The sequence below is a fragment of the Macrotis lagotis genome, chromosome 3 (genome assembly GCF_037893015.1).
Source record: "Macrotis lagotis isolate mMagLag1 chromosome 3, bilby.v1.9.chrom.fasta, whole genome shotgun sequence".
Lineage (NCBI taxonomy): Eukaryota > Metazoa > Chordata > Mammalia > Peramelemorphia > Peramelidae > Macrotis > Macrotis lagotis.
The window spans coordinates 281346078-281460786 of NC_133660.1; the positions used below are offsets into that span (position 1 = coordinate 281346078).

The 114709-nt window shown below is 43.8% G+C and overlaps 4 protein-coding genes, 1 long non-coding RNA gene and 1 pseudogene across 11 annotated transcripts; 5 read left to right on the forward strand and 1 right to left on the reverse strand.

Annotated features, from left to right (window-relative positions):
* Positions 1–606: 606 nt before the first annotated feature.
* On the forward strand, positions 607–31995 carry LOC141516616 (uncharacterized). The gene is made up of 4 exons (XR_012476767.1): positions 607–810; positions 6423–6491; positions 19762–19911; positions 31008–31995. It is a non-coding gene; the product is annotated as an uncharacterized LOC141516616 (long non-coding RNA).
* On the forward strand, positions 14658–16079 carry LOC141516615 (small ribosomal subunit protein uS10m pseudogene; annotated as a pseudogene).
* A 22388-nt stretch (positions 31996–54383) lies between the features above and the next one.
* LOC141518675 (aldehyde dehydrogenase family 3 member B1-like) lies at positions 54384–71101 on the forward strand. Its single transcript, XM_074230920.1, has 10 exons — positions 54384–54518; positions 59033–59195; positions 59485–59595; positions 60401–60521; positions 63182–63267; positions 64039–64120; positions 65243–65629; positions 65899–66065; positions 66373–66472; positions 68324–71101. Exons 1-10 carry the CDS (start codon positions 54460–54462, stop codon positions 68515–68517), a joined length of 1470 nt encoding a protein of 489 aa, XP_074087021.1. The 5' UTR covers positions 54384–54459; the 3' UTR covers positions 68518–71101.
* Positions 71102–73084: 1983 nt separating this feature from the next.
* Positions 73085–83139, reverse strand: ACY3 (aminoacylase 3). Of its 3 annotated transcripts, XM_074230922.1 has the most exons (8): positions 82903–83139; positions 79736–79943; positions 79315–79564; positions 79003–79198; positions 78288–78378; positions 77009–77116; positions 75235–75344; positions 73087–74281 (listed from the first exon to the last, which is right to left on the reverse strand). In XM_074230922.1, exons 3-8 carry the CDS (start codon positions 79548–79550, stop codon positions 74075–74077), a joined length of 948 nt encoding a protein of 315 aa, XP_074087023.1. In that variant the 5' UTR covers positions 79551–79564; positions 79736–79943; positions 82903–83139; the 3' UTR covers positions 73087–74074. The 3 variants fall into 3 exon arrangements, with proteins under 3 accessions (XP_074087024.1, XP_074087023.1, XP_074087022.1); XM_074230923.1 differs by lacking the exon at positions 82903–83139 and having other exon boundaries at positions 73085–74281; positions 79736–79864; XM_074230921.1 differs by lacking the exon at positions 79736–79943 and having other exon boundaries at positions 73089–74281; positions 82903–83135.
* Positions 83140–84115: 976 nt separating this feature from the next.
* On the forward strand, positions 84116–102509 carry TBX10 (T-box transcription factor 10). Its single transcript, XM_074231644.1, has 12 exons — positions 84116–84266; positions 85081–85193; positions 85612–85789; positions 87407–87553; positions 87639–87701; positions 94959–95235; positions 95329–95430; positions 96543–96714; positions 97890–98045; positions 100048–100115; positions 100369–100463; positions 101999–102509. The coding sequence occupies exons 1-12, from the start codon at positions 84116–84118 to the stop codon at positions 102334–102336; spliced, it is 1860 nt and encodes a 619-aa protein (XP_074087745.1). The 3' UTR covers positions 102337–102509.
* A 2544-nt stretch (positions 102510–105053) lies between these two features.
* NUDT8 (nudix hydrolase 8) lies at positions 105054–111245 on the forward strand. Of its 5 annotated transcripts, none has more exons than XM_074230926.1 (5): positions 105054–105130; positions 107489–107771; positions 109070–109202; positions 109602–109679; positions 110538–111052. In XM_074230926.1, the coding sequence occupies exons 2-5, from the start codon at positions 107503–107505 to the stop codon at positions 110778–110780; spliced, it is 723 nt and encodes a 240-aa protein (XP_074087027.1). In that variant the 5' UTR covers positions 105054–105130; positions 107489–107502; the 3' UTR covers positions 110781–111052. The 5 variants fall into 5 exon arrangements, with proteins under 5 accessions (XP_074087027.1, XP_074087030.1, XP_074087028.1 ...); XM_074230929.1 differs by having other exon boundaries at positions 105111–105130; positions 107422–107771; XM_074230927.1 differs by lacking the exon at positions 105054–105130 and adding an exon at positions 105389–105496.
* Positions 111246–114709: the final 3464 nt, after the last annotated feature.

The window sequence follows — 114709 nt, forward strand, 5'->3', positions numbered from 1 at the left end:
GGCTGAACTTGGTTTGCATGTGAGCCCTCAGTGGGAAAAGGTGAAGACCCCAACCTTTCTGGGTCCACAGCATCATTTTTATCCTAAGATGAAGTGATTACTTTCCTCCAAAGTGTCTGTCATTTTTACTTCAGAAATCAGTTTTTCCTTGTAGACTAGACCAAGGCTAATTAGATTAATTTTAGCAGAAAAAAATATGTAATTGGAACAACTTTCCCCTAGAAGCAAGAACACAGAGGAAATTACCAGCTCTGATTCTTTTCCTTTAGTATGGTTAAATGAATCCTTGAGGCTTCCTGAAGCTCCTGAAAGTATTTTGTCGAGCCAGGTCCTTAGCTTTTAGAGCCATGATAGGAATTTAAAGGAATTTATTCTCCCAAACTCAGCTAAGAATGAGGACCTGGGGCAGGAGACTCTTTTTTTCATTCTATGTTCCAAGAGATGACTTTTTGCATTGATGGAGTTGGGGTAGGGTTGGATATACTTGGAAATAAAGATGCAATTGGAAAGACTGGAAAGATCAGTAAACTAAAACCAAGAAATGGTCTCATTAGCTAGCTTTTGTCTGCTAGCTGGATGTGATGATGCCTGAATAGTAAAAGAACTGAAAATGCCTTGACTATCTTCCAGGCATGTTGACTATAGAGTAATAGAGTCCTCCTTCCTCCTGCTTCAGGAAAAATAAAATAAAAGCTGTAGCATCAGAGGACCATTCCAGCAGATGGCAGTAGCCTACTACCCAAGTCAGAGAATGGAGTAGAGAAGCTAAGGCAAGGAGAGCTATGGAACCAAGCAGGCAAACTACCAGAGGTGAAACCAAGGACTCCAAGGGAGCGGTCACATGGGAAACTGTCCTTCCCTTCCTGAATATTCAGGAAATGTTCCCTTCTCCACGGGGGGGGGGGGGGGGGGGGCGTCTTTGGGGCATTCCATTGAATTCAATTCAGCAAATATTAAGTGCTTACTGCATGCAAAATGCTCCTCTAGGTTCTACACCTTTAATGAATGGGGAACCAAGAAGAAGTCTATGGTTTATTGTGGTTTTTCCCTATCATTTACTTTCCTAATGTACTTCAATGAAGGATTTTGTTACTTGAGTTTTTTGGTTCCTGCCCAGCCTGTTGGTGGAGAATGAACTGGATGGTCCTCAATTCACATTTGCATACCCCAAACTATATCTGGAGAAGAGAGGTCCAGTCGTGTTGGAACTGTACTACAAATTAGATTAAAAAACAAACAACCCAGCCACAGTAACTGAAAAAGTACAGAATCAGAGCAAGACAGAGGCTGAGGTGGAAATAATTTGGAGTATGGAGACGATTGTAAACTCATTGAGTCAACAATGAGGTATGGCATCCTAAAATTTTAATTAGACCCAAAGGACCAATGTTATGTAGGAACTGAGGTAAGAGGGTGTCCCTGAGGTGGTAAGTAGGGGGAGATGTTTGTGTATTTGCTCTTGTTTTATATTAGAACTATAAGGTCCTTTGGAAAAGCTAATTGATCTTCAGAGGTGAACTGTAACTGAGGACTAGTCACTCCTGACTAAGAGGGGGAAGGAGCAAAAGGAAATAGCCAAGTGGGAGCTTGAGCTGGTGGCTCATTAATAGTTGTTGCTCTGTGTAACTTCCCCTCACCCCTTTTGGGGTTTTCTTAGCAGAGATACTGGAGTGATTTGCCATTTCCTCCTCTAGTTCCTCTTATAGAAGGGGAAACTGAGGCAAGCAGGATAAAGTGACTTATCCAGAGACATACATACACCTAGTAAGTGTCTGAGACCACATTTGAATTCCCGAAGCTGAGTCTTTCTGACTAGAGGCTCAGTACTCCATCCACTGCCCTACCTAGCCTAAACCTCTCAGAGTACCCTGGAATCCTGAAGAGAAGCTGTAGCTGGTCTAACTCTGGCCAGAATATGTTTACTCCATGTGGGCCTCATCTAGGCTAAATTTAAGGCCTTCACATTTTTAGGAACTTGTCCTGAAGCATGGTGAACTTTGATACAAATTCTTTTTTCTCTGGCAATTTATAATTGTACAGTTTTTAAAATAGAGTTTTTCCTTACATTTCAGTAAAATGATTCCATCTGAAATGATTTCTGAAACTTTTACTCCTTACTATATTATTGAAATCTATATAATAAGTGTTGATATTGAGACTCATATGAGAAATATGGACCCTTTCCCATTGCTCCTCAACCTTAGTGTATCCTAGGGAGATCACCCGTAATTTATCCTCTATATATTTTGTTTATACATAGTGGTGTGAATGTTTTCTCCCCATTAACCTGGGAGTTCCTTGATAATAGGAATTCTTTTTATTGTCTTTGTATCTTTAGTGACTGGCACTGAACAAGTACAGAATATCTGGGGACTAACTGGTTGTAGCCAGTAGTGGAGAGATGTTTCCTTTTGGAAGTTAAGGTAAACTGAGAGACAAGGTTCTGAGCATTATCAGTTTATTAGTTAGGCCAGCAATAACCAATTGATTGGGTCCCTGACCTCTTTCAAAGAAGAAAGACCCTGAGTGAGGGCTGACAGGGTCTTTTAGACCTGGGTGTGTCTTCCCTCTGATTTGCCATCATTTGGACCTCCCCAGCAAGCATTTTAACGAGGTAGTAGACTAAGAGTTACCTCAGTTACTTCCCAGTGCTTCCTGTTGAGAAATAGGAATAATCCTCAAGTAATAGTATCTGAGTGCTTTGATCTAATCAAAGTGGGTTAATTTTAGTTAAGTGGGTGGTGGCTGAGGTTACGATTTAAATTAAATGCCTGTTGAGTGAGATTAGAAAGGTGCACAAAACCAGGATGTAGATATAAATTAAAATATAATATTGTATGAAACCAGAGTAAAGGGCGAGGTAATTATAAAAACAAGTCACTTAAATCTATTTGCCTTAGTTTCTTCATCTGTAAAATGAGGAGCAGAAGGAAATGGTAAGCCACTTCAGAATCTTTGCCAAGAAAATCCCAAATGGGGTCATAAAAAGTTGGAGAAATGACTCAACAGACCACAAGACAAAAGCTTGAACTTTGGGCAAGTTTCACCAGATTAGGTGACGGGTGAAATTACAAGAATAAGGAGTTTAGACTCACACAGTGTGGGACAGTATTAAACCTATGTGTAAGAAATCCCTGAGTGTTTAGTTTCCACAGGGAGGAGGCTGTAAGTTAAACATATCCATTATAAAGACTGGGGAGCTGGCTAGGTGGCACAGTGGATAGAGCACCAGCCCTGGAGTCAGGAGTACCCGGGTTCAAATTTGACCTCAGACACTTAATAATGACCTAGCTGTGTGGCCTTGGGCAAGCCACTTAACCCCATTGCCTTGCAAAAACTAAAAAAAAAAGACTGGGGTCTGTCTATGGCTATTGAACCTACATTCAGGACTGGGGAGTAAGACAAAAGGGGAGATAAAGAAATTGACCCCAACCAATCACCAAATTGAGAGAAGTCTTCCAATAGACCTAAAGATGCCAGACCTGAGACTAGACCAAGGCCTGCTCCAACTAGTCCTGGGTTGACCTAGGGTCTCTGACCTCTACAAGTCCATTTGTTTAATGAGGTCCATGCATATTATTAGTATACACTTCCCTGTGATGATTTGAGGATCATCAGCATAACACGTACTGTATGACCAGGGTGGGAAAAATATATTAAAGAGTGGTATTAGGTAGGTGTATCAATTAGATTGCACCTCTAATGATTCAGACCAATGGCTGGCTTGGAGGGGAGAAAAAGCATGGATATAAAACTGCCCATTGTCTAAATTTGGGGTTTTTCCCCCCTCTAGGAGAGCTAGCTCTTTCCTGCAGGAAAGTTAGTAAAAGCTATTGAATCACTCCAGGCTAAGTTTTTATAATTATGGGTCATTTATAACAATTGTCAACTTGATTATGTGTTAAAAATAGAAATAAAATTGACTTTCAAATTTCTAATATCGTATTTTCTTGTTGCATTTAAAAAGACCTAGAATGTTTACCTTGTTAAATATCCTTCTAACCTGACAGTCTATAGGGTAAAGATTTTTTTCTTTTTTCTTTTTAAAAAAAAATTTTTTTTAAGTTTTTGCAAGGCAATGGGGTTAAGTGGCTTGCCCAAGGCCACACAGCTAGGCAATTATTAAGTGTCTAAGGCAGGGTAAAGATTTTTTATGTATCTGGAGGCCTTAAGTGATCCATTTATAATCAATTTCTTGCCTATTCTAAGGCTTGTTTGACCTTGTTTACTATTTTCTGTAGTGGAGTCTATTAGGTCTGTTTTGGGTTAAGTATGGAATTCCAATTGCATTGCCCTTCCAATAATAGCAAGGATCCAATGAGGAAAATAATGACTTAAAGAAAATCTGCCTGAACATCAGAGGGGGTTGCCTATACATCATATAAGGGCCCTTAGAAAATTTTGGTGACTAGATAAAAAGACTTAGAAAATGTCCAGATTCCTGTTGAATGACTTTATGGGAAGGAATCATGGAAGAATCTTTGCCTGGGACATTTGGTTGATGGGCTGCCACAGGTCCCCAAACTCTGTGTAGGGAGGTCTTACATGCTCTGGAAATATGGTAGGGACTCAGCTTTCTGAGATAAGAAGCTTCTTTCTTTTTCTTTTTTCTTTTTTCCTTTAGAGTCACTCAATGTAATCTACTCTTATAAATGTGGGCACAGAATTGAGGGATTCAAGGCCTAGTGGAGAAGGAAAAAGCTAGAGTCCTCTATCATCCTCAGGAACTGTTTGCAGTTCTGAAGTATGAGAAATGTAGGGTGATGGTCTTCACAGGGTGTGTGGGGGGGGCCTTAGGGAATCCATTACAAAGGGGGAATGGCCCAGCCAATCACAAGACTGGAAGAGTCTTCTTAATTCCATTCCAGGGATACCAAACCCCAACAGTCAAGAGTGACCTAGAGATCTTGACCTAATGCTACTGAGTTTGCGCAATTAGGTAACTGAATATTAACTCATACACCCCCTGTGACGATTGGGGTTCTTTAGCATGTCATGCCTTGGATGATGTGGGGGGGGGTAATATTAGGGGCATGTCATGGAATGGGCGGACATTTTAGTTTGTAACTCCAACTCTGAGAGCCAATGAACATCCAAGAGGGAGGGCAAAGAGTTTCTGAGGACAATAAATTACCTGACTCCAGAGACTAAGTTGTGCCTCATGCCTAGGAGTGAGGTACCCGTATCTTGTAAGGTGTATCTTGCAAGGTTCGTAAATAAAATGTACAATTTTCTCTCACTCTAGCAGGTTTTTCTTTTTCATTCATTTATAACATGAAGCCTCTTATCTTCTCTGTGAATGAGGGGCCCCTGTTTGAAATCTCTTCAGGGAAATTTCCTCAGGTTCTGAGAAAGCCAGAAAGGATTGAAGCAGGGAAATTATTGGATAGAGGAATATGTTTTATAATGAATCTGTTTCCTCTGGTAGGAGTAGCAAGCTGGTGCAATGGATAGAACACTGGCTCTGGAGTCAGAAGGATTTGAGTTCAAATCTAACTTCAGACACTTGATAGTTACCAGCTGTGTGGTTTTAGGCAAGTCATTTAATCTCATTGTCTTGCAAAAAAAGATCTGTTTCCTCTGTTTTGACTATGTGTCTTCCCCTGCCCCCCATCCCATTGCTAAAGTTATTGAGATGAGGTCAGTGAATTTTTAATAAAGTACTTTGCCCCTCCCTGAAACCCTAGCAACAAAACCATGGATCCCTGTCCTAGTCAGAAAGGACTAAGTATTTGCATTATAGCCCCTCCTCAGTATGACCCTCAAACCTCATCTCTGCTCTCTGAGCTACCTGCCTTCCCACCCATATCTCCCTATATACTCCCTAAAAGCTCACCCCTGCCTCAGTTTCATTGCTTGTCTATTGGTGCAGCTAGCTCATTCATGGGGAAGGTGATTCCCCAGGTAACCTCTCATGCTCCTATACCTTTACTTCATCCTCTCATGGCAGCTTAGGTTGCTTAGGGATCAGTGGCTTCCAACTGCCTTTACTCTTTCTTTGCCTTAGCTTCTGTTTTACTACTCATAGTGTTTGTATGTATATATACCCTAGCAATACTTAAATAAACCTTTTTGTCTCTAAATTTTTTTCTGGGTTAGAGTCTGTCTTTTATGTGAATTCTTTCATGTTCCACCTCAATCTTTAGCTGGCTACATTTTCCCTCATCATCAGGATCAGGTTCTTTCCTAGACTGAAAGTCTATTTTCTTTCTTGTTCTTTTCTTTTTGAAATTTATTTATTTTCTCTTTAAAATTTATTTTCTTTCTTTTTTAAAATTTTCTTGGGCTAAGGCAGGCTATTTGAGCATGAAGACAGCTACCAAGTGGGCAATTATCTTTATTAAATTGTGAAATGTTCTTTGTTTGTTGAATTTGCATAACTTTGTATTTGGGACAAACTATCTTTTTGTTTGTGTGTGTAGGATGCTATGAGACTGGTCACATGGAATGTTTTGAAACTCTACTTGATGGCCCTGGGAAAGAAGTAAAAGGTCAGTGCTTATGCCTCCCCAGAGACTTCAGAAGGGAGCATGCAATGGGGGGTCTAACCCATGTTTTCCCAGCTGATGCAGTCCTCCCATGTTGGGGTGCTGGAAGTCTGCTTCTGGGTGAGTCAGTGTATGAGGAATAGAAATCCCTGGGTGGAGCCAAGATGGTTGTGTGAAGCTAGCATGCTCCCTACAAAAGCTAAATGAAACCTCTGCACTGACATTAAAGCTACAGATTTCACTTTTTTTTTTTTAAAAAGACAAGATCTGGGGTGCCTAGGTGGTGCAGTGGATAGAGCAATGGCCTTGGAGTCAGGAGTACCTGAATTCAAATCTGGTGTCAGACACTTAATAATTACCTAGCTGTGTGGCCTTGGGCAAACCACTTAACCCCATTGCCTTGAAAAATCTAAAAAATAAATAAATAAATAAAATAAAAAAATAAAAAAGACAAGATCCAAAGAAATTTTCAACTGAAGACATGGGAAAAAGGAGAAATAAAGCCCAGATAGGTGGGAGAATGGGAAAGCCAGTGGGAGAGTTTCAGTCGCAGTACAGTCCAGGTCCCAACAACTTGACAACAGCATAGGTCCAGGCAGTTATAAAGCAAGCCAGAAGGGAGAGATCCAACCCCAAACAAAGTCTGAACCCTAAGAACATAGTCAAATGATGGGCCTGGGTTGGGAACAAATCACTGTATAGGCAGAACCTGGACATAAAGGAGGAAACAAACCTCTGCAAAGGCAAGACCTGGACTGGACAGGGAACATCTTGGCCAACGACAAGTCAGGGATCAGACCCCGGTCCCAACATAAAAAGCTTGGGTCTATATTCCCTATACCCCAGGATAAGAGCTCAGACATTTCAAGATGAGCAAAAACTAAAAGAATGCTCACTATAGAAAACTACTTTTCAGGTAAAAATGATAACAGTGCCATATCGGAAGAAGAAATCTGAAAAATTACTCACAGGGAAAGTATCAAAAGAGTCTGTGAATTGGACTCAAATCCAAAAATTCATAGAAGAGCTTAAAAAAGCATTTATAAAGCAAGAAGAGAGGAAGAAGAAAAATGGAAAAAAAGAAATTAGAGTTATGCAGGAAAATTATGGAAAATTGACCAAAGAAATCAACTCCCTTAAATGTAAAAATAACCAATTGTAAAAAGAATGTAATTCTCCAAAAAATAAAATCGACCAACTGGAAAAGGAAACATAAAAGCTAATTGAAGAAGCTAATACCCTAAAAATTAAAAGTGAACAAATGGAAATCAATGAATCTGAGACTAGAAGATTCCATAAATCAAAGTAAAAAGACTGAAAAGAATTGAAGAAAGCACAAAGTACCTTTTAGGAAAAACAAATGACCTGGAAAATAGATTCAGGAGAGATAATTTACAAATCAGTGGACTAGTAGAGCCTAGATCAAAAAAAGAACCTAGAAAACATCTTGAAGGAAATTATAAAGGAAAACTGTCCAAATCTGTTAGACCAAGACGACAAAATAGGCATTAAAAGAATACACAGAACTCCTCCAGAAAGAGACCCCAGGCTGAAAACTCCAAGGATTAGCATAGCCAAATTCCAGCACTCTCAAATAAAGGAGAAAATGCTGCAGCAGTAAAAAGGAAGCAATCTAAATAAAAAGGAAACATAGTCAGGCTCACACAAGGACTTTGAAGGATCAGAGGATTTTGGAATACCATGTTTTGGAGGGCAAAGGACCTGGGATTACAAACCAGAATTTACTGCCCTGCGAAATTCAGCCTATACTATCAGGGTAAAAGATGGATGTTCAACGAAATGAGGACTTCCAAAAGTTCCTGATAAAAAGACCAGAACTGAACAGAGAATTCAATCACCAAGTGCAGGGCTCAAGAGATGCATAAAAAGGTAAATAAAAAAGGGAAGAAAAAAACAAAACCAAACAAAGGTTAGTTAAGACCATCAAATTGTATACAACCCTGTAAGGGAAGATATAACACTTCTAACTTTTGAGAATTGTGTTTCTCTTAGTATAGTTAAAGGGATGAATATAATTGAAGAGACTGAATTTGTAGGATATGTGTATGATTGGTTCTGGTCTCTCCATTGAAGAGGACCAAGATGACATCACTATGCTTGAGAAAAAAATCCCAGATGAAAAGCAGGGGTGTTTACTCTAAACTTGTAGCTGTTTTCTTTGACCTACTTTAATTCTGCTTTGCTAACAAAACTTAGCACTTTCTCTGATGAGGGTATCCTATGCTGGGCAGTCCTGAGTCAATGTCTCCCATACCTTAGAATAAATTGTAAAGTTCTTAAGAAAGACTTCAGAATGTCTCAGTACTTAGAGCATTCTGAGACTCTACAGTTAATTAAATCAGAAGTGATTTTAGTGACAGAGGGTGAGAATTTACCTACAAGGATTGGACTTAATCCATACTCCACTTAACAAGGGTTTAAGTACCTGGGTTGGGAAACTAAATTGGGGGGGGGGGAGTGTAGGAGAGAGAATGCTTTGGGAGGGTACAAACGGTTCATAAAAAGATTTGGCTTTGATGACATTTTGGTTCATGAGGATTGTGTGCCCTTGGAGGGTACCTGAAAAGGGGGTAAGGTATAAATTACTATAATTTGATGAAATTCAAGACTCTTGAGAAGTGTATTTCTAATGAGACAGAAGAGGGGAGGGCACATAGTGACTTGGAGGTTATGCTAATTATCAAACAATCAATCAATCTGTGATTGTGCTTTGACTGGTAGTACTTTGAGCTTTTCAAGCTCAATCAAGCTTTGATGGATGATACATGATTGATGGCACTTGATTGATAAGGAATACCAGGTGAAGAGGCACAAAGATCTACTATATAACAGAGAAAGAAGGGAGGGTGTGAACTCTGAGTAAATCCTATTCAATAGATTTGGCCCAGAGAGGGAAATTCTCACTTGGGTTTAAAAATCTATCCTGCTCTACAGGGAAGGTGGGGGGGGGGGGAGGGAAATAAAAGGGAAGAAAGGACTGATAAAAGGGAAGGTGAAGGTATCAGTGAAAATAAACTAAAAGTTAAATTCTAAAAGAAAAGTTAAAGGGGAAAGAGTAAAACTGGTAAAGAGAAATAAAAGGAAAGGAAAGAGAAAAATATAAATGGGGAAAGATAGCATGGAGGGAGATACATTTTTTTTTTTTGCAAGGCAGTGGGGTTAAGTAGCTTACCCAAGGCTACACAGCTAGGTAATTATTAAGTGTCTGAGGCAGGATTTGAACTCAGGTACTCCTGACTCCAGGGTTGGTGCTCTATCCACGGTGCCACCTAGCCATCCCTAGAATAAGTAATCTTAACTGTAAATGTAAACAGAATGAACTCTCCCATAAAACAGAAGCAGATAGAAGAATGGATTAAATGCCAGAATCCTATAAAAAGTTGTTTACCAGAAACACATTTGAGGCAGAGAGATATGCACAGGGTAAAGGTAAAAGGATGGAGCAAAATATATTATGCTTCAGCTGAAGAAAAGATATCAGGAGTAGTGATTCTGATCTCACATAAAACAAAAGCAGAAACTGATCTCATTAAATAGGATAAGAAAGGAAATTACATCTTCTTAAAAGACACCATAGGTAATGAAGCTTTGGTGTCTTTTAAGAAGATGTAATTTCCTTTCTTATCTTAAACCTGTATACACTGAGTAATATAGCATCCAAATTCTTAGATGAAGAATTGAGTGAATTACAAGGAGACATAGACAGCAAAAATTTAATAACGGGGGACCTCAACTTCCCTCTCTTAGAACTAGATAAATCTAACCACAAACAAGAAAGAAGTTAAGAAGGTGAATAAAATCTTAGAAAACTTAGATATGATAGATCTCTGAGGAAAGCTTAAAAAACAACAACAAAAAAGAATGATGATGAAGACAGCTAAATGGGGATAGAAAAGAATATACCTTTTTCTCTGCAGTACATGGCACCTATACCAAAAACTGACCACTTACTAGGGTATAAAAATCTTATAATCAAATGTGGAAAGGCAGAAATAATAAATGCATACTTTTCAGACCATGATGCAATAAAAATTACAGGTAATTAAGGGTCATGGAAAGATAAAATAAAAATTAATTGGAAATTAGATAACTTAATTTTAAATGAGTGGATCAAATAGCAAATCATAGAAATAATCAATAATTATATTGAAGAAGATGATAGCAATGAGACAACATGCTAAAATTTATGGGATGTAATCAAGGCAGTTTTGAGGGGAAATTTTCTATCTCTTAATGCTTATATGAATAAAATAAAAAAGGAGATCAATGAATTTGTTATGTAACTTAAAAAGCTTGAAAAAATCAAGGGAAATATTAAGAAAATGGAAAATAAGAAAACCATTGGTCTAATAAATAAAACTAAGAGTTGGTTTTATGAAAAATGCCAATAAAATAAACCTTTGGTTAATCTAATTTTTTTTTAAAAACAAAAGAAGATAACCAAATTTCCTATATCAAAAATGAAAAGAATGAACTAACCAGCAATGAGGAGGAATATAAAGAGATAATTCAGAGCTATTTTGCTGAACTGTTTGCCAATAAATTTGATAACCTGAATGAAATGGATGAATATTTACAAAAAAAAACAAATTGCCCAAAATAACAGAGGAGGAAATAAAACACTTAACCCCATTTCAGAAAAAGGAATTGAAGAAATCATCAATAAACTCCCTAAGAAAAAGTTTCCAGGTCCAGATGGATTTACAAGTGAATTCTACCAAGCACTTAAGGAACAATTAATTCCAATTCTACATATACTATTTTAAAAAGTTGGAGGAGTTCTGCCAAATTCCTTTTATGATACCAATATGGTGCTGATACCTAAACCAAGAGGAACCAAAACAGACAAAGAAAATTGCAGACCAATCTCCCTAATGCACATTGATGCAAAAATCTTAAACAAAATTTTAGCAAAGAGATTACACCAAGTTATTAATAGAATATTACACTATGAGGTTTTATAACAGGTAGACAGGGGATAGTTCAATATTAGGAAAACATTCAACATAATTGAACATATCAATAGCAAAAGCAACAGAAATCATATGATTATCTCAATAAAGGCTGAAAAAGTCTGATAAAATATGACATTCATTCCTATTAAAAACACTAGGAAAGTATGGGAATAAATGGAGTTTTACTTAGAATAATAAGTGATGTCTATCTAAAACCATCACAAATATTATATGTAATGGGGCTAAACTCAAAGCATTTCCAGTAAGTCAGAGGTGAAACAAGGATACCCATTATCACCATTGCCATTAGAAATGTTAGCTTTAGCAATAACAGAAGAAAAAGAAATTGAAGGAATCATAACTGACAATGAGGAAGCAAAACTTTCACTCTTTGCAGATGATATGATGGTATACTTAGAGAACCCAAGAAAATCATCTAAAAAACTACTTGAAACAATTAACAAATTCATCAAAGTAGCAGGATACAAAATAAACTCACATAAATCATTAGTATTTTTATATATGAACAGCCAAGACCAAGAGATAGAGAAATTCTATTTAAAATAACTTCATATAATATTAAATACTTGAGAATCTACCTCCCAAGGCAAAGTCAGAAGCTGTATGAGCACAATTACAAAACACTTCCCACTCAAATAAAGTCAGAGCTGAACAATTGGAAAAATTTCAAATGCTCATGGTTAGTCAAGCTAATATAATAAATATGGCAATTCTACCCAAATTAAATTATTTATTCAGTGCCATACCAATCAAAAGAAATAGTAGTAAATGACTACAGGAATCTAATGTTTGACAAACCCAAAGACATCAGCTTCTTGGATAAGAACTCACTATTTGACAAAAATTGTTGGGAAAACTAGAAAATAATATGGCAAAAACTAGGCATAGATCTACATCTCACACCCTTTCCCAAAATAAAGTCAAAATGGGTACTAGATTTAGACATAAAGTGCTATACCATAGATCAATTAACATATCAAGAAATATTCTATTTGTCAGATTTATGGAAAGGGAAGAAATTTATGACCAAACAAGAAGTAGATGCATTATAAATTACAAAATGTATGATTTTGACTATATTAAATTAAAAAGGGGTTGCACTAATAAAACCAATGCTGTCAAGCAAGATTACAAGGGAAACAGAAAGCTAGGAGACAATTTTCACAGGTAGGGTTTCTGATAAAGGTCTCATTTCTAAAATATATAGAGAATTGCATCAAATTCATAAATTACAAGTCATTCCCCAATTGAGAAATGATCAAGGGATATGAATAGACAGTTTTCAAATGAAGAAATTAAAGCTCCAAAAGAAAAAATGGTCCAAATCATTATTGATTAGAGAAATGCAAATTAAAACAACAATGAGGTATCACCTCACGCCTATTAGATTGGCTAAGATATGACAAAAAGGGAAAATTATTAATGTAGGAGAAGTTGTGGGAAAATTGGGACATTTAATGCATTGCTGGTGGAGCTGTAAACTGATCTAACCATCCTGGGTTTGGGGGGCATTGTTTTTGCTTGTTTGAATTTTTGGGGTTTTTTTTGTCGAGGCAGTGGGGTTAAGTGGCTTGCCCAAGGCCACACAGCTAGGTCATCATTAAGTGTCTGAGGTCGGATTTGAACTCAGGTCCTCCTGACTCCAGGGCTGGTACCCTATCCACTGCGCCACCTAGCTGCCTCACCTCTGTCCATTCTTTTTTTTTGTTGTTGTTGTTGAGAATGAAAGTATTTTAATTACACAACACAAGGAATAGATTGATTACAATAACATCCAATACAGCAACTAATGCATTAAAGACAATGGGTTAGTAATACTATGATCAAAGTAGAAGTAAAAGATAAAGATAACATCACCAATTCGGGGGAGCACCAACTCTGAACAGTCTGTGGCTGGGGGGATCCCAGTTCTTTTCCATCCTTTCTGTTAAGTCCCGGTTTGGGAAAGAAAGGAAGAAAGAAAGAAAGAGAGAAAGAGAGAGAGAGAGAGAAAGAAAAGAAAGAGAGAAAGAAAAGCCCCAGGCAGAATCAACTCTCCATGGGTGATTCCCGCCAATGCTTGGAGCCTCAGAGTATTTATCAGTGGAGCACAAAGAAGGCTAGTTGCTAATTTAGTTGGGAGGGATTCCCTTAGTTGGGAGGGAGTTCCTTTAACAGTAATATGAGAACAAAGAAGGCTAGATGCTAATTTAGTTAGGAGGGATTCCTGAGTTCCTTTGACAGAAATATGGGGAAAGCCTACAAGTCTAGCAGTTTGAAGGCTTCAAGGAAATGCCATAGGGGGCCGGAAGATTTTACTTTGAATAAGGTCAATACTGTGAGAATAGCCAGTTCTCCCCAGTACTACCTGTGTATTCCAAGGAGTGGCTGGCTCCTGGAGTCTTTGGGATGTGGCCAAATCACCTATGGAATGTCTGGGGGGGAAGGTAAATTTGTGAGGAAGGCACATCCTCATACAGGCTCCAGAGAACTTACTTATAAGAAAACTTCATTTTCTTATTCATTTGGCCTTAAAAGAGATGTATGAAGGAGTATGAAGGAGTAAACTTATTACAAATTTGTTTATAAAAATTACAAATGCATAATAATAACAAGAAAATCATTAACAACAATATAAGAATAGCTAAACTGTTAAAATATCGAGTAGCAGTTGCTGATTTAAACAGGCAATCATACCAATGGTGATTAGTATCAGAAGTTACTAAATGAGAGACCTCGACTAAATGTCCTGCAGCTATGTGAGTCTGTATTCGATGTTCATTCAAAGCGTGCTGATTAGACACCAACAGCTTCTTTAGGACATAAGATTGATTAAGAAAGCAATTAAAGGTTGTAGAGATAAAGAAGTATGGGGAAGAGGTAACAATTTGGGTACCCAAGTCAAATTCTTAACAACATCTGTATCAGGGGAAAAGTAAAAATCATCACCCTGCCAGTGTAAAAAAAAAGAGATGTTAGTAAAACATCCAGAAAAGGGAGGTTTCTGAGCGACAGAAGCTAAATCAATACTATTATTAGAGGTTAAACAAATGTGTTGAGAAGATACTTCATATAACATTGAAAAGTTAGAAAGAGGATAGACAGTGAAGTCACAAAGGTTAGAGGAGTGTGAGAGAAGGCAGGGCTCCAACCGCCTATTCATCATCTCACACAGGATGCCTTTGTTAGTGAAAGTACAGTCCTGTAAAGTATAAGTTACATTGTCTTGATCTATATAGTTACTATTTATACATGGTAAAGCAAAATAATCATGTAACACAAAAGGAATCACATGGAATTGACACATCATTTTCCATATATGAACTTGATAATAATACTACAGTCCCACTACACCAAAGGGAGGTACACTGAGCTTGTTCAGGCTTGATCTGTTTCCAATAATTTGCCATATAGGGTAATGCTACATCCCAAATGTTAGTATCTCCTTCTTGTAATAACCTTTGAGCATTGTCTTTTTGTATTAAAGTGTACATGTTTTGCAAAGAACATTTGGTCCAACTAAACAGGGCACTTATATTAGCATTAATCCATATATTAGCTAGAATGCTATCATTAAAAACTTGTAAGAATTGGCCTTGGTATTTTAAAGTATTTTGGTGTGGCAGGATCATCGTGGGCAATCAATTAGCATTAATTGTCAAAGTTTGAGATACATCCTGCCCAGCACTGCACAGTCTGCTGGCCAAGGTCTCAAGATCTGTAGAATTTACTATACCCAAACCTGTTCCTGCCCCGCCAAGTAGGGTGTCATACCAGGTTCTTTTAAATCTAGTACAGGGCAATAAAGGTGGAAAGGACACATTATAATGAAGTACAATTTTGTGCTGAGCAATAGAGGTATTAATACATAATTTTGGTGATGGAGCAGCGAGATGGTGGCTCAGGCTGCCCTGGGGCTTGCATGGTGGCGCCTCTGGCAGAGTCCAGGAATCTTTTCTCTAAACCATCCTAAGAACATTACAGCAAAGAGATGGTTTTCTTCTCCACACCCACATGAAATGGGTGCAGTTTTCATGCTTGCATATGGATGTCAGGACTGATATAGGTAAACCTAAGATCTCCATTTCTGATGAACCAGACACATTATATAAACACCTCTCAGTTTTAGTAAACGGCCATGATAGAGCTGTGTTAGATAGTTATGAATACTTTGCTGTACTTGCTGCTAAAGAGCTTGGTATCTCCATTAAAAAGGTACATGAACCTCCAAGGAAAATAGAATGTCTTACTCTTCTCAAATCAGTACATATTTTCAAGAAGCACAGAGTTCAGTATGAAATGAGAACATATTACAGATGTTTAGAGTTACAACATTTAACTGGAAGCACAGCAGATGTTTATTTGGAATATATTCAATGAAACTTACCTGAAGGTGTTGCCATGGAAGTAACAAAGACCAGATTAGAACAGTTACCAGAACACATCAAAGAACCTCTTTGGGAAATGGTGGGAAAGGAAGAAAAAGCAAGCAAAGCATAAAGATAATCTTCTTACATCTGGTTTTCAAATGGAAATATCTGTATATCCTTGTCATGAATGATTACTCTCAGCAGAATTTCTTTAAAATCTCCTTTACGGGGCGGCTAGGTGGCGTAGTGGATAAAGCACCGGCCTTGGAGTCAGGAGTACCTGGGTTCAAATCCCGTCTCAGACACTTAATAATTACCTAGCTGTGTGGCCTTGGGCAAGCCACTTAACCCCATTTGCCTTGCAAAAAAACCTAAAAAAAAAATAAAATAAAATAAAATCTCCTTTACCTGTTTGTCTCTTGTATCAAGAAATTTAACTTTGGTGGAGTAAACTACAGTGTAAAGGGGAGCTTTTAAAGTTGTTTATTATTTCAAGTCCTACTTTTAGGACATATGAGCAAATTTTTATACTATTGCATGACAAAAGAATTATGTTAAGATTTGTACACACAGGTATTAATTTGATAGCACTGATTGACATTTGAATGAAATTTGTTCATTTAAAAATCAGTATATTTTTTTCCTTTTTTTTTAAGATTTTATTTGAGTTTTGAGTTTTACAATTTTTCTCCTCCCAATCTTACTCCCCCCCCCCCCATGGAGAGCAATCTGTCAGTCTTTATTTTGTTTCCCTGTTGTACATTGATCCAAATTGAGTGTGATGAGAGAGAAATCACATCTTTAAGGAAGAAACAAAAAGTATAAGAGATAAAAAAGATCAGACAATAAGATATGTTTTTTTTTTTCTAATTTAAAGGGAATAATCCTTGAAATTTGTTCAAGCTCCACTGCTTTTTGTCTGGATGCAGATGGTATTCTTTATTGCAGACAGCCCAAAATTGTCCCTGGTTGTTGCACTGATGGAACGAGCAAGTCCATCAGGGTTGAGCATCACCCCCATGTTGCTGATAGGGTGTACAGTGTTTTGATCATTTTAACTGTGAAACATTGCCATTTTTGATAGGAACTATCTAGAATTATAACTTCAGGAATGTCTTACTGAGCTCCAGAGTGGGAAATGTCTTGCCTGAGATCCCACAGGCAGTTAGTGGCAAATCATTGAGGTGTCATGACTGCAATCCAGTTTTCTTTCTGTGCTATAATTTATTATTTTAATCCTATTTTACTTTGGTATCCTGTTAACATATTGACAGGCTTTTCAACTTTGTAAGTTTGTTTCAGACTCAATCCTTTAAAAGTAGGAGTTAGTTTAAGTTAATATAACATATTTGTGAAGTTCTTCAGGGCTTAGGGGTAAAAATGTGTTCATTGATTTTGACATTACTTGCAGTAAAGTTGATATTTTACTTTATATCTCAAATTCCAAACTGTTTTTCTACATGGGCTACATATACGCCAGGAGACTTGTGAGTTCACAAGAAAGCAGAAATTGTATTCGTTCCCTTAGTTATTAAACATTAAACATATACCTGCTCTCCTAGGTGCTATGGAAGATTTAAAATAAAGAAGAAAGTGTGGTTTTTATATATTACCTTTGGTTTCTACATTAATTATATTCAGTATTACAGTGTTTGTGTATATCAAAATCATTTCCCCTTCTCAATGCAAAAAAAAAATGTTTAAGTTTTGTAAGTGGTTCACTTTGGAGATAAGTTTGCTTTTCTATTCATTAAACAAATATTTGTTGGACATTTGTTGTGATAGATACTGGGTTAGATGTGTGAAAGGATAATGATATAAAGACCCAAGCCACTATTCAGAGAAATTGCAGCCTTGTAATTATAACAGTTACAACATGCATTTTGTTTTGTATATCACTGTATCTTGTATCTTAGACATGTCAGTCATACAAATAGAATTACAATATATGAAAAAGCTAAACACACAAAAAAAATACATAATTTTGGGACACGAACAACAGATGGAGGATGATCGGTGGGTGGTGTTTTGGGCAATAATAATGAATAATGTACTGAAGCATCGCGATTGGTTATTACAGAAGCATTGACACAAAACAAATATTGATTATTAAGGGGAATAGTTATACTAAGGGTGGAGTTATTTATATTCCATGTAGTACAATTTTCAGTTAATCTTTGTCTTATTACTTTATCCCGTAATGTTGGGAGCGTAAAGTGGAGAGGAGTAATACAACACGAGATATTAACCAATGAAGAGATAAGAATAGTTATAGGAGAGGGTCCTGCTAGGAGGGCAGACATAGGTAATGGGGCTCTATAAAATTTAGCATCAGTAGTAGACCAATTAGCAATAGTCCAATTAGCAATATTACATTCGCTGTATGCAGGACAGATGAAATCTCCTTGTTGTCTAGATTTAGTGGCATATTTCCATGTCAACCGGATCTGGATTCCTGAATTTGCTAGTTGAGCTCCCGGAGTCCAAGTCTGTGCTTCAGTATAAAGCCAGAAGCCTATGAGACACTGTAAGATGCAAGAGCGCCAAGATGACCTGTAGTAATGTGGATCCATTTTCCCAGCGTCAAATCATCCCTATTCTCCAGGGGCATCATTTGCAGGGATTTTTCTTCTGCTTTTAAGAATTCATCAGCTTGGGCATTATACTCATGTTCCAGAGTGTCCACACTGGCATGGGTATCAATTCAGGGGAGCACCAACTCTGAACAGTCTGTGGCTGGGGGGAATCCCAAGTTCTTTTCCATCCTTTCTGTTAAGTCCCGGTTTGGGAAAGAAAGGAGAGAAAGAAAGAGAGAAAGAGAGAGAGAGAGAGAGAGAGAGAGAGAGAGAGAGAGAGAGAGAGAGAGAGAGAGAGAGAAAAGAAAGAAAAGCCTCAGACAGAATCAACTCCATGGGTGAGATTCCCTACCCCTGTCCATTCTTTTTTTTTTAGGTTTTTTTTTTTTTTTGCAAGGCAAATGGGGTTAAGTGGCTTGCCCAAGGCCACACAGCTAGGTAATTATTAAGTGTCTGAGACCAGATTTGAACCCAGGTACTCCTGACTCCAAGGCCAGTGCTTTATCCACTAAGCCACCTAGCCGCCCCCTACCCCTGTTCATTCTTGAAGAGAACCATGACATCAATGTCTCCTACGTTCCTCAGTCAAATCCAAAGTTCTTCAGAGAGACCTTGATGGTGTCATTGTATCATTTCTGATCATGACAAGAGTTCTTGCCTTGGGACAGTCTGTCATTAAATGAGTCTTAAGCAATCATGTGTTTAGCATCCATACAAATGTGACCAGCCCATTGGAATTGCACCCTGCAAGAGAGGTGGAGCTCTTGGAAGTTCAGCTCAATAAGGACCTCCATGTCTAGTACCTTCTTCTGTTGGGTCAGCTTCAGAATTTCCTAAGTTAATTTAAAAGGGAAGAGATTCAGTTTCTTGCCATGATCTGGTGTAGAGTCCAGGCTTTACAGACATCCAACAATGAGGTTAGCAAAATGACTCTGTAGATCTTGGTAGTCAATCTAATACCTCTTCTCTCCCACGTGGTCCTTTTTTTTTTTTTTTAACTTAAATTGATATTTTATTTTATTTTTCCAGTTACATGCTATGGTAGTTTTTCAACATTCATCCATTTGCAAATTTAGAAGTTACACATTTTTCTACCAATCTCCCTTCCCTTCCCCCTCTCCCTGGTGATGAACAGTCTGGTAATAGTTATACATGTAAATTTACGTTTAATATATGTACATATTAGCCATTTTGGGGAAGAAGAATTAGGACTAAGGGGAAAGAAAGAAAACCATGAGATAGGAAGGCAAACTATAAGACAAGTTTTTAAAACGTGAATGTAGTATACATTCAGAGTCTGTGGTTTTCTTTTTGTTTTGCCTCTGGATGTGGATGGCATTGTCTATAACAGATCTCCCGGAGTTGTCCTTGATCTCTGAAATGCTGAGAAGAACCTCACTCAATTCACAATGTTGCTGATACACTTTCCTTTGAAACCTCCCAAACACTGAGCTAGCTCTGGCATTATCTATATGGACATCCTAGAAAGTGTGCTGGTGAGGTAAGTGTTTAGTGGGGACTAGCATCTCTGGGGTAAGGGGTGCTGAGCCCTTTTCGGGGCTGCTCATTCACCTTTGACATTCATCTGTCACACAAATTTCATCTGTGCCTCCAAGAAGTTGTAGCATGGGCAGCAACCACACCCCAGGAAAACCATTTTGGCAGACAGGCTAAACTAGGCTGAGGGTAACCTTGGGGTCTCAAACTCATTGATGAATTAGGGGGGTATCTACTCCATGTATCTGAAGATTTTCTCTGGTGAAATGGGTGGATGAGAACCAACAGACATGATGAGGAGCAAAGCTTAGAGCTACTTCAGATCTAATTTATGCATGAGTCATAAGATAGCACTCATAGCATTTTATGAAATTGTGAATGCTGTGAAGATATAAGGCAATTTATATGAGGAGGGTATTAGCATGTGTGTGTGGGGGGGGTTCAGGAAAAAAAACTTGAAGGAGACCACCCTGGAGCTGAGCTGAGAAGGACATCTGGGATTCCAAGAGGAGGAGCATTCCCAGCATGGAGATCAGCTGATACAAAGTGTGGGGATGGGAAAGGGAGCTTGTGACAGAGTTGGGAAGTTGTGGTCTACAGCTGAATTGTACATAAATGCTATAAATGACTCGAGAATACTTAGTCCAGAGTGACTAAAACAGTTTTTAGTAAGACATTTAATAAATGGCACACTTCTCTCAAGGGGAGATAGGCCCTGAAATATGGAACTGCTAAGTATTAAATGCACTTTGAAAGATGTTGTTGGGGTGGCTAGGTGGTGCAGTAGATAGAGCATGGGCCCTGGAGTCAGGAGTACCTGAGTTCAAATCGGGCCTCAGACACTTAATAATGACCTAGCTGTATGGCCTTGGGCAAGCCACTTAACCCCATTTGCCTTGTAACGCCCCCCCCCCCAAAGACTTTGTTCCTGGCCCTTTGTGCCAGTCATTGACTGGGGCCACAAATCAAATTGATGCATTCATCCCCAAGCTTTGCCCTCCCTTCTCATTATACAAATGAGTAAGAATAGCTCCTTGAGTGTCTGCAAAGAGGGATGAAGATCCTAGGTTAATCTCAGAACTAGGTGGGGAAGACCTGACCTAATCTCAGATTTTGATCAAATTGAGGTTAAGTCTTTTATCTTAATTCATGTACTTGCCCATAAGCAACAATAGGCAGACCCCAGTCTTTATTACATATGTAATATAATATAATATATGAGATGATATGATATATGATATGATATGATGTAATGTAATGTAATGCAATGTAAACTAACAATTCTTCCTTCACTTCCCCATTTTCCTCACAATTATCATCTCCTTCCTCTCTTCCTCCCTTCTGTCCATCCTTCTTTCCTTCTTCCTTCTTTTTTCCTTTTTTCCTTTCTTTCTCATTTCTTCCTTCCTTCCTTCCCTCCTTCTTTCCTTCTTCCTTCCTTCTTTTCTTCCTTCTTTCCTTTCTTTCTCATTTCCTCTTCCTTTCTTCCTTCTTTCTTTCCTTTCTTTCTCATTTCCTCCTTCCTTCCTTCTTCCTTCCTTCCTTCTTTCCTTCCTTCCTTCCTTCCTTCCTTCCTTCCTTCCTTCCTTCTTTCTTTCCTTTCTTCCTTTCTTACTCCTTCTGTCCTTCCTTCCTTCCTCTCTTTTTTTTAAAAGAAAGCTGTTGAAGGTGAGAAAAGTGGTTTTGAGGGTGTGCATCTTAGATCTGAAAGAGAGAAGAAAAAGCTTGGGACAACTCACACATAAAAGACCTTGGGAAGCCACCCAATCCAAACCCCTCATTTTATAGCCAGTGGGAAGTCAACAAGGTAGGAACAAAAAGATGATCATATAATGATGAATCAAGACAGGTTGATTTATCAGTAGGTCCAATGCATTCCTCTAGGAAGAGAATTATAATAAGGAGAACAAAATTCACAAATCGGTTCCCCAAATACTGAATGGGTCATCAAGAGAGGGGATGCCATAATGACTGGAGATGGAGGAAGCCCATGTACTGCCAAGGTAAGTATGCCCACCTCTGAAAACTGTGCTCCCTTGAAAGATTTATCCTTAGTCTCCATAGCAATAATGATGGGCACAAACACATGAACTGGATTTGGGGAGGATGTGCCTTGCTCAGCCACCAACCTTACTTTCTCTTCCAGAACCATCTAGGACCAGGTTAGAATCAGGACACCTGGAAATGGTCCTGAATTTGAGGGAATCAAGTGAAGTGACTTGCCCAAGGTTACTCAGCTAGTAAGTTCAAGTGTCAGAGGTTACATTTGAACTCCTGTCCTCCTGACTCCAATAGAATGTTCTATTTACTGCACCACCTAGCTACTCTAAGAGTAAGATCTATCATCCAATGCATTTCACCATGCCTCTTTTGCATATTTGGATATCAATCCCTATAAAAACAAGATCCTGCAAGGATGCCCCCTCATCTCAGATGATGAGGGAAATCTGAGGTTCATTTCATCAGAGGGGACCCTGGACCCTTTAATAAAATGTTATTGACTCAGAGCTTGGCCTCTCTTTTATTGTAGATTGGACAATTTTAATCCCCGCTCCCCTTATTTCATAGATGAAACTGAGGTGAGAGCTGGTTACCCAGAGGTTGGGGTGAGAGACCAGGAGTATTTAATTCACAGGTTACTTGTGGGAATTCAGTGAGGTGATGTTCATAGATTAGCTTGCAAGTCCTGACCTGTGTTCATTAGTATTTTGTTTTGTTTAGACAATAGTGCATTGCTTCCGTCTTGGCTTGAAGGACTACTTCTGCAATTATCCTTGTGTTGAAAGCTTTGTCAGTAAGTGTGGGGGGAACTTTCAGCCTTCTAGGAGAATGTAATTAGCGTCTCTAAGTCAAGGATCTTTGAAAAGCCAAATTTAAACGACTTTCAATCGTTTGACATTTCAACCTTTGACATTGCAGGATACTCTTTTCTCTCCAAGCTTTTGTGGTACTGCTGTCTCCTGGTTCCCCTCCAACCTGCCTAATCACTTCTTTGGAATCCCCCCAGCTGGATCTCTATCCAATTCACAGCTGCTAACGTGGGTGTCCTGTGGAATCCTGCCCTGGGACACCTTTCTCTTTTCTCTTTATACTATTTCTTTTGGTGATTGTATCAGTTCCTGTGAATTTAATTATCATCGATAATAGTTTTCAGATCTATTTAATCGAACTCTAATTTCTCAAGCCTTCTGATTGCACATTCAGCTGTCTACAGGACACTCAAACCTCTCCAGAGCACCCTGGTTTTCTTTCTCCCTAACCCTCCCAACTCTTCCCTTCTCTATTACTCTAGAGGGCACTGCCACCTTATCAGTCTCTCCGGTGTGCGACCTCAGAGTCACCCTCCACTCTGCGTCTCCAAGAACCCCCCATCACCAGGCTGTGGCCAAGGCCATCAGTTACCCCTGAAACAGGAGCACTTCGCCTTGGCAATGGCTCTGATCTGTTTCACCTCGGCTACATCTCTTATTGATCTCTCTTCTGCAGCTTCCCTGCAGATGTCTCCTCTTCTCTAGCCCTCCCTCCACCCTTGGTGCAGGCACTCATTACCTCATGCCTGGGCTTAGCTGATGGGGTGACAGGGTGGAAGGGGGGGTGTTGGTCAGCTGCTGCTATCTCACTCAAGACCATTCTCCACATAGTTGCCAAAGTGACCTTCTCAAAGCTTAAGTCTTTTCATAACATCACCCCTCTATCAAATAAAGTCCAGGGACTCCCTGGGTGGTGCAGTGATTACAGCACTGGCCTTGGATTGAGGAGGATGGAAGTTTGAATCTGGCCTCGGACATTTGACGCTTAATAGCTGTGTGACCTTGAGCAAGTCACTTAATCCTGATTGCCTCAAATCCAAGGTCATCTCCAGTCATCCTGATTCATATCTGGTTACTGGATCCAAATGAATTCTGGAGGAGAAAATGAGTCCAGTGACTTAGCACAGCACTCCCTCACTTAAATCCAATTCATGTGTTTGTCATGTCTCTTCCCTGATGTTGTGGCCTTCTTCAAACATTAGGGACTCCCTATCAATTCTAGGAACAAATATACAATTCCTCTGTTTGGCATTTAAAGCCCTCCCTACTATTGCGACCCTCAGCCAAAATGACTCCTCCGAGTCCTCTCTAAGTGGCAGCAAAGAGTTAACATTTCATTCGGTTCTTGCAAGAAGCGGGGCAGTTCCTAACTCTCTAGGAGAGAGAGCAGGCAAAGCCCAATTACAGAAGCTGAAGCAGGGTTCAAAAGCCACAGAAACCACCACCCATTCCCCCTCCTCTTTTCTGCCCACCCTTACAACAACTGGTCAAACTTGATGGTCCGAAAAGAAGGGAGTGTACCTGAGCGTTCCCAGGAAAGTTAGTCTTTGTTTACATCTTATAAGGTTAGGGTGACAGGATTTTTCTAGCCGGAGATCCGGGTTCTCACGCTCACCTGATTCTTGAGAAATAGAAACTGAGGCCTGTGGCATTTAGCACTGTGTCTCTGACAAGGCAGCACTTTGCCCCTCACAATCCCTCCTCTTATTTATTCTATTCTCTGCTGACTTTTCACCCATTCTACCCCCTGTTCTGCTTGAATTTTGGTAATACCTCCTCACAATGCTGTTCATCTCCACTATCCCGGCTCACAGGAGTCCAACCTTCTCTCCTTAACATCAGCATTTGGGCTTGGTCTTCAGCCAAAAAGTATTTGAGGGAGGATTTCATATACTGTACTAGTACCCAGCCATATCATGCATGGTATACAGGCAGGAAGCATTATCAAGACTCCTAATACTGGAAGTCCATACCACACTAATTGATGCCACCAGCTCCCTCCGAACCAAGCCCACCATGAAGTATTAAAGGGAGAGTTCCAAGTCTGGGCAGGGACATGGGCTATTTTTCTAATTTTGGTGGTGATCTCCTTCACCAATTTTCCATTGTCATCAATTTTCATACAACAAACGGACAAATTCAATTTTCCACAAACACCCCTTCCTCAGACAACAGATAATCTAACACTAATCTGTGTTGTAGTACAGCTTCCATAGTTTGGGTGATCTCATCTGCCAATAAGTCCAGTGCCTTTGCTGTTGGATTAGTTATAATTTCCACTACAGCCTGAAGTCTAATGACTCTATTTAACATATAGATTGGTGTCCTGTATCCACAACTCCCATCTTGTGCCCACGTAGCAGGGCCACAAACCTTAATTATCCTTTGTGGGGGCCAGGCGTTCCCCCAACCATTAGCATCTCCAGTTATCATTAGAGAAGTATCTATACTCCGTTTCTGGTTTCCTATGTCATCATAAAATTGAACACCTAAAGAACTTAGGTCTAATTAATCCTATATAGCAGATCCCTGTCCAATTTAGTGGGAGGTGTGTATAGGCTGTTTGCCCACATACCCAATAATGCCCTTTTAGAGTCAGATTCTTTTTCTGGAAAATCCTGGTCTGATTAGATTCTGTTACGGGGTAATACTGTATCCTGATCCCCTAGAAGGCCTCTGTCACACCTCATCTGCCCATCATTTTTGTACTGGCATTTCCACAATTGTGGCCCTTCCTCCCAGCTACATCTCTTAATGCAAGGTTCTCCACCTCTATTTCGGGCACTCCAAAAGGTAATAAAGAATCCTTCCCATCCACTGTCGCTTACCCATCTCCAACTTTGGAGCTGAGTAATCAGGGACCATTGTTCTGATTATACTTTTTACATTCTGCTATGGATAGGTCCCCTTTACATCTTCCCACTCCACTGAGTATATATTGGCAATGATTTTCATCCATTTTGCCAGTATGACATCTAACCCAGGTGCCATCATTACACTGTTTACATGCCACCATTACATCATTACATGGGTCCTATCCCAAGGGCCTGGTACCTACTGCAATCTGGCACTAATTGTATATTGTCAGCCTTAGCAGAGAAAGTCCACCTGCAGCTACTTTGTCCTAAGTCAAGTCCCTTCCCAGTTTGGTTAAAGCAATATCTCCCTGTCACCGATTCTACCAGCTGAAGCAGGGTTCAAAAGCCACAGAAACCACCACCCATTCCCCCTCCTCTTTTCTGCAGACCCTTACAACAACTGGTCAAACTTGATGGTCCCAAGAGAAGGGAGTGTACCTGAGCGTTCCCAGGAGGGTCTGTCTTTGTTTACATCTCATAAGGTTAGGGTGACAGGATTTTTTAGCTGGAGATCCAGGTTCTCACGCTCACCTGATTCTTGAGAAATAGAAAGTGAGGCCTGTGGCTGAGACTAATTTAACACTATGTTTCTGACAAGTCAGCACTTTTGCCCTTCACACTTCTTATCCTATCCCTTCTCATACTCTAAAATCCAGTGACATAAATCTCTATATTCCTTGCACACGGTAAAACATCTCTCAAGACTTACAGCTTTTACAGTGTTCTCTCAAATGTTTTCCCTCCTCACTTCCACCTCCTGGTTTCCTTCAAGATACATCTTAAATCCCATATTTCTATAACAGGTCCTTCTTGACCTACCTCAACCCAGTGGCTTTCCTCTGGGATTATATTCCTGTTAATCCCTGCTGGATATCAAGTCCTATATCTATTTGTATTCCCAGGTCCTGATAGGTGCTTAATATATTCTTAGGTAACCCCAGCTTGATGAGATCCAGGTGCTCCTCTCTCCTTAGAGTAAAAAAAAGGCTTTGGAGAACCAGAGTTCACAGAGACTTGTTGGGCTGCAGTGTATTTGGCTGCCATATGATAAAAAGCAGAGCAAGGGTGGGTACTGCCTTGACTAGCGACTAAGAGCAGGAGAAAGTGGAGGTGTGTATTCTCACATCCAACCCAAGGTGCTGACTGGACTGGCTTGGTGAGATTTCTGGAGGAAGAATTAAGTGGCCTGTGTCCAGGAACCTAAATGAACAGTAGCGGCCGCAGCAGTAGCAGTAGCAGTGTTGTTAAGGAGGGGAACTGATGAAAGCGTACAAAGTTCAGTCTGTAGCTTTTTTTTTCATCATCTTTTCCCAAAAGTCATTGCTGGAAAAATTTCATCATGACTTAGATCTCAATCCCTTTTTCCTCTGCTTCTCCTGAAGGCGAGAGGGCTCAAGATGGGAGCAGCATTACTAAATCCACAACTGTTAGACATGGTTATTTTCCTGCTTATAAACTTATTTCATGGGGGCGGCTAGGTGGTGCAGTGGATAGAGCACCGGCCCTGGAGTCAGGAGGACCTGAGTTCAAATTGGGCCTCGGACACTTCATAATGACCTAGCTGTGTGGCCTTGGGCAAGCCACTTAACCCCACTGCCTTGCAAAAACTTAAAAAAACAAAAAAACCCCAACAACTTATTTCATGTTATCATATTATATTTATAAAACACAGGGCCATTAATGCTTAATTACTAAATCCAGTGATTTAAGTTGATTGAAATTGATGCGGAGCTCCTGGGAAAAATAGGGACTTGACCTCATCAACGAATTTGGCTTGGTTTTTTTTTTTTGTCATTTCTGACTATATTCCAGAATATACCTTCTAGGCTGCCTTTGAGCCCTGAGAGAAAATGAGTAAGATGAATCTGTGATTGTTGTAGTTATCTCCAGGTGCACTTTTTGGCTCTGTATCTAGCCTGGTCTCAGAAATATGCTATGTACACACACACACACACACACACACACGTACACACACACACCAGCTCATACAAAGACACTCATAATCCACTGTTTCACTTGTTTAATTGACTAGACTAGACTCTCTGGATACTTTCAGGACTCAGCTCAAGCATTACCTGCTATGTGGGGTCTTTTTCCCTGATTCTTCCCATTGCCAGTGGCTCTTATTCTCTATACATTCACTTTGTATTGATTTTTATTTATATTTCATATTTATTTCTATGTGCACATGTTGCCTACCTCATTCAAATATAAGCTCCTTGAGGGCAGGACTGTTTGTTTAATTCTCCTAATAAAGTATCTGGCACTTAATAAATGGTTGCTGAATAAATGAATGAACTGAATGAATGTGTGGATTAGGAAACAATCAATCAGTCAATGAACATATTAAGTACCTCCTGCATAGCCAGGAAATACTGGGAACTGGGAAAGTGGCAGAAGGCTCAGAATCCCCAGTTAATGATATTCCTGTAGGAATCCCAGCCTGATGAACTACATGCAAACAAAGGGAAAAGAGTCCCTGCTCTCAAGGAGACCATCAAGGAAGAGAATGGAAATGTCTACTTGGTCCTTGCCTTTTCCCATTTTTCCTCCCCAAAATTGAGATCTGAACTTCAGTGATGACAACTCTTTAGAAAGGTCCATCTTGGCATCCTAGAATTGCATTTTTTAAGAACTGGAAGGTAATTCAGGAGCCACATGATCCAGGCCCTCACCCCAATAAGAATTTTCTTTATAACATTTCTGACAAGGGGTCACTCAACCTGGACTGGAGACCTCTTCCATTGAAGCTGACTGGTCTTTTTGCAAAACTCTTGTTTCTGTCCTGTGGGACCAAATTTCTCTCTTCCCTGGACAGCCCTTTCAATACTTGAAGATAGGTTTCTGTCTTCCTTCTGAGATCTCTTCTCCAGTCCAAACATCCTCAATTCCTTTGTTGTTGTTTAGTCATTTCAGATTCTTTGTGACTCCATTTGGAGTTTTCTTGGGAGAGACATTAGAATGGTTTGTCATTTCCTTCTCCAGCTCATTTTACAGATGAGGAAACTGAGGCAAGCAAGGTGAAGTGATTTGACAAGATTCTCATAGCTCAGTAGTATCTGAAGCTAGATTTGAGCCCAAGAAAATGAATGTTCCTCACTTCTGGATCAGTACTCTATCCATACAGTACCACCTAGCTGCTCAGTCTCTTTAGCCAATTCTGATGAGGCATAGTCTCCAGGCCTTCATCATCCTGGTCATCCTCCCCTGGGCATGCCATGGTTTATCAACATCCATCCTAACCAGAACTAAACATTGGGATAGTATGGTTATAGTCTAATTAGGACAGAAACCGGAAGAACTCTTGATGCAGTTTTTCTATGGAGGGATAGGGCAGTAGGAATCTGTCTATTAGTGAAGGGAATGACATCCTTAGGACAAGGTGGTGTTCCCACCAAGGAGCAGGATGGAGAGCCACTGGCTCAGCTGGGGCATCTGTGGAGTAAGAGAAGGGCTAACCTAACTGCCCAGGAAATAATAGGGCAATGATAGGAATGATTCTGAGAGGGAGATTAAAGAGATTCTGCACATCTAAGAAAGTCTTTATTTGAATAGTAGGAGGCAAATCTTTTCAGATGCAGTTGGGGTGGGGGAATGGGACACCCAGAACCTTCTGAAATGCTGAAGATATTTGGGTAGAAATTCTGAAAATCTTAGCCTTGGCTTCCCAGAATGAGAGCTTCTGACCTTTGTAGAGACAGAAATCAAATAAAATCTTGTTTGATGCATTACTAGAGAAGAACCACATCCCAAAGATGGGTGCCTAATGGAGAAGTCTACCCTGCGGGTGTTCATTGGAGCCCAGAATCTGGCAGAAGGCTCAGAATCCCAACTAATGATTTCTCTAGGTTTTCCAGTCTGGCTGAATTAGGCTCAGATAGGAATGAGAGGAGTCGTGAGCCAGAACAGAACCCATCCAGATGTATCCAATTGGCTGGAGGATCAACGGGGCACTTCTGGGATGCCCTCCCAATAGGAGACTAAAGAAGTTAAGGCTGCTGTGTTTGGGTAGATGCCACCAATCTCCCCTCCCCCAGCATAGGGGTGTATGCTGAGGGATTGGCAGACTTGGGGTTAACCGAGTAGAGCTTCAGAGATCAGGATGATCTGGAATTTGACCCATCAAAGCATCCATGTTTGCTAAGGCACTTTCAGAAGAGCTAATGCATTGAGAAACTCTGTCCTCCTCAGTTCTCCTTTGAACAGAGCCTAGGACCCCACAAGTTTTGGCAGTCAGCTGGAGTATTTGGGGACATGGAGTCTAGCCGGGCTGTGATTGCTTTTGGAAGTAAAATACAAATCTTAGGAAGATAGGGTTTTGATTTTCCTTTTGTAGCTGAAGTGTAGCTGAAGTACAAGGCAGTAAAGACTCTTTTTGTTATTAAACCATAATCAATCCCTTTGGCGAGTGGTGACCAATGGTATCATCTAACAGGAGCTTCCTCCCAATAGCCACGATGAGTTGTTCTGCCCTCTGTGATGCCTGGTGGGGGGTTAAACCTACTCCCCACCACTGGAGATGAAGAAACTTGGACTTCTTATACTGAGAAAAGAAAAGTCAGTCTTGAATATTTGTTTGTTAGAAATGCATTTCCTGAGTCTGCTATTTAGGGTATTCAAACAATTGAGAGGACAGAAGTCAAATGAAAAGTTGGCCTAATGGCTGTACCTCTTCTCCCTGGATAATCCTCCAACCTGCCTACAGACAAGATCAGACAGGTCCTGGAGTCGTGGCACAAACTATAATCCATGATGCCATTTGGTGAATAGGGGACTGAACAATAGAGGTTTGACTCATCTGCTCTTGGATGGTGGAAGACACCAAAGAAATTTAATCTCCTAACCTCCATAGAACAAAGTTGAGGTTTTGTGTCTCTTGTTTGTGAATGGGAGAGGGGAGGAGGAGTGACTTTAGGGTCTGTAAAGAGGCTCAGAGATATCACTTATGCTAATATCCTGACCTGTCATGGGGACCAAGAAATGGTCTGTGTAGCAGGTCTTTTAGTTGGGAAACTGTCTCAGGGAAAGGAAGGACAGCTAAATCATGTGTTAAATCAAGGACAGACTAGACACATTGTCAGAGAAGTCTTTGTGATGATGGTTGACTTGTTGGTTCTTTCTCCCACATCCTATGCTGCTCATGTGCAGAGACAGAAAGTCTTGGATATAAATCCTGCCTTTGGCACATACCAGTTGTCTGACCCTGAGCAAATCACCTGAAATCTCTGTGACTCCTGCCACTGTGAGATGGAAAGTGGGAGAGAACTGGCCCATCCTCATTAGAGGAGGGAGTGTCCACACCAGTGGCTCTCCCTATGGCTGACATTACAAGTATGGGAGTGGGCTCTTAAGATGCAGTCATCTTTCTATCCTCTCCACTTATCCACTGCACCACCTAGCCGCCCCTATAACACCTCTTAATCTCATTTCAGATTATCAATTGCTACAGCTCCATCATCCTTGCATTCCATGTGTATTGCCCAAAATTCAAGAGAATGGGAGGAAGACATTCAGCACCCTGGGAAGACTCCTACTGGGAGTTTATGGAACCATCAGGGACAGGCAGCTGAGAATGGCTACTATTGGCATTCCGCCAGGGCTGCCCCCACTTCTCATCTTTTGCTATTTTCTGTCTGTCTCATCTATAGTATACTCCCGGAATGATACTGACTTGTTTCTACCTTTACTGAACACTAACCAAATTCTTTCTATGTGGTTCCTGGGTTTTTTAACATTTGATGATTATAGGGGCAGCTAGTGAGTCAATGAATAGAGCACCAGCCCTGGAGTCAGGAGTACCTGAGTTCAAATTCGGCCTCAGACACTCAATAATGACCTAGCTGTGTGACCTTGGGCAAGTCACTTAACCCCATTGCCTTGCAAAAACCTAAAAAAAAAAGAACATTTGGTGATTACCTTTTAAAATATAATACTACTTGGCTGGACTTTAGAAGAGTCTGGAAAGACTTGCATGAATTGATGCTGAGTGAAGTGAGCAGAATTAGGAGAACATTGTCCACATTAACAACTACATTGTTAGATGTTCATCTATGATGGATGCAGTTCCTCTCAACAGTTCTGTGATCAAAGACAAATCCTGTTTTGGAAAATGATATCCACCTCCAGAAAAACAAAACAAAACCCCAAACTTCATGGATTCTGAATGCAGAGCAAAGCATATTATGTTTACTTTTTAAAGTCTTATATTTTTCCTTTCTCATGTTTCTTTTCCCCCTTAGATCTAATTCCTATCTCACAATATCCCTAATATGGAATTATGTTTAACAATTGTATATATATGACCACCAAGGAGGGGGAAGAAAGGGAGGGTGGTAGAAAAATATGGAAATCTAAAGCTGAAAACTAAAGTTGAAAACTATCTTTGCATGTAATTGGAAAAAAGAAAAGTTAAAAAATGTAATTGGGGAAAAATAAAATGCTATTTATGTTTGAATATGTGTGTGTGTGTATGTATGTATAATGCTACCCTCCCTCTCCAAGAAGGTTTTCCACTTAAATAAGGTATACCCTCCTAGAGATTCCATTCCAGTCATGGATCCAATCCCCCATGTCCCACAGATGTGGTCACATTGAATATTCTTTGTTGACCTTGCTTATTAACTCTGTTTAGTACTGCTATTCGCAAACATCTGAGACCATGGATGTTTTCTGGCTCCTTTGGTGGATTTTGTCTGATCTTTTCTCCTACTGTTGTTAGCATTTCTCTCTCCTGCCCTTTTCAGTTTAGAACCTCTGGTCAGATTTGCAAGAATTGGTACATTCTTGGGGATTTTTTTTTTAGGTTTTTTCCAAGGTAAACGGGGTTAAGTGGCTTGACCAAGGCCACACAGCTAGGTAATTATTGAGTGTCTGAGAGCGGATTTGAACCCAGGTACTCCTGACTCCAGGGCCAGGGTTTTATCCACTATGCCACCTAGCTGCCCCTGAATTGGTACATTCTTAGTAGCCCCCATTAGATGTTCTCCATCTCTGTCCAGGAGCTCATCCTGCCAATATTTTTAAGCCATGATTTGGAAATTCACATCCTGTTTTCAGACATTGTGCTTAATAAACTGTCTCCTTCCCAGCTCTATTCTTTTCTTTTTTCCTTTCTGCTGAAGCCTTTGACTTTTGCTGGAAACAGTGAGGATCACACCCACCTGAGTATAATTAATCTAAGGTCTTCACCATCTTGCCCAGTACTTCATAATTATTCTTTAGCAATGCTTTCTAGAATCCTTAGGCAATACCACTGGGGCCTACATGAATCAACAGCTGTAGGCAACAGTTAGCTGGTTTGATAAGTTCTGGTTCAAGCCCCGATTCCCTACCCTGTGGGTTTTCTAGTATTTATTACATTGATGAAAAGCTGCCCATTCATCTTTAGCTGACATTTCCTGGGTTTTTCCTCAGCTCATGACATGTAGTCATATTTCCTTCAGAGTAGAGGAACCACGTTAGACACTGGATCAGGAAGAACTGGATTTAAATTTTACTTTACAATGTGAGCATGGGAAAATGACTTAGCATCTCAGAAGCTTAGATCCATTATCTATGAAATAGAGATAATAATGCCTGCCGTGCCTTCCTCATTGGCTTTAGTGACATAAGCTTGCAATCTATCCAAAGTCAATAATAAAAATGACAATATTATTATTGCTGTTACTGTGAACCTTTCTGAAGACAAACAGCTGCCTCCTACTTAGAGGGCCCTATCCTTCCTCCCCAAGCAGGGCCTTAGATCTTTTTCTCAGCTCCAAGTGTACATTGGTCATTCTCTTCCTCTTTGCACTATCACATTCTTTCTTCACCCTCCTGAGGTCACCCAGATCATCCCTTTGCCTTTATAAATGCTCTTCTTTTTTCCTTTTCCCATCAAAACCACTTTTTTTTTTTTTAAAAAAAAAGGAACACTTCAGATTCTTGTTTTCCTGCAGGATTACTCCTGGTTTTTTTTTTAATTTCATTTTTCTAATTGAAATTTTTATTTAACTTTTCCAGTTACATGAAAAGATAGTTTTGAACATTTATTTATTTGCAAGTTCCACAGTCTTTTGCCATCTTCCCTTTCCTCCCTCCTCCCCATGGCAGCAAATAATCGTTGAAGTTGTAGATGTACCATCATGTTTAACATAATTCCATATTAGTCATGTTGTGAAAGAGGAATTAGAACAAAGGAGGAAATAACCATGAGAAAGAAAGGAAAAACATAAAGGAAGTTTTAAAAAATTGAACATAGGATGATTTGCTCTGCATTCAGAATCAAATGTTTTTTTCTCTGAATTGGCTGATATTTTCCTTACCAGACCTCTCAGGATTGTCCTTGATCTCCTGAGAGGACTGCGTCCATCATATTGGCTCTTCTCATAAGGTCGTTAATGTGTATAATATTCTTGGGGTTCTGCTTACTTCACTCCGCATCAATTCATGCATGGTTTTTCAGGCTTCTCTAAAGTCTAATCACTCAAGATTTCTTACAGAACAATAATACTTTATAGTGTTCATAAATAATAACTTGTTTGGCCATTCCCCAATGGATGGGCATTCCCTTCAATTTCCAATTCTTTGCCACTACAAAAAGAGTTACTACAAATATTTTTGAACATGTGAGACTTTTCCTATTTCTTATGATCTCTTTGAGACATAGACCAAGCAATGATATTGCTATATCAAAGAGTATGAACAGTTTTATTGCCCTTTGGTCATACTTCCAAATTGCTCTCCTGAATGACGATCCATTCACAACTCCTCCAACCGGGCATTAATGTTCCATTTTTCCCACATTCTCTCTGACACTGATCATTTACCTTTTTTGTCACCTTAGCCAATCTGATAGCAGTGAGGTAGCACCTCAGAGTTGCTTTATTTTGCATTTCTCTTATCAATAATGATTTAGAGTATTTTTTCATGTGACTATAAATAAATTTTATTTCTTCATCTGAAAACTTGCCTGTTCCTATCCTTTGACTACGGGAATGACTTATAATCTGATAAAGTTGATTCAGCTCTCTCTATATATATTGTAGGTTTGTTTGTTTTTTTGTTTTTTTTTTTGCAAGGCAATGGAGTTAAGTGGCTTGCCCAAGGCCACACAGCTAGGTCATTATGAAGTGTCTGAGGCCAGATTTGAATTTAGGTACTTCTGACTCCAGAGCCGGTGCTCTAGCCACTGCGCCACCTAGCTGTCCCGCTATATATATTAGAAATAAATCTTTATCAGAAACACTCACTGTAGAAATTGTTCCCTAGGTTTCTGCATTCCTTCTAACCTAGATTGGTTTTATTTGTACAAAACCTTTTTAATTTAATATAGTCAAAATCATCCATTTTGCCATTAATAATAGTTTCTATTTCTTGTTTGGTCATAAACTTCTTCCCTCTCCATAGATCCAAGGATCACTTTAAAAAAATTTATTTATTTAAGGCAATGGGTTTAAGTAACTTGCCTAGAGTCAGATAGCTAAGCAATTATTAAGTGTCTCAGGTCAAATTCCACTGCGCCACCTAGCGCCGCTAAGGTTCACTTTAAAAAAAACATCCTTATCTCACCTGTGGTCAGTCTTAATAAAGAGTCCTTCAGCATTCTGGGGTGGGGGGGGGTGGGGGAGGGAAGTAAGAATGGGGGGAAAATTGTAAAACTCAAAATAAATAAAATCTTTCTAAAAAAACCCCCAACAAAAATAAATAAATAAATTGTCCTTCAAAGCTTTCACAATTAGTTGTTTCCAGCAAAACCTCTTTCCCCTCCCATTCAGGGATGTGTCTAGTCTAGCTTTTCATCCAGATTTCTGAGCAATTTCTCCATTTTATAGGATCTTGGATTTAGACATTTAGAGATCATCCAGTCTGGTTTATGTTTATGTAGTATAGGAGTGGGGATGATTTCCTCTCTACCTTAGCTTATGAAATGATTTTGAATCACAGGAAGTAAGGGGCAGATACCTCTTTTGTCTTCTTTTTAATTTTTATTTATTTATTCATTCATTCATTTACTTATTTATTTATTCCTTTGTTCGTTCATTCATTCATTCATTTATTTGTTTGTTTGTTCATTTATTTATCTATCTATCTATTCATTCATTCATTCATCTATTTATTTATTTGTTTGTTTGTCTATTTATTTATTTATTTTAGGCTTTTGCAAAGCAATTGGGTTAAGTGGCTTGCCCAAGGCCACAGGGCTAGGTCATTATTAAGTGTCTGAGGCCGGATTTGAACTCAGGTACTCCTGACTCCAAGACCGATGCTCTATCCACTGCGCCACCTAGCCTCCCCATTTTTATTTATTTTTAAAAATTTATTTATTTATTTTTAAAATTCTACAATTTCCCCCCTAATCTTGCTTCCCTCCCCCACCCCACCCCCCACAGAAGGCAATTTGCCAGTCTTTACATTGTTTCCATGTTCTACATTGATCCAAACTGAATGTGATGAGAGAAAAATCATATCCTTAAGGAAGAAACATAAAGTATAAGAGATCGCAAAATTGCATAATAACAGTTTTTTTTTTATATTAAAGGTAATAGCTTTTGGTCTTTGTTCAAACTTCACAATTCTTCTCTGGCTACAGATGGTATTCTCCATCACCGATAGCCTCAAATTGTGCCTGATTGTTGCATTGATGGAATGAGCAAGTCCATTAAGGCTGAGCAGATCCCTCTTTTGGACCATTGCCTTGTTATGGTGGAGTAGCTTGTGTGGTTCAATGAAATTATGAGTTGAGCCATGTAGGGTTACCCAAGATGGACAGGTCATAATAGAGAGTTCTGACAAGAGGTGATCCACTGGAGAAGGAAACGCTTAATAATGACCCAGCTGTGTGGCCTTGGGCAAGTCACTTAACCCCATTTGTCTTGCAAAAAAAACCTAAAAAAAAGAAAAAGAAAAAGAGAAGGAAATGACCAATTGGCTTCCATATCTTTACCAAGAGAACCTCAGGAACAGTATTAAAATGATAGGAGCCATTGGGAGATGAGTCCCTCAGGTCTGAAGATATCCAACAGATTTTAGGGGAAGAGCAGAGAACAACTACAAGTAACTCCAAAACTAATGAAGCAACTGGACCAAAGCCAAAACTGAAGCTCAGTAGTGGATTGCGTCTGGTGACAAAAGGAACATCAATGCTATAAAGATCACTATTGCATAGGAGTCTGGAATGTTGTAAGATCTATGAACCAAGGTAAGCTGGACGTGGTCAAACAGAAGATGAAAAAAATTAAACATTGACATATTTGGTTCCATTAATTCAGCTAATCACTACATATACTACTATGGGGGCAAGAATCCCTTAGGAGAAATGAAATAATCCAGGTAATCGATAAAAGGGTGAGAAAAAGCAGGACTGAGATCAAATCTAAAAAATTACCAAATAATATCTATTTGAATTCAAAACAAAGCATTCAACATCACAGCAATATGCCTATGCTCCAATCACTGATGCCAGAGGTCAAAGTTAATCTATGATGACCTATAACACCTAGAAAATGACACCATTTTACCACATTCATCATAGGGGATTGGAATGCTAAAGTTGTAAACCAAAAGATAATTAGAATAATAGACAAGTTTGGCCTTGGAGTACAAAATGAAGCAGGACAGGGTCTAATAATTTTGTTGAGATAACCATCTGGTTATAGCAAACCTCTCTTTTAACAACCCAAAAGGTGACTCTACATATGGACATCACTAGATGGCTGATATAGAAATCAGATTGATTATTGTACTCACTCGAATTATCAGTGCAACAACCAGGGACAATTTGGGGGTATCTGTAATGGAGAATACAATCTGTATCCAAAGAAAGAACTGTGGAGTTTGAACAAAGACCAAGGACTATTCCCTTTCATTTTTTTAAAGTTATTATGTAATTTTGCTGTCTCCTATATTTTATTTTTTCCTTAAGGATATGATTTCTCTCACAACACATTCAATTTTGATCAATGTATATAGCATGGAAACAAGGTAAAGACTATCTGACTGCCTTCTATGGTGGGGGAGGGAAGTGAGATTAGGGGAAAAATTGTAAAATTAAAAAAAAAAGATTGTTGAAAATTACCATTGCATGTAGTTGGAAAAATAAATTATAATTTTTAAAAATACAAAAAAAAAAGAAATCAGATTGATTATATTCTTTGGAGCCAAAAAATGGAGAAGCAGCCTAAACAGTTAGTTAAAATAAGATCTGGACCTGGCTATGGTTCAGATCATGAGTTTCTTACTGCAAAATTCAAACTTAAAATGAAGAAAGTAGGAAAATCATCAGGTCACATGGGTATGACCTAGATACATCTCTTATGAATATGAAGTGGAGATGAGTAGATCTGGTAGCTAAAAGAACCTGAAGCACTATGGAGAGAGGTTAGTAATACTGTAGAGAAGGCAGCTACAACATATATATCTATATATCTATAGATATATATGTATATATTATACAATAGAAATAAATAATTATTATTATAAATTCTATTTATCCAATCTCTACCTTGTTGCACAGATTTGTTTGCAAATTATCTCTCCCATTAGATCATGAGCTTCCTGAGAGTGACTACTATCTTTGATCCTTCTTTGTATATTTGACACATAGTAGGAGCTTTATAAATGTTTATATACTAATTGACCGATTAATGTGGAAATGAGTTTTGTTTCATTATTATTCACTGTTTGTTACAGATTTTTTCCTTCTTTCTCAGTGGGGAAAGAAAGATAAGAGAATTTGAAGCTGAAAATAAGATTAAAAATTGAATTTAATTAAGAATTTTCAAAAGAAAATTAAGTTTAAATTTTAAAAATAAATAAATTATTGGATAATAAATAATTTATTATTAATTAAAATATATTTAATAAATAACAATTAACCTTAAAATAAATTTTTAACAATTTTTAATTAAAAAGGAAAAAGAATAAAGTGTCAATATCCTCTTACCCCTTGGTGAAAGATTTTAAAAAATTTCCCTGATTGAATTGAAAGAGGCCCTTCAAAGACAAATATCTGAGAGCCATCAGTCAAAGTTTAAGTCAGGCTACCATTATGTGGTGGCTGACCCAGATAAGGGAAGGGAACATTCTCTCATTGCCCCTATATTGACCATGGGGCACTCTACCTCCCACATTCATCCAACTCACAAGTCTCTCCACCTTCCCCTAGGCTAGCCCAAATAGTAGAGGGATGATAAGTTTTCCCAACAAGTCTCCTGAGGAAAAAAAGGCTTGAAGAAGTCCAAAAGCAAAATAGGCAGCTTGAAGAATGACAGGGGCATCTCTGAATGTGGGGGATTGGAGTTCAACTAAGCACCATTAGTTTGTGAAAAGGAGATTTCGAAGGGTTCAGAAAAGGGATGGGAAAGGTCCCATGGACTATAGGGAAGACAGCCTAAGAGATAGGATGGTCTCCTGAGATTCTGCAATCATTCTGGGACACGTTGAATTGTTTCCCCTTACATCCGGTCTGTCTGACTTCATGATGTCTTCCACCTGATTCTGCCTTCTAGAATGCTTTACTCACTTGACAGTTTTTTGGACAAGAAGCCATTATGCTTTATATTCCTCTGTGTTCTTGCCTCATTCCCTTTTCTAGGTCAAAATGGGCAAGGAGTGTCTCATGTCATCTTTGAAACCCAAGCACCCAAGATAAGGCCTTGTATACCAAAGGATCATTATAACATTTATACTGTGTGCTAGGTCCTAGGTCAAGAAATTTAAATATTATCTCATTTGCTCCTCATAAAAACTCTGAGAGGTAGGCACTATTATTAGCTTCGTTTTATAGGTAAGGCAACTGAGACAAACAAAGGTTAAGCAATTTGCCCAGGGACGAACAATTAGTAAATGTCTGAGGTTAGATTTGAACTCAGATCTTCCTGACTCCAGACTTGACACTCTATCCACTATGACACCGCATAATTGCCTCTAAATCATCCTGATTGTAGGAACCCAATTTAGTTTTGCCAAAATGAATGACCAATACAAGGAAATTTTTAAAAAATTAATTTCTTTTATTTTTCTTTATATTTCCCTCATTTATATGTAAAGATAATTTTCAGCATTCTTTGTAAGAGTTCCACATTTTTCTTTTTTTAATTGATATTTTATTTTTCTAATTATGTGTGATGGTAGTTTTTCAACATTCAACCATTTGCAAATTCATGAGTTATACATTTGTCTACCACCCTCCCTTTCCTCCCTCCTTCCCTTGGCAGTGCACAGTCTGGTAATAGTTGTACATATTTACATATTAGTCATTTTGTGTAAGAGGAATTAAGACTAAAGGGAAAGAAAGATAACCCTGAGATAGGAACGAAAATTTTTCTGTTTTTGTTTTTTTTTAGGAACGAAAATTTGAAGAGAATTTTTAAAAAGTGACATAGTATGCATTCAGATTTGTTTTTCCCCTCTGGATGTCGATGGCATTGTCCATACCAGGTCTCCCAGGGTAGTCCCTCATTTTTCTCCCTCCCCAAGACAGCAACTAATCTGATATATATTATAGATAGACCATCATGTTAAACTGATTTTCACATTAGTTGGTTTGTGAGAGAACAATCAGAACTAAAAGGAAAAAACCACGAGAAAGAAAAAAAAGAAAAAGAATTTAAAAAGTGAAAATACTATGCTTTGTTCAGTATTCGAACTTCTTTTTCTGGTATTTTCCTTTACAAGTCATTTGGAATTGTCTGTGATCACTGTAGTTTTTTTAAGATTTTATTTCTTTTGAGTTTGACAATTTTTCACCTGGTCTTACTTCCCTCCCCCCACCCTCCACAGAAGGCAATTTATCCATCTTTACATAATCACTGTATTGTTGAGAAGAGGTTAGGCTAAAATTGTCGATAATTGTACGATGTTGCTGTTAATGTGCACAATGTTCTCCTGGTTCTGGCCACTTCACTCAGCATCAATTCATATACGTCTTTCCATGTTTTTCTGAAATCTGCTTGCTCAAGGTTTCTTTTTTTTTAATTAATAATTTTTTTCCAATTCTATGTAAAGACAGTTTTCAACATTCAGTTTTTGTAGTTTTCTCCCTCCTGCCCTTCCCTTCCTTTGTCCTAAGACAGCAAGAAATCTGATACAGGTTATGTTTGCACAATCATGTTATATATATATTTCCATGTTAGCAATGCCGTGAAAGAAAAATCAGAAGAAAAGGCAAAAATCACAAGAAAGAAAAAGCTGCAAACCCTGAAATGAGAAGAACCTTAAAACAAAGGGTTAAAATTACATAACAGAAAAAAATGTGGATTAGACATGAAAGTTAATTCTCTTGGCTTTACCATTAACTTATGGGTGAAAGTCATCCTGGTAATGACCACCCCAAACTGAAGGAGATCAGATAACTTATACAGCAGCAAGAGGAGGGGAAAGAAAAAAATATATATAACATGAGTAGACAAAACTTAATCTTCCCTGGAGACCATTTCATTATTTGATATCAAAGAGAACAAACCTTTACAATGTCATCTTGTCTGAGGGAGGTAAAATTTTTTATAAGTTCAAATATCAGGAGGGCAAGATGAGTTCTCCTTTCAAATTTTAAAGGGCACATTTCATTCCTCACAACAACTATGAAAATTAACCTTTGACTAAGAATATAGTTATAAAAACTTATAGAATTATTATTACTATTATTACATTTTGACATTTCCCCCCCATTTTTTATCAAAGATGATGTCATTACATCAGCTACAAATTAACTAAAGAAAGAAAAAAAATTGGGGACATCTTTGAAGGAGAGATGACATCAGGTAACAAACCTAAGGTCTGTTTATGGTGGGGAAAGGCATAAGGAAGGCAAACTACAAAGATCAAAATGAGGACAGTCATATTTGATTGAATAACCTGTACAATCAAGAAGCAAAAAAAAAGGAGAAAGTAAATATTATAAGTTTCTGGTCCATTTCTTCTTTTTTTCTAGTGTAGAAAAAATTTATTTGTTGTTTTATTTATAGAAGTATTTTATCATAACAAAATATTTTTAAAAACCCCAAACACTGGGTGAGTTGGACCAAAATGGTCCAAGTCTTATTATTTTATTCAGTCATTTCAGAAAGATGTTAGTCATCTACCTATATAACCTTCCCTCCTCTTTTTAAGGAAATCTCTACAAACTGTTTTTAACATTTCAAATTTCCAGTTCCCAATCTGGGAATGAGACTTCTTGGATGTTCTGATAAGTCATTTCAACTTCTGATTCTGCCCTCAAGCTGAATTGTTACTTAGTCATTACAGGAAAGCAACCCAAGGTTGGATCTTAGGCTTATCTACCAACAGATGATTCACATATCTGGCTGCTTAGACAACATAAATTTCTATGGCAGGAATATTTCTCAATACAAAAAAAAACAGGTTATTCCAATTTTGTTTCTGAAGATATTTTAGTTGGGAGAATAAGGGAAGTCCTATCTTAGGAAAACTTAAGAAAATGCTCTCTTTTTTCACAAAATTTACTTATTTTTTGTTTTTTTTTTAGAAAGATTTTATAAGGAAAGATTCTTCTAGGTGGACCTAAGCTTAAGGAATGCCCTCCTTTTTCCAGATTGCTAGCATTTGTTTCATTGGCTCAGTAGTGATCGTGAATTCATCTTTTTCGTTATTAAATGCTTCCTGTTTTTCTAGGAAACGAGCTCTTTGCTCTTCATCTATCTCCAATTTAGCTTTCAGTACCTGTAATTCCTCCATCCTCTTTGGAGCTATCAGTTGGATGCCTCAGTTGATCTTTCAGGTTTTCGAAGACCAAGGAAGACTCCATTTCCCCTTTCATTGTTTCTTGCAGGTTTCCCTGGGTCAGTGTTGCCATCCTCCCCAATTGCCAAGGAGCTCCCCTGAGATTTCTCCAGCAATTCCACCCTTTGAGTCAGCACCTTCCTTCTTCAGACTTTCAGGTAGTTTCATGGGCAACTGTTTGTTAACCACCTCTAACAGTCGGGTCTTCTCTTGGAGTTTTTCCTCAGCTTTTTGTTGACTTCCAGGTTTGTAGCCCAGATGCTCGCCGGGTCCCCAGCTCCCAGTCTGGCAGTCTCCATCACTGCCCAGACTCTCTCCCATTTCTTCTTTCTTCCATAGCTTTGTTATCTCCAGGATGTCTGTTGAGTGCATTAAGGTTACTTGTCCTTCCTTTCTGCTAAAAGAAATGTCTCAATACAAATTTTTGCTCAAAACCTATGACTTTGAAGATTAACTAATTGTCACACAGAGACCTTGGTTTACAAAATGAAAATTTTAAGAACCAAATCAATTTTATACAATCCAATTTTAAAGGACTCATTTTAAAATGCTTAGCATTATTTTATTTCCCCATTTGGAAGATACTGTTAACAAAAATAACTTCCATAAGAATAATCACTTTTGGAATAGAGTGTGTCTAGTAGGTGGTTTATAAATCAGTTTTAACCTTTTGCCCATGTTTAAAAGAACCAGAAAGAAGGGCAGCTGAGTTGCATAGTGGATAGAGCACTGGCCCTGAAGTCAGAAGGACCTGAGTTCAAATTTGCACTCAGACAATAATTACGTGACTGTGTATGTAAGCCACTTTATCCATTGCCTTGCCAAAAAAAATTTAAAAGAATAAGAAAGAGAAAAAAATTCAAAATTCAAAAACAGACCACAGGTCATCCTTCTTTCTATGGATTTAATAGACTTGCTTAAATATCCCCTTAGCATTTTGAAAAGCTAAAGGTTCTTAATTCTCACAGGAGTGTGTGGCTGACAACAAATGCCAAGGTTAGCCTATCTGGCTATGAGAATTTGATAGCTGTAAGCAGATATATTTTTTCTTTTATACTGATCACTTGATATGGAATTTACCACAAGGACCAAAGACATCAGAAAGGGCAACTACCCTTTTTCCTTTAGAAATTGGCTTCCAAGGGGCAGCTAGGTGGTGCAGTGGATAGAGCACCGGCCCTGGAGTCAGGAGTACCTGGGTTCAAATCGGGCCTCAGACACTTAATAATTACCTAGCTGTGTGGCCTTGGGCAAGCCACTTGACCCCATTTGCCTTGCAAAAAACCTAAAAAAGAAGAAATCATTTTATAAGTTAGGTGGATGACCAGAGGCCTTGAGCCAGATTTTAAATCTGCTAGGTGAGACATTTCCAAATGTCATATTTGAGAAATGAGTTAGAGGGTGGCTAGGTGGAGCAGTGCATAGAGCACTGGCCCTGGAGTCAGGACCACCTGAGTTCAAATACAGCCTCAAACACTTAATAAGTACCTAGTCGTGTGGCCTTGGGCAAGCCACTTAACCCCATTGCCTTGAAAAATCTTATAAAAAAAAAAAAAAGAAAGAAATGAGTTAGGAAAGTCCAATTTCAGAACTTGAAAATTGCTTCCTCAATCTTTCTCAGTGAGCCCATCATTTGCAAATATCCTTTGAGGCCCATATGATTGCTGGCCTCTCAGACATGGGTCTGTCTTAAATTTCCTTGGTACCTGGATTTAAGATTCAAAAGGTCAATTTTCAATCTCATGAGGTCTTTTATAGCAATTTTTTATAATAAGAGATTTAACTTTATAGTCTAAAGGATCAAAATATGCCACATGGTGCCTATAATCATTCAGAGGCAACAATGATATAATATACAGAAGAACCTCACAACTCATTCTGTTGTTGCACCTAAGAATTGTGGTTTAAACAATGAAATGCATTTGGGATTAAAAATATCAATAATCCCAAATGCCTCTTGAAATAGGCTTTTAAAAAATGTTTTTTAGTAGAATGTTTAGTTATTAACCATTTATTAAAAATAATCATTGCTTTTTTTTTGCAAGGCAAATGGGGTCAAGTGGCTTGCCCAAGGCCACACAGCTAAGTAATCATTAAGTGTCTGAGGTCAAATTTGAACTCAGGTACTCCTCACTCCAAGGCTGGTGCTCTATCCACTGTGCCACCTAGCGGTCCCTAATCATTGTTTTTTAAACAATTAGAACACCTTAGGTGAATTTAAAAAATTTCAACAGGTGCTACTAATTTCAAATAAAACAGTCCTAAGAGCAATCAGACTTGGGAAAACTCCAATAGAATCATTCAAGGTTCAAATCATTACAGTAGTTTGGAGCAAAAGGGAATTCCAAGTTGTTTTGAGTCATGCTCCCTGAGAAGAGAATTAACAAGTAACTTCAGCCCAGACAAAACACCAACACAGCAACACAATGAAATTATACAGGGTTCCTTGTCCATGATTTCATTAATCAGAGTTGGAATGGAAGAAGCAAGCTTGATCATTATAATCACACAATTACACCCCCCATTTTGTGCAAGAATTCTTGCACAAATTCTATAACATCGGTACTCTTGCAACAGGGATAGATTTCCTCATGTAAAACACTCAAAGTAACCTCCAACATTCAGTTCAGAGATGAGGCAATTAAGGATCTGTAGATGATAGGCAGTAGTTCTAAGACTTAATTCTTTCAGACTTTATCCAATGTGCCACCTAGCTACCCCAAATACATTTCTTAATATAGGTAATCTTGTTCCTTTTTCCTTCAGAGCTAAATTTTGGATTAAATAAAACCAAACCTGGACTTAAATGTCCTTAATTCCTGATATGTATATATTTCTCTCTCTCTTTTTTCCCTACAAAACAAACTTTCAGTTCAGAATAGTAACTATCTTTTTAGATTTAGAGAGAAGCAGACTTGAGGAATGCAAGAGAAAAAAATCTCCAATGTAATTAAGGTAAGGAGAAAGATAAAAAGAGGGAGAATTGCAGTCAGATTTTTAGACTTCAGTTTAAGAGTTGAATGGGTCAGTTTTAAAAACAAGACTGTTCATGTAAAAATTGCTATCCTTCCCATGTAAAAGCAAAAAGCTATTGACTATTGAATGAACAGGAATGGAAAAATTGACACTGTATAGATCAACTGCAGTGCATAAGGTAGCAGGAGAAATGAGAGATAACAGGATATCGGGGTTGGGAACCAAAGGAGAGTGAGGCAGGACAATAGCTGAAAATTACCTTGTCCAAGAGTAACAGAAAGAGGGGAAGTTTTAAAAGCTTGTAAAGATTGTGGGGAAAGACTTTTTAATTCCTTTTTTTTCCCCTTGCTCTCCAAAATTTTGCACTGTTTCTTCCAATGGCCTGGTTTCTTGCAATGATAACAAATTCTTGCTACTTCATTCTCAGAATAGCCACTGGTAACAGCTGGATTTTGGTTGGGAGCTGTTAAATACTTAAGCTACATAGGATACACCTTATCTTTCTTTGCCCTCGGCTCCCTTTTCTTCTGGATGTTCTCCTCTAACTATCTTTGCTAGCTGAGCAGCTAGTTCAGCTATGAACTGGGGAAGCGTAGTTTACCATTATGGCTGAGTAATTTTAATATTCCATGACAGAGTTGGTTGAAGATTGTAGAACAAAACAAGAGAGAAACTGAGTCTGTCCTCCTCCTTCCTGATCATGGATTAAACCAAACTTTGCATCAAAAAATTCTGCTAAACTATCAAAAAATTGAAATACTGTTTCATCTTGTCTTTGAATAATTTTTGATCTTTGAACAATCCACTGGTCAGGGTGGGATAGCCTCTATTAACACTTTCCCTAGAGCTCTTGCATTTATACAGTACCTTTACTGATCTGTATAAGTTACTCAATCTGTCTCCTGAAATTCCTCGAAAGTGGCCTATTTTTTACTTTTCTAAACCAATTCTTCACTTCCCCCTTTCCAACTAAAGATAGAGTGAATTGACAACTGTCTGGGATCCCAGGGCAATAGGACTGCAAAATAACCTGAAATATCACTAAAACCTACTAGATCTTGACGGGTGTCAGGAAAATCATTTTTCGAGGCCTGTAATTAACTTCTGTCCCATGGCTTGAATTACTATGGGACGGAATAAAGTTTAATATCCTTCTCCATTTGTAGTTGGAATGGTCTGAGAGCAGGGTCTATTTAGTACTTTAAAAGGAAATATCTCAACAGACTCTGAATTTGGGATCTTATCTGGAGATGGGATAATCTCATTAGAAATGGGATCTTTTGGAGGAAGAGAAGGAAAATAAGATTGAATGGAAGGATAGGAAGATGGGACAGTTGAATAAAAAGGAGAGTAGGAAGAGGAGATGGAAGAATATGGATGAGAGGACATAGAATCAGAGATATTGGGGTAAGACTAAATAGAAGAAGTAAGAATTTAAGAAACAGATGAGATCAGAATATAAGAAATAGGAAGAGGAGAAGGAGATGAAGCTGTAGAGGAGGAACAAATTGAGGAACAAAGAGAGGAGATAATGGAAGGATTATTATTGGGGGAATGATAAGGAGATGAAATAAAAGGAAAGGAGAAAATTGGAGAACAGAAAAAAGAGGTAATGAAAGGATTAATATTGGGGTGATAACAAGGAGATGAAACAAAAGAGGGAGGAGGAGAAACTGGGGAGCAAAGAAAAGAAGGAAAGCTACTGGAATAAGGAGGAGGGGAAATAAAATGGTGAGAAAGCGGGTATTAGAAGAAAGAGAAAAAGGAAAAGAATGAGAGTGAGGAAAATCAGAAGAATAAGGAAGAGAAGAAAAAGAAGAATGAGAGAAAGGAGAAGAAAAAGGAGAAGGAAGAGTCAGTGATGAATGAAGATGACTTTCTCAGGAGAAGAAAGGCATAGATTTCCTTAAGACTAGGGAGCAGATAACAAAGAAGTTTTACTAGGATTTAGATTGTGACTCAGGTTTGCAGAGGGATGGGTCTCCCAAAACCAGAGTTTTAAGGAGGTAAAGAAGGCAACTAATTAGGAGGAGGAACAGAAGCAGAAAAAAAAAAAAAGACAAGTCAGAGCTTTTGGAGAAGAGTGGATTTTTTTTAGGTTTTTTTTTTTCTTTTTTGCAAGGCAAATGGGGTTAAGTGGCTTGCCCAAGGCCACACAGCTAGGTAATTATTAAGTGTCTGAGACCAGATTTGAACCCAGGTACTCCTGACTCCAAGGCCGGTGCTTTATCCACTATGCCACCTAGCCATCCCCAGAGAAGAATGGATTTTGAAGATACCAGAGGCTCCTTAACATGAAGCAACATGAAGCAAAACCTTTTTATGAGCCTTAAGTGAAGAAATTTCAGTTTTATACTCTCTTTGTAGTATCTCACTAAACCAGTGATAGAAACATTTCCTATTCCTTATTAGAAGTTTTATTAGTTTTTAAAATTAATTTTGTTTTAAGGTAGTTCAGTTTCAATCTTTTGAACATTCCTCATCTATACCAACATAATTTAGGATCATCACTTGTTAGTTTGCACCAGTGCTGACAAAATGCATGGTCTTTAGCACCATAATGCTTAGTCATATAGAAAGCAGGTGTCCTTTCTACTGGATTTCTAATCCTAGATTTCGATTGGCCCATGATCAGATACAATAAGCTACTTAAATAGCAATGACTACACAAAATCAAAACCAGAAGACACAATAAGACATTAAGCAAAAAACACATAATATAAACGCTGGATATGTGACTGAGAATGCCAAACAAGTCCTTTGCACTTCACCAAAAAAAAAAAAAAAAACAAACCAGAGATTTAGCCACTAGGCCACCTCACCAAAGAAATGTCACACTTAGATCTAGGCATAAGTCCTCAGTATCCATCTGGCTGCTTAAAACCAAAATAATCCCCGAAATCTGCGAGGATTCCCCAAACCAAAGGTAACCTCTCAGAGAAACCTTCAAGTTCAAAGAAAACAAAACAGTTCAGTGTAGAGCAGTTGAGTTTCAAAAATAAAAATAAGGGTCAACCAGGTGGCACAGTGGATAGAGTCAGGAGGACTAAGTTCAAAGTCAGCCTCAGACACTTAATAATTACTTAGCTGTGTGACCTTGGGCAAGTCACTTAAACCCATTGCCTTGCAAAAAAAAAAAAAAAAGGAAAAATCAAAACCTCACCTTCAAACAAGATCACTATGTCAGGCTCAAAATTTGTCCAGATTCCCTCTTGAGGTATTGCCAGGTGGCAAAGTCTGTTTTCTTTCAAATCATTTGTCTTGATCTAAGTCACAGCACAATTCATGGTAACCCTAAAATTATAAGAACCTTAAAACATAGGGTTAAAATAATATAACAGAAAAAATATGGATTAGATATGAAGCTTTCTTCTCTGGAATTTACCATTAACCTCTAGGTGGAGGCCATTCTAGTAATAACTACCCCAAGCTGAGGGAGAGCAGAAAATGTATACAGCAGCAAGGGGATGGGAAACAGAATACACACAAGAGTAGACAAAACCTTAAACTTCCCTGGGGACCATTCTATTATTTGATATCCAAGAGAACCCTTCTTCTACAAAGCTATCTTGCCTGAGCAAGGTAACATTTTACTAAGTTCAAGTCCCAGGTGGGCAGGGCAAGTTTTAAAGGACATAATTCCAGTCCTCCCAATAGCTAAGGAGAACTTTGACTAGGAATACACGGATAAAACTCACAGTGGCCATTATCATTGTTAATACACTTTGACAAAACACAAAAATCAAGTTTTAACAAGGGAAAATAATAGGTTTTGATCTGCATTCCATAGCTCTTTCTGTGGATGTGAATGGCATTTTCCATCACAAGTCTTTTAGAATTGTCTTAATCACTGTACATGTGTATGGAGGGTCATGCTTTCCATCTTTCGGCCTCCACACCTCTTGACAGGTTATTTCTGAAATCTCACCCCTTCTTTGCCTGTGGCTTTCCTTATCATCTTTTTATTTTAACTTTTATTTTTGCAAGGCAAATGGGGTTAATTGGCTTGCCACACAGCTAGGGAATTATTAAGTGTCTGAGGCTAGATTTGAACTCAGGTCCTCCTGACTCCAGGGCTGGTGCTCTATCCACTTCACCACCTAGCCATCCCTCCTTATCATTTTTTAAAGCTGAACTCAAATGGTTGCTTGCCCAGGAGGTCTCCCCTGGTCCCCTTAATTAGTAATAACCTTCCCACTCAATCCTTCCAAAGCACTTTGCCTACACCTTTTTGAAATGCTCTTAAAGTTGTAGATTGTAGAAACATTGGGGCATTTTCCTGCTGCTGCCCACTCTCAAGGCCAATTGGATCTTTATCCAAGGCTAAGTCTTCCTTTCAGGATTTTAGAGGTGCCCCTAAGAAGGCGGAGGAAGGGTCCTTCTGCCATTCTATTGGTTCAGTCCCTTCCCATCCCCCCACCCCATCCCTCTCTTGCTAACCACCAGTGATCAGTGCTGCAGCATCATAACCAATGAATATCCATTAGCTTTTACAAAGGGATCTTTACTGAGAAGCTAAAGCCAAAGCAGCTTCCCTCAGCCCTGTGGAAAGTGGTAGAAGCCTGCTCCCCGAAAGGCATGATGGAGGAGGTGCAATGGACACTCCTTGCTACATGTCATGGTTCCTGAAAGCGGTTTCAGACTTATCGTGTAGAGAAGAGGGGTCTCTGGAATGGCTCCCAAGAAAACAACATATAGAGTCACTACATCAATATAAATAGAAAAAAATGACTCACCCTCTCGACAGTTCAGAAAGCTAGGGCAATTGTATTAGACCCACAATGGACTCTGTTATCCCCATCCAGAGGAAGAAAAACAAAGCAAAACACACACACGCACACACACGCGTGCACATGCACACACACTCGTGCACACACACACAGACCCAAAACAACCCTAATGAACACTTTACAAAAATGATCTCTTATACATCTCTTTCCCTTAATCCTAATTCCTCATACTGAAAAGAACTAATCTGTAAACATGTTTTATCAAACTATGTATGTCCAATGCTAACCTGACTGTTCGCCACTGAGGGGAGGGGGGGGAAGGGAGGGCAGAAGGAAATATTGTAACTTAAAAGTATTCATGTGCATGTAGATGAAAATAAATTTAAAAAAAAAAAGAGAGACCCAGGAAAAGAAAGAAAAGAAAAAAATGACTCACCAAAAAATTAGAAGTGACTGAATCAAAATTTTAAAGATGAAACAGGTCTTAGATGATGAGAGATGAGAAGACACCTTCAGTGGATTCCTTTGTGGAGGTAGGGGCTCCTGTTTTCTGACTTTTTCAATGTATCCTTCAGTTCAGATGATTTTATTCTCCCTCTCTTAAAAATATTGCTTGTTGAAGGGCAGAGAGAGGGCTATTAGGTAACTGTGGCAATGTAAGAAACAGGAACTATCAATAAAAAACAAAAAAAAACCCCAAAACTAATTGTTGTTCATTGATCTTAAAAAAAAAACCTGGGCGGTTTACAGAGAGAACACACTGGAATGGCAGCTGGAGTCAATGGCAGCCAATCCCATTGGGGAAAGACTTCAGCCTCTCGGGGAGGGTTCAAAAATCTGCTCTCACTTGTTGGGGCTTTGAGATACAAATTGTCAGAGTTCACAGCTGCTATGTTCATGCCAACATCTCCTACTTCTAGACTGGAGCTGCATGAAGACAAGGACTTGTTTGTCTTGGCTCAGTAGTTTTCTGCCTACAACAAATGCTCATTGTCTTGCCCTGAGGCTCCAGACTGTCTCCAAACTGGACTGTCTTCAGAAAAATGAATGGATTTTTGAACCAAAATTCACTTTCTCATCCAAGAAATGAGGGCCTTGGAGGTCTCATGCAGCTTTAGAGCTCTGGGGGTTACCAAATTACATGTGCACAGGTAGCATCACCAGTTAGAGTGTAAGCAAGCTAAAGGCAGGCTCAACAAATATATAGGTATCCTCCTACTGTGCTCCCCTCCCTGCCCCCACTCCCAGCATTCCCACATTTCCTAAAAGGGACTGACAAAAATATGGGATGGGGTCATCCATGGACTCAGGAATGATCTACATTAAATTTACATATACAACACTAATTTTTTAGAGGATTAAGCAAATTGATAGATTAGTAGGCAAAGGGAGGGGGGGGGAATGTGTGAAACAGAGGGAAGTTTCCTGCAAGATTAGAGGGGAGGGGTGGCTAGGCTCAGTGGATAGAGCACTGGCCCTGGAGTCAGGAGGACCTGAGTTCAAATCTGGCCTCAGACACTTAATAATGTCCTAGCTGTGTGGCCTTGGGCAAGCCACTTAATCCCATTGCCTGGCAAAAAAACCCCAAAAACCTAAAATAAAAAAATAAGATTAGAGGGGAAGTAGACATGTCTGTGAGCTTGGGGTTGTTGAGATCAAACAAAGAAATCTGAAATGAGTTGGTAAGATATGAAGATGGGATAATTGGCTGAACAAGTTCTAACCAGGTGCTTAGGGGTGAAATACAGATGCTTACCAGTAGTTGAAGAAACAAGGCTAAAAATCTCAAGCATTATAAAGGTGATGATGATGATGATATCTTCTTCATTCTCAAAGAAGACCATGACATCAGGGAGAGGACGTCATGACAAGCACATGAACCAGATCTGTGTGCTGTGTTAAGTCACCAGCCTCATTTTCTTCTCCAGAGTCATCTGGGTCCAGTGGTCAGATATGGATCAGGATAACTGGAAATGGCCAAGGTCACACAGCTAGGAAGTGTCTGAATTCAGGTCCTCCTATCTCCAGGGCACTGTCCATTGTGCCACCCTGGTTGCCTAGGTAGTTCAGCCACCATCGTTAAGTGACTGTTGTCCTGGCACATATAGGCTAATCTTCCTGGAGGGGAGCACTTAACAAATGTTTGTTGACTGACTCCCTAATATTTTGGATGTTAGAATCAGGTTCCAAATGGCTCTTAATAGGTCTGGCATTGAGCTGAAGCCAATATGATGATGAAATTAAATTGGTAGAAATGTAAAGCCTTCACTTCGGACTTCACAAATATAAGGCAGAGCCAGCTAAAAAGTTGTTGCTGTTTGTCCTTTGTTTTTTGTTCATTTTTTGCAAGGCAATGGGGTTAAGTGGCTTGCCCAAGGCCACACGGCTAGGTCATTATTATGTTTCTGAGGCTAGATTTGAACCCAGGTACTCCTGACTCCAGAGCCCCTGCTCTATCCACTGTGCCACCTAGCTGCCCCTTGTTCTTTGTTTTTGAAGAAGACTACAATATCGGGGGAGTTGATATCATGACAAGCACATGAACTGAGTTTGAGTGAGAAGGGGCTGTGCCAAGTCACCAACCTCAATCTCTCCTCCAGAGTCATTTGGGTCCATTGGACAGTTATGGTTCAGGATGACAGGAGATGGCCCTGATACAAAGGGAGACCTCGGGCTTTTTAAGCTAAGCTCTTTTCCAGGTCTGAATGAGGCAATGACCATTTGGGGATTTGGGCTAGGTAAGAAATGAGGCAAAGGGGGCAGCTAGGTGGTGCAGTGAGGTGGCTAGGTGGCGCAGTTGGGCAGGCTAGGTGGCACAGTGAATAGAGCACCGGCCTTGGAGTCAGGAGTACCTGGGTTCAAATCCTACCTCAGATACTTAATAATTACCTAGCCGTGTGGCCTTGGGCAAGCCACTTAACCCCATTGCCTAGCAAAAATCTAAAAAAAAAAATGAGGCAAAGAATGTCCTCTTTTATTTTATCAAAAAAATAAAATCAATCTGGGTGGGGTGAGACCTGCAGGGGTTCTAGTTAAGACAGAAGCAATTGCCATTTACATTCACCCTGAGCTATGGAGGCCCAAACAAGGACCAAGTGGAGCATGGGATGGGACCTGGAAAAGACCTTGGCTAGACAGTCTTCAATTTGGAAAAAGGTCAGTGAAATCTCAGTGAGTCAGCAGCGTAACCTGGCAGCCAAAAATCAAATACTGCATGTACTATACTGAGAAATGGAGTTTTCCAGGAGACAGAACCAATTGTCCCTTTACCCTTGGCCTTAATCAAATCTTATTTGGAGCTTTGGGTTCAATTCTGGGCCCTGTGGTTAAAAAACTGGTGAAGGGAAGGGCTTGGACAGAAGAAGGTGGCTATCCTAGAGCAGAGCAGACCTGGGGTCATGCTGACGGCCCTCAGGGATTTGAAAGGATAAGGTGAGCACCGTCTGGGGGATAAAGCACGGGCCTCACTATACCTGATTCTCCTGAAGGCCCTTTAGCGGCACCGGTTACCCCCTGGATGAAGTACCAACTCCTCTGTCTGCCATTTAAAGTTCCTCACAAATCCCTCCGATCTACTTTTCCAAATTTATTTTACATTTCTCTCTTTCAAGTACTTTCCATTCTAGCCAAGTGGGATTATCAATTATTCCTTGAATTTAACATTGCATCCCACCTCCTTGCCTTTGCCCCAGCTGTGCTCCATGCTTGAAATGCGCTCCCTCCTCACATCTCTTCACATTCTTCATTTTCCTTATAGCTCAAGGGCCACCTTCTCCATGAAGCCTGTCCCGATTTCTCTTCCCCAGCCCCAAGCTGATGTTACTGTTTATTCCCATCTGAATTTATCTTGCATCGGTTTGTATATTGTATCTTCTTGTACAGAAGACACTCCTTTAACCCGGGAATTGTTTCATGTTTGTCTTTAGACCCCTAACACCTAGTAAAGGGCCTGGCACATAGTAGTTGCTAAAATAAATATTTGTTGTATTGAAATGGATAGCTTCTTAAAATATAAAGTATCAGAAGTAGAAGGCCCTCTGAGGCATCAAATTCAACCCCCTCATTTTATAGAAGAAAGAACTGAGAAACAGAGAGAAGGGACTTGTCTAAGGCAGAATCTGAACCCAACACCTCTGATTTGAGATTCTGTCCTTTTTCCTCAGCATTTCCCTATCTTTTCCTCTTCAAGCTTCCCTGGGCAGCCAGGTCTCTGAACTTGTATGGTGCCCACCCGCCATCTCTCTTGGCATCCATGAATCAGTTATTGTTCTTTCCTTCACTGTTAATTAAAGAGGATTGGGTTTGGTGACTGTGCTTAGGAGGTAGAACTATGGGCAGGGTCTGGGCTTGTGGGCAGGAACTGCAGAGCAGGTATGAGCCTGTCAACATACAAGATTTAGTTTGCCCCAGCAGACTACCAAGCAGCAAGCTTTGGCAGAGTTGGACTGAGGTGTTTGGCATGTCTGGAAAAGGAAGAAAGAGCTCTGGTCAAGAGACACAGCCCACACCTGAACCCCAGTAGGTATACCTCTGAGGGGGTGGACTCTTGTGGATGGGGGCAGGGGATAGCAATGGGTCTAGAGAGGAGGCTCAGCTTTTCTCTGGAAGCTGGAGGTCCTGGACCTGCTCTGCTCTAGTTCAGGTTCAAGAGAAAGTCACGAAAGAATGCTGAAGATTTGGAATCAGGTTCTAACTCTGCAAAACTTACCAGGGGCCTTCTTTCCAGAGGTGCCACTCACCTTCCTTTTGGGTCTGCCCAACAGCCTTGGAAGTCTGACTGGGATTATGAATCTTCTTTAATTAAGGGGGAAACTGAGGACCGAAGAGGTCAGTGTCAGCAAATTAATGGTTGAGTTGAGATTAGAACCTAAATCTTTGGATCTCCAGGTCCAGTTTACATAAATTCTTGAAGGGCAGAGATTGTCCTGTGTTTTCCCTGTACCTTCAGTCTGTGGAACAGTTCCGGTTCCTGGTACATAGAGGTGCTTGTTGGTTGTTTGGGTAGTTTGCTAATCCAGAGCTGATGGGGGGTGGAAAGAGTAGACAGGTTTGTCAATGGGACTCGAGTCTTTGGGGTCTTTCCAGAGCCCTCTAAGGCCCCTTGCAGTCCCAAGACTATGATTCTAGAATACTTCTCCAAAAACTAGAGTGCCCACCTGTAATTGCTTAGAGCAAGGGCTTGGTAAAGTCTTGAGATGGCCAGGACAGGAACCCTAAGAGCTGAATTACTTGAACCAAGAAACTGAAAGCATCTACTCTAACATCTTTCGTTTCCAAGTTTGAGTGCCCTACCCTTGCCCCAATATCTCCAGGGTCCTGCCAATGCTCAGTTCCCCAATGCAGGTGGCTCTTCATGCAACAAATCCAACATAATAGGTATTTATTAAGCAGCTACAGTATGCCAGACTCTGGGTGGGGTACTGGGGATACAAAGTAAGAAAGTGAGACTAGGCACTGCCCTCAGAGAACTTACAGTCTAGACAAGGATACAACTATAACCCAATAAGTAAATACACGGTCATTTGACTATGGGTACCTGAGAGCGAGAAAGGAACTCTTGAAACCCTCCCAAGTTTCCCACCAAACAACTAGAAAAACCACCTTAGAACTGATCTAGGAGTAGGGAAGCAATTTACCAGCTGAGCAGCAAAACTGTCTCACAGGAGAGGGAGGGAGGCCAGGTCCAAGAGCAGCAGAAGCCACCAGCCTTACAACTGGGAGCCTCTAGCAGGGTTCCAAGCTGGGGCAATCCACCAGTGAGGCCTCACCGTCCTTCAAGTCTAGTGCAGTAGTCTGTACCCCCAGTGACCCCAGCACAAGCTACCCCCGTTGCTGACAAGGATTGAAGCAAGACCCACCCCTGGGGCATTTACTGGGAAATGTGCCTCATCTCTGATTGCAATCTGGCAATTGCAATCTGCCTCCTCTGCCTTCCTCTCATCTGGCCTCAACAGCAACAAGATCAAGATCAGCTAGCAGAAAGACTCTGTCAGCATAGCAACTCAGCAGCAAAGCCCCACCCTTAGAACAGGCCCTTAACTAAACCCCACACCCAAGGGAGGCCAACAGGGAGATCCCACCACCCACTACAAGCCAGAAGGGAAGCCTACCTTCCAAAGAAAACAAGCAGCTAAACCCTGAAGCTGATGAAAGCCCGCAACAAGTCCTAGAGCTCTAGGACAAAAGACTGGGGACAGTGTCCAACTCTGACATTAAAACGCCAACTCACAAAAAAGGCAGAAAAAATGAGGAAAAAGCAAACAAAAAAAGAGATTGATAGTTATTACAGTGAGAGGGAGGATAAAGGCATAAATTTAGAAGAGGACAATTTTAAAAAGAATTTTTAAAAGCAAATTAGATAAGTAAAATAAAAATGGGGGGGGAAGAAATGAGAGTAATGCAAAAGAATCATGAAAAAAGAGTCAATAGCATGGGAAAAGATATGCAAAAATTTACTAAGGAAAATAACTCCCTAAAAATAGAATTGGTCAAATGGAAAGGGAAGCACACAAGCTCACTAAAGAAAATACTTAAAAATTCAAGTTGAAAAAGTATAAACTAATGACTACAAGACACCACAATACAATAAAATAAAATAAAAAAAGTAAAAAAAACAAAAAAAAGAAGAAAATGTGAAATTTCTCATTGGAAAAACAACCAACCTAGAAAATAGATCCAGGAGAGATAATAGAAGAATTGTTGTACTATCTGAAAGTCATAATCAAAAAAAGAGCCTGGACAACATTTTTCAAGGAATTAAAAAAGAAAACTGCCCTGATATATTAGAACCAGAGGACAAAATAGAAATTGAAAGACTCCATCAATCACCACCTGAAAGAGATCCTGAAACTGGAAATTCCTCAACTATCACAGCCAAATGCCAGAGCTCAGAGATGGAGAAAATATTGCAAACAGACCAAAAGTTACAATCCAAATATGAAGAAGCTGCAGGCAGGATTACATAGGGTTTGGCAGCTTTCATATTAATGAACCAGAGCAGTTGGAATATGATATACCAGAAGGCAAAGCCAGTACAGTTACAACCGAGTCACCTATCTAGCAAAACTGAATAAAATCCTTTTTTTTTCAGGTTTTTGCAAGGCAATGGGATTAAGTGACTTGCCCAAGGCCACACAGCTAGATCATTATTAAATGTCTGAGGCTGGATTTGAACTTAGGTACTCCTGACTTCAGGGCCAGTGCTCTATCCACTGCACCACCCAGGCAGCCCAAATATAATCTTTTAAAAGATTTATTTAATGAAATTGAGAACTTGCAAGCATTTCTAATTAAAAAATCAGAGCTGAATAAAACATTGATCTCCAAATACAAAAGTCAAGAGAAACATAAAAAAAAAACCAAGAAAGGGAAAACAAGAAATTCATTATGGTCAAACTGTTTATGTTTCTATATGGCAAAATAGTATTTATAACTCTTTATTTCACTTGGAGCAATTAGGAGGATTTCAAATCCAATCTCAACCACTTACTAGCTGTGTGACTCTGGGCCAGTCACTTAACCCTGTTAGTCACTGGGCTAAGCCTATTCATCTTTGGGACCCTAACCTGTTGGAATCCATCAATCTATCTCAATTAATCTCAATTAAACTATGTTCAGTTGTGGAAGGTACTTGAAATTCCAGTGACATTTCACCTGAAGAGCGTTTGATTAAGCTGGGAATATTTGGCCAAACCCTAGAGGTCATCTGCAAATTAATAAGTGAGTTTATAAGAGAGTCATTTGAAAGATTGTATCAAGCAGGGGATTCCAATGGGGTCCCTAAGGAAGAAGCCTAGATGGAAGGAAAGGCATTGATTTACATCTCCTTCTTCACTCTTTTGCCAGAGGATGGCCTTGAGGGATCTTGGCCATTCCATCTTCCGGATGAAAGCTGAGGTCAGTTGTGTAGCCTGGTGACAATGGCCCTGAGGCTTCCAAGGATCAGCAAATACCATTATCTACTTAGGTAGTCAAGAAGAGATGGGAGTCGGTAGCTAGTTGGCACAGTGGATAGAACACCGGCCCTGGAGTCAGGCATCCCTGAGTTCAAATCCAGCCTCACACACTTAATAATTACCTAGCTGTGTGGCCTTGGGCAAGCCACAACCCCCCTGTCTTGAAAAAACTAAAAAAAAGAGTCCTTTTGAACCCCTCACAAATGGAAGAAAAGGATGTTTAGCAATTCGGACCTTTTGAATTACCCATGAGAATCATCAGCTTAGAAGGAAGAAACCTAATAGGCACTTAATTGACTTGACCCTCCAAATCAAATCCAAATGTGTACCTGACACTTGGCAGCGTGTAATAAGAGATTAATTAATGTTTGTTGATTGATTAATTTCATCTGATTAGATTGAGTTCAATGCTCAAGTCTGTCACAAGACTATTGGATCCCAACTTGGTCATCCATTGTTGATTTGGAGAGACCTGTTCTTGAGGAAGCCATGGTAGCTCCTTGTAGTGACCACTTTCCTATTTAGCTGTTCATCAACTGCCTTGTTTGCATAATGTCTCTCCCATTGGATTGAAAGCTCATTGAGGGCAGGAACTGTCTTTTACCTCTTTTTGTATCCCCATTGCTTAGGCACGATTAGAGTTCTGATTGAAGCTCCAAAGATCTGGCTGGTGATTATCTGTGCATAGCACAGTGTTGGGGCACACAGTAATAAATGTTTATCTAGTCCTTCATCTCATTTTCTGAGCTCGAGGGCATGCCTGAGTCAATAATCTTGGCCTCCATAAATTTTTTCTGGAATTTCTAGTGAAACTCTTTTAAAAAAGACTTATGGTTGGGATATATGCTGATTTCCAAGGAGCAGGTCATGAGACAGGAAATCCTGAGATTTCTCCCCATAGGCAAAGCTGAGTAGGGGGTGGAAGGAAGGGGTTGACTAGGCAGCAAAGTCCTGAGACTGACTGGGAAGAACAATGGAGCCACAGTCCCAGAGGCATCTCAATAAAGGTGGATGGAACTGGGTCATGGAGTCTCATGCTGCATAGTGAGCCCTCATCCCCTGGTCATTCTCTGGCAGGGTGAATCCCTATGCAGACACTCTGAAGCGCCTTCAGGATGCCTTCAATTCTGGAAGAACCCGTCCAGCCAAATTCCGAGTTACCCAGCTACAGGGGCTGAGCCGCTTCCTGAAGGAAAACCAAAAGTTACTCCTGGATACCCTGGCCCAGGATCTAAAAAAGGTGAGGAGAGGAGGAGTAAAAAAGAGGAGACTGGGTGGGCACTGGGACTCCTGGGTCCAGGAGAGCAGGAGAGGAGGCCAATCTGAAGTGGGAAAATTCCTGTTCTATTTCTCACTAAGAATGTGAATCTGGGCAAGGCCTTTGCCCTTTCTGGGATGAATGACAGAAGGCTCCTTCCCCTACCCCTTCCCCCCCCCCACCTCCCATGTTCTTTCCTCCCCTCTCCTCCCCTCCTTTGGGAGAGGATATGAATGAAAACTGAACATCTGTATAACTCATCTTTTTCCAGCCAAGCTGTGAAGCTGATATATCTGAGATTTTCATATGTGAGTGTGAAATCAAGTTAGCTCTGAAAAACCTGCACACCTGGATGAAGGATGAACCAGTGGAGAAGAATCTGGTGAGTAAGAAGGAAAAGAAAGAATGGCTCTGGGGAACATGAGAGTCTTATGGTCAACTCCCTAGGTCTGGATCCCTTTATGTGCTGTCTCCCCTTCAGGTGGAAGAAAAGGTCTCCAGGCTGCAAGCAGGAGGGCTTCTAGCACCCAATCAGTTGCTCCCTCATTGGGTGACTCTAGGGTCCATCTCTTCTCCATGTTGGTTCTTAATTCCCTCTACTGTAAAACCAAGACACCCTGACTCCCTTAGGGGTAAGGGTGAAGAATAGATGAGGAAAAATGGATGGGACATCACCTTGAAGGGTTAATAGGCAACAGGCAGGTAAAGAACCATCATCTTGAAAGATCTATGGGACCTTGGAAATGAGGGCCTTTAAGATCAAAATTTCCTAGCAGTAAGGATGATCCAACAGTGGAATGAGCTGACTTGGGGGTAGTAAGTTCCCTGTCATGAAAAGACTTTAAGTGGAAGTTTCAGGACTACTGGGGTAGGCCACAGAGGTGGAGGTGCACAATGGCATCTGAGGTCCCATCCTGCTCTAAATTAAAAGGATTCTGTCCCAGTTACTGAGCCCCGGCCAAGCTGGGTTAACTCTTTTCACCCCTCTCTCTGTTTTCCTTCTTCTCAACCTCCCACTGACTAAGGAGGCCAGGAGGAGGGGGTGGGGATTCCATTGTTCCCCCACCCACCCCCACCTCCACTTCCCCAGCTTTACTAGTCTCATTTCTTTCATTTCCTTTGGGTGGTTTGGGATGTACAACTGGCCTGGGCTCAGTGAACCCTCTATCCCCGTTCCCTGTCACCAGGCTACACAACTGACCTCAGCTTTCATCCGGAAGGAGCCCTATGGTGTGACTCTCATAATCTCCCCCTGGAATTACCCTTTGAACCTCTTGCTGGTGCCTTTGGTGGGAGCCATTGCTGCAGGTGAGAAATGGGCCACAGGTCAGAGGATGCCCAGTCTCTCTCTGGCATAGCTTCCTCTCCTGGGGCTCCTTCAAATGGACCTTTACTCTGTTTTACCTTCAGTCTCCTCTTCTGCAAATTGGAATTGTTCCCGTTGCCCTTGTACTTCTGTGAACTGGAATTGTTCCCATTACCCTTGAACTACCTGACTCAGTGGTCCAATAGCCACTGAAGTTGGAGAGATCCTGGTCTTGGCATCTTTCCAACAGTCCCTCAGATGTTTCTAGTGAGTCACATCCATCTCTGTTCCTCAGTTTCCTTCTCTGTGAAATGAGAGGGTAGAACGAAACAGTCTCCAGGTCTTTCCAACTTTAATTCTCCGAGCTCTTCAAGGTCATCTTATATCTATGATCACATTGGATCCCCACAGGAGCCCCATTTTGTTCCCTTCCACATGACTCCCTTTCACAGAGACAAAGGCAGGATTGGAATTCAGGGTTTTCTGATTCCAGGTCCATCCCTTTAACCTCCATCCCCCATTGCCTCCTGAAGTGGCTGCGGGCCATCCTTCCCCCAAATTCCCAGATGCTTCCAGTTTTAAGAAAAGTGGTTGAACCTTTAACCCTTTAGAAGTGATTCTCAAGGTCATGCCTCTGTGTTTTCTTCCAGCAAACCTGGTCTTGTATGACACACATCTACAGCATATGTGTAGGATGTGTCTTAGACCACATGGGCTTTGTCTTCATGCTGTTCATAGAGAGGCTTTGACAGATATAGGAATCTGCCCCTCCCCCCAAGGAGGCCTAGGGTTCTTGCCTAGAAGGGAGCTGGAGAGTGTGCCATGAACCTGGCTATTCCATTCTCCTCAGAAGAGCTCTGGACTAAGGGGCAGCTAGGTGGTGCAGTGGTTAGAGCACCGGCCCTGGAGTCAAATCCAGCCTCAGACTCTTAACAATTACCTGTGTGATCTTGGGCAAGTCACTTAACTCCATTGTCTTGCAAATCAAACAAACAAACAAATAAATAAGAACACTAGACTACAGCACCATTAGACTAAGAGAATGATTTTTTTTTTAGGTTTTTAAGCCACTTTCCTGAGAGGAAGATATGTCATATCAACAGGGAATCAGAGACAGACAGACAGAGATGGGGGGAGACAGAGAGAGAGAGAAAGAGACAGAGACAGAGAGACAGAAACAGAGAGAGACACAGAGAGACAAAGACAGAGACAGAAACAGTCAGAGAGAGACTAACAGACAAAGACAAACAGCTTCCTTGATATTATCCAAGGGGAAATTCCCCTAAGTCTCTCAGGAGGCAAGATAAAACTCAGGAACATTTTCATATATCTATATTTATACATACATATATTTACATATAAATATACATGCACATTTAATATTTTATTTATTTTTCTAACTTCATGCAAAGATGGTTTTCAACAATAATTTGCAAGGTTTTGCTTTTTGCGTTATCCCTCCCTGCCTTCCCTTCCTTCCCTCTGCCGGAAAACTAATATAGGTTACACATGTAGAACTATGACAAACAGAAGTCCATATTAATCATGTTTTGAAAGAAAAAGCAATCAAAATGGGTAAAAACAGAGAGAAAAAAGGCATCATACCTAAGGCAACTTTTAAAAAAATTTTAAATTTTTTTTAGGTTTTTGCAAGGCAATGGGGTTCAGTGGCTGGCCCAAGGCCACACCGCTAGGTCATTATGAAGTGTCTCAGGTCGGATTTGAACCCAGGTCCTCCTGACTGCAGGGCCGGTGCTCTATCCACTGCGCCACCTAGCCACCCTCTAAGGCAACTTTTAAGAATAGAAGATAGTGGTGGCGGCTAGGTGGTGCAGTGGATAAAGCACCGGCCCTGGAGTCAGGAGGACCTGAGTTCAAATCCGACCTGAGACACTTCATAATGACCTAGCGGTGTGGCCTTGGGCAAGCCACTGAACCCCATTGCCTTGCAAAAAACTAAAAAAAAGAAAGAATAGAAGATAGTAAGTTTTAGTCTGCTACTCTACGCTTCCATCTCTGGTTATTGATGCTGTTTTCCATCACAAGGAGTTTGGTTGGCATAGCACTGAATAAGTAATTTAATTTAGGTAGAATTGTCTAACCATGCCCAACTGACATTTGCCCAATTATTTAGAGATGGGAAATCAGGAGCACATTGAGGAGCTGACTTCCCCTGCGTGTCATTTGTACAAAGTCTTCTCTCTTGCCCTGCAACTGGTACCAAAGAGCCATGGGAACTGTATCTCTCTTCTCCCAAAGCAACACTGCAGAGGAAGATTTCTCTTTCCCAAAGCTCTCTGTCCATCTCAGTCTCATCATTTTCTCCCCCAATAAGAAGTCTTATGAAATCATCTGGGCTTGAGCCCCAGGTTATATATAAATTCTTTCTTTCTCCCTTTCTCTTTCTGTGCCTTAGTCTTTGCTTGGCTCTCCAGGCCCACAGGAATGGTTCCTTCTCCTTTCCTTTTCATTTGTCCCCCTTCCTGCTCACGACCAGACAGAGTTAGGGGAGATGCTTGGTGATGATGGGAGCAGGGGTGACAAAACTTGGATGAGGAGAAGCTAGCAGGGGAAAGGGGGAACTTCACCCCAGAAGGAGGGAGGCCAGGCATCCTCTCAGAAGGAGAAAGATCCTACCTCTTCTTGCCCTCCCTCCTGGCAGGTAACTGTGTGGTTTTAAAGCCCTCGGAGATCAGTAAAAACATGGAGAAGGTCATTGCTGAGGTGCTGCCCCAATATCTAGATAAGGTAAGGAGCCCTGACCAGTTTTCCAGGAAGCCCAAGCACTCAAACCCTTCCCTTTAAAGGAGTCACCAGGCCTTTTGAGTCTCCACTCTGGTTGTGCCCAGTTTGCGCAGCTCTGGAAAGAACCAGACCATAGGGACTCTGAGCCCTACCTTCTATTTCCAGGAAGTCCCTTGGCTCCCTGTTCTGGAGGGCCAAGCTCTTCTCAAGGGCAGCAGGTGGCCAAGGGAAGGGGAGGAAAACAAGTGGGACCAGGCTGAGGCTAAAATGAATGGTGAAATAAAGTGATGGTGGTGGGGAGAGAGGAGCAAGAAACATGTTTTGGCATTGAGGAGGCCCTGGGTCTCATCGGTAAAATGAAGGGCGTGGACTGGCCTACCTCCAAGATCCTTTCCAGCTCTGTCTATGATATCGTGGGTGGTGACTATGTAATTGTCCCTCAGCCCTCCCCTTCACTGGGTTCCCTTCCCTTGGAAGGTTTTACTCCAGAATTGCTCTTCTCCCCAAGCATACCATAGGATTTTATGAGTTTTCCCTCAGTCATTCTAGGTCTCTGAGAACATTGAACTCAGAGGCAGAGTCAGGATTCCAATTCTGCCTCTTCCTACTTAAGCTTCTGGGGACTCTCCAAGTTGGGGAGCTGCCTAAATAATATTCCCTAAGGTCCTTGGATGACTCCTTCCTTGCCCTGAGGTGGAAATCCAATCATCCTGGGAGGCGGGGTTCTTCAGACCAGGAACTCTTGGGAATGAGTAGTTCTGTACTGGGTTCCAGGACTGCTTTGCTACTGTGCTGGGAGGCCCCCAGGAAACTTCTGTTCTGCTCGAGAACAGATTTGACTACATCTTCTTCACAGGTGAGTCAGGCCTAGTCAGCCTGTTCTGGGAAATGGGCTCTGGTCCGCCCCCTCCAGTGCCGAGAGAGGGCTTAGGTTGGAGTCCCAGGCCTTTCCCTTGCTCCTCCCAGACCCAAGGGCTTCTCTCCAGGTTTCAGTTCCCTGCCCCAACACAAGCCTTCCAGTGTCTGCTTTGGGGGGCAATGAGGAGCAGAAGGGCAGGTCTCCACAAGGAGGTGACTCCTTCTAACCCCAAGTCCCCACCTTTGGTAGATCAGAGAACTTTCAAGCTGAGAAGGACCTTAGAGACCAGATAGTCAATCCCCCTCCTTCATTTCACAGACAGAAATAGGGCAGCAGGGGAAGGGCCCAGAAGGACCTTGGGAAGGTTATTTTTTCCCAGATCCTTTTGCAGGGCAGCTCCATGCTCAGCTCTTGCCCCCCCCACCCCAGCATTCTCATCACCTTGGAGGTGTGTAACTCAGAGAATTTTAACACCTATTATCTCAGCTGATCGCCCTTGGGAGAGATGGAGAGGGGGGGGGCAAGCAGTATTCTCCTCTTTTGAAAGTCAATAAGGAGGGGTGGCTAGGTGGCACAGTGGATAGAGCACCAGCCCTGGAGTCAGGAGGACCTGAGTTCAAATCGACCTCAGACACTTCATAATGACCTAGCTGTGTGGCCCACTTAACCCCATTGCCTTTGCAAAAAATAAAAATACAAAAAAAGTCAATAAGGGTGGCTAGGTGGCACAGTGGGCAGCTAGGTGGCGCAGTGGATAGAGCACTGGCCCTGGAGTTAGGAGGACCTGAGTATCTCAGACATTTAATAATTACCTAGCTATGTGACCTTGGGCAAGTCACTTAACCCCATTGCCTTGAAAAAAAGAAAAAGAAAGTTAATGAAACTGAGGTCCAGGAAGGGGAACAGTCAGAGACTATCTTTGGGGGGTGAAAAGAAGGCTCATATGGTGTCAAAGCCAGGGGAAATGGAACCAAGGACAGAGAATGCCAGAGATGGGAGGGGCCTTAAAACATGAGATGGCACTACTGGGAGGGGCCTGTTCACAGAACAGTGGGCAGAGGGAACCATGAGGCCATGGGGAAGGTCTTTCAAAGGACAGGGCTTCCCACCTGTCCCCAGGGAGCCCTCGAGTAGGCCAGATCGTCATGACCGCAGCCTCCCAGTACCTGACCCCCATCACACTGGAGCTGGGAGGTAAGAACCCTTGTTATGTGGACGACAACTGTGACCCCCAGAACGTGGCCAACCGTGTAGCCTTTTTCCGCTTCTTCAATGCGGGACAGACATGTGTGGCCCCAGACTATATCCTGTGCAGTCGAAAGATACAGGAGAAGCTACTGCCTGCCCTCCAACATGCAGTGACTCAGTTCTATGGGAAGGATCCCCAGAAATCCCCAGATCTGGGTCGCATCATCAATGACAAGCATTTCCACAGACTCCAAGGCCTGATGGGCAATGGCCAAGTGGCCATTGGTGGCCACTCAGACAAGGAGGACCGCTACATTGGTGAGTGGTCCCCTTCTCATTATGTTCCTTGGTGCTGGTAGTTCCACAGGAGCCATAGGGAGCCAAGGCTGATGGAGGAGCTGTGGGCCGTTGTCCCTGTCCCCACTGACTTCTGGGTGATCAGAACCCCTGATCATCATATTCTTGATATCTCCATAGCAAGAAATGTATTGCTTTACTCCCTTTTCATAGCCCCGCCACCCCTACTCCCCTTGCCCTGGGTGCCTCTGAAAGCCCCAGACTAAGGTTTCCTCTGTGGTCCAAGGCAGCCCCCACAGTGCTGGTGGATGTGCAGGAGACAGACCCTGTGATGCAGGAGGAGATCTTTGGGCCCATTCTACCTATCCTGAATGTGGAAAGCGTCGATGAGGCCATTGCCTTCATCAGGAAGAGAGAGAAGCCCTTGGCCCTATATGCCTTTTCCAATGATTCCAAGGTAAGGAGCACATAAAGAGCAAGGGACTCTGAGATGGAGAGGGGTAGGACCAGCCTTGGTGGAAGGGCCAGAGAGGAAGGGGAGGGGGCTGTCCATCTGGCTGATCCACCCACCTGACTCAGGTGGAGACAAACCTTTACAGGCTTCCCTCAGTCAGCTTGGCCCCTAGGGGGAGAGCCTGGTAAAGATGAAGGGGAGGCTCCAGATAGTAGGGATCATGGAGTAGGTGCCTCCCCTGATCCACTTCTAAGGCAGGAAGATTGCAAACCTCTCCACCGTCCCTCCTGTTTGCTCCCTTTCTCTCCAGGTGGTGAATAAGGTCCTGGACCAGACCAGCAGTGGCAGCTTCGGGGGCAATGATGGCTTCATGTTTTTGATAATAACATCTATGCCTTTTGGGGGAGTTGGTATGTTTCAGGCTCAGCCTCTGCCCCCCTTAGTTAGGCATAAACCCAGGACCCTTCAGGGCTCTGAGGTCTAGGAAAAGGAATCCAAGGGTAAGGCTCAGATCCTAGGGCTGAGGACCATTCTGTCTTCAGACTCAGGGCTTGATTTGGGGCCACATTTGGGGCTCAAGCTGTCTCCAGAGTCAGTGCTCAGGCTAGGGGTTAAGGGGATCCCACCATCTACCCTGAGGGTCACAATTCATCCTGGGATCTGGGCTGTTTAGCTACAGTTCAGTCTTGGTGAGATCACCTGCACCCCTAGCATGGTGAGCCCCACTTGGATCCAGAAGGGCGCTAACTGAGCTCTATGGGGCCAGAGTTGGGGTATGGGATGTGTGAGAACAAGAGGCAGGCCTCTGGTGATTAGCCTCTGGGGTAGGGTGGGGGTAGACGGCTGAAGGGTCTTGGGCCCCTAGATGAAAGTATATATATGGCAGCAAAGTAAGGAAGGCAGTTTTCTTGTTCTCTAGGAAACAAACATTCCCAGTCCCTTAATGGTCCCTTCTTCCCTCCTAGCTCTCTTTGCTTCATCCTCCCCAAACTCCAAATTCCACAGTCTTTTGCTTAGGGCATCAAGGGCTTTGACGAGGGGCCTCAGATTAGAGGAGTCCAAGCTGGAAGGGTCTTTAGAGATCCTCTTGTCCATCTCCCTCATTGATCAAAAGAGGAAATTGAGGCCCAGAGAAAGAAAGGACTTTGCTAAGTAGCTTGAACAGCCTTCAGGCTTTGCAGACCTATGTTTAAGGGAGGCCTGTCTTCATCCCACTTTATTCTTTCTACTTCCACTGGCCCTGGCATTCCCTCATCCCTATTGCCCAAAGTTTTCCCTGCGTGCAGATCCAGTGTTCCTGACTTTACCTGAACCTCAGACGTTTTTCAGGACCCCCCCCACCCCCTCCTGAGAAGCTGGCTTCTTGTCCATGGACAAATGACTCTTAAATGTCATAGTCTTCCCACCATAGTTCTCTTGAGTGTAGATTTATAATTCATCCAGAGCCTTCTGGAGAAAAGACCTGATTCGACCAAAAGACACTAGAAAATGAGGAAAATGTGAAACCTCATATGAGGCTGCAAAGAGGAGAGAAGGTGGCTTGGGAGGAATCCTGGATGGTGTCCAGGCAGACACCTGGGGCATTCCAATCCTCTCCCACTGTCTGACAAGTGGTTTTTTGGTATCTCAGTTTCCTCCTTGGTAAAATGGAGTCATTGGATCTCTAAGATCCCTCCCAGCTCTGACATTTTATTCTCTATGTTTTCCTGTCCCTCTTTGCCCTGGCCTAAGGCCCTCCTCAGCTCTGACATTCTCTGTTCCAATGTCCCCTTAAGCTTAGCATTCTGGGTTCTGAGATCCATTCCAGATCTTATTTTGGTTTTCGGTGTCCCAAGACACAGATCTGGCATTCTGTGTTCTAAGATCCCTTCCATCTTGGAAATTCTGAGTTCTAAGAATTCACTCCAACCTAACATTCTGTGTTCTAAGATTCCTTCTGTCTGGGATATTCTGAGTTGTAAGGATTCTCCATGATCTGACATTGTGTGTTCTAAGATCCCTTCCATCTCCGATATTCTGAATTCTAAGAATTCTCTCTGATTTGACATTTTATCTTCTTCCCATCTTAGACACTTTGTATTTGGGATTTAATGTTCTCCCTAGCTTTAATGATTCAGTCTCTGATGACTCTAGAATATTTCAGGGCAGGGTAAGGTCTGGTTCCTGAAGGAACAGTTCTCCCTCCCTTAGGGCTGAGGGCAAATAGCTATCCATGGTACATTTGATCCCCTGCTCATCCAGACTCTTGCGCCATTTTGCAGGTCACAGTGGGATGGGCGAATATCATGGCAAGTTCACCTTTGACACCTTCTCTCATCGGCGTGGCTGCCTCCTTTCTAGCCCACGCCTGGAGATAATCAATAAGTTACGCTATCCACCCTATTCCCCGGGTCACCAACGGTTGCTGGAATGGTTGATGGAGCACAAGCTAAGCTTCCCTTGCTCCATCCTGTGAACCACCTCCATCATCCTTCACCTTCCCTGTACTTGCAGGTTTGGGAAGGCAGGATCAGGAAGCTCCTCACTTGTCATTCTACTCCCTGCCTCTCACAACCTCAGGTACCTTGCCTAAACCCCATCATGGTAATCTCCTTGGCCCTGAACCTTCTCACCCTGACACTGGAAAAAAGGGTGTTTTCATGTAAAAAATGCTATTAATATGCTGGTAGGATCACAGGTCTAACGCTGGAAAGGAATTTGGAGGACGTCAGTCCCTCCCTCTCATTTTATGAATGAAAAAAACAAGTCCTAGAAAGGTTAAGGGACTCCCCCAAATCACAAGGGTAGTAAATAACAGAAACAGAATCCAAACTCAGGTTCTGGGACTCTTCTCATTTGCACCAAGCTGCCCAGTGTTGTCCATCACAGTAACTTCAGGAAACTAAGCTTTCATAGTAATGGTAATTTCTCCAACACAGAACATAATTCCCTAATGACTTATGTGGAATCAGGACTTTGGGGCTGTCTTATTGGTCATGCTTCTGGGGAACTTGATATGACTTCAAAGGGATCATCAATCACATAGGTAATACCAGTTTTAGGATCTGAACCTAGTTTCTATGACTCTTCAATATGCTATGTTGCTTAGGCTAGACCACCATGTTGCCTTGGTTAGACCTTGCTTACCTGAAGCTTTGTAAAAACTTTCCCATGGGCAATCTCATTGCCTTGGGCAGAACAATAGCAAGCATTTGCACTAATGTGCAGGAGTCAATTTTCTCATCAAGAATCTTTCTTGTTTCAAGAATGTCTGTTACAAGGCAGCTGGGTGGTACCAGTGGATAGAGCACTGGCCCTGGAGTCAGGAGGACCCGAATTCAAATCCGGGCTCAGACACAATAACTGCCTAGCTGTGTAATCTTGGGCAAGTCACTTAACCCCATTGCCTTAAATTAAAAAAAAAAAAAGAATATATTACAACACCAGCACACACAAATTTGACTCCCCTCATTTGCCCTAACTTTACATGTTTCCTCCACCCATGGGTGATTTTTCTCTTTGGTTCAGCTAACAGTTCATAGATGAGTTCATTCCATAGTTCTGAGGATACTCTGATTTAGTCTGGTTTTGAATGTTTTGTCCCTCACAGCTGTAATAAATCATACCTTGGTCAAACTGGAATATGCAGACATGGAATCAACTCTTGTGAAGTTAGCATCTTCCACACTTGCTATCTGATAACAATAAGCAGTGTTCTCCCCACATGATCTTTGGAGGAGAGTCAGGTAACCCATCACTGACCTCATAACCAAAGTCTTTCTGGCTTGGAAGGACCTGCTTCCCACACTAGCCAACAATCAATCAATTCTAACATCCCATTGCTACACATAGGGTCATGGAATTTGTTTAGGGTCGCCAGAGAGTCAAATTTACTGTTTACAAGCCCCCATCTCCATTAAACATTCCTCAACCAAGACTGTCATTGAACAGGAGGCAGCAGAGTAAGATAAAGAATATTTCCTGGAATTAGCCAACAGAATTCATTGAGAGTTAGGAAGGGAGTGAGACAGAAAGTAAAGTTATTGAGAATAGAAACTTTTTGAAGGAGACAGTGGAAAAGGGAGAAGGTGAGGCTCAAAGGAGGGTTGGGATTTTTAAAAAGATGAGTCATAGTACAAAAAGCATATCTGTGGAGCAATCGTGGATTAGAGTAGTGATGCCAGTATCTTCAGACAACAATCTGTAGATGGGAGGGGACGAGTTCAAGGGAATATGTAAAAGGGCCAGCCTCTCTCATGAGGAGAAGGAGGAAGTCTCCATGTGACAGGAGTGAAGAAGAGAGCAGCAGAAGATACAGTCTGCTCCATGGGTAATCTCTGCCCTGGGATGTGGGGGGGGCAGTCTTTTTCCTAGGTCCCTGTTGGTCCCAAACAAGACTGAAATGACGAACCATCTCAGATTCCTGCTTCTGGCTTCAGTTTAGAGTTCTTGACTGAGGTGCTTCTGCCTCCTAGGAAGAATGGGTTCTACAAGACGCACTTGTTCAAAGCACAGAGAGAGGCTCTTTTATAGAATGTGACACCTTGCAAGATTTGAGGTTGAGCTGCTCCTGCCTTCCTGCCGTTATGGGTCTTATTATTTGGATAAGTACATGAGAACTTAGAACCATCAGGGTTCCCTCTGTAGCTAGGAGCAGAGTTCAATCTGGAACCAAGAGCAGGATTCAGTCTGGGTTTGGAGGTTTGGAGCTGAGATAGAAATCAGGACCAGGACTGGAGTGAAGAAGGTGTGGCTGGGACTGGGATTGGGTCTGACACCAAAGATGGAGGTCCACTGAGCAAAGCAACCAAATCACCTCATTTAAAATAAGTGTGGAGATGCTAAGTATTAGGTGAGAACACATCTTTGTGTGAATCAATCAAAGCAGAAGTGCGAGCCATGGCTCACACCTCTATTCAAATAGCCAATACAGACTTTCCACTAAAGGGGAAAAGTCCTCGGAAGTCATTGGGTGAACTGCTGTGACAGTGGAAGAAAGTTTGTTCTGATTGGTTTAGGGACAATTATGTCATGGGATTTATATAAAACCTAGAGGGAGGGGGAGGGAGGAGAAAAAGAGAGAGGAAAAGGGAAAACCAGAGAGGGAGAAAGGGAAGAGGAGGAAAAAGGGGAGAGAGGAGAGGGGAGGAAAAAGAGGAGGAAAGAAGGGAGAGGGGAGAGGGGCCCAAAGAAGGAGGGAAGGGAGAGGAAGAGACGTTCCACCCTCCAGCTTCCTAGGGGCGGGAGGCCTTCCAGGCAGGGCCTTGACAAGCAATGCCTTAAAGGGGAGAGAAAACCAGAGAGCCTCAGTCTCCTCCCTCCCTTTGGTATCTGGGGGCGGGGGGGGGGGGGGGGGGAGAGCTTGCAGGTTTCCAAGGATTTTTAGCATTTTGGGCAAATCCAATTCTGATCAGCATCATCTCGAAAACAACTCGTTGTCTGAATGTCTAGTTGATCTAAAGGATAATCATGGGGGGCTCAGACTTGTGAGACGAAGCATTACATAGGCCTTCTCCCTATCCCTTGGGGGGGGTAGCCAAGCCCAGGGGTGCTGACTTGCTAATATAAGGTGAGGGGGATTGGCAGATGCAGCCCAGAGTCCCCATGGGTCACACTAGGAGCAGATCCAATGCGGGTATCAGATTCAGCCCTCAGCACAGTCTGTGGTCAGTCTTTTTTTTTCTTTTTTTTTTTGGGCCTGGCAACAGGCTTAAGTGACTTGCCCAAGGCCACACAGCTAGGCAATTATTAAGTGTCTGAGGTCAGATTTGAACTCAGGTTCTCCTGATTCCAGGGCAGGTGCTCTACCCACTGCACGACCTAGCTGCCCTGTGGTCAGTCTTAAGGATTCAGTATTTAGCTGAGTCCAGGGCTCTCCTGCTCATGGTCATCCTTCACATAGCCAGCAGTGATTTTCCTGAAGTTCAGGGTCTAACAATGTCCCACCCACTCAATAAACTCCAGGGAGGCCCTCTTACCTCCCAGGTCAAATGCAAGTTCCTCTGGCATTCTAAACCCTTCTTCATATCCTGGCCCCTGCTGATCTTTCTGGTCTTTTTACACTTTATTTCCCTCTAGATCCTTGGTCTTTTTTTCCTATTCTTTGAACCTGACTCTCCAATTCCCAACTCCATGGCTTTGTTCTAACTGTGCCCACCCTTGTCATGCTCTCTTCTTCCTTGCCGCTGTCCTCTGGCTCCCCTGGATTCCTTCAAGAGTTAGCTCAGGGTCAGTTAGGTGATGCAGTGAATAAAAGTACTGACTCTGGAGTCGGGAGGGCCTGAGTTCAAATCCCATCTCAGATTCTTGATACTTACTAGCTGTGTGACCTTGGGCAAGTCACTTAACCCATTGCCCCAAACATCAAGCAAAAAAAAAAAAAAGCCTGGAGCCCAGCTTCTACAGTTGCTCATTGCCTTTCTCCTCTGAAATTTCCTTCCATCCTGCATAGACTTTATCTGTCCAGAATTATTTACAGCTATTCTCTTCCACTAGAACCTAAGCTCCTGGAAGGGAGGCATGTTTGCCTCTCTTTATCCTCATTGCTTACACAGAACCTAGCACACAAAATGCATTGAACAGATGCTTATTGATGATTGACTGAGTCATCTAGGGTAGGGCCAGCTCTGTCCCAGAAGGGGTTTTAGTTGATTGCGTGGGACTTCAGTGGTCCTGGAGTTCTCTACAGCCCAGAGTCATGGGCTTAACAGCTGGAAAAGAGATTCCTAAAGATCTACTCCAGGTCTCCCTGCTCTCAGGGAAGTGACTTGTTAAAGGTCACACAGATAATGAAAAGAATAATTGATTACACCCTTGTCATTGTTTGAACCTCACAGGTTCTCAGGGTCTTTCTTCCCATTTTCTAGATGAGCATTAGTTAGAGTTGACCTGGCTTGTGCTAGGTCACCCATCTAGTCAGAGGGAGAGAGAGAGAGAGAGAGAGAGAGAGAGAGAGAGAGAGAGGCAGAATCTGAACTCAGGGCTGCTAGACTCTAAGCCCAGCATTCCTCCCATTTTTTTTCTTGCTACCTTCTGAATAGTGACAGAGCCTGCACTTGAATCTAGGGCCTTTCATTCCAAATACAGAGCTCTTCCCATTTAACTTTTTAAAGCCATAGGCTCTTCATCAGTAGAAGGGACATAATGATATCCTATATGACTTACATCCTGGTTGCTCTGAAGTTCAAGAGATAAGGAGAATTCTGAGGCAAGAGTGATATGTTCCTCTCTTTCCCCACTGGACCCATCAGTCCTGATTATTCTGTACTTATGGTTCAGGGCCATGGGCTGTTGGTTAAGCTAAGGGACCCCAGGATAGTTTGGGAGCAGCTGTCAAAACCACAACAGATCAAAAACAAAACAAAACAAAAAACCACAACAGATCAACAGCCCTCAGAGAAAAGAGAAGGGTTTCCAATCTACAGCTCAGCCCTTTCATTTCCTTAGCAGGTAACCCTGGGCTAGTCCATCCTTTTTTTTTTCATTTTTAGTTTTGAATTAGCTTCCTCTTACCTCCTCTTTCCTTCCCCTTTCTATTGAGAAAGCAAGAAAAACAAAACCATATATCGTTGAGCAAAACAAATTCCCTATTAGCCACATCAAAAGACAAAAAGAAGGCTTCAATTCACATTTTGAATCATTGGCCTCACTATCAGAAGCTATAACGTGACTCCTTGGGATCATGGTTGACCAATGAGTGGGCCAGACTTCCGGAGGCTTTCAGAGTTGTTTGTCATTACAATGCTTGTGTTACTTCATAAATTTGCTCTTCTGGTTCTACTCACCGCATTCTACAGCAATTCAGAGAAGTCTTCCCAGGTTCTCTCTAAATCTTTTTGGGGGTAGAACCTTTTCTTCTTTCTTTGATCTTTTTTGGGGTATAGACAGAGTAGCAACTGGGGCAAAGGGTCTGCACAGCTTAAGGGCACAGCTCCAAGTTGCTGTCCAGAATGACAGTCCTCCCAAGATCAGTGTGACTGTTTTCATACATGGCCGTTCTCCCTTGATCTGGCCCCTGAGTCAGGTCACCAGCATCAGGGGGCTGATGTCGCTGAGGCCTCTAAAGGTGGGATGGAGAATGTGCATTTCTCCAACTTAAAGAAGGCCACTCCTTTCTTATAGTAGGCAGCCTCATTGATAAAGGCTGGATAGATGGTGGCATCCCCCTTGTAGAAGATCTCTTCCCCACTGAAGAGCTGAAAAATGGGGTCTCCTGGTTTCAGAGGAAGGAAATCTTTGTCCTGAGCAAAGGAGAAGAGTGTCAGTGGAGACCCCAGGGCTGGGGCTGGACAAGAGGAGTCTCTAGAGCAGAGGGGATGAGGGGTTTCTTTCTAGTGATCAGGGAGGCAGTGAAGCCCAGGGAAAAGAGCACCCAGGAGGCTGGGAATCAGGGGACCCAGCCGTTTCACTGTGTGAGCCTTGAGAAGGTCCCTAACATCCCTTGAATCTTCTCTTTTCTGTTAAAGAATAGGGACTGACCCTGTGAGTTCATGGACAAGGAATTCCCTAATCCTCTAATACAAGTCACTGCCTTCTGTGAGTCTTATGATCTTAGAGAGTTACCAGAAACACCAAGGGGTTAAATGACTTGCCCAGGGTCATACAGTTCTTGACAGAAGCAGGGGAAGGATTTGTTCTCATGTCTCCCTGATTCTGACATCAGTCTTCTGCCCACTGCACCACACTGTCTCTCTTCTTTTCCATAAAACTTGGATAATTGACTGCTTGGCTCACCTCATTGGGGTGGGGGGTGATGATAAGGATTGACTTAGTTGCTTGGCAAAGCATCCTGGGGACAGGAAACCATAAGGGCCTTATGCTAACATGTTTTAATAGGATGGACCCTGCCTTCAGGAAGCTTGATTTCTAGTGGGTGAGTCAACACGTACACATCTAAATATCAGTTAAAGTTAGAGGCAAAACAGATGACTTGATTGAATAAGGTAGGAGTAGAAGGAAGTTGGGAGCTGGCAGGTAAGGAGGGAGAGAGTTTCAGTTTTAGTGCAAAAGCATAGAGGTGGTGTATAAGGATGGAAGGGCACAAGGGTGAGGTTGACTCCATTGTGATTTGGGTAACAAGGCCAGAGAAGTAGCAGGGACAGATTGACAAGAGTTTGAAATGCCAGCCAGATGAAGTGTCTGGCATTCCCACAAAGCCCTGAAAGTAGTGCCCCGGCCAGCACTGAGCACTTACCTGGAGCTGGGGATGGACAAATCCTAGTATCTCCCCATCGGGAGACCGAGGAAAATCCATGGGTTCAATGACCTTATAAGCCACAGTGTCAAAAGCAGGGAATGAGGTACCTGTGAGGAAAGGAGAATGAGAATCACAGACCTTGGAGCTGGAAGGACCTCAGGGATCGTGTTGCTACTCCCCTTCATTTAACAGATGGGAGAGTGAAACCTGAAAGATGGGGCTGGACTTGGTCAAGGGCACACAGCTAGTTAGTGATGCCTGGTACTCAGACCTTCTTCAGATCTGACTTCAGATCCCAGTGGATTTCAGAGGTTGCAGAATCTGGCAGCTCCCTCTCTTGCCTCGTGGATCTGAATGAATCTGTTTATTTAGCATTCATTAGATTGGGCATTCCTGGAAGGCAAGGTTTCTGTTGAATCTTCTTTGTATGTTCAGGACCAGCACAGGGTTCACAAACTAGACTAATCGGCATTTGTTGAATTATTCAGTGAATGGATGGATGGAACAGACAGACAAATGGATATACGAATGAATGGATAGATGAATGAATGAATGAATGGATGGATGGACGGATGGATGGATTGATGAATGGATGCGTGGATCGAACAGACAGACAAATGCATATATCAATGAATGGACAGATGAATGAATGAATGAATGGATGGACAGATGGATGGATTGATGGATGGATGGATGGAACAGACAGACAAATGGATATATGAATGAATGGATAGATGAATGAATGGATGGATGGATGGATGGATGGATGGATTGATGAATGGATGCGTGGATCGAACAGACAGACAAATGCATATATCAATGAATGGACAGATGAATGAATGAATGGATGGATGGACAGATGGATGGATTGATGGATGGATGGATGGAACAGACAGACAAATGGATATATGAATGAATGGATAGATGAATGAATGAATGAATGGATGGATGGACAGATGGATGGATTGATGAATGGATGCGTGGATCGAACAGACAGACAAATGCATATATCAATGAATGGACAGATGAATGAATGAATGAATGGATGGACAGATGGATGGATTGATGGATGGATGGATGGAACAGACAGACAAATGGATATATGAATGAATGGATAGATGAATGAATGGATGGATGGATGGATGGATGGATGGATGGGTTGGTGAATGGATGGATGGAGCAGACAGACAAATGGATATATGAATGGATGAATAGATGAATGGACTAATGAATGGATGGACAGATGGATGGATGGATGGATGAAAATGAGGATAGTAAGCACTCATCCCCATCCTTAAGGCCTATAAAAAGGTGGGGAGGGAGAGATGATTCTTTTGTTGGATGGTGGCATCATGGAGCTTCCTCCCCCCGCCCCAGCACTTGGTCATTTCTCCCTCCTGCTTGTTGCAGATTCTTGTCCTGGGAAATGTTTTTTTTTTTTTAGTTTTTTTGCAAGGCAAACGGGGTTAAGTGGCTTGCCCAAGGCCACACAGCTAGGCAATTATTAAGTGTCTGAGACTGAATTTGAACCCAGGTACTCCTGACTCCAGGGCTGGTGCTTTATCCACTACGCCACCTAGCTGCCCCATTGTCCTGGAAAATGTTGAAGGTGATGATGGGACATAGGATTGGGGCCATCAGGCAGGCCCTCCAGGCTATCCTGGGACAGGACAGCATGTTAAGCCTTTCCTCTATTAACACCTTCTAACCTAGAGAGACCCACAGCCCAGCCTCCAGAGGAACAGGAGAATAAAAAGTCATAAGGATTCACCCTGGTTGAAAAGGTCAATGAAGTCCAAACCACAAGCCACCAAGGCTTTCATATGAGATAAGACATCAGCTCGAAGCACGCCATGAGGCTGGGGGCCCAGCTCCAGTCCTAGAAAGAGAGGTGACCTAATCACAAAAACAAGGACACAAACACACACATACGTACCACACACACCTCCTGACTGCCCCCATGACAAGTGCTCATAGCTCCTTACCCCCATAGAGAGACTTCAGCTTCCCTGAGACCATAGTTGCCCCAAGCATTTAGAAATCTCATCCCCACACAGATATTAAGGAACCCTTCCAATTCATACATCCCTCAGTTTCCTCATCAGTTCAGCTAAAATGCCACCTCCTCCAAGAAACCTTCTCTGCCCCCATCTTGGCCCTCCCATGTTAGTCCTTCTGCCCCACCCCAAGGGAAAAATGCTTTCTATTTTGTATTTGATTTTCTAGGTCATGTGGCACCCAATAATAGAACAGAAGCTCCTTTAGTGCAGGGGCCTTTTGTCTTTGAATGCCCACCACAGACTTCAGCATGGGTACCTGAATAAAGGTTCGCTGAATTGGATTGAAAGCCTGGAAGGCCTTTTAATGGAATGGCAACCCATTTAGAGAGGGATTTAAAATGAGGTTTGCCTAGGGATTTTGAAGTTTCCCTTGTTATCTGGCTTGAGCTTCGCAACCTCACTGAGAGAAAGGGGCGATTATAATTTTATTTTTACAGAGGAGGAAATTGAGGCTCATAGAGGTCACTTGTTTGAGGTCATGTACCTCATATATAACTGAGGTGAGACTATGTCCCAGGTCTTCCTTACACGAGATCCAGAGTTCTACCCTCACATCAAGCCAAAAACTTTCTTTACAGTTCTTCCTTGGATGCTTACAAATTGTATACCTTGAACCAGTCCCTTAACTTTATCAGACCTCTGTTTCCTCATCTGTGAAATGAATGATTTGTACTGAATGTCCTTTGAAATTCCCTTCAGCTCTAAAGCTGTGACCTCCCCTCATCTCCCTCAGGAAACTTCAGCTTTCTCAAGTCTCCCATCATCCTGCCCCCTCCAGGGACCCAGTCTAATGAAGATCAAAAATCCCTAGTTCCCTTTCTTCAACACTATTCTGAAACCACATTCCCCGTACCTATTTATTCTCATCTTCCCCTCCCCAGAGAGAGTAAAGGCCCCCATGGAATCCGCATCCACACACCAACCCTTAGGGCTCAATGAACCCAAGATCTATCCTGTTTCCAGCCTACCAGGGGCCACCATTTGTCATACCCAGGCCATTCTTGGCAACTGACAAGAGGGCAAACTTTTCCTGTTCAGGCCAACCAAGTAGGTAGATTGGACACGGACCCTGGATGTGTTTCTGAAAGGTGAAGGAACAAAGGTGGATTAACATATTGGCTCTCAGGGGACCCAGGCTCTAGACCTGCATCTGCCACAGTTGAGGTATTAAGACAGAGGAGTGGCTCCCCATTTCTGAGCCTCTATTTCCTCATCTGTAAAACTGAGTAATGGCATCTGCCTTACCATTTAGAGTAGTGATGAGCAATTTGGAAAGGAAGAAGGTGGGGTTGAGGGTATTAAGAGAGGCAGAAAGTATCCAATAATTGAGGAATGAATGAATGAGGGAATAAGGGAATGTCTCCTGCCTCTCAGTCTAAGTTTTTCCCATCCCATGAAAGGGAAGGAAAAAGATTGGAAACAAGAAGAGGAGGTAAAGGGAATAAGGTGAAGGACACTGTATTCAGAGTCAGAGGACCTGGGGAGAATCCCAGATATTGTGAGGTACTACTGGTATGATCTTGGACCACTCTGAGTCTCAATTTCATTGTAAAATTAGACAATTCCCAAAGTGCCTTGCACCTCTAAATCTATAGTCCTAGAGTTTCGATTGATCCTCAGCCTCTAGGGAATGGTCATCTCAAAGATCTAAGCTCCTGAAAGCCAGAGGAATGTGAAGGGTGAGAAAAGGTAATGGGAAGGAGACCTGGATATGGTGACACATATGCATAGTGAAGACACTCTTCTCAGAGTCCACGATTAGACAGGCTGCCATGTTGGAGGTTGTGTTGTGAAGGTCAAAGATGAAGTCAAAGGCATCAGCTGAATCTCTTGGACCAAAGAGTTGGTTGATCTCCTGGGCCCGCCTCACTTCATAAAGGTCATCTTGTGTGCCCTTGGAACTGTGAAGCAGGAAGGGAATGAGGTCACCATTGGGGGGGATCAGATTGTCATCTGATGGCTTGCCCTTCTTTCAGGGTCAAGGAAAGACCTAGGTATAGCTATGGACACCACTCACGTGAGGAAGGACTTTTTGAAGCTTCTATTCAGGTCCTGGTTTACATAGCGTATACAGCGTTCAGTGGCTTTGGGGTTGGCCAGGAAGGGGGTGGCTGTGAAGGTCCTCCTCTGCAGCTCAGAAGGGTCTTGTAGCCAGTGCTTCACCAGGTAGACACCTGAGAGCTCATTCCCATGGGTGCCTCCCATCACAGCCACACGGTTTAGATGATGTCCTACAAAGGCTGTGGAGTACATCCTGAGCACTGTACCTAAAATAGCAACAGACATGAAGAAAAAGGGGAACTATGCCTTGGACCCTTGTCCCCAGAGACTGAGGGGCCTCAAAGAATTACTGTGGCAAAGAGGGACTTTGTAGGACCTGGATACCAATAAATGGAACTCCTGCCTTCCTTGGGGGCCCCAAGTAGTTCCCAACTTGCCCTGCTCTGGCTTCCAGCAGTTTAGAGCTGACAAAACCCCATAAAGACAGCCATTGTAGCAGGTAGGCCAGGAAGAACAATCCCCTAGAGTAGGTTCAGAGCATTCAATGGAGGTGCATTGGTTCTGCAGTCAGAAGTCCTGGATTTTAATCCCATCTCTGACCCTTCCTCTCCAGGTGACCTTGAGCAGTCATTTAATATGTCTAATCTGCAAAGAGAAGGTTGGAGTAGATGACTTTTTTTTTTAGTAAACATCTGAGATTGAATTGAATTCAGGTCTTCTTGAGTCCAGGGTCAGTGCTCCATCCACTGCAGCATGACCTTGGCTTCCCGAGTAGATGACTTCTAAGAAGGAGTAGACAGGAATAGTAAAGGGATAAAATTGTTGTGGGAGACTTTTGAGGTCACTTCTGGTTATAAACATAGGGCCCTGGAGATCCTTTTTGTTTAAAGTTGAGTTTTGGACAGGGAGGATGGTAGAAATGAGGGTTGAGGATGGGGAGCTAAAGAATTCTCTGAGAAAGATGAAATATCTAAGGTTTAAGACAAAGATATGATCCTAATAATAAGATCCATTCCCCAACTGACAAGTAATTATGGGAGATAAAGGTTATTGTTAAGAATAGGCAATTTTCTTTGTTTTTAGTTTTTGCAAGGCAATGGAGTTAAGTGGCTTACCCAAGGCCACACAGCTAGGTCATTATCATTATCATTATCATTATTATTATTATTATTATTATTATTATTATTATTATTATTATTTTAGATTTTTCAAGGCACTGGGGTTAAGTGGCTTGCCCAAGGCCACACAGCTAGGTAATTACTAAATGTCTGAGGTCAGATTTGAACCCAGGTACACCTGACTCCAAGGCTGATGCTCTATCCATCGTGCCACCTAGCCACCCCTAGCTAGGTAATTATTATTAAGTGTCTGAGGCCACATTTGAACTCAGGTACTCCTGACTCCAGGGCTGGTGCTCTATCCACTGTGACACCTAGCTGCCCCTAGAATAGGCAATTTTTCAAAAGAAGAAATGAAAGCTGCCAGCAACCATATGAAAACACATATCAAACCATTTATAATTAGAGAAAAGCAATTCCGAAGTTTTATCTTATACCCATGAGATGTGCCAGGACAACAAAAGAGAAAAATAATCATTGCTATAGGGGATGTCAGAAGACAGGTATATATTAGAGGTAATAGCTATAACCATTCTGGAAAGCAATTTGAAAATATTATTGAAAAGCTATGAGATTATCCTGATCTTTTGATACCACTAGTAGGCCAGTGCTCCAGAGAGAGCAAAGAAAGGAGATCAGAACCCATATATATATAGATATTAGATATTTGAGGTTCCCTTCAGCTCTAGAGCTGATCTAGAGCTCATCTCCCTCAGGAAACTTCTGCTTTCTCAAGTCTCCTGTCATCCTGCCCCTCCTCCAAAGACCTAGTCTATGAAGATCAAAAATCAAAAATATATATAATATCTATAGTTGCCCTTTTTTGTTGTTCCCATAACTTGGGAAATGGCTGAACAAGTTGTGAAACAAAAATAGAATACTATTGAAATTATGTTGTAATGGATTCAGAGGAATCAGGGGAAGATTTTTTTGAAAATGGATGCAAAGGATAGCAAGTAGGACCCAGAGAATGATGTATACCATGACTACAGCAAAGTAAACAATTATAACAGGAGTCTAAAACATACTATAATACCCAAGATGGCATCACATGGAGACACCTCAACTCACTCAGGGTACCTAAATAGTCTGAGGAGAGAAGGAATTGGTCTGTCTTTGAGAGAGCAAGATCAGAGTCAGTCTAAAACACATTCACTTTGAAAATCTTTTCCTCTTTAATTTATTAAATTTTTTAAATGAAATTTTCTGGGTTTTTTATGTTTTGATTTTCGAATTCTATCCCTACCTCGCTGGTCTCCCTGCTACATGAGATGGTAAGGCATTTGATATAGGCTAGACATGTGCAATCATGGAAAACATTTTCACGTTAGTCATTATGTGAAAGAAAATTCAAACAAGGAGAGAGAGAGAGAATGAAAAACAATAAGCTTTAGTTTGTATTTAGATGCTAACAGTTCTTTCTATGAAGGTAGATAGCATTTTTTATCATGAGTTCATTGGGATTTCTTGGATCATTGTATTGCTGAGGATAGCTAAATCATTCACAGTTATTCATCATACAATATTGCTATTACTAGTTCATCCTGCATCATTTCATGTAGGTCTTTCCAGGATTTTCTGGTCATTTCTTACAACTCAACTTGGTCAACCATTCTCCCAATTGATGGACATTCCCTCAATTTCCAATTCTTGGCCATCACAAAAAAACCCACTATCAATATTTCTGTACATATAGGTTCTTTTTCATTCTTTTTTATCTCTTGGAAATGGTGACCTAGTAGTGGCATTGCTGGCCCAAAGGGTATGCACAGTTTTATAATGCTTTGGACATAGTTTCAAATTGTTCTTCAGAATAGTTGGATCAGTTCACTAACTCTACCAACAATGCATTAGTGTGGGATTGGGATCCCACATCACCTCTAACATATCTTTTTTCCTTTTCTGTCATATTAGTCAATCTGATAGGTGTGAAGTGGTACCTTGAAGCTCTTGTGATTTGCATTTCTCTAATCAACAGTGATTTGGAGCATTTTTTCATATGACTATGGATAACTTTGATTTCTTCATCTGAAAACTTCCTGTTCATATCTTTCACCTTTTATAAATTAGGCAATGACTTGCATTTTTATGCATTTTCCAGTCAATAAATGAAGACTTTATTGCTTGTAAACTATTCCCCCACCCCCATCAGTTTTCTGCTTTCCTTCTAATTTGGTTGCATTGATTTTGTTTGTGCAGGGACAGGGAGATGGGGCACAGAAGAATGGGGGAAAGGGAAGAGAAGGATGGAAGGATTTGTAGACAGAGGAACAAGGGTCAGATAATGGAAGGATAGAGGAATGGACAGACAGGAGCAGGAGGAAGAGGGTAAAAGAAGTGGGGGAGATGGAAAGGGATGAAAGAGGGATACCAAATGGGAGAACTGCAAGGGGGGCACAGAAGGCTGGGGGAATGGGGAAAAAAGGGGAAGAGGGAACAGGGGGACAGGAGAGAAAAACCCAGAAAAGGTCTGGCTCAGCACTGACCTTTGCTCAGTCTGTCCACCACTGGCTGTTCCCTCTAAGGATGATGTGCCTTCTCTCTGGGAAACTTGTTTTTGAAGCTCCAGATTTGAGAAGTGGATTTAAAGGCTGCCTGTGTCTCCAGCAGCTGCCCAAAGTTCACTGGGTCTTGACGGGGACAGGCTGGAGAGACTTTGGCCCCAGGATCTGTTCCCTCTTGTTGCTCAGTGACTAGGATCTGTCTCCTGCCAGGCTTAAATGTGCTCTATATTTCCTGAATGTCTTTGCCAGAGAAAAGTGGGTAGGTCACTTGAGAACTGAATTAAAGGGAAAGAATGAGGACTAAGCACAGCTTTCTCATGTCACAGAGGGCAAAACCCCTCTCCTATTTCCTACTGTCAGCCAAGGAAGAAGAGAAAACCCATTAGTTGGACAGGGGAGAGAGGGATTTGGCTGACTACCAGTTTTTATAGGGAACAAATGAAAAGAAACAGAAATGCCATCAAAAGGAGGAACAGGAAACAGTCTCTGAGGATTAGGAGAAAGGCACTTTGCAGCACCTTTTCAGTGGCCCCTCCAGCAAGACACAGCTGCAGAGACAGGGCTAAGCTGGGGAGAGGGGAAGGACGGAGGGAGTTTTTTCCCCTAAGGGTTCTCTGTACCAATGAGCCTACAAGGCCAGTGCAAAAGTCAGCAGTGATAGGAGGAGGAGGAGGAGGAGGAGGAGGAGGAGGAAGGGGAGGGGGGGGAGGGGAGGAGGAAAAGAGAAAAGTGAGAAGAGGAAGAAGAGGAAGAGTGAGAAAGAAGAGGAGGAAAAATAAGGGGAGGAGGAGGAGGAGAGGAGAGGGAAGAGGAAAAGGGGAAGGGGAGGGGGATGAGGAGAAGGAGAAAAAGTTAACTGGATCTTCTAGGTAGCTACTGGTTTACCTGCAAGTCATTACCTGAATTCCAGACAGTCCCTCCTTACGGCCACCTGCACGCTCAGGGAACACTCACTAGAAAGAAAAAGCTTTGCAAAACCACAGAGGTACAGAGCGCATCTAATGATGCATCCAACTCTCATCCATCTCCTCATCTGCCTCTAGAACCTGTATGACAGGAAGACTCTCCCACCCTGCCCCTTGCTCCCAATGCCAGGGAGCAATGTTCTAGTTCTTTCAGTAGGATGGAGAAGCTGAGAAAAATAGAGCCCCTTCTCTAAAGCTGCCTGCCACAAAAGGGGGCAGCATCCTCCAGCATGGGAAAGTATGTATTCCCTAAAAAGGCCATGCAGACTCGGAGCCCAACCCTGGGAGAGCTTGGAGATCCTTCCTCGGGGCCCTGCCCAGACCCAGGAGAGTCACTCCCACTCTCCCCCAGGAGCCAGGTTTTTACTGCTGGTCCTTACAGTGAGGTATAGGATGACTGATTCTCAGAAAAGGGGAAGGGATGTGACTCTGACTCTGTCCCTCTCTCCCTCCCTGCCCCCAGCTTCACCAGATTCAGTCTTTCTGGGTCACTCCTACTTCTAGGAAGGCAGAAGCAGCCTGGGCACAGGTACCTGGTCCTCTCAGTTGCTGTCTGGAGGGAACTTCCCCCCCTCCCATCCTGTTAGCTTCTAGTACCTCACCTCCCTACCAATAGGCTACATCTTGAAACCTGGAACTAGGTTTGTGCTAATGACTCGTTTAGGGTCATCTGTCTCCTCACCTATAAAATTGGGGTAAGCTTCCCTCACAGGACTTTCTGAGGATGGGGAAGGAATAAAGATGATGACGGGCTCCAGTTCACTGCAATTGCCTAGGGTTTAACTCAGGGTCTGGCAAATAGGTAGGTGTTTAATAAATATAAATTGGCCATGCTGACTCCCTCCTTCCTTTCCTTCCCTTCCTCTCTCCCTTCCTTCCTTCCTCCCACTCTCTTTTCTTCCTTTTTCCATTCTTTTTCTCTTTTTCCTTCCTTCCTTCCTTCCTTTCATTCTTTCTTTCTCTTTTTTCTCTCTCTCCCTTCCCTCTTTCCTTCCTGCCTTTTTCTTTCTTTCCTTCCTTCATTCTTTCCTTTCTTTCTTTTCCTTCCTTCCTTCCTCCCTCTCTCTCTCTCTCTCTTTCTTTCTTTCTTTCTTTCTTTCTTTCTTTCTTTCTTTCTTTCTTTCTTTCCTTCCTTTCCTTCCTTCCTTTTTTCCCTTTCTTTGCAGGCAGGCTCCCCCTCCCCTCCCCTTCTCAGCTCATTCCAGCCCTGCTCCCCAGCCCCCACTGCCCACCAGAGCCCTAGCCCATCCATCTCCCTGCGGCCAGAGCTGCCACTGGGCCAACAATATTGAGCAGCAATATGAAGAGGTGTGAGAGAGAGCAGTGGGCACAGGGGACAGGCTGGCAGGAGAGATGGATGAGGGAGGCAAGAGAGGGCAGCAGGAGAGCCCCAGGCAGGAGAGAGACAGAAGTATTGAGGCAGGAATCCTCTGAGCTGGAGCTGTCATCTCTCTCTCTCTCTCTCTCTCTCTCTCTCTCTCTCTCTCTCTCTCTCTCACACACACACACACACACACACTCACCACAGAGATACAGACTTGCTTGCAGACCAGTGTTCCAGCCTGGTGCTGCCTATCCCGAGCTCATCTAATCTGGGCCACTCTTCCACTTTAGTCATTTGAAGTGATTGAGCTAGGATGTCAGATGTGGTCTAGCCTGGGGTGGCACTGGTTGACTCCACTTCATTGGTCATTATGGCATAGTCTGAGTCAGGGGTCCCCCCCAGATCCAGGCATCTCACACTCTGGGGCATCAGCAGGGGAAAGAGCTCTCCCCAACAGCACTCAAGACCCCAAACTCCTGTCACTCACGCACCAGCCTGGTGGCCCCCATGGCCAGGGACTACCTGCCCTGGAGAGCCCACACTAGAACAAGACAACACAATCAGGACAAGAGAGAGTGGGGTGAGATGGGGGAGCAGGGAAGGGCCCTGGGTAGACAAGAGATCTATCTCTTCAACCCCCCAGAGCAGACCCCTTCCTAGTACCCTTCCCCCATCACTAAGCCCTTGGTCCTGTGGCAGGGTGATCAGGCTCAAGTTCCAGGGAGTACAGCCACATCTTTCCAGTCCTCAGCCCTGGCAAAGAGGAGCAAAAACTTTCTGTTCTCAATGTAACTTCATCTCCATCTCAAGGCAGGCCAAGGCTTTCTGTCTGTCCTTGGGGGCATCCCTTTGTGAGCTCTTCTTTCATCATCTCAGTCAGTTGTTAGACAATACACATTTATTAGGCACCTACTGTGTGTTAGGTCCTAGGACCCCTGAAGACATAAAGAAAGATAAAAGATAGTCAGTCCCTGCTCTCAAGGAGCTCAAAACCCAGGAAGGAAGATGACCCTTGAATAAGAAATTCTAAAGAAGCTGGGGAGAAGCTCCCCTGGGGAGACAGTGTGAGGCTCAGTCTCAGGTTCTCCATCTGTAAAATGGGAATGATAAAAAGGAAATAATATCCTTTGAACCTCAAGGTGCTCTTTCTGACCTTCACATTCCAAGGATCAAGAAATGGCATGTGAACTGTGGAGGGGCCAGGAAAGGCAAGGAGCCCCTCAACTGCCCAAGGATGTGGGTGTCTACACTGTCTTAGTGGCAAAAGTGAAAGTTCCTTCAAAGAATTGGGTGGGGGAGGGAGGCCTGCAGCATTGAGGCTTTGAAGAGGCAGGAGGAAGAGGCCCCCATCTATCAACTGTGCCTCTGCTAAACTTGAGGAACAAACCAAAGCCTGCTGACAAGTCCCTGCTCCCCAGAATTTACATTCTAAAGGGGAAGGGCCTTGAATGCCAAGCTCAGGAGGGTGGATTTGATTTCCAGAACAGTAGAGAACCAGTTGCTGGAGTTTCGTGGGCAGAGCAGTGACACCATCAGTTTGGGAGGTCACTGGGACAGCTGAGCAGAGGAGGGATTGAAGGGGAGAGGCTGGAGGCTGGGAGGCTGCTAGGAGGCTTTTGCAACAGTCCAAGTGAAAGTTACTTAAGACTTCCACACACCAGAGTAGGGGTTAGAGGAGTGGAGAGAAGGGGAAAGATGCAGAGATGTGGAGAACAGGTCATTGTGGTGACTTAAAATCATTAGGATTATTGCTGCTCTTGGAGGATTATAGACTGGGAGGGGCCTCTGTAGAGGAAACTGAGGCCCAGAGAGTCCAGAACTATTACAACTCCTCCCAATCACTGCTATTGCTCGAGACTGGGTTTTGGCCCACTGTTTTCAACTTCTGTCAGTCCATAGTGCTTTCTACCACATCCACACCCAAGTCCATCTTCACCTTCACCCTTGGTGCCAAAGTCACCACTATCCTTGCTTCCAAAGAGTCATGGGAGCAAGAAACAGGGTTGGACTCCTAGGGACAAGACCTGAACTGGTCTGGGCTCCAGGGTACTTGAGTTAGACTGGTCTGGGCTCCGGGGTGCTAGGGGTGACCCAGTCTGGACTCTGGGGCACCAGAATTGAGCTGGGCTGGGCTCTGGGGGGCATTAGGACTGGGTTGGGTTTCTCCTGGAGACACAGGTCTGCCTCCCCCCTCCAGGGACCCTAGGGGGCCTTAAGGCAGCATCCCTGTCACTGTTATCTCCAAATCATCATCTGGAAATTGCTTGTGAGTGGGTCAGCTGCCAAAGAAGACAAGGGGGCTGGCCTAGTGGGACCCAGGAGGTGGGAGGAGATGGGGATGAAGGTGGGGGTGGGGGTGGGGAGGGAGGCTGCCATCACCATCCACTATTCCATTCCACGGCTCCCCTTCTGGACCACTCACTCCTCAGCCCCGCCTGGTCCAGAGCTTTCCAAGAGACAGTCCCTGCTCATTACCCTCCAGAAGCCTGGCGGTAAGGGCAAAATCTGGGCAAAGCAGGTGCAGCTGCCCTCTAGGAGCCTGAGAGAGACCCAGTCACCCACCTGTGGAGATGAGCTCTATATCTCTACTGAAGAGCCAAGAAGACTGAGGGAGACCCTCGGAGAGACAGACTCCAGAGATCAAGACAAAGAGACAAACCCGAAGAGACACAGGGACCACTCCTGGGGACCTGTAGAGACAGAGACAAGAGAGAACTGCAGAAACCCTTATTCAGAGACAGATTTGGAGAGAAGACTGTATCTGGAGAAAGGCCACAAGCCAGGGTGCAAGAAGAGACCCTTGCAAAGACACTTCAATAATGGCAAGTAAGTCTTGCTGGATGATGGCTCTGACGGGTGGGGGCATGGAAGCCAGAGTTGGCTAGACTGACGATTTCTGAAAGCCAGGCCGGGTCCAGGTTAGAGGAGGGCAGTAAAGCCAAACAGTTGAGTCACATTGGGGAGAGCAGACACAAGGATAGTAAGCTTGGGCTTCAGGTTTACTAGCTAAACAAGAGTCATGAACCCCTGGAAGTGAGGGGTCCAAGGGCTCATCTATGGAGAAAGAACACCTAGCTTCAGAGGGCAGCTAAAGGAACTCTTGGGTTTAGAAAGGAAAAGGGAAGACTAGGGTTGGGAGAATGAGCTATCTATTTTTAAATATCTAAGGAGCTTTCACAGAGATTAGCTTGGATCTTAGAGAGCAGGAAAGGGTCTATTCCCAGAAGGCTGGGGCTTGTTCAGAATCTGGAAGAATTTCTGAAAATTCAGAGCTGTCCAAAAAATGGAACTTTGAGAGGTAGTGAGCTTTCTGTTCCCAGAAGGGTTCAAAGATTCAAAGATGGATGACCACCTTTCCAAGAGACTGTAGAAACTGAGTGTGGGTGATGTGGGCATAAGGGGCATTTGAGATGTACTTGGAAGAAAACCAAGGATGCTACAAGGAGGGTTACGCAAATGAAAAAGCTGAAGGGCCTGGGTCTGTTGAACCTGGAGAAAAGGTCTGAGGGGCTGAAAATCATTGTAGGGCTAATTCGCAGTAGCAGGATTAACTTGCTTCCATTTGCCCCTGAGGATGCATTGGGAGCTTCCCCAGTAGAAATAGCAGAGACTTGACTGGATTGCTTCAAATGCCCCCTGGGGTGGGGTTTCAGGAGGCAGGGGAGGGTGAGGGGAGAGATCTAGGGAGCTTGGGGCAGGGATACCCAGGGAAGACTCTTTTTCCAGTTTTAGTTGATTGGCTGGGAAAGGTTCAGGAAGAATTTTTGTCCCCATTTGTTTGTTTGGAGAGCAGGGATTCTCTTTGGCCTTGGAACATAATAGGCGCTTAATAAATGTTTGTCGGTTGGTGTCCCAGCACAATATCCCCATTTTGTATGTGAGGAAACTGAAGAAGATAAAGTATTTAATAGTACCCTGCCCAAAGTCACACGTCTTGTAAGTGTCTGAGACAGGATCAAACTCAGGCCCTTTCAACTCCCTGTCCAACATTCTGCCCCCCAACCACAAGATCTAGGGAATGAGAAGCCAGGGCCTCCCCTCCAAGTCAGGCAGAGCCCGGGGCCTGTCACTCCCTGTCAGTCACCTCTAAAGCAAGAGTCCAGGCTGCTCAAGGCCCTTGTCATCTCTTTCTGGCCTCCTCTCAATGTCCCCAGACCCAATTGTGGAGGACCCCCCAGACAAGGCAGGCCTGGAGTCCAAACTGTGGTCTGGAGAGAGAGAGAGAGAGAGAGAGAGAGAGAGAGAGAGAGAGAGAGAGAGAGAGAGAGAGAGTTAGAAAAAGCAGCCCCACTGCCTTCAATTGGCGGGGGGGGGGGGGGGGGGAGGGCAGACTCAAAGACAATCTGGAACTGCTAAATGGTTTGTTGGGTTCCTTTGGAGAATCTCCCTGTCCCACTAGAATAAACTCAAGGGTGTGAAGGTCCTCAGTGAAGTGGACAGATGGGGTGGGGTGGAGGAGGGGATAGATGGGCTCAGAGAACAGCCCAGACTCTCAGGGCTCAGCTGCTTTCTGCTGTTGGGGAAGGGCTGGGCAGTCAGAGGGCAGCACCCAGAAGAATCAGGCCCCAATCTTTAGCATAGCAACACCTGGGGGGCCAGGATCTGAGAGTGGCTTTGGCCACTGTTTGTCAATGCATGGCCAGGCTCCCACTCTTGGCAGGTGGACAGAACCATCACTGATGACTCCTTTGAGTCCAAACAGCTATCAGTTCTGAACCCAACCCTATCGAACCCTCATCAGCACCTCTCTATCTTCTGTCCAAGAATAGCTCCGAGATGCTAATGAAAAGCTTTGCTAAGATTTTCTCACTGTCCCAGTAAAGGCAGGGAGATGCACACTCCCCTCCCCCCTCCCAGGAAAGAAAACCCTGAATTTGAAGTCAGGAGACTGGAGATTGGATGCTCCTTTCTAGGGTGAACTTGTTCTTAAGTATCTACCACTGTGTGCTGGACCCCATGGAAGGGAGGAGGGGGAGCAAATTTGAACTCAAAATTCTCAAAAATTGAATGTTATAAGTTAATTAATCGATCGATTAATTTGAAAGGGGATGAGGACACGTGCTCCTTGTCCCTTGGAGGTGAGGTCCACAAATGAGGAAGCCTTGTGAAAAGTAGAAAGTGATGTCAAGATTTGTCGCTATGGTGATGGTTCATTTCTTGGGAGATCACTCAAGTGGCCATCTCTGCTCTCTGTGGAGGAAAGTCAAAGTGCTCCCCAAACATGGAGAGAGATGCTCCAAAGCCCCCATGTATGCTTCTCTTGGGAGAGCTCCTCACGGCCTCTCTCCAAATCCGAAATTTGACCCTGAGCCCCCCTTGCTAATATCCCCCACATCCACTTGGAGACCTTCCACAATGGACGGCTCATCACCTCCCAAGGCAGTCTGTTCCATTTGGGGTCACTTCTGACAGTTTCCTTAGGAAGAGCGGTCATCATCATCTGGGAAGCCCCTACTTCTCTGGATGGCTCCTGGATTTATCCTGGGCAGGGAGGGCATATTGTAGGTTTGGTCCTCTCCTTCCAAGACCACCAAATAGCCACATTTAACCTAACCAGGAGGTCAGGACCAGAGGGAGTTCTGGTCAGACAGACCAGAAAGGGAAAGGACAGAGACATGATCAGACAGCAAAGAAACACTATAAAGCAGACACTAGAATTCCAAGGCACAACTCACTGGTTTCTGGGTAATTTCCCCTGAGGAGGAGGATGGATGCTCTTTGTGGTTTCCCTATCTAAACAAGGAAAAGCCAAATCACATTGTTTCAAGGGCAGGGACTTGGGTAAGGTGTTTGAGAAAGAATTCCAGCCGGGAGGTTGTATAAGCCCAGAGCTTCCTGGCTTCCTGAGGCAACTCAGATGAGTCCCTTCACTTCCTTGGACTTTCTGTTCTTTATGATGAGGGGCTCACATGGTTCCTTCCAGCTGACATCTGTGATCCCTTCTTCCCAGTTCCTGGCCGAACTAAGGACCAGTCCTCTGCCTCCTTTGTTCCTGTCACTGCAGATCAGCTAGGGCAAACAGGAATGCTATAACATTCCATGGTGAGCTCTCTGATGTCCTCAGGCATGTGGAGGAAGCTTGTTTTCTCATGATCACGCTTCACAACCGGTTTTGAGAGCTAGCTGTACCCAACCCCTGAGTCCTATTCTTTCCAAGACTGGTGCTCCTTGGGATCTCCTAATCTAGGCTCCCTTTTCCTAGTCATCTTCTTTCTTCCAGTAATAATATTGTCCTTGCTGGGTCTCTTCTGGCCACCTCCCTTTCACTCAGATGCCATCCCAAATCACTTTTGGATATCGGCCAACATCCGCTCAAAGCCATACCTACCTCACGAGCCCCCACGGGTGTGCTCCTCTTAGTAACCAGAGGACATAGTAATTCAAAGGCAAGACATTTAATAAAATAGGAAATAGCAAGATGCAAGCACCACAAGAAAATTGCCTATATCCTCTGAAGCATATCATCCCACATCGTCAATGGAAGAGCTGCACTAGGAGTATATGACTAGGGAACATTCACAGAAAGACACGGGTAGGAAATTGTTTGACCAGGAAAGAGTATGGAACATATGGTCGGGGCAACTCAGGCTTTCATGAGTGGGCAGGGAAAATGGAGGTCCTCTGGTGATACAGCTGATTTCTCCACTGAGCCAGAATCCTCTGCTGTTCTTTTCCCTGTCATCATATTGCTCACTTTAAGGCTTCTCCCGAGAACCATTTTGCTGGTATTTGGCTGCTCTGTGGCCTCTTTTCCCCTTAAGAAGAGACAGCTCAAGAGTGAACTTTGGTTCTTACATAATGCAATCCCCTGACCAGTAGCACTCAGAACTCTAGGTATTTTAAAGACCAAGAAAAATCTTTCGATATTTTAAATCTGTCTTTTGAATTTCTTTTCTTCTGCTGCTATTCTGAACGCCTCCAGTTAAAATGTTATTTGCATTATTTAATCCAAAATTCCTTTTAACTCCTCTCATAGTCTCGATCATTAATTAAGCTTAATCCTTCAAACCATCCTGGGAGCTCCACTTAGCAAAACTAAAAAGAAGTATGTGACTTTTTCAAGTGACTTCCATGACTTCCCCTATTATGCATTCATGTCTGGGATCAATCAGCCCGCAAGTCTTTGTGCCAGACTCTGAAGATGCAGACAAAAATCGACTCTTGTGCCTACAGTAAAATTGAGAAGAATCCCCACGTCCGTTTGCAAAGTGGTTTCCTCTATGAGTTGTGAGAACGGAGCTCAAAATCTGAAATAATTAGGGGAAGAAATTCATTTGATAAAAGAGAGAACCAGAAGGTGTGGCTCCCTATAGAGTGTCTTCGAGTTTACTTTAGAGTTTTTAGAAGGTTCGGTTCCCTTTGCCTTCAGATGTAGAAAACCTTCTTAGGCCAGTCAGGAGGGGCTGGTTGTTCTGGAAAGTGATAGATTTCAAAGGGCACCTTCATCTCCAAGAGAGCAGGGTGACTGTTCGGAGAGACAACAAGTTCCCATGCAAGTCTATCTATGATCTGATCTGTGCAAAGTGGGAGGCAAGGAGGCAGGAGGGGAGGAGGCAAAGGGCTAAGGAGAGGGAGAATTTTGAACCCAGGCCCTCAGATTTCAGAGGTAACTCAAAAGGCATCTCCACCCTCACACCTCTGCCTCAGTCCGAGACCTCCTAAAGCATGAGGACACTTGACTGATCTGAGATCTCCTGGATGTCTGCCTGCTTTTTAATGCCCATTCACACCAGTACATCCTATGATTCTATTCTTGACCTTCTTGTCCATCCATTTCCAGGGGGTCTTTGAAGACCTCCTACCAAGGGGCGGCTAGGTGCTGCAGTGGATGGAGCCCTGGAGTCAGGAGGACCTGAGTTCAGATCTAGCCTCAGACATTTAATAATTCCCTAGCTGTGTGGCCTTGGGCAAGTCACTTAACCCCATTGCCTTGCAAAAACTAAAAGAAAAAAGGCCTCCTACCAGATCTCCTGGGCAATGGAAGGCTATGGCTCCTTGAAGTGGTCATTCCATTACAATAATAGATAATTACTGTGTAATATAAAATTTTTACATTCATCATAATAGGGTCCAAAAAGATAATACACCCAGGACTGGCGAGAGAATTATTGGTGTTCAGGGGCAACTCCACGAAGTAGGAGCTTTAACTGGCCAGGAAGCTTGGGTTTCAGAGTTATAAATTAAATTGGACACAGCACTGCCCTGCTGCCCTGCCAGTCTAGGCCCCCTTCTGCCATTTATTTTTGTAATGTTTTATTGAAATGTTAACTATTATCAACCTGCCTGCAGGAGTGTGAAGAGCAAATGAGATCACAAATGAAGCCTTCACAGGATGGATGCAGAGAGAAGTGTGAGGGAGGAAGCTTGATAATGATCTCAATGCTCTTGGTTCTCTCTGCTTTCAGAAAGCTCTCTTCTATCTCTGCTATCTCTCTGTTATCTTCCTATCTCTGCTAGCCCCCTGCTATCTCCACTTTTTATCTTCTATTATTTATCTCTATTGTCATCTCTCTATCTCTGTTATCTCTTGGCCATCTCTGTTATCTTTCTATTATCTCTTTTTTTGTTGTTTTGTTTTTGAGGCAATGGGTTAAGTGACTTGCCCAAGGCCACACAGCTAGGTCATTATTAAGTGTCTGAGGTTGGATTTGAACTCAGCGACTTCTGACTCCAGGGCCGGTGCTCTATCCGCTGCACCACCTAGCGTTCCCTCTATTATCTCTTGATATCTCTGTTATCTCTTGACTGTCTCTGCTATCTCTTGGCTATCTCTGTTTTCTCTCTGTTATCTTCCTATCTCCGTTATCTCCTCGCTGTTATCTCTTTTATCCCCATGTTATCTCCACTTTCTATCTTCTATTATATATTGCTATTGCTGTCTCTCAATCTGTTATCTCTCTGCTATCTCTGCTATCTCTCGACTGTCTCTGCTGTCTCTTGGCTATCTCTGTTTTCTCTCTGTTATCTTCCCATCTCCAATATCTCTGTTGTCTCCCTTTCTCTTTGTCTCTCTCTCCTCCTGGATCTCCCCTCATTTCCACACACATATTTAAAACAGGAGCGCTGACAGAGAAGGAAAGTCAGTCCCGAGGGGGAGTGGAATCATCAGATACCTAGGAAGGATGGAGGCAGGATTCTCACCCAGGCCTGGTGACTCCAGTTCTCATGCGGTCATGACCTCTTGGACATAAGGTCATGACTAGGGCAGGGTAACCAAGGCTTTGACACCAACCAGGCACTGAGATTTGGTGTTAACTTGTATTCCATCGTCGTGGTGGAACAGCTTGACACTTGGCAAGAAAAATGAGTCAAAATAGAAAAATACTCTCTAACCCTCCCTACCCCCACTCTGTTGCTCTAGGCCCAGCCTTCCCAGTAGTAGCCTCATAAGTCTGGAGTCATAGAATCATAGAATTAGAAGCACGAGGGACCTTAAGGGCCCTTGTGTTCAGCCTTTCTCATTTTACAAATGAGGAAATTGAGGCATGGAGTGGACTTGCCCAGTAGCAAATATCTGAGGTAGGATTCGAACCCAAGTCTTCCTGATTGCAGGTTTAGTGCCCTTTCCATAAGGATCTACCAGCTATCTCCCCGCCCCCCCATGGTCCTGGTGACTGAGTTCATGCCTCACCTCTGGCTGAACTGTTGGGATACCTGGGCATTCCTGTTTAACCCAACCCTGCCTGGACCCATTTCTGACCAGGGGCTCACTGATTGAGGGAGATGCTTTCTCTATCTTGTCCCCCCAGCTTTCATCTCAGCCAGCCTCAGTGTGATGACCTCTTCCGAGGGCTACCCACTGCCTCCCTCCAGCCCAGAGTGGGCTGCCAGGCTGGGGCCCTCCCTGGGTTATAACAGGGCCCCAGCAGCTATGGAGTCAGGCAGGCTGGCCTCAGGGGAGGCCCACCCCCAGCCAGGCTGGAAGAATCCCCTGGTTTCCAATGTGACTGTTCAACTTGAGATGAAGAGTCTGTGGGAGGAATTCAACCAGTTGGGCACCGAAATGATCGTCACCAAGGCAGGAAGGTACGCGGGGAGGGGCAGAATGGGAGGCTGTCTGGCTCGGGTGGGTCCCGGTTTGGGGGCCTCTGGGTGACCGGCCCCTCTGTTTCCTGGCAGGAGGATGTTCCCCACTTTTCAGGTGAAGATCCTAGGCATGGACACATTGGCAGACTACGCCTTGCTCATGGACTTCATACCCCTAGACGACAAGCGATACAGGTGGGAGGAGGGAATTGAGACAGAGGAGAACAAAAGATTGGCAGGGAAAGGGTGGGACTGTGCTGGGTTGGGAAGCCGGAGTTATGGGTTCGAATCCTGATCCTGCTACTTACTATCCATGGGAAGTTAGACAAGTCATTGATGCCATACAAGGGCAGGCTGGAGAAAGTGGATCTTCTAGGAGGAGTGGTGTGAGAATCCCCTTCTGGGGTCCCCTGTAGACAAGTGATCAGACTTGTCCTGCCTTCATGGAAGTGGGATTCTAGAGAAAGAATTCTTATTCAGGGGTCAGAAGCAACTCCTCAGGCCCCTTCTGATCCTTAGATTCTGTGCCTCAGTTTCCTCATCTGTAACATACTTTCCGGCTCTAAATTCTATAACTGAACAACCCACCCCCCTCATTTTATAAGGGTGGAAACCAAGACTCAGAAAGGGGAAGGGACTTGGCCCAAGTCAAGAAGCTGCAATGCCAGGACTTGGGGTGATGGCCCACACTTTCATTTTTGTTTTCTCTATGGTAACTGTTCCAAGGCTCAGAGAGGGCTGGTGACTTCTCTGAGCCAGGAACTTCAGAGCCAAGACTAACCCAGGTGCCTTCAGCTCCATGACCACTGGTTTTCCACTGTGTTATAGGGTCTTGGAATGAATGAGTGAGTGTGTGAGTGAGTGAATGAATGAATGACTAGAAAGAAGCATTTATCAAGCACTGGGTAGGTGCAAAAAACTGTGCTAAGCACTGGCATCAGAAGCACAAAAGCCTCAGGACTTGAATGACTCTGGATAAGTCACTTTCACTCCTTGTGCCTCAGTTTCTTTATCTGAAAAGTCAGGAAAGGGTTGAACTGGGAGGTCTCTGAAGTCCCTTCCAGTTCTAGATCTAGGCTCTGATCATCTCGATTGTAGAGAGCATGTGCCCATCTTTCAGAGGAAGCAACTGAGGCTCTGGGAGGGGCGGAACTTGGTCGAGGCCATGTGAGTCCATGGGGAAGTCAAGGCTCAAGGCCAAGTCTTCTGATTTCCAAGCCTGCTGCTGTGGACAGTCCTCCAGAGGAAAGGGGAAACCAGGGCCCGGGTCGCCCATCTCCCCTTCCTGCTCTGCCCCCCCCCCCCAGATATGCCTTCCACAGCTCTACATGGCTGGCAGCCGGAAAAGCGGACCCGGCCACACCCGGCAGGCTGCACTTCCATCCAGACTCCCCGGCCAAGGGCGCCCAGTGGATGCGCCAGATCGTCTCCTTCGACAAGCTGAAGCTCACCAATAATCTACTGGATGATAATGGCCACGTGAGTGAGGCCCAGTGGGGGGGGTAAGGGTGGGGGTATGGGCCCCAGATTAACCGGTGGGAAAGGTGGGAGGCGCAGCTCCACATAGAGGGGAAGAGGATTGCGCCCTCTCCATGGTGGCACCCTAGTCTTAAGCTCCATTTACCTCCTGCCCGTTACGCCCAGGGTGGGCACCAGCTGGTACCGCCGGGGAGGGGACAAAGACTAGGGACAAAGCAGGAGAGACCCGAGGGAGGAGGAGTCACCCGAACAGTGGGTGGGGAGGGGGTCAGACAGGGCGGGGGGCGGGGTGGGAGGAGGGAAAGGGAGAGAAGATTGGAGCGAGAGCCCGGGCACCTGAGATGCCGAAGCTGGAGGCCAGAAAGGCCCCGAGAGCTTTGCGCATTGAATCAGGAAAGACCCACGGTCCAGTCCCAGCTCTCAGCTCATTCTGCCTCACCCCAGGCCTCAGGCTTTTCCGCAGAAAATGAGGGACTTGAACCTAGTGATGTCCAAAGCTGCTTCCAGCTCGAAACCCTAAGATTCTCAGGCCCTTGCTTCTCTGAACGGCAGGCTTCCTCGTCCTTTTCCTCCCTACTGGACCTGTGATTTCATTGGCAAAGGGGGCTCCTAGCGTGGAAACTCCCTCCACCAAATCGCAGTTTGGCCATTGGATTGTGAGGTGCATTAGAGTCAGCTGGGACCCGAAGAGGGAAAGTGACTTGGCCAGGATCACCCCGCCAGGACCTGTCCGAGGGAGCATTTGAACCCAAGTCTTCCTGGCTTTCGGGGTCACCTGTCTATCTCGTTTTCGCCACCACCACCCTCCCCCCAGTACAATAGAGATAATAAGACTCCCTCTCACTCCGCACCTGACAGTGGTGTCACTGAGGCGAGCTCTGGGCAGAGAAGTCAGTCCTGGGGGATTTTGATTGTTCTGCTCTTTGCTATGGGCGACTTTCTGGGTCACAGGGGTGGGCGTTCTCCACCCCCCCCCCCCAAGAAGCTAGGACGGGAAGCCTGGCAGCGGCCAGTAACCGGACCCTGGGCTCCCACGTTTTCCTCCCCCTGTCCCCCAGGGGCTCTAGGCTCTCCTGCACTGGCCTGGGGGGAGACCCTGCTGGGGGCTGGGGGCTGCTCCAGCTGCCGGCCACCAGCTCCTCTCAGCCTTCCCTCCCGCCTGGCTTGCCCCCCAGATCATTCTGAACTCTATGCACCGCTACCAGCCCCGATTTCACGTGGTTTTGGTGGACCCCCGCAAGGACAGCGAGCGCCATGCGCAGGAGAACTTCAAGTCTTTCATCTTCTCCGAGACTCAGTTTACCGCTGTCACGGCCTACCAGAACCACAGGGTGAGAGCCCTGCCCAGCGGCTGGGGCAGGGGGCTGGCCTGGAGGGAGGCCCACATCTCTCCCCTCTGGGACCCAACAGCATCTCTGGGCGTCGCCAAACTCAGATCCCAAACAAGGATTTTCTGAGTTTCACTTTCTTTCTCTTTCTTTCTTTCTTTCTTTCTTTCTTTCTTTCTTTCTTTCTTTCTTTCTTTCTTTCTTTCTTTCTTTCTTTCTTTCTTTCTTTCTTTCTTTCTTTCTCTTCCTTCCTTTCCTTTCTTTCTTTTCTTTCTTTCTCTTTCTTTCTCTCTCTCTTTCCTTTCTTTCTCTTTCTTCCTTTCTTTCTTTCTTCCTTTCTTTCTTTCCTTTCTTTCCTTCTTTCTTTCTTTCTTTTTTCTTCCTTCCTTTCTTTTTCCTTCTCTTCCTTCCTTCCTTTCCTTCTTTTCTTTCTCTTTCTTTCTTTCTCTCTCTCTTTCCTTTCTTTCTCTTTCTTCCTTTCTTCCTTCCTTTTTTTCTTTCCTTTCTTTCTTTTCTTTCTTCCCTACTTTCTTTTCTTTCTATTTTCTTTCTTTCTTTCTTCCTTCCTTTTTTCTTTTCTTTTCTTTTTCTTTCCTTTTCTTTCTTTCCTTTCTTTCTTTCTCTCTCTCTTTCTCCTCCTCCACCTTCTTCTTCTTCTTCTTCTCCTCCTCCTCCTCTGCCTTCTTCCTCTCCTTCTTGTAAAATGAGAAAAATAATCTTTTCACTTCTTGCCCCAGAAGATTGTTGGAAGAAAACACCAGGGCAGAAATGTGAGTTAGCATCATTGGCTTTGGGAGGGTCCCTTAACCTCCGTGAACCTCATTTTCCTCATGTTTAAAGTGAAGAAATTGAATTAAACACTCTCTACCTTCCTCAAGTTGGCCCAAGGCTGGACGCCTCTAATTACTCTTTCCCATCTCAGTCATTCGAATAGCTGAAGACAGTGATCACATCCCCTTGATAAATGGCCCCAGTGCTCTCACAACATGAAATCAAGACCCTTCACTATTGAGTTGCCCACTTCTCAATGGCTCCTCAGTTGAAGCTCATCCTAAGGTGGGTTACCCAGAGCCACCCACAAAAATGTAGAAGGGGCTGGAGCAGGGCAGAAGACAGCAGGATCTACCCCCTTAGTCTTGGACATTGTGACTCTTTATGCTGCCTAAAAGCTGTCTGGGTTTTTTGTCCTTTCTCTCCTCACTCATATTGAGCTCACAGTCTCAGAAGCTAGAGATCTTCTTCCAATGAATTGCTTTCTAGGGAGTTCCAATGATGTGGATTATTTGAACCCACCTAAGACTTGACATTTGTTCCTACTCAATTTCATTTTCTGACTTAATCAGAATGCTGACCTGCTGTCACCCTCCTCGGTCATTCACATGTTAGTTCTCCATCTGGGGTCATCTCCAGTCCTGATCCATGTCCGGCCACTGGATCCAGATGGCTCAGGAGGAGAAAGTGAGGTTGCTGACTCAACACCGCATCCTCTCATTCAAATTCTCTACATGGAGTTGTCATCACATCACCTCCCTGGTGTCATGGCCTTCTTCAAGAACCAAGGACAAACAATATTCACTCTCCCTCCTAACTCGGCAACTTCCATAAACTGGATAAATAGGCCATCTCTGCCCTTATCAATGTAGGACGGATCTGGAGTAGTCAGTGTTACATAATTTGCTGATGAAAATGTTAACCCACAAGCAACAAACAGCTCTCTGGAGCACTGGCCCCCTGTAAGATTCTCCAGTGCTTACCTGATCAGCCCAGCCTCAGAACCTCAGGAGAAGGCTACAGATGGGGGTCAAAGGGAGTGCTGGGGATGGATAAGAGGGCTTGGGGGACAAGGGTCGATGGAATGGAGAGGATCAAAGGTGATCGATTCAGTGCCCCTTCTGTCCTGGCATGTGCTGAGTTGTGATGAGGAAGGAGTTGGGGGAGGGAGGTGTTATTCCCTTCCCTGGCTTCTCTATCCTGTGTCAAAATCAACTACTTTCCTCTTCCCCAGATCACTCAGCTAAAGATTGCCAGCAACCCTTTTGCCAAAGGCTTCCGAGAGTGTGACCCGGATACCTGGTAATAAATGCATCAGAATACAAGACACACCTACCACTCCCACGTGCTTTCTAGCTTATGAAATATGATTACATGGTAGACAGGGCCCAACCCTGCACCCCCTAATTCTGACTGAGCTCCACCCTCTTCACCCCTCAAGCACATAGACCCCTACCCAGGATAGATGAGCCACCCCCTTGCTCACCCTCAACTCTTGCCCCCCCCCCCCATCAGCCCCTGAAACAACCACAGTTCTCTTTGTCTATGCCCCCAGGCCCAGGGCTCCAAGGCCTATGGTCAGCCCCATGTCCCGAAGCAGCCAGAGCAGGCGGGTTCCACTGCTGAAGGAGGATCATCAGGAAGAGAAAGGTAAGACAGTCTCCTCCAGGGTAACAGGGGAGGTGTCTGGCTTTGGAGGGACTGCAGATCCCTGCCCCTCCCTTCAACCTCCTTTCTGGCAAGGGGTCTCCTCTCCTCCCAGGCTGGGACAAGGCGTAACACAGGGATGGCTGCGGTTAGTTAGCTCAGTGGATAGGGCATGATGCTAAGAAAGTCACAGATTTCCTCCCCATTTAACCTGTAAATGCAGTTCTCATCCTACCCGCAGTTTGGCCTTGAACCTCGTCTCAATGGCAGCTCCCAGAGGGACACAGGCCTCCATTCCTGCCTTGCCTCCTTGTCCAGGAGAGGCATTTTCATGTGAGCTTTGGGAAAGGCAGATTAATAGGGATTATAGCTCACACCCAGTGTCCACCTGCAAAAGCCAGTCAGCCGTTATCCACAGAACACGATCTAGGAGAATCACCACAGGCCAGGGACTTGTCCCATGGAAAAGATGAGAATAAAAAGAGAGCAACCATTGTTCCACAGAACAGCCAGTCCCATTCCTACAGCACAGCATAGTTCACAAGAACTTTTTTCACTGCAGTCCCCTAAGGTCAAGTGTACAAAGATTATTCCCATCTTGTGGATGAGGAAACTGAGGCAGGTGAAATGGCTCGTTCAGGATCACACAGTTATCAAAGATCATTGAAGTACGGATGGGAGGGACGTCGGAGGTCATCTAGTTCAGGCCATTTTACAGGCTCCAATTGGACAAGTGACTTGTCACCAATCACAAAAGGAGTAAGTGAGAGAGCTGGGATTAGAAACCAGAACCTGGGACTCCAAGTCTAACTAGCAGGCAGTTCTTCCACTACAACATTCTGCCTCAGTTTCCTCATCTGTAATATGGGCTGGGGAAGAAAAATGGGAAACCACTCCAGGATCTTTGCCATGAAAATCCCACAACTGAAAAACAATGTCGATCCCAGAGTGCAGAGTTGGAGTGGTGGGGTCTGGGAAGTGACAGAGGGGTAGACTCAGGCTTCCTGCCTATCAGTTTCCCCAAAGTAGAATGTATTGCCTTGAGAGGTAGTGAGCTCCTCATCACTGATGTGATGGGCATTCTTAGTAAGGTCCTCAGCTCTGAAATCCTGAATGTGGGCAATGAGGATGGCTTTGAGAACAGACTGGTGTCAGTGTGAGTGAGGAGAGGGGAAGCCCTGCACTGGGGGCGGGGGGGGGGGGGTGTCAGAAAACATGAGTTCAAATCTCACCTCCATCATTAACTTCAGGCTCCTCTATGAGTCAAATTAGATAAATCTCAGGTCCCTTGTAGGGCTCTGAGGAATAGGATGCTCTAAGGAACTGAACCAGGCTGCTTCCAGAAATTTCTGTGCTCCATCCAGAGCTGTCCTCCCCGTTCAGTACTACCAATAGGGGAATCTGGGCGTTCTAAACATCTGAGAGCTTCCTCTGGGAGGCTGTGCAGCTTGAGAGCTGAGGCCCCAGACCTATAGCAAAGACTTTGACTTGGGTCCCACTTGGAGCACAGCTCACTCAGGAAACTCCTTCTTTCTTAGACCTGGACAAAGCTGGCCAGAACTTCCACCCCAAATTCTCCACCTCTGTCTCCAGGACCACTTCCCAGCTTCATCATCACCCGATGGGATCTGTGCTGTCCAGAGAGACCTCTGGGGTTCCCCGGTCCAGGGCTGCCCACCTGCCCCCAGAGGTCCTTCTGGCCCCCACCGACTACCAGTCCCTTTCCTACCATGGCCTATACATGGGGGTCTCAGCCAGGGCTCGCTCAGCCCCTTACCCTCTCCCTGAGGCCAAGGTGGTGGGGAGCCAGGGAGCCCCACATCTCCAGCCTCCTCAAAGTGTTCTGGGCCTCTTGGCAAGCAGCCAGGACCAATAGTAAGCATCCAGCGGAGGCAGAGTTGTGCCCATCCCAGGATGCAGGGCTGGGGTTGACACTCCTGCAAGCTTCCAGCCCCCAGATCAGTAGAACCCCTCCCCCCACTCAGCTTCCTTCTACCTGGTTTGAACAGCCTTATAACTTCCTAACTTGTGATGTGAGGCAAGTTACTCCTTGGACCCATTTTACAGATAAGGAAACCAAGACCCAGTTTCCTTGGGGGGGGGGGATGACTCAGACAGACCCACTCTCAACTTTTCTCCCTTCCTAATTCCTACCTCTTAGCCACATCTTATCCCCATCCAACCCAGAGACATTGCCCACTTTCCCCCAAAAGCTAGGGTGGGGGGAGGAGGGAGACAAGGGAGGGGGCCCTAAATTTAGGTCACCTGACTTTCAATCTGTTGTCATTTTTACTGACTGCTTGGGGGCCTTTTCTACCTGCCCAGAGGGAGTCACATGAGGGTTGAGAGAGAGGCACCTCTTCTTTCTCAGATACCCTGAAAGATGAAGATCTTCAAGTTTGCTCCTCAAAGCATCCTGGGACCTGCTCCTCAAGTCCTCTCCTCAACCCCTCCCCCATTTCCCCATCACACCCACAGCCAGGTGTGACCCAACCCTACCTGGCCCGGGAGGGAGACTGAGGAGCCCAGCCTAGGCCCACAGAGGCAGAGGTCAAGTTCAGACACCATGTTTGACCTTCCAGAGGACTGCTCCCCAGCTGTTGTCTTTGGGCTAGTGGACATGGGAGGGAGTAGGGGCAAAAGGCACCAGAGTCTGGGATACAGCCCCCCCTCCGTCCCCTGGCTCTCCATTTCCCCAAGGCTATAGATGGAGAGACACCAGGAGATCTGGGGAAGTTGGTCTTTGGGGGTGTCCCAACTCGCATCCTCCTCTAGTATGCGTTCAGTAGACCAGGCCAGAGGAGATCCAGGCCTCAGGAACCCAATGACGTCTCTGTTCCCTTTCTTGGTCATTAAACAACTGGCATGAATGTGGGCAGTCAGAGAAGCTGATTGGGGGTCTCCATGGCGGCCTCGCCATTCTAATGCGTTTCTTTACTCGGTGGAGGACCGAGTCAGGACCTAAAAAGATCTTGCCAAGTCAGAACCATGGACCCAGCTGAGCAGGGTGAAAGGAGGCTGGCCCCATGATTTTATTGGTGAAAGATGCTGCTACAGAAGCGTCCTCTACCTGGACAGATGCTGCTTACTGCCTTTGCAGATTCTCCAAGACCAGGGTCCCTCACTCACCCTCAGCCCCCAAGGTCATCTCGGGCTGCATTGAAGGTCTCAGGGCTCTTCTGCGGAGGTCAGACAGTCTTGGGGATCAAGGGGGTCACTCCTTGGAAACACACTGATCCTTCTAGAGGGAGGAAGTGCAGACACTACAGGGACCTTGGGGTGGATGGAAGGGAGGCTTAAAGGAGCCTCAGGGAGGTGGATGTGGGTGCCAGCTGCCCTCAGGGTCTGAAAAGCCATCTGGGGGAGGAGAAGGGGGAGATCAGTGCTCTCAAAGAAAAAAGAAGCTTCTTCACCCTGAGACCTGTCCCAGAGTGTAATGGTGGAAGGGACTCCCAGATGAGGAGGCTTCTGGGGCATCTTCTGGGGTACAGAATGGCCAAATAAGGGAGGAGCCTACAGAGAAATTTCAGATACAATTTCAGAAATATTTAATGCTAATATTATCAAGAAGGGAGAGTGCTTTAAAAAGTGGCTCCCTCACCACCATCCTGAGTTAAGTGTAATCCAGACCCATTTTCTTTTTTATTTTTAGGGGTTTTTTGTGTGTGAGGCAAATGGGGTTAAGTGGCTTGCCCAAGGCCACACAGCTAGGTAATTATGAAGTGTTTGGGACCGGATTTGAACCCAGGTACTCCTGACTCCAGGGCCAGTGCTCTATCCCTTGTGCCACCTAGCCGCCCCCAGACCTATTTTCCAGACGAAGAAGTTGAGGCTCAGGTGGACAAGGGGCACGTCTGGGTCAGGACTGGAATGGGTCTCCACTGCAAAAAAGAGGGTCATCTCGGCCCCCTGTCAGTGGTGGGCTGTTGGGAAATAACCTTAGCCAAGTTCATGAATGAGGGACACAGGACAGAGCTCTTCTCTTGATGGGGGAGGGAGGGCTGCCCTTGTGGGGGGAGGGGACGGGAGCCCTTCCTGGAGGAAGGAAGGCCCTGAGTTCTGGGCTCTCTTCCAGAATGTGCCTTGGCCGCGAGGCTCGCACTTCACCTTGTCTCCCCCATAGACCAGGGCCTGGGGCCTCCCTCTTTGGCCTTTGGCTTTGCATCCGAGGTTGTTGCCTTGATTACTCTGCGGGAGCTCGGAGGGCATCCAGCATGACCCCTGCTCCCTTTTGGGGAAGGGAAGGAAAGGACGTGTCCAAGGTCACAGAGACAAAGAGGCGGACGGGAACAAAGCTGGACCCCAGCCCCGAATCTAAACTCGAAGGGAGGAGCTTTGGGAGAGAAGGGGTGGGGCTTCTAGGGACCCCTCCCAAATAGGGGCCTTTGCCCACCCCACCCCGCCCCGCCCCACAGGGCCTCTGCCCAGGCGCGGGCAGACTTCTCACCCAGTTCCCGGGCCGCTCCCCGGGGCCCCGACGGGGCGGGGGAAGCCGAGGCCGGGGGTGTGGCCCCCAACCCCCCCCCCACGCCTCCCTCCGGACATTCACTCTGGCCCCCTCCGGAGCAGGAGGGGGCTCGCGCCTGGACCCCACCCCGGCCAGGACCCCCGCCCCGCCCGGCCCCGCCCCCGCAGCCATTTTGCTCCAGCAACGGGCACCGCGGGCCCAGGTCAGTGCTGGGGGGGCGGGGGGAGGGTTGGTTCCCCGATCTCCCCCCGCCCCGCACGCTGGCCCTGGGCCCTGTGCCGCCCCCTGCCGGGCCGCCTCTGACTTTGACCTTGGGAGTGACCTAGCCTGCTAATGCTGGCTCCTCCCCAGCCTTTCCGCCTGGCTCTGCGGTTTCCAGGCTTCCCCTGGAAAGACGGGAACTGGGACGGGGGTGGGGCGGGGCTAGGGGCATGCTGGGCACCACCCCTGAGCCCCTCTCGGCGGGGGGCAGCTCGGCCCTGGGTGTCCGGGGCCTTCGGCACCGAGCCTAGGAGGGGGCTGAGAGCACGACAGAGCTGGGAGAAGCCTGGAGAAGTCTGCAGAGTTTGCAAGTGGCTTTGCATTGTTTCCTTTGATTCTTCCTTCCCACTGTCCCAACAACCCTTTGAGGCCTGTGCTAGGATCTGCGTCCTTTAATGATCATCGGAATTTCCCCTATGTGGAAACTGAGGCCTAGACAGGTGCCCGCTACTGTGTGTCAGAGGTCAGAGTTCAAGCCAGTTCTCTCTCATGCCCAGGACACCAGAGCTGGAAGGTATTTAGGGAACGATTACCCAGTTTCACCTTTGCTCTGGACAGACAAGGCCCTGAGGCCTAGTGAACCTTCCAGCTCCAAGACTTGTGCTTCTCTAGGAGGCACCTCCACCCAGGCTCCACGACCTTCCCCCAACCCCAGGCCCTCTTCTAGTCCTGTGGGTGTGGTGTCTGAGGGGGCCTGCTCTCTTAGATGAGGCCTTAATGGGAACTGGTGAGGCCTGGACCCTGCGCTCAAGAGTCCTTCTGGACAGAGAGAGCCCTTCCATTACTCCATAAGCATTCCTCTAGCATCTGCAGTGGGCAACCCCCCATTTTCAGGTTCAGAGAGTAAAAGCCCCCTGGAAACCTAGGTTCTCTCAGAATAAACAAGAACTAAATATAAGCTAAATCCAAGTATTTGAGAGGAGACACAAGCCAAATACAATGTTTTTGGGCGGAGACACAAGCTAGATACAATGCATTTGAGAGGAGATTGCTCCCCTCCTCAGAGGCTTGGAGGTGAGACTCCTTTAGCAGCCAGCACATGAGCTGGACTCGGAAGGAAGAGAAGGGTCTCCCAAGCCTCCCAAGTCCTAGGCCAGTCTGTTCAGTCACAGAAATGATCAGATCATGTCCCTGAGAGGAGCAGCAATCTGGTACTATCACTTGAAAGAAAAAAATGGCAAACAGAATTCTAACATTTGTAAAATCCTGCCAAAGGCTGATTTGGTGAAAGCATGACAACCGATGTCCTCAGACAAAATTCCTGCAGAGCCTAGCTGGGGAAGGTCTTTAGATGCCAAACAGAGGACTTTAGCCTCGAGGTAATTGGGAACCATTGGAACAGGTTGTCCCTCAAAGCCCATTCATGTGGCATTATTAATATTTTTATTACACTCATTGGTTTTTTTTGGCAGGGCAATGGGGCTAAGTGACTTGCCCAAGGCCACACAGCTAGGTAATTAGTAAGTGTGTGAGACTGGATTTGAACTTAGGTTGTTCTAACTCCAGGGCCAGTTCTCTATCCACTGTGCCACCTAGCCGCCCCCTATTATACTCAGTTAATATGGATTACACTGCAATCACAAATATATATGCGCTTCAGTATGTAGCCATTGACAAGTTTTTGTTGAGTGATATGACCCAAAAGATCTAGAAGGTTGGATATCCATGCACTGGAGATTAGTGAGTCAGAAGCCTGGTCAGATCACTTGGCATGTATGTAAAGTTTGGCCTGGACAGGAGAGAGAAAGAGAGCGAGACTGGAGGCAAGGAGACTAGTTAAAGGCCACTGAAAAGTGCAGGAGTGGGGGGAATGGGTATAATTGAAATTGAACAGAGGGAATTGGCCAGTGGGGCAAGGTTTTATCTCTGGGAGTGAGAGGGATTAGTGGAGGAAACAGTCTTGGCTGAGGGGAGCCCCATTAGAAGAAGGGAATCCCAGGCGATGCATCTTGTAACAAAAATGCTATCTGAGGGCCATCATCACCCATGAGGACAAAGCAGTGGGGAAAATGGTACCTGGCCTGGAATTTAAAGTACCCTGAGGTCACAGACCCCATAGGCCATGGAGACCTTTAATGAGGAAGAGGTCAAGGCCTGGAGAGAGGATGTCACCTAAGATCATAGGCCCAGTCAGTAGTAGAACCAGGATTTTAATCTGTCTCTTCAGAGCTCATTCTATTGGGGCCTTTCTTCTATTCCTTCTCCCTTGACTGAGTTTTGCCCATTTTCCAGGTTGTGGACAGCACCATACCAGGGGGAGCAAAGGCACCATCTCAGCTGAGCTTCCTTCTCTCCACAGAGCTCCAAGGTGCCATGCTGCTCACACTGCGCCTGGCAAGCAGGCAATCCAGCCCCTGGGGAGGGAATGGGCCCCTGAGCCCAGAGGAGGCCGCTCACCATTCCCTGTCTAGTGCCAATGAACTGCGCTGCCGACAGCTGCTGGAGGCCACCACGGCCAGATACCGCCATCGGGAAGCCTCGGCAGCCGTGCTGGTGCTCTTGTGCTCTGTCCATGGAGATCCATCCCTGCTCTACACACTTCGCTCCAGCCGCCTTATCGGGAGGCACAAAGGGGATGTCAGGTATCCTGGGTGGGCACAGGGAGTCAAATCCAGTCTTGGCCATCACCTTCATACAGAAGCTTGGGCAGGCCAGGCCCCATCCTAGCCCACCCCCAAGCTCCTAGAAGGGGGCCTAGTGGCCCACCAGGAGGGTTCTACACTGGGCTCATCTATCTCCCTCCTCTGGGCCTCAAGTTTCCCTTCTGTAAAATGGAAGAATTGTTATAGATGGTGGCTAAGGACCCTTCCACCTCTGACATCCTGTGATTGTCTGACCTAACATCCTGCTTTATTGTGGCCTGGAAGGCCCCCCCCAACAGGTAACCAAGTCCACTCCAGAGGAGGCTTGCGCCCCCAGTATAGCCTAGCACAGATCTTTGGGCGCTTGGTAGGCACTTGAGAAATTTTGTCACTGTGGTTCAGGGTCAGCACGCATCAGATGGAGTGGCTTTTTTTTAAGTTTTTGCAAGGCAATGGGGCTAAGTGGCCTGCCCAAGGCCACATAGCTAGGTAATTATTAAGTGTCTGAGGCTGGATTTGAACTCAGATCCTCCTGACTCCAGGGCTGGTGCTCTATCCACTGTATCATCTAGCTGCCCCTGGAGTGTCCATTTTTATGGAACTATGGGAGAAGCTCATGACCCTCTGAGGGATGATCTCTGGGAGAGCAACGGTTATTGGGTTTGGATTTGGGTCTGAGTTGATGGGGGAAGCAAAAATGTGGAAGCATAAAATGTGAAATGGTAAACCTGGGGTTCATTAGAACATGGAATGCTGGAGATGAAAGGTGCCTCAGAACTTAAAATGCAGGAGAACTAGAAGAGGTCTTAGAGTGTGGAATGCCAGGTCTGAGAGGAACCTTAGAATGCAATGTCAGAGAACTAGAAGATACCTAGAACATGAATGCTAGAGCTGAGAAGAACCTTAGAACGTGTTATGTCAGAGAACCAGGAGATTCCTTAGGATGTAGAATGTCAGAGAACCTGGAGAAGTCTTAGAACATAGAACAGAGTATCAGAGTGGGACAGGATCTTGGAATGTGGAAAATGAAATGTCAGAGAAGAAAGGGGCCTGAGAATGTCAAATATCAGTTGAAAAGGACCTTGGAACCTAGCTAATTCACACTAGTAGAACACAGAAGCCGGGGCTTCTGATGCTTGGAAGGAGCAGGCAGTGTCCAGGGCGGAAGGAACCCCAAATCACCCCCTTCCAGCTCCTGCTGTCATGTCTGCCCCTGGTTCTCTCTATTCCCCCAGAGCTAGTTGGCCCAAGCATGAGTAGCAGGGGATGAAGGGCCTTTCTCATATTTTGTGCCTCAGTTTCCCAGGGGGTAAATGTGATCCTCAGGACCAGGATATTGTTGATACAGCTCTCCGGGAGACAAGGGAAGAACTAGGCCTGTCCATCCAGGAAGAAAACGTGTGGGGTGTGATGAAACCAGTGGATACCAAGGTAAGTGCTGCCCCTCCCTGAGACCGTGAGATATAAAGGGCCTCTGGTCTTCTGGCCAGGCCTCCTGGACTCTGTGGCGGCCTTGGTCTTCTCTACTCTTCAGAGATTTGGAGCTGAACACCTGCTTTGAGTCAAATGAAATCTGAAGGAGCGTCCTCTGTCACACCCAGGAAAGGGGGCCTTTACTTGAACCCTACTTGAACCATTATATATTTAGCTGCCTTTTCCATGGGCAAAGCACTGGACCTGGGGTCAAAAAGACCTAGGTTCAAATCCTACCTCAGATACTGTGTGACCCTGGAAAAGTCACTTGATTGATACCTGCTTCAGTTTCCTTTTCTAGATGACTTCAAGGTCCCTTCCTGACCTAAACTTGGGTTCCTCTTGTTCTGCCTACAGAAAGACTCCATGGTTGTCCCAGTCATTGCCCAGGTGGGGCCGCTGGAGTCTTTGGACCTCACACCTAACCCACAGGAGGTGAGTGAGGCCAGAACCATTGCTGCTGGTGTCCCTGCCCCTGCCCAGGGCCTTCCCAGCCTGGCCCCACCCAGCTGCTGTGTGCAGTCCCCCACCTGTATTGGATTCCCCAGTTGATTCAGTCCTCTTTTTTGACTGGGTACAAAGGCAAAAGAGGAAGAGGCAAAGTTCTTAGTGGCTTCTCTGGACTCTTTTTCAGTACCCCTAGCTGAACTTTCCATCCTCTATGTCCTAGTCTCTCCTCTCCTGAGAGAAGATAAGGTGCCTGCCCTTCTGGAGCTTACACTCCCCCCAGAAGGAAAACAGCTTGGGGAGGGAGGCATGAGGAGAATCTTCCTAAAGTCAGAGTTCTCCCAGTGTGAAGTGACCTGCCCCAGGAAGTGGTGGATTTCCCCTTTGAACAAAGGCTGGGAAATTACTTGCTAAGACTGTTTTAGAAAATGTCCTACAAAAAAATATCCTACATCAGGGATGGCTTGGGTTTGTTACCTGGCCTTGAAGGGACCTTCACTATAGTGGTTCCGTGGACCAGTCTCTACTGAAGACTTCCTGTGATGGGGAACTTCCATTGTATTAAGCTCTCCCTTTATCCTTATATAAAGGCATAGGTTTTTCCCTTCCTTTTATTGGGCCAGAATCTGTTGCCCACAAATGAGTGGGGGTGCTGAGTCATAGAGGGTCTGCACCCCCAAGCTGCAATTCCTTCCTCCAGGATGTTCCAAGGGGAGGCCATTGCCAACTAGCCCACTGTCCCTTTACTGTACCCCTCAGGACCAGAGCCCAATGTTGGTATCTTGCAGTCAGAACTGCTGCCTCCCCTGCAGGCTCTGAGTGGTCTTCATTATCTTTTCTTACCAGGTGGATGACATCTTTACATTGCCACTGGCCCACCTTCTCCACCCACGGAACCAGGGCTACACCCACTTCTGCCATCAGGGCCGCTATAGCTACACATTGCCCATCTTTCTGCACGGCCCTTACCGCATCTGGGGCCTCACCGCCATCTTCACAGAGCTCACACTGGAAATGCTGATGCCAGGGACTTATCACCGCATAGCCCGTTTTGCTGGGCAGCAGAGGAGAGGAGAGACTAAGACATAGAGCATGGAAAGTTCAGCTAGGGGTACTGAAAAAGAGTTCAGAGAAGCCACTAAGAACTTTTCCTCTTCCTCTTTTGTCTTTGTACCCAATCAAAAAGGGACTGAACCAACTGGGGAATCCAATACAGGTGGGGGCTCTTTATTTGTCCAAGTCAACTACAAGCCAGTTTTTCACACAAACAGGAGGAAGCCAGAGGTGCCATCTCTGTCCAAAAAGAGGCTACCCTGGTGGGTAGGTGGGCAGTGCTTTCACTCAGAATGATTGGAGGAGATCCACTCTCTGGTCTCTTCGGTTGAGTCCAACCTCGCGGTCTCCACTGGCCCCTACTTGTAAGTGCTGGAACATTCCTAACTCCATGGACTGTCCATGGTGGTCCATCTCTCATCATCTCTGCCTCCTGGTGTTCCTGCCTTCCTTGGGACCTTCTTCAGGAGACTCTTCCAAGTGTTGCCCACCTTACCCACCCTTCTGATTCCCTTCATTCATTCATTCATTCAGGGACAAAAGTCCCTTGTATTTCTCTCCCATCAGAATGTCAGCTTCTTGAGGGCAGGGCCTGTTGTATTGCCTTATTTTGTATCTCAAGCATAGCATAGTGAGTGACATGGTAACACTTAATACATGTTTGTAGACTGAAGGACTTTTGGAAGACCACCAACTTAACTCCACCTGGGTTCAGTATAATAAAAGTTGCCTTCTTTGACTGGAAAAGTTGTCTCTGGCTCATTCCCCAGCAGAGGACTGATCCTGTTTTGACCTTTCCTTGTATCCCCCCTGCCTTGAGTTGGATTCCCAACCTCACCAGTCCAAATAGACTCCCACCAAGTATTCCAAAGAGACAAACTGGCCCTGGATCATTTGACCCTTGGGTTGGTCATCTAGCCCAACAGGAATTTCATCTGAGCAGGGATCATTCAGTCTCTGCCTGAAGTTCTGCAGGGAAAGGCAGGTACCCACTTTACTTTGGGACAATTCACTAACACCCTCCCCTAGATCTTTTTAGACAAACTACTGTCTAGTCACACATCCATGAATCTGTACTTGTGTAGTTGCTGTATTGCTAAGACGATATCTCAGTTTGGACCCAAATTCTAGGTTGTTGAAAGCTTTTTGGATCCTATTTCTTTCAACAAACATGGTGGTTATCCCTCCTCCCTTCCTACTTTTGTGTCTTCTGAAAATTGATAAGCATACCTTCCACACTTTTTATCCAAATCTTTGATTAAAATGCTGAGTAGAATGAGTCCCTTCCAGACCATAACAAAAAAGAATAAACAATCAACTCTAACAGAAAAATTAAAGCTCAAATAACTAGTGATTACCGAATGGCAGTAGAATTTTATCTACTACTAAGTTATAAATAGCACCTTTACAAAAATTATATTGTAAGTCATAAAGATCTCCCCCCAAATATTAAACATAACATTTACTGATCTCATTTTGTCAAATGATTTACAGAAACCCGGGTCTGTCATCATTATCCCCAGTATTCATCTGATCTGTACCCAGAGTAACCCTGGCCACAAGAAATGAGATCACTGGCATTGGTGGTATTAGTGGTTAGCATAGCAGCCTTCCAAAAGAAATGAGATCAGTCTGACATGACCTTTTCTGAATGAAGGCATGCTAGCTCCTAGGGATCACTCCATCTCATTTCCAATGCTCAGCAGATAACCCTTTAATAATAAATACATTCTAGATGTAGAATGATGCCAGGATACAAAGTCAAGTGCACCAGACTACAGTTTGAACAGTCTGTACTCTTTGCCTTTCTTGAAAATTGGAACAACTTCCCTCCTCTTGTCTCATGACGCCTATTCTCCACGATCATTAAAAAAGCACTGGCACTGAGGGGTAGCTAAGTGGCAGTGTGGATAGAGCACTTTGCCTGGAGTCAGGAGGACCTGAATTCAAATGGGACCAAGTTGACCAAGATAGGGAGAGGTCACCATAGCTATAGTGACACTATAGCTTTTTGACTCTGGGCAAGTCATTAAACCCTGATGGGCCTCAAAAAAAGAGAAAAATCTATTCACATTTTCCCCATCAGCCAGTATCTTCAGTAGCCTAGGATACAGAGAATTCAAATCCTAAATGTTTTCATGCCATTTCCCTCTTGAGGTTTTAAATCCCCATTTGCCATTTTTGTTCTAAACTTCTCTGACTAAAGACTTCCCATTTCATGGAGAAAATAGAAGCACAATAGAGCTGCCTTCTGCCTTCTTTCCATATCTGTTATTGCCTGTTCCACCCTGAGCAGGGATTCTCCTCTCTCTCTGCTCGACCTCTTTTCCCCAACCTAGCTCAGCTAAAGTTCCACCCTCTCCTGCCTGCATGTCCACAGGACCACGTCCCTCTCGTCCACAACTGGCTTCCTCTATCACCTGCTTGCTTGCCACGTTCTTGAGATCCTTCACCATCTGGGTCAACTCCTGTGGCCAAGCTCGTTTGCCATTATCTTTCCTAATAGAATGCATATCCCAATATGAAGGGCATTATGGATGCTCGCATTTCCATTAGCGCTGCCTTTCCCCCAGGCACTCTCTCCCTCATGCCCCATCTTCAATCTGTGACCCGTTGACTCCTCCATATCTCACATCCTTTCCCTCCTCTATTCAGCAATCACTCCCCCAAGCCTCTTACCGAGGCTTACTGAAATGTCCTCCGCATTGTTCTTCCTGCCTCTCTCTCCCTCTTCTCTGATCCACCCTCCACCCAGCTGCCACTCTGACATGCCTAGAACATGGTCTGATCATGCCACTCCCCTGCCTAAGAAGTCTTAATGGTTCCCTGCTCTCTCAGAATAAAACACTGTCCAGGTATCTCCAACACTGAAAGCCCATATTACTCCACTTCCTGATTAGCCAAACTGCCTTACAGGTAAGGAAACTGAGGCACAGAAGAGTTCAGTGATGCACATGGCACTGAGTGTTGGAGGCATAGACTCGGGGCCTAAACACCTCTTTTTATGGGGGGCCAACAGTGTAGATCAACTTCTGTTGGCAGAAAGAAAACTCCCAAGGCCCTTCTTCATGAGCTCCTGGGAACAGTGAGGCCATCACTGCCCCAGGAAAAGAGAGTGGGTTCTCTCTGAGGGAGAAGGAAAGTGAAAACCTCGAAAGGGGCAAAAAGAGAATTCAGGAAGAAAGGTGTGGACAGGGTTTCTGCACTGTGCAATAAAGGGGCAAGGGATGTACTCCAGAGAGATGAAGGGAAGCTGGGCATCAGCACCACTGCAACAGTGGTCAGTCCCTCCTCACTACTGGAAGGTAAGGGGTGAACCCTGCAGAAGCCAATCAGAACCAAGAGGAGAGACCTAGAGCTGTCTGTGTTTTCCAAGACATGAAGGTGACATAACTCTCTCCCTTTCTCACCCCATCTCCTCCTTCCCAGGAAGAATGAATATCCCTTCCTAAGACTGCCTCCATTCTTAAGGTTTGCTTAAATCTCTTTTTTAATTAATTCTGAAAGCCAGATCAGCCCAAGTAGCTCCTAATTTGTATGTATTTCATTACTGTAAATTGCCAGTAATAGGAAATAGACAGTGAGCACAGACTCTCTCTCTCTTAAGAGTTAAGGTTATATTCCAGCTGGGAGCTCTACAATTGAATTAAAGTAAATCTTATTGATTTTATATTTCATAACTTCCCAAAGCAGGGAGAAATAGGAAGCTGGGAGTTTCCCTTAACAACAGCATAAGATTGAAGGGGTGAGAGGAGGCATGGAAAGAAAGGAACAGGAGCTGGTTCCCTCAAAGGGTCAGAGGAACGATATGAAACAAGATTACCCTTACCCAGAGACTCTTTGGGGTGGGTTGGCAAGGCAATGGAGATAAATGACTTCCCAAGGTCACCGAGCTAGGTAATTATTAAATGTCTGAGGCTCAATTTGAACCCAGGTCCTCCTGACTCCAGGGCTGGTGCTCTATC

Coding starts and splice junctions, on each gene's coding strand:
- LOC141518675 (XM_074230920.1), top strand. CDS start 54,460: ATGTCTGGAAAAGGAAGAAAGAGCTCTGGTCAAGAGACACAGCCCACA. Junction 59,596..60,400: donor AACCAGTGGAGAAGAATCTG/GTGAGTAAGAAG, acceptor CCCTGTCACCAG/GCTACACAACTGACCTCAGC. Junction 64,121..65,242: donor TGACTACATCTTCTTCACAG/GTGAGTCAGGCC, acceptor ACCTGTCCCCAG/GGAGCCCTCGAGTAGGCCAG.
- ACY3 (XM_074230923.1), bottom strand. CDS start 79,550: ATGTACTCCACAGCCTTTGTAGGACATCATCTAAACCGTGTGGCTGTG. Junction 79,199..79,314: donor TTCAAAAAGTCCTTCCTCAC/GTGAGTGGTGTC, acceptor CCTGCTTCACAG/TTCCAAGGGCACACAAGATG. Junction 75,345..77,008: donor CATTGACCTTTTCAACCAGG/GTGAATCCTTAT, acceptor CTTTCCTCACAG/GTACCTCATTCCCTGCTTTT.
- TBX10 (XM_074231644.1), top strand. CDS start 84,116: ATGGGAAAGTATGTATTCCCTAAAAAGGCCATGCAGACTCGGAGCCCA. Junction 100,116..100,368: donor GAGTGTGACCCGGATACCTG/GTAATAAATGCA, acceptor CTATGCCCCCAG/GCCCAGGGCTCCAAGGCCTA. Junction 100,464..101,998: donor GGATCATCAGGAAGAGAAAG/GTAAGACAGTCT, acceptor CTTCTTTCTTAG/ACCTGGACAAAGCTGGCCAG.
- NUDT8 (XM_074230924.1), top strand. CDS start 105,679: ATGCCCAGGACACCAGAGCTGGAAG. Junction 109,203..109,601: donor TGAAACCAGTGGATACCAAG/GTAAGTGCTGCC, acceptor TTCTGCCTACAG/AAAGACTCCATGGTTGTCCC. Junction 109,680..110,537: donor TCACACCTAACCCACAGGAG/GTGAGTGAGGCC, acceptor TTTTCTTACCAG/GTGGATGACATCTTTACATT.